Consider the following 144,179-nt stretch of genomic DNA (forward strand, 5'->3'; position numbering starts at 1 on the left):
TTCATCAATAATAACGATTGAGTAGGTTAATATTTTCTGACCTCTTTCTCTGTAAGGCGTTCCATGGCCAAAAAACAGGCGCAGAGGCGTATTAAGGCCACGCCAGACTTAATAAGGTATTTTTATTAAGATGTGTAAATTTCAACGTAAATATTATACGTGTATAATTATTTGCTTGCCCCAAGATTGATTGCACAGGTTTTTTTTTTAAATTACCACACTTATAAGTTTTTAAGGTCATATGTAATTTTTTAATCAAATATTAATAAATTATACAACCTGTACCCTGACCAAGTAGCAAGTGCTAGAATAGTGGGATTTCGAAGAAATAATTGAAGCTCAATGCTTCAATTATTTATAGAAAAATATTATAATGAATATACCAAGAAGTTCTCGTTAAGAAATTTGCAGACTCATTCATCAGAAATTCCAACCATTCATGTCTGCATCCTTATAAATAGGTTTATAGGTTAATAATAGCGAGTACGACAATAGGGCTTAGGTCTGGAAAGGAAATTAAGAATACTAAGGACAAATTGGTGTGGGAAGGTCTGACGATTTAAACCTCGACTATCAGCTGTAGTCTTTTTTTTATTAAATAAGGGGGCAAACGAGCAAACGGGTCACCTGATGGAAAGCAACTTCCGTCGCCCATGGACACTCGCAGCATCAGAAGAGCTGCAGGTGCGTTGCCGGCCTTTTAAGAGGGAATAGGGAAGGGTAGGGATGGGAAGGGAAGGGAAAAGGGGAGGATAGGGAAAGGAATTGGGCCTCCGGTAAACTCACTCACTCGGCGAAACACAGCGCAAGCGCTGTTTCACGCCGGTTTTCTGTGAGAACGTGGTATTTCTCCGGTCGAGCCGGCCCATTCGTGCCGAAGCATGGCTCTCCCACGTAAGAGCCTAAAAGTAACATAACGTAAGTCTAAACCACGACACGACTTACAAAATTTGATACAACTTTAGCCTTTAACTTTTGTGACTTGTCTCGTGCCAGATCTGATAGTCCAGATAGAGTTCGTGCTAATAAATAGCTTATTTTGTAACCAAACAATAATCTTTTAACTTGAGTCACAGTCAAATTTGAAGATGGCACCTACCTGCGCTAATTGATATGAAGGACGGCCACAAATATGACATCTGTTCCGTTACAACAATTTGGTTCCCACGCGCGTCCGTCGACTTTGCTATACGCGCAGTCTGTAGAGACAATATTTTAAGGTTAGATTTTCCACCAGAGTGAGTAGTGACCCTTGTCCCTTATATCTCTATAGGTTCCTGCGAGACTCGAGAGATAATCTGAACGGGCTGAACTTGATCTTCGCGATTTTATTTTATTTCGATCGGTTTAATAAAGTTTATTCACAGGAATACAGAGACTCTTAGGTTTTTATAGAACCTACTTATGTCAAAATTTAACATTTTATGTCTATTATTTATCCTTCCTTAATTGAAAGAAAATGGGTTACTTCTTACTTAATTTGGGAAAACTTCATACTTTACATAGATCCGCTTGTCTTTATCAAACAAACCGCTAAAGTTAATGTTATTAACTTTATTATATAATTGTTTGATAAAGATGATTTATTTACTTGAGACATATTTTATCACAAAATTAATGATTTGTCAATGCTGAACTCCGGATTTTTTCAGTAAACTGCTTTTAAACTGTAATTACTACCGATGCACTGAGGAAAATTTAGTTAATTAGGTACTTATTAATTAACTTACGTTGGATTGCACACAGCGGCCGAAACACGCCTCCTTAATTAGGTCAATAGGCAAATATTGAAACGTTTCAAACCTGATTAAGTTATTATATGATGAAATTGTCCGTAATTGAATAAATTATTGTAATTAGAGTATTTAGAACGGCTGCATTGCTAACAGTGGTTAATTAACTTTACACTCTGCAATTGTATTCTAATTTCTTGTAGTTGGGGCATGAATATAAGAGTTAAGACCCTAGAATTAAGTTGATTTCGTTTCAGATAGAGTCACGATCTCACAAAAAAAAATATTATAAAGAAAATATAAAGAATCACGAATTTACTATAAGTATTTTATTCTCAAATAAAACGGCGTGCTCTTCAATCTTTTGCGCGATTCAGTAAAACTTCTTGCAGTTTTTGGTTATTAAACAAACTGGTGTTTTGGTCTAATTCTAGAACGTTAATAATGGTGCTATTTTAAATTGTACAATCGAAGAAATTGATTCGTACCAGTTACCAGTTCAGGCAGTTGATGGACCTAGTACAATAATTTTTGGCCGTATTATGTCAATTCAATGTTAGAGCTATGATCTGTCTTTTGTCTAATGGAGGTCAGTGGTCGGATGGGTTTGACTTCACTCGACCAAATTACGTAGGTCCGCCATCTGCTATGAATCAACTTCTCTGATAGTACATGAAGGTAGGTACATTATTTATTTACAGATTATCTATAACTTATAAAGGATTTTTTTTTTAATGAATTAAGGGGGCAAATTAGCAAACGGGTCACCTGATCGACAGCAACTTCCGTCGCCCATGGACACTCGCAGCATCAGAAGAGCTGCAGGCGCGTTGCCGGCCTTTTAAGAGGGAATAGGGTAATATGGAAGGGTAGGGAAGGGAATAGGGGAGGGTAGGGAAGGAAATAGGAGAGGGTAGGGAAGGCAAAAGGGGTGGGATTGTGCCTTCGGTAAACTGACTCACTCGGCGAAACACAGCGCAAGCGCTGTTTCACGCCGGTTTTCTGTGAGCCCGTGGCATTTCTCCGGTCGAGCCGGCCCATTCGTGCCGAAGCATGGCTCTCCCACGTCAACCAAAATCATCACTTAGACATCAGTCTGAGTCAATATAAAACATATTGTGATTTGTGACCTAATAGTATTATTGGATGAACCAATCAAGATGGAAAAGTAGGACATATTTTGTAAAAATAATTTGTAACACAATAAACACATACGTACAAAAGTAAAAAGATACGCGATATGAAATTTCAATAATTGCGTTACGATAGTGATGTGATGATGTCATAGTGATTCAATCTCCAGATTTACATGTCAAGGCCACGGATTTTATGAAACTGACCCGAGCCTACTTTGTTGGACTTTGAAGTTTGAGTCTGAAAAAAAAACATGACGTAACTATGATGGTGATGACGATGATAATGACCAGAAATGGGAAAAAAATGATCAAAATCGATCCAGAAATGTTTGCGTGATGCGGAAACAAACATCCATGCAAAATACAAATATTTTATCTTTAGTAGAGATAAAATATTCGCAGTCGGTAGGATTCGAACCTACGCTCCCAGAGGGAATCTGATTTCTAGTCAGACGCCTTAACCGCTCGGCCACGACTGCTTCTGTGTAGGTGTGTTTATTTTTTCGACATTTTTTACAGGTGTTCGAAATTCGAAATTATAGACAGCTGATTTAACAGTCGATTAAGAATCAATGATATGATTACATTAATATAAAATTATATTTACCTGCTTTATTGCGGATTTTGCATAATATTATTGTGTACAAGAAAATTTTTATTTTAATATTATTATTAAATATTAAAGTAAGTAAGTACACATAAAAAAAGAATGTGTGAAAAATTCAAGTGCCTACCTCTTGCGATTATCGATATAGAGCGAAAAAGGCCGAAAAAATCACGTTTGTTCTATGGGAGCCCCCCTTAAATATTAATTTCGTTTTGTTTTTAGTATTTGTTGTTATAGCGGCAACAGATATTATATACAATCTGTGAAAATTTCAGAAGTCTAGCTATAGCTAGCGGTTCTTGAGATACAGCCTGGAGACAGACAGACGGACAGACAGACGGACAGACAACGAAGTCTTAGTAATAGGGTCCCGTTTTTACCCTTTGGGTACGGAACCCTAAAAACTAAGGAATCGTAAATCCCATACTTCAATCGTTTTGAATTTGATTCTCAAGGTTCTTTTCGCACACTAAGCCCGGGCGCGCACTAGCGGCTAGGCCGCCGCGGCCAACGAGATACGGGAATTTGTATGAAACCGTATAGACCACGCGCACCTGGCCGCAACGCGACCAGCGGCCACACCATACTTTCGATGGCCGCTAGTGGGCGACCGGGCTTAAATAATATGGCAATAGCTATGAAACACTACATTGAAATTGACAAAATAAAGCCGAATAATTGCCACTTCTATAATTAGTTAATTAGGTACACATAATTCTTGCATACATTCGGGTCTCTTTTTGCATAAAGTATGCATGTAGGTATTCGGGTCACATTTTGTAGAATCGGAACGGTTTTTTTTGACACAGTTACTCTTCTTTAGTTTTTATTATGTATTCGTAGCTCAAGACTTAATATTAACAATCATGCGTTGCGTAAGAGAGGATATTAACAGTTAATATGCTGAACCGGTCCAGGAGTTCGCATATTTAGCTGCTCTCACACCGAAGTGTAATATTCAGATGTAGAGCCAAACTAACTTGGTTTACATATTTAGTGACTAAGTTAATCGAATTTAAGGACTTATTAATAGACGGAGATTTTAAGGTATTTTAATCTCTTTGTCCTCTAAGTGTTTGCATCTACTTTACTATTTCTGCAACACCCTAAGGTTTGTCTTGAAGAAAGTAGCCCGCCTTTGTACAACAACGTGCAAAAGGCGAGAACGCCGGGTTAGTTCCCGAACCGGTGGTAGGCACCAATGTAGTCCCGACGTTCGAAGAACGTAATATTTGAAAAAAAAAATTCTGAATAAAAAAATTGAGTTTTGAGTTTGAGTTCAAACGTACAAGTAATCATCGTATCGTCACAGCATATTTACGGACAGTAATACAATATTCATGTTGAAATAAAGACACAAGTACAGTAATAACAGGTTATAACTTATCTCATTTCCCTTGTGACTTCCACACCCTTGATCGCCCCGTATGATCGATGTAACCGAATATCTCCAAACTATGACATTATTTAAAATATTATTGGTTCTAAAAACATTTTTGCTACGATAAAACAATCTAAGTGCTTCGATCACTTAATGAAGCTGTTGATAACGGTGTGAGCGAGTGTTGGTCCCGTCGACCTCGCAAGGCCGCATCCGTACTCCGAATAAGACGACGTGAGACGCCATTACTGCTTTTTGTCGAAGATTTTTTCAAACATTCCTTCACCTAGCGGTGCTATTTCCCACGAAGTACGAGCACATTGATATTAAATCAGATTTTATTGCGGATGCATGTATATTGTGAATCTCAGCAATCAATAAACTCAACGCGATAAATGCTCAATTTAACGTTTATATTTCCTTCAAAAACGGTAAAATCTATTTTTTTTTAATTTAAAAGGTATGCTACGAACGAATGGGGCAAACGAGCAAACGGGTCACCTGATGGAAAGCAACTTCCGTCGCCCATGGACACTGGCAGCATCAGAAGAGCTGCAGGTGCGTTGCCGGCCTTTTAAGAAGGAATAGGGTAAAAGGGTAGGGTAGGGAAGGGAAAAGGGTAGGGGCAATATTGGGCCTCCGGTAAACTCACTCACTCGGCGAAACACACCGCATAAGCGCTATTTCACGCCGGTTTTCTGTGAGTAACTATTAATTTTTACTTTATTGTACTCGTATGCCGTGATAAACCTTATAGGTCAATATTCATAATATTTGAATCGTAATAAACATTATAGGAATAAAATACGGTTTCTCATACATTTTTTTCCGCATTTATTTCATAAATCTCCTCGCACGTCATGTTCCCGAATCTCTGAAGGTGATCGTATTGATCCCACTTCTGTATCGCATTGTAGAGATGGGAGCCGGGGCTGGCGGTATCCATGAGGTCCCTGGCGCCGACGACGAAGTAATCTGATCTGAGATGACCCAGCCTGACCCCGTCGGACAACAGCATTCTTGTCCTGTCCAGCTGGGCTTCAGTGACTCGAGTATGCCCCTCTATTTCCTCTCGATAGTCGCCTGTAATTTCATAACTTTATATTTTTAACTGAAAACTTCGGTGACTACTAAACCGATACCCTGGATGGAATTGTACGTACTCCGTAAGCGCACTGACTTACTACTTAAAGATTGGATTAGAAGGGGTGCTAGTAAATAGTAAGTTATCAAAAGTTTTGTCCTTATCCAAAATGCTGTATGCTAGAAAAGTGGCTGATATATAGGAACGATAACTATATATAATGTTTGTCACTCTATAACCTATGTAGACTTGGACAGTGTGGATCTTTTTATGTGTGAGGTTGAGAGGTTAGATTTTCAAAAGTGTAGAAAGATAACTTGCCTAATCGGAATATGGTGCCAGATTACGTTAGAAGTTACGGCATAATGAGCTCTTTTTGACACCTACAAAACAAAGGACTCACCAATGAAACCAATGTTTACTGAGCACCTGTTGAAGTCAAACCTCTGTGCGCCATCTTTACCCCAACCGCGGCCTTCGTACACACGACCGTCGTTGCCAATCACGAAGTTATATCTAGAAACATACAGGTAAATTAATTAATCTTCTTATATATAAAAATGGATTTTCAAATGTGTTAGTCGCGCTAAAACTCGAAAACGGCTGAACGGATTGGGCTAATTTTAGTCTTAAAATATTCGTAGAAGTCCAGGGAAGGTTTTAAAGTGACACGAAGTTCACCGGGACAGCTAGTATACTTATATATATTATAATAATACCTTTTGTAATTAATAAGAAAGCTACGAATAAGAAAGGCAAGCAGGTACTCAGAATATAATTGTTTTTGTTAATGTTAATCCATTCCATGAATGGTCCTGAGTAAACTTGTTAAGCTCAATAAATAATTACTAAGGTTATAATTATTATATGACTATGATTTCCATGTAGTCTCAGTAACTGATGCCATTCTCATATTTTGCCAAATGCCTTCAGATTGCTCAAAACTCCAAAAGAACTTTAACGTTTGTTTGATGTACGAGAATATCAATTTACTGTTAATTAATATGGGATGGATCATGGAAGCTACATAGTTGTTAGATTTCGTGCCGGTTTTATGCAAATTCGCATTTCGTGTGAGAGCCTTCAGCACTACCAACGCCCTGGACGAAATTCCTTTGGCACCCAGGCTCCTGGTAGTTCCGGCCTGCGGCGCCCCTTTTTGTTTGCCTTCGGGGCCCCATTTTATCCTTAATAAAGATAGAATAAAAATAAAAAAAGTTAATTATAGTGTGACGTATTTTACGAACGGCCCCCTTGTGTCGCCCCCCCTAACGCCTCTACTGGTTAGGTTAAAATAGAAGAATCTTAGTACTCTTGTTTGCGATTTGCGGTTGAAAGCGATACGCTATCAATAGACAATACCAACATTATGTCCACGTGACCGGAGTTGATGGCCGACGACTGCAGGTTGCGTAACGCGCTCGAACATGCGCTTATACTGTAGCACTCCGTGGTCACGGTGTGTTGGATTACCACCAGCTTCAGCGGGTCAAACGGCTCGGTGGTGGGAACGTTCCCAACCTCGCGGGATTCCCACATGTCTCGACTTATCAACCATGCCTCTGGATCTAGAAATGTTAAAGATGATTTTTAAATTTTTCAGTTGAATGCTAAAGCAGCTCATTTCATTCCTGCTTGAAATGTCGAGGTTAAAGTACGTTCTAGGATGAGGTCATACCGAAACGATACTTGGTGCGATTCGACGATGCATAAAAATTATAGTAAATTTCCAATAGCAAGATCAGCAACAGCATCGCTTCATCGCTTTAATTTCGTATCGTATTTATTGCCTGTTCGCGTCACATTACATTTTGGTGTCCTTAAATAACTCTTAGGTATATATTTCTTTTTGAAGACAAAGCTGATAATGATAGAAATTTATCGGAACTTGATAACCATACGCACCATCTGGAACTTCTTCGATACCATAAATAATTTCACAATTCTGTCCCCTGTAGTTTCCGTGGTCATATTCCTCCCATTCTTGTATTGCCTCGTAGAGAAGTGATCCAGGACTCTCCGTGTACATAATATCTCTAGCCCCGATGACACGAAAATCTTTCTGAAGGTGTCCTTCTCTCACGCCTTCAGCGAAAAGCATTCGTGTCCTGTTGAGTTGATCATCTGTGACCTTAGTGTGATCATTTACTTCGTAACGGTAGTCTCCTGTAAATTAAAAAGGAAATATAGCACAAGAGAAACATAGGGCTCTATGATGGATAACTATAATAATTGCCACGATGATTGCATAATCATAATCATAATAATCATAATCATAATAAAGCATAATCATAATAATGCATAATCCACGATGGGCAGCTAAAGGCGAATATATGAATAATAATTATTTATTTATTTTCAAATCACATACATGCAGATACTTATAAATAAGGATAGTTTAAGTTAGGTTAATCAAATTCAGTAGTTAGCGCTGGGAACTGTACTATGTAGTTAAAACTGTGACACAGCTCCCAAATATATTCTACATGTTGGTAAATAACTGTATTTTTTAGCCTCTACATTTTGGGCGAACGTAGAGAGGACGCAAAGTATTAGGATTAAAAAAAATACGTGCCAACAAAACCAACGAGGACAGTACACCTGCCGAAATCAGCTCTTTGTGCGCCTTGGATTCCCCAGCCTCTTCCCTCGTAAACGCGCCCGTCGTTACCAATCAAAAAGTTGTACCTGATAAATAATAATGAGCAAAAAGCTTTACTTATGAAATAGCATAACGGATTACTTAAAATGGATTCCAGATCAATCAGAGAAGTTGATTCATAGGCAGACGGCAGACCTACGTAATTTGGTTGCGTTATATCAAACCCATCCGACCAATCACAGCTAAGGGCGTTTGTGCACTTCACGGAATTTTACCATCCGGCGCGGCGCGGCATCTCGATGAACGCCGGACGGTAAAATTCCGTGTAGTGCACAAACGCTTTAACACAGGATTAACATAATCCTACCAAATGACGTAGGTCCGTTAAGTGCCTATGAATCAATATCTTCGATGGTACCTTAAACTAATGAGAAATGATGTTCATCAAAAAACTGATCTGATCAAGTTTATTTCTTGAACTTGAACTGATCAAGTTTATTTCTTGATCAGTTTTAACATTTTAAGCATTTATTTTTATGAAATAAGGGGGCAAACGAGCAAACGGGTCACCTGATGGAAAGCAACTTCCGTCGCCCATGGACACTCTTAGCATCAGAAGAGCTGCAAGTGCGTTACCGGCCTTTTAATAGGGAATAGGGTAATAGGGGAGGGTAGGGAAGGGAAGGGAATAGGGGAGAGTAGGGAAATGAATAGGGTAGGGGATTGGGCCTCCGGTAAACTCATTCACTCGGCGAAACACAGCGCAAGCACTGTTTCACGCCGGTTTTCTGTGAGAACGTGGTATTTTCCGGTCGAGCCGGCCCATTCGTGCCGAAGCATGGCTCTCCCACGTATAAGTATGTGATTTCCTTTCCCTTATTTATATCGCATATGCTCAAATCCAGAAACGTAATTTTCGCAATAGAGTTTCTAACTTTCATTGTTTACAAAGCAACGAAACTAACTAATATTGTGAGAAATATATTTTACATACTTACGGGATATCATAGTTGAATGTGTTCAAGGAGTGCCGTTGGATCGCCCGCATAGTTTCGGCGCACTCCCGGTACGTGGCGCAAGTCCGAGTGACCGTGTGGTGTATCACCACTAGTTTCAGGGGATCAAACATCGCGGTGGTGAGATTGTGGTGGTACGGTAGAGCATCCCACATATCTCGTGTTAGGAACCATTCGTGTGGTGCTGTGGAATAATTGAATCGAAATCATTTCTGATTCAAAAAAATAAAAAAAGCAGCTAAGAATAATTTAAGTAATTTAAAAAATAGAAGGATTCTATATTCAAATGAATTCAAATTTTTTATACTTACGTTCTCCAATATTCAAAAGTTTTTCTTCCTTGGCAGGTATAACAAACCATATGAGTATAGACAAGATTATCAAGAAGGTAAGGAACGCAGCACCGAAGCATAATCTTTCCTTGAAACTAGAGTTCTTTATGCAACCACACGGGAAGTTTGCTAAAACAAAGAATAATTATACTTTGGTAGCCCGATATTGGAACAAAAAATTACGACCAAATCTCCTGTACTTTGCTACATTTATAATATGTGTTGTATGTAAGTATTCGAAATGGTTTTTGTTCTTTGGTTAAAAAAGATTAATTACCGTTATCGTTGTTAAAAAGATACCTACATGGAAATGCCTACAATATAATATTACGCTCATAAGTTTTTTAAATGTACGTACCGCATGCTCCTTGCTTCTGATCCAAATCCTTTGAAACATTTACTTTATTTGCCGGCATTGTTATTGTTTCCAAAACAAATTAACACTGAACGTAATCGTGTAATGGACTCTAGCTTATATTTATAAAGTCAGGATAAAAGATAAGACAGCGATACGAGTATGCGAGTTCGTCTCTGATAATAATGGTAGCCTCATTTATTTTGCGTTAAAGGGGAAGTCCCTACTTTTACTAATAAAGTAAATTTTCTTTAACTTTATCAATTTATTCTTAATTTTTACAAATTTGTGATTCATGAAAAAGGTTACTGTATCTATCCTCTAGTCTCTGTTTTCTTGATAAAATTTTTGCGGCAATTTTGAATCTTCTGAAAGTTTTGAAAACTCCAAACACACCTAAATACAGGGTGTAACAAAACAAACATAATACTTTAATATCCCCCATATAAAGTTCATTGTGAAACAACTCTCAACACTCACAGAAAACCGGCGTGAAACAGCGCTTGCGCTGTGTTTCGTCGAGTGAGTGAGTTTACCGGAGGCCCGATCCCCTACCCTATTCCCTTCCCTACCCTACCCTATTACCCTATTCCCTCTTAAAAGGCCGGCAACGCACCTGCATCTCTTCTGATGCTGCGAGTGTCCATGGGCGACGGTAGTTGCTTTCCATCAGGTGACCCGTTTGCTCGTTTGCCCCCTTATTTAAAAAAAAAAGTACAGCACTGAAAGAGCAATTTTTTCCCATTAAATGTATGGGTTTTGTATGCGCAAATTTAAAATACAAAAGTTTAAAAAAACGTTACTCTTCCAGTGCTGCTACTTTCACAGTCATGAGTCAACTCATACAAACCCTAAATCACTTTGTTTTATTACACCCTTTATAATGATGATCTGAAGTTAATAGCACTAATTGTATTCTTAATAAAAAGAAGCATATTAATAATTTATCAATATTTATTTGCATTTTATATCTCTTCTGAGTTCTGGGCACCACTGAATGAAGACGAATCTATTTGAACACTAATGATATTATTGCGTTGGTTTTAAATCGTCATTCCTCGAACAGCTCGTATTGAACAGGATGTGTCCACGTTTGATGCGCACGCGCAGCGGCAGGGGCTGAGTGATCTGACTTCCGGAAATACGACTCGAATAGGGGATGCGATTTTCAAAGACGCGTCTTTCAGTTCTTTTAGGAGTCGTTTATCAATTACGGTAATGATGTGAATAATTATGTTGGTGATTAAAGTAAATGGAATGTTTATTCAAAAGGCGTGGAGATATACCGCTTTTTAATTTTCAACTGTAGGTACATAATTAATTATTTTTACTTACTCGAACCGTAGTAACTAATAATAATCATTTTAATTCCTTTGTCCTTACTTAATGCTGTCAATTTCGTTTCAAATAATAATATCTATGGACGCTTGACACCACGTCAGTCTGGCCCCGTGGTAAGTACCTGAGGCTTGTGTTACGGGTACCAGACAACGGAAATATATTTAATACTTTTATGCTATACATATATTTAAGATTTTTATTATATTATGATACACATAATATTTAATACATATCCATGACAAAGGAACTTTGAAAACTTGTTGTTCCGTCGGCGGGATTCGAACCCGCGAAAAAATAAATTCTATATATAATTCAATTCATACATAATTAATAATTATATAATAATTGGTAAATTAATATTATGAATAATTACTGATGAATTTCATTTAAATGACTTCACTTCTACTGACCGCTTTGTTCAATAATGTATGAAATCAATAATGATTAATGACTAATGAATGATAATACAATATGAAACTTCATCCTGTAGGAAACTCTGCAATATGACGCAACTTTCATTGATACTAAATTAGTTATTACACTGTTATACGCTATAAATAAAAAAAAAATATTTGCTTGTTAAACAGAAAATGTAGAGTATCGAAAAAAAATCTTTGTAGACTCGCATATTTTGCAAATTGCGAAGCATATTAAGTCATTGATACGTTAGCTGTACCTAGGGTTGTTAGGCGTTGTATAAAGCCGAACACAGTTAGGCTCCGTCAGGTATCGCGCATTAAATTAAAGGGAGTCCGGCTTTTGTTAATTGTAGAGCTTTGCATGTACAATATGATATGAAAATTATATTAGTGTTAGATTTTTAAATTTGTACGCAATTTGTACGCGTATTCATGGGTGTACCCAGGATTTTAGCGGGGAGGGGGGGGGGGGGGACACAGCACGTTCTGGCAATCCTTTTTTATTTTCTAGGGGGGCAGCTTTTTATTTCATTGTCCAGCTGGCTGGTTGATCCGACTATTAGGTAAGGCGATCTGGCAACCCTGGCTATACCTAAACATAATAGTACAATACGATACGTTCCCACATCAGTGTTTCCTGGACCAACACAATGGGCTCGCGTAATGAGGTGATGACAGTAAGGTCGCCACTGATAGAGCTGAAAGTTGATTATCCCTCGACCTAGCCAGTAGTCATGCTAAAATAGATCTTATGGCATTGGAGTTGACATTGATCTAAGTAAAACTTAGGATGATGTCTCCGTGTTTATTGGTCTTGAATTAAAAATAATTCCTAGTTAGGCATAATTGAGAAAAATAACTAAGTTATTATATATTAATTATCTAATAAGTATCTATTATTATCTACTATTTAAAATTATACACGTCTGTACGCATTTCACTTGACAAAAACGATACGTCTTACTTTGTCGTGTTTATAAAAGCATTAACCTCAAAATGATTCAATAAGGGATTGTTTAACCGCAGAGGGTTAGTGTGTTAACCCGTGGGAGCGGCAGGTGAGTGGGACACCGCAACAAACCTTCCCGCGACTGGTGTGTTCCAATTGGTACCAGTTATATTTTGATAATATCAGATTTTTAACTGTCTTCCAAAAAGGAAGGTTCGGAGTTCGAACATGTACTATTTTTTAGGATTCCGTATCCAAAGGGTAAAAACGGAACCCTATTACTAACGGCCGTTCCCAATATTTGATCTATCTCTGGTTTTGCCCTACTAGAGATAGGAATAGCTCACAATTGACATAAAATATGTCTCTAATGTCTAATGTGAGTTATTCCTATCTCTAGTAGGGCCAAACCAGAGATAGATCAAATATTGGGAACCGCCGTAAGACTTCGATGTCTGTCCGTCTGTCTGTCTGTGTGTCTCCAGGCTGTAACTCAAGAACCGCTATAGCTAGACTTCTTAAATTATCACAGATTGTGTATATCTGTTGCCGCTATAACAACAAATACTAAAAACAAAATAAATTAAATATTTAAGGGGGGCTCCCATACAACAAACATGTTTTTTTTGTTATTTTTTGCTCGATATCAATAACGGCAACACATTTGAAATATTCACAAAATACTCAATTATATTTTTACTTTAATAATTAATAGTAAAATTTAAATAAATTAAATAATTAAGGGGGCTGCCACACAAAAAACACAATTTTCAGCCTGTTTTTGCTCTATTGTGGTACGAAACTCTTCGTGCGCGAGTCCAACTCGCACTTGGCCGATTTTTATGTTACAAATGTTACAATCTATTGTTAAATGATTTTGAGAATCATCATTATATACTCAGTCTTTTTGATACATAGACTGATGGTAACATTTCCTTCTATTATTTATAAGAGTTAGGACATGGGACCGAACCAAAAATCATACATAAAATAATGTTTTTATTATTCTTAGGACTAAAAATAGTTTACTCCCAAAAACCTTACTATCTTGAATAAATTCATCACAAAAAATCTGGGTTACCGTTCGCAGCTATTAGTCATATTTAGCGAGAATGTAGAGCGACCTTCATAGTGACATTTTGTGAGGAAATTTTTTGTAGCTTTTACAAAAAGCGGTATAGATCAATTTGCGAAAAATTCTTTTGTAGTTTAAAAAAGTAGTAGAGCAATTTGTGAAGCAATTAATTTTGAGAGAAATAAATGATTGGAGCTACTCGGTGGGGCCAAACGGAACGTGTCGATCCGCATGAGTGGACCGGAATGTTGTCAGCGACACCTGTGGGAGGCGCGGGTTAGGCCTCTCCTCACGAATCGCCAATGGATTTGCAGTCCATTTCCAGGATACGAAAGGAAATCGAATTCGCATTAACTCGATACTGTCCTTCCGTACTTTCATAGGGTGTCGATTGTAGAAGGTCCGAACGGGGGAGGGTATTTGTAACTATATTTTGATCGTAGTTTCTGATGTTCAAAATGGTACAATGAAAATATTATATTGTAAAAAAAATTGTAAAGAATAATATTATAGGTATTCCGCAAATATATCAGAGCCACATGTTCCGTTCAAATAATTATCGTGTTGCGTGTATTATAATAAGTAGTCAAATTAGGTGGATGGTTAGAATATTTTGTATGCATAATGCAGGTAAACAGATAGTAAATTACCAAATGTTTGCATGGGCGCGGTTTTTCGAGTAGGCGATTAATATGATGTTGTTACCATGCTACTATAACACATAGCTGATGTCAGATATTAAATTATTGATATGCTATTTAGAAGAAAAGGTTTAATTTTTATATCAGTATTATTTTCTGTTTTATTGTTTTACAGCTTTAGGTACCCACTTATTGTAAATACAGTGTCGTTATAGATTTTTGCTAGTAGATGATAGAGCGTAGTAATAACAGTATGCGCCAGGTGGGGCAGTTTTTCAGAGCGCGTGCGCATCTATTTTCAGCGCAATTACAAAAAACTTCGGCATCCCTCGGCTCCGATTTCAAACGCCCTATTACATCCAATACTCAACTATTTATGTGACAAAGTGAATGGCATTCTTTACGTTGTTTCGTGCCTTGGAGATGTCATAAAATGCTCTTGGGATCTAAGTTCAAATTTAAACCAAAACAATAGAACTACATGAAATCTGAAAATATTATTTTCTACTTTAGGAATATGAATCATATTTGAAACAAAGCTAAATAAAATAAAAACTTATTTCATAGCGAAGAAAATTAAAAAATTGAATTTAGATTTTAAAACATAGTTACAAAGAAATATACAAAGTAATAACAAACTTGTTGGACGGTCATTCTACAGGTCGACGTCGTACAATGAATGAAACATTTAGCTGAAAGGAAATTGGTAATAGCCACGCTACTGGAAGAGGAAGTTTTGCTCCACTAAATATTTCCATGTCGATATTTCGCTATTGTTTAGCCACCACTTCCCGGCTCTTGTAATTTTACAGGCCTTTGATCGTACGCAATCGGTTTGTTTAACATATTTTAAAGTTCTGCCGATAGAAAATGCATCTTTGTGAGGTGTTCGCTTTGATTTTATGGTAACTATTGATCTTTATGTAAACGTTCAAGAGAAAGAAATATCATTGAAGGATTAAATGCATCAAATGCACGGTGCATTAAATAAGGCATCAATTTTTGTTTGCCTTCAGTCTGGTGGATGTACAATGAAGATATAAAACATAATATACTATGTTCTGTAGAAAAACAAAACGAGGCTAAAGACCACTTAATCAAAAATATTTTAAACAATTTAAAATTTAAATTGATTGGTGTCTTTAAATGATGACTCATTTGGACTGTGAATCAAGAGCAATGTCCATTAGGTAGTAAAATTGATCAGCAAAATGTTTGTGATGACGCGTTGGAGTCGTTGAAATCGAAACCTTATGTAAAGCTTGAGAACTAATTTCATTGTTTATCTATAAATCTGTAGATCGATGAGGCATAGACAGAAATTGTCCAGAGCCCTGACTCACGCCATGTTTGGTTTACTGACCTAAATTATATGCACGTGTTAACTATACAGTATTTGGCAACGTTTATATACTTACTCTAGTTAGTAATCAATGTAACAATACTTTTGTTTGATTTACTATAGCTTTGTTTGTTATTTAATAATAATTATTATTAAGTACTTACTTAATTCTGCAAAAATGGAAAATCACACATGACAAAATATTCGGCCTACTACATGTTGCATAATGGATTACAAGTTTTAATCAGCTTCAAATTATTCAATCAATAATTTAATCAATAAGAGCGCCTACACATTATAATAAGTCTTGTTGATAAGTCTCAGGGCATGTCAAACTGAAGGGCCGGCCCACGCTGGAAGATGGCGCCCAACACCTACACAAACATATTGCGTTACATCTGTATTCTGTTACTGATATTATCATTTCTTATCATAAGAATATATATACATTATACATAACAGATCAACATCTTTTGATAGTAGACGATTTCATGTTACTGCACAGTGCACACTGCACAGTGTCCAGAAAGTACCTGCCTACCAGTTAAAACTGTCTGGTCTATGATGTTATGATTAAACGCATGCAAGGTTACATAAGTTAAAACTTTTTTGTGTGGGACCTCTTTAGAAGAATTAAGTACAGAAACACTTTTTAAAATTTAATTTAATTTATTTATTACTACAATAGAGTAACTCAACCAAAAGATCATAATATGCGACTAGTATATTAAGAGTTAAATCCAATAGATAAACTACCGATAAATTAAGTTCAAATTAACTACTATTATAATGTTCGGTACATTATAAAAGTTTTTGTAAACGAGTAGGTTTAGCGTCTTTACATTATAATCATCCGTCTTCTCTACCATTAAGTTAAGTATGGGCACTATTAGTAGTAATTATGTTCTAAATCCAGTAACTGCGCAAAATGAACAAACACAGCTCGCGTTGGGTGTGCGACCGCTTCCGTCACGCAGTATGCACTTCCTAAGGACTGACCCCTACTTTTGAAACTCGACTCGTTTTTCAGAGAAAATTGGAATACAGCCTACAGGAGGTATTTCAATTTCCCCTTCGAAAGAAAATGGGATAAGTTTATCCCATTTTCTTTCGAATAAATAAGTTGTCTAAAATGGTATCGATCATTTTGCTTATTCTTAAAAATATAGTCTTCATTTAAATTGCTTTCGCGTGACTGGACTGGATATTATAAATAAAATCAAGTCGAGAACGTATAGTAGCAGTAAGCACGATCTGCATAGGTCGTTAAATCCAACGCTAGAACATTCAACACCAAGTTCAAGGGAACACGATGCATAAGAATTATAATCTCACGATTGCGATGTTATCTTAGTGCTTATATAAAATCTAACGATTTGTTAATAAAATAACAAATTAATAATTATACAATCTAGTTGTAGATCTATGGGCAATACACTGCTAATTTTTATTGCTTAGAAAGGCAAACAAATATTTTTTATGCAACTGAAAGACTTGAGATTTCTGATACAAAAATAGGTTCATAAAAATAAAATAAATAAAATAAAAAGAACATGTACAGTGCATATTCCAGACTTATCAATGAATAGAGGACTAGATTGAGCTCTGAAATGAACAAAGAATTTGCTACTTCCTAAGAGGAAATCTCGTTCTAAGACACAGGACGATCCAATTGACCGCAAAACTAACCACGTAGAACAATCTAGACAGGTTTAGGTCTAGACCTAAATGCCTAGACTCTAGAACTATTGAATCATACATAATTATAAGTTATAACCAAGAAAGTCAACACGGAGATTATTAGTTTGAATAATTATGATGAATCATAATCATATCATTAAGGTTTCAGGATCAGTAAAATCAATTTTATGCCACTTTTATTATAACGGGTATTCCCATTACTGCATATCCTGCAGGCTGCAGCCAAGATGGGCAACGTTAACCAACCTTGATAACCGTTTGGCATTCAAATTTTGATTATATTTTGGGACTGGCTACATGGTTTGGACCATAAACTGAGGTTAATTTCATAGCTTTGATACCTCCTACTTATAATTTCGTTTCCATTAGATGAATCCAGCACCGCGAATAGTCGTTAGTCATATCACGTAGGTCCACGCTAAAGTTCAATACCTCGGGATGAGCGGATGTGATGGCGGCTTATTGAGGAATCAGGAAGAGTTAATACGTTATAATATGTTCATTGAATACTTATTAACTCTTCCTATAGATCTTAAGCCGCTTTTTGGATATCCATAGGATAATTGGATTTTTCTGAATCATGAGGAAAAAAAAACATATTTCCTCGGTTTGTATATTATTAGAAATTCTAGAGACTATATCGAATATATATCTCGAACTTCTAGAAGTTCTAGATATATTCGATATAGGTAGAGACTTTAGACGACGCGACGACCTGAAGTGAAGTAAATAGTCGTTCAACAATTAACATTGCAATTTACCTTATCTACATAAAACTACACTGTATGGTTTAAAATGCTGTATAATGTACTACGCTTATTAAGATGAAGGTTAACCAACAAATACCACGGATGTAATTAATTATGAACTGGTGAGTTAACTGAGCTAGCAATATTCAACTTCATTGTAAACTAAACGTTTTACTCAACTAAGTTTCCGATATTTGAAATTGGAATCGCAACGACTTCCTTTCCTCAGAACAACTTGCGACATAGTAAACAAACATGCTATTAACCAGAATTAATAATTTCAAAAATATAATTTATAGCAAGGTGTCAATGATATCCTAGCTAAAATAAATACTGTTGGTGTGAATTGTTGCAATGGCCGACAGTAAATTAGTAAACCTAGAGGAACTACACTAGAAAATGTTAGGACCAAAATTACTTTATAATCTGTATTAAAGGCCCTTAAGTTTTACATGGACCACTTTTTCGTAAGTTTCTAAAATAATATTAATAGTATTCCCAAGGAATGATTACAAAATTATTTTATAAAATAATATTCAGTGCAATAAGCCCACGGCAAAACTTAGGAATTTATCTTACAAATGCACTGCACGTGCCATAGCGTACTTACCAGAGTACAAGGTGCGACGTCTGACTCAGAAGACACGCTCCGTTACTCACTAAAATAGAGAAACAATCTGCTCACAGCAAAAAATACACATGAAAATAACATTAACTAATTCCAAATTACCTCTATTGTAACTGCGCTATAGCAGAACAAAATTTAAGACGTGATTGTGGAAAAATCTAGCATTGTACCATTAAAGGAAAATTGCTGTAGTTTCAAAAATACCATTCATTACATTTGAAACGGCTCTATGTGCGCTGGGAATTTTAGGAATTCACTAATCATATTATTATTGTCGTTGTTGAAAAAGAAGTAGAAGCTACCGATAATATCGCATCAGGTCAGTGGGGAAACGAATGTGTAAATAAAGCGAATGATGCTATTGTTTACGACAGTGACCCATTTGTATGTTGCGTATATAGGGGAAGTCGTTATATACATGTCCGCATTAAAATCAGCATGTGAAGCCAAGCATGGCTGCTAAGCGCACGTACCTCAGCGAACCGTGACTGCCATGCCACACTGTATACCAGTAATATACTGTCAACTAAAATCCCTAAAGCTACGGCTTACTTTGGCACTAGCGTGTTTAACAGTCTTGAGGCTTAGCAAAGCATCGTATAATATTAATGGTCGTTTCACCACGAACGCTGTAATCCTTTATTCGACGAAGTGGGAACAAAACGAATTTTAAGAACCCAATATTGACAAGATCGGTGGACTATCGTGAGTATGTCTTTCGGTAGTAATTATTATTGGACTTTAACAGATTGATTTATAGTCCTTTCTACGACTGAAAATAATCTAGTTTTTTCGTGTCGGTATAAAAACAAAAGTGTTTAAACACATGGTGGAGGCACGCGATAAAAGACCGCACCTCTGGCGCACGTGAGCGCTTGAGTAACCACTGTAACAATCACATTTTATTGTTTAGTGTTCATTGGTACTTCAAAGCTCTTCAGTCCTAATGGTTAAATGATTGTAGAGTCTTCTGCTAGTATATTTTTGGATGGGTACTGCTATTCTTCATTTTTATGCTAAAAGAAATATTATTGTAGATAGTGATTTGTAATTAGGTAAATACAAAAATCCATACTTCCGTACTAATATTATAAATGCGAAAGTGTGTCTGTCTGTCTGTCTGTTACCTCTTCACGGCCAACCGATTTTGCTGAAATTTGGTCCATACCAAATTTCAGCAAAATCGGTTCAGCCCGGGACTCAAAGTAACCCCATGGTTACTTTGAGTCCCGGGAAAGGACATAGGATACTTTTTATCCCGGAAAATATACGGTTCCTGCGCGATAAACAACGCACTGCGCAACAGAGTTGCGGGCATCATCTAGTATGATACAAAATTGAAATGTATACATAGTACTTACTTAGGTGTTGGTAAAATCCGTACAGGATTTTCCGAAGGTTGCGGGACGGGTTTTGTTAAAGTCAAAAAAATTAACAAATATCTTTTCATATCAAAACCAAAAATCATTCCACGTGAATAAGTCGTTATAAAATATTATGTATATCGGTTTAAAAACATTGTTATTAAAGCAACAACAGTAAATAAATAAATATAATCGTATTATATGTATATCGGTATAAAAGCTTAACTAATAGAATCAAGCATAATTTTTATTTCAATTTCATTGAAGAGGCTCGCAAACACGTAGATGGAGGCAATAAACTTTACCATCGAAGACCACACACAAAGATTCTATTGTATTGATACTTCCGTTAAAGCAGAATAATATAATCAGATTCAAGGAATTATAAAATGATAAGAGAATCATATTATATTTAATTCAATAAAACTATGTTGATGATAGCGAATATTTTAGTACTTAACTTGACTCCTACATAACATTTCAGATGCGTGCGCCGGCGCAGCCTCAAGCGGGGATCACCGCGAGCCGGAGCGCATGACCAATGACGCGGAGTTCATTTCGCGCTCACCCTCAACGCGCGACGGACGTGTCGCGTCGCTTGTAGTACCGAGCGCAATTCCGATGTTTCCCGTGTTGTGTTTCTGAAATATTGACATACGAGTGTGACATGTGCTATGGAGTTTGTTCTCTAGTGCTCGCCCCGGAGGGCTAAATTGGTGTTGGAAATTGCTTTGGAACTGAGGCACTAGGTAAGTACTAAAATTAAGGTCCCGCGCTTTTATGGATGCAGCCTCAAACTAAAAAAAAATGCATTATGCATCTTGCATATTCTACCGGTTTTTTAATTTATTATTAGATATAGGTTTATTTTTACTATGTAGTTAGTTTTGTGAATCTATTTTTACTTTAAGTTCAAATGGTCTCAAGCGATCTGTAAAATTTATTGCCTTTTAAGTAACCGTACTCCCCTAATAGTCGCTCTTGACCTTTGTTACTTGGTGTACATAAATTTCTTACCTAGACTTAAGTTTTTTAATAATTTAAAAATTTCGCTTAATTATTGTTATATTTAATAATTTACCCTCTCACTTATCCTTTAGCTATATTTTTATATCATTGTATATTTTCATGAGTAGAACAATAATTTAAAGTTCTGATATTTTATTGCAGTAAAAAAACTTTATTAACTATCGTCGTATCGTAACGTCTTATATTCAAAGCCTCATTAGTATGTCTACATTTTTAAGTAGGTTTAATCTAGAAAAACTCACTCCTTAAACATTGAGTCACAGCAGTTAGTAACAATAAAAATTTTAGCCCAGCTGAATTGATAAAGTACCTTATGTTGAGGAACTCTGCTGGTAGTGTTGAAATTGTATCAAAAGACTTATTAAAAAATAATAATTATATAATGGTAACGTAAATAGTAAGTTTGTAGTAGCACAGAATATATATTAGTAGTAGTAGTAGTAACTACCTCATGTATCCAAAGACTTCTATTAGAAGTCTTTGCATGAATCACGAAAATGGCAAATACGCGGAAGCTAATGATTCACCGTTTCACCTTTGAAATGACCTAAAGAAAATGGTTAAAAATGTATGAGGGTCCTTCAACAATCAGAAAAAATAATAATTCAGTTTAGTTTACATTGCATAAGAACCTATTACCACTATTACCAATAATTTTAATTATAAGGTGCAGAGCTTATGGCGCATTCGTAATATGTAGTAGGCACCGCTCTATATTTACCTGTTTCTCGCACTAGACAATCATTATTACATCTAATATGTACGTAATTTACGTAATATTTAAAGTTTTGTAATTGCCGGTTGCCAAATTTATTGCATTATTTATCTCTCCCGCACTTAAATTAAATAGCATTTTCATGTTCTCTAGCAAGATGTCCTTTAACAAAGTGTTAACTTTTTCAGATTTATTATAATCAATCAGAGACTATCTTTATTCCTTTTGTATTGCCAATCGTTATTTAGAAAATATATAGTTCTGCGCATTTGGAGTGTATAAAAACTTACAAAGTTTACAGTCCCTGACAAATGTTACAAGATGGGGAATAATAAAATTATGGTTAGTTTGCATAAACTTATGTGGGCAGTGGGACACAATCTTACCGTATAAATGCAATTTCACGCCTCAAGTGCGTAGTTAATTCACAATTGTTTATTTTGTGACCTTGATCAAGAAATGTTTTTTCTTCTGAGATTAGCACAACTGGTTTCTCTAAATAAAACAGTGTGCATTTTGAAACAATATCTATACTTAATATTATAATTCTGCAGAGTTTGTTTGTTTGTTTGTTTGTTTGTTTGAACGCGCTAATCTCAGGAACTACTGGTCCGATTTGAAAATTTTTTTTACTGTTGGATAGCCCATTGATCGAGGAAGGCTATAGGCTATATTTTATCACGCTAAGACTAATAGGAGCGAAGAAATAGAGGAAAATGTGGAAAAAACGGGGGAAATTATATGAAAGGGCTTATTTGAACGCGCTAATCTCAAAAACTACTGGTCCGATTTGAAAAATTCTTTCAGTGTTAGATAGCCCATTGATTTAGAAAGGCTATAGGCTATATTTTATTACGCTAAAACTAATACTAGCGAATATTTTGAGGAAAATGTGGAAAAAACGGGGGAAATTATATGAAAGGGCTTATTTGAACGCGGTAATCTCAGGAACTCCTGGTCCGATTTGAAAAACTCTTCCAGTGTTAGATAGTCCATTTATCATGAAAGGCTATAGGCTATATTTTATTTCGCTAAAACTTATAAGTTTTAGCGACTTACTATAGTAGCTAAGAAATAGAGGAAAATGTGGAAAAAACGTGGGAAATTATATGAAAGGGCTTATTTGAACGCGCTAATCTCAGGAACTACTGGTCCGATTTGAAAAATTCTTTCAGTGTTAGATAGCCCATTTATCGAGGAAGACTATAGACTATCACGCTAAGACTAATAAGAGCAAAGAAATAGAGGAAAAATGTGGAAAAACCGGAGTGAAATTATTTGAAATTGCTTATCATCTTAAGAATTACTGGCGCAATTTTTATGTTATTTGGCAAACATGAAGAATAGACCACGTGAAGGCACAAAGGCTATTTTTTGCGGAAAAATGTACGGTTGCGTGAAATTCCTAAACTACGCAAGCAAAGCCGCGCGGAACATCTATATATAATAAAATCGTAGGAAAGTCAATTCTGTACATTGAATATTTTTGTACAATAAATAATACTTGCGATGTGATCTACTATGCTAACGCGGACGAAGTCGCGGGCAACTGCTAGTGAAACTATATGATCATAATATTATACTCCAACTTTCATAGCTCACGATGAGTTTCATGTTTTGTTTGGCCAATGCATCCGTTTTCAGCAATGTGATCTCTTTATGACACGAGAGCCATAACGAGTGCAAACGCCCTTGAAAGTTTCTCGTAAATGTAAAATACGAAACCGCCATTGTTACAGAAGAACAATGATACATATACATCGTAATAATGGTGAAATATATTCTACACTTGCATTTATCTGGATTAGATCATCTACAATCGAGATAAGAACAATATGTTCCTTGATTGTAAATAAACTAATTAAGACAACAATCAAATGTTTATTGTTGCAATCAATTTTAGGCATCTCCATGTTGAGAAGCAACATGGAGATGCTTCTCAACGAACGTACGAGAGTACGAGTTCTTGATAATAAATTTTCTTGTTGTTAATGTAAATTATCTGGTTTTAGTTTGCTAATTCTTAATCGATAAGATTAATGAAATCATAAAAAATGCTTTCGCAAACAGTTATTGCGGTTTCTGCATTTTGCTCCGCTTGTGATGGGTTGCATACATTTTTGTGTGAGAATATCGACACAATGGCCGATCCTCTCACGCTCTCGGCGGTTCTTGCGACAGTTCACTGGAATTCATCTCGATGTGTCGCTGTACTTTATTTTTATTAAATAAGAAACCTGATGTTGCATCTTAAAATACAACATCATCAATTAGCAACTCGTTACGATCTCGAGGATTTGTAATTGTTTTCTCGTCATTATTTTATAAATTTATAATGGACGCTCCGATGAGCTTAACGAAATATTTCTTTTTTATACTAAACTAGATATTTTAATGGTTAATCGTCGGCTTTGAGAGTGCACGCGTCGTTGCGTGGACCGTAGCAAATGCATTTTTTTCTAAACTGTGACGGAATAAACAATGACTTTCGCCGATAAATTCTTCTCAAACGATTTTACATTATTTATGCGATTTACACACTTTTCTATTTTCGGAACATTTTCTATTGCGTGCCTTAAAACGTTTCATTATTTTTCCTTTTATTTAGACACTAAAGTGATAGAGTATCTATTACTAATATCACTAGAGTTTTTCCGTTTGGATTAAATTCCTTGCATGATACATCTCTTGTACACAATTTGTTAAAGTGTAACCACAACTTTACGTGGAATATTTTGTAATCGATACAGATCTTAATTAAGATTGAATAATGAATTCCAATCAACTTAAACCAGTTTAGGATGCGTTTTTGGTTTTATTAAGATTAATAAAACCAAAAACGCATCCTAAACTGGTTGTCAAAATTCATGTTCATCAGATTGATGAACATGGATTTAAGGAATCTTAAAATCGTATTTACCTCATAAGGTTATAAGTGCAACTTTAGCATTGATTGAAGTTCATCAGATTTATTAATTAGCTAATCAAGCTCTTAACACTGTTTGACTGATATGTGATTCATGAATGAGTCATCAAAGTGATTCTTCGTACTAAGGATACTAATAAGATGTCGAGGTATTATTTGTTAAGATCATGGAATCGAACAAAGGTCAAAGTCCTTAGCATTGCGGATGACAGTTGTCCTCTCGCATCCTTTTCTCATTAGTCTCAACCAAATTCCGTTCGAGTTGTTTCGTTGTCTTCAAGAGCTAGATTGGTTTTAATGTAATCGATATGAGTTTTGTAATGTTGTTTCATGTAACTGCAACCTTCTTGATCGATAAATCTTTAATACGGTACTTTTAGCCTATAATTCAGCATTATCATCATCAGCGACGAAATATCTTTTTTAATAAAATGTTGTCCCATTAAACCATTTTACTATGGGACAATATAGTATTAGTTGTATTTGAATGAAAATATATAATCCGAACATTTCAATCAGTACATGCAAAGCAAGTGCAAGCAACGTATCATTATTAGATTGTCTATTAAAGATTGCATTCTAAAGAGGTACTCGTAGTCGTACGCAATGACTTGTATTAACAACTTGAATTGTTGCTCGTATTTTTTATTATAACATTCCATCACTGGTCAATAACCTTCTCACAATTGGACTAGAAGTTGGTTAATTACAGCAAGACGCGGACGAATTTTCGACGGAAATGGTAATTTAACATTTTATATTTAACTTTTCGTATTGTGGTCTGGATTTTTTATTTAAAAATTTTAACAATACCAAAAGTAACCGTAATAGTATTGAATTAGGTTATTTTTGTTTCGTTCGCAATGCCTTTAAAGTTTCTAATTCTCTTTACAGTTTAATGTATTTAAATTTTAAATTTGATATTCATTTTGTTTGTATTTCCTAGAACTTCCTGAAGTTAGTCGCAAGTGTTGATATAGTATTCAGCATCCGTTGCTTTCAAGGCTACAAAAACTTCGATAAGAGTCTACACTATTTGCGTGATAAGCTGCCTAACTTAAACTGGGTTAAACCTTTCGGTATCTATGTTTGCTCCGATAAGCTTATTTAAAACTAACGTATTAACGCTGCATTCAAATTTACATTTTGATAAGGTACAAACAATATTATATATATATTTCACACTTTATGTCTGTCTGGAAGTTTGGAGTCTAAACTAGTTCGTATCCAATGTCATGCTCTATTAAATATTCTTAGGTGAGTAATAATTCTACTTCGTTTTTTGGAACTGCTTATTCGATACCGGTACTTTAATAGAACACTAAAGTTATTTCATTTTACGTAGATACGTGATGATCGGATACCTAAAGCTGCGGTCCGGGACCGTAAAATACAAGTCAATTTCATAGGTATTACCAATTAGGTATCTCTTCTCGTACCTACATGAAATGTCTTTTTATAGAAATCCTTAAGCATCGCTCACAATAATAAAAATATGATTCATACATACGTCACACATTTTCTCCGCCTTTGTAGTTATATTAGTATTTTGCTTACGCTTATGCAGTTTTAGTAATGTTATAAGGTTCAAGCGTCATAATCTCCATATTCGCTAGTACAAATAGAGCTATCTTTGTGAGTACTCGAGTTGATACGATCTCTATGATGGCGCCGAGTTCATTTGTTTCAATTGCCACCAGCTGCCCCATGGCTTACTCATCCGTCATGCGTCTTGCTTCCAATCTGTTCCGTTTGAGTGCAGCAAACGTCTATTATGATTTCTTTCTAATGTTTATGTACCTGTAATATTATGCAACAGTGTGTCTGTCTGCTTCTTACTTCACTAAGTCGCTGAACAGATTTTGATGTAATTTGATATATTATGGCTTCTGAAAAAGGGTACTTTGTATTCCGGAAAAAATACGGGACATGTGAGTTTAAGTGCAAGAAAGTAGCGGGTAATATCTAGATACACTAGATACACTATAAACATGTTGATTGTTGATACTGTTGTTATTATTCTACTTTCGTGGCTCCAAATAAATCTATCTTTATCTATGACGCCTCCAGACAAGCCAGAGAAGGTCTGGCGAGCGGTGTCTTATCAGCTCATCTACGGCTATTAATTTTCATTTATCGTTTAGTTTCGAAATAGGTATAATTAATATAAAGATTTTAAATTATTCTTCTATGCAGTGTAGTTCTTAACTACTAAGATAAACAGTTTGGTTATTGGTTATTTATAATTTTACACTATGCCTGTCGAATTTCATATATTTACAAGTCTTGGTTGCATGTATCAAAAAGTTAACATTTTAGTACTGTTTAAAAATAGATTTGACTATAATTTTCAATATCGCGCCCAAAAGCCACATTGTTTGTAATAGATTTTAATGTCACGTGATTTACAATCTTAGACCTTATATTAGATTTTATTATGCTTTCGTAATAAACTACGGAAATCTGTGGCTATCTAAGTTTATCGGGCGACCTACAGTGTCTTTTATCGGTGCATAGCGCTGGTTAAGTTCGTTTCGTCGCGTTACAATTTCGACAGTGTTTTTGATGTTTAGATTTATGTGCCCCGATAAGAATGAAGTATGTGACATACTTTTCACTTTAATATTACGTATCGACAGTCAGGCACGGAGTACCAGGAACAACCCGGAAGCTTGGAAATAATGATAGGAGTATGGATGGATGGAGATGCCAAGATCATCAATGATAATGAGAAATGCGTAATATCCGCAATGCGTACGGGACTCATCTTTGTTAAGGGTACTTATAAATCAATATAACTTATTGAATATTAATTTATATCTTGAATAATGCATTCAACAATTAAGTTTCACTGTTACGGCAAAATTAATGTTAAATACTCTAAAAAGAAGAGTAGGATTGCTTTGCTCAATATTAGCTAATTTAAAGACTCTATGCTCCTTAATTCCTGTGAAGATGGTAAGTTTCTACTAAAAGGGTTAACAAAGTTCCTTGCAAGAGTAAGTAGTTGCCAAGGGACATATCAGTACATAGATAGTCGCGGTCTGTTAGTTCCACTTATTCAAATCAATCCCTCGTGTTTCTATCTTGATATTTCAAGAATAAGGCTAAAAACATTGTTATTTAATAATTTTATAAAACCAGAAGAACAATTCTGGTTATTAGCAATTTGCAATTTAACGAGGATACGTGTTTGCATAGCAATTACATGTTATCACGGTTAAAGCTTGTTTCTCATATAATTAAAATCTCAAGCTCGGACCATTTGGTCATTGACCGTTTTACCAAGTCTTATCTAAAACAATAGTCGTATGTGGGACAAGGTGTTTGAACACCTCGGATTAACAAATATGAAATCCGCACAGTTTTTCTCGTAGGTTCTCTTGAGACTTTAATGTACGTTCTTGCGCTAATATAATTTTCGTCTTCAATTTTTCTTTTGTTTTAAAAAGATTTGGACAAGTAGTTTTACCATAATAATAATAATATTGTTATTTTATCTCTATGGCTTATTGTATTATTGGTGGCTGTAAGCCACTCAAATAAAATAAAATAAAAATAATTATTTGGTTGTTATTATTGTCAATTGAGTATTTTCACTATTTTGGGACCAACCTACTATAAAATATTTTATGATTACTCTCTTAAACAAGTATGCACTTAAAGTTTTTAATTCACGTAAATTCCTGTTTCTCAAGGATGTTGAACCTAAAACCTCAAAATATTAAGTACCGGAATTATAAACGTAATTTGGCTGTTTCAAACATTGTGTGCTGCAAATATATATGTACCTTCTTACTTAATTTCTTTGCATTATATCAAAGTACGTATATTATTATGTATCATTTTTAGGGTTCCGTAGTTTATGTTGTATCTGTTTACTTAGTAGGAAAACGAAGATTGTCGTTATCAATAGGATGGTTATGCTATGGATATTTAAAAAGTCACAGCCAACAGGGTTTTTAAAACACAATAAAAAAAAAAACAATATTTTTGATATTTTGCCACGAGGTCATGGATTAATCTTATTACTTATTGTTCGTCAAAACGAGAGAGGCAGTGGGAAGCGTGCAAGGACGAGTCGAGTGGCCTTTAATTGAATGCAATTAACTAAGATCGCCTCGCTGATATTAAGGAACGAAGCCAAATCCATCGGACGCGCAATTTTGGTGTTGAGACAATTACTCAGTTATTAAGGCAATTGATTAAAGGCGTTAGTTAGGCTCAGGGTAAACAAGAGCGCAGGATTTTTACAAGTTGATTCAATCGTTTATGTCTTGCGTTGAATTCTTAAGACAGCCAAATACCTGAAGATGTTAATATTAATAATGAATAAAATATCACATCATCTCGTTGTTCTATTTATGTATTGGAAGATAATTATTGGTAAAATAGTTTTACAAACGAGAGACAAAATATAAAAATAAATAATGAAGATGTATTTAAACTAGCTACAGAAGCTTTAATATTAGTACAATTAAATTAATTACTGACACAGCTATTAAATCATAATACCTGAATGCAATTTCTTGCTCTATGACATCCATATATGGAGGAATCACTCGCATGCTTGGTACTATTTTTGCTCTACATCTAGTAGGTCGTGAGAAAGATTGCGATGAGACTACTGTAAACTATGACTCCTGTTTTATGGTCTTACATAAGGACTTCTGTTTTATACGTGCAACTAGTATAATTCTAGTAGTATGGAATGTAAAACCACTCAGATTAACGAAGAGTAAGACTGTATTCGAAGAGAATTTAAATAAGAACAAATTAACAAGAAATACAAACTGAAGTAGGTTACAAAAAATATTTTGTTAGCGTTCTCTAATCTTGAGGTCCCTTTATTGCAGTTGACACAGTTGGAGTTCTTTTATCACTCAAACCCCTCATGATCACGTGACAGTATTCCGAGAAACAAACGCGATGCTTGCTCACTTTTTAATTCGGTAGCAACAATAGCTGCCTTCTTCAAGCGATTATCGCATTTATTCAGCACGACATAAATCTCATGTTTTGATGTATAATGTGCAGGATTCCAGTGCTATTAAATTTTTGCACGCGACAAGAATATCAATATGGGAGATATTGAAGTTTCCATTGTGTCGTGATCGGCGCACATTTGTGCTCAACGTTTAGGCTCTCTGGAAAAACGTAGTTTTCACACATTATTCTCTACATTGGACTTTAAACCGTATTGCTTGAATATAAGAGCCAAGTTCGGATAACATATAAAATGATTTAATTATAGATGTTATACCTAATCACTTATGAAAATGCGGGTTGTAACATCAATCTCGTGCTGGCTGGTGCAAGTGTTTAACTGGAAAGTAAAATTTATAGTTATGACACTTTTTATCTTCATTTATCAATTCGGTTACTGAAATTTGATTTGCTTTCCAGATAATAGGACCAATTGGGCTAATAAAAACGTATGGTTAGTATAAGATTTTTTTGCTAATAAATTTAAAATTGTTTGGTCTTGTAAGTCACGGAGGGTACAAAATAGATTTTTTTGTAAAGACTGTTATATTCTAACCACGTATGGCGTCTCGGTAATTGTTGGACGACATCGCTTGCATCTGTAATAAGTAATAACATTTCAAAAACTGGTTTCAAGTTCTTGTTGATTATTTAATTGGTGTCGTTATTGTAAGGTTTGAACTTTGAAACTTGTAAGTTTAATACTCGATGAAAATCCTAAATTTTAGTACGAAATTTTCTTTTAAAAAATATAATGGCTCTACATACATTCACGTAAAGGCCCCAGAACTCAGAAGTTGCTATAATACACTATTTTTTATTATTTAAGATAAGTATAGATAAGCAGAATAGATTAAGTGTACTTTGTATCTTATCTCTCTACTAGATGACGCCCGCAACTCCGTTGCGCCAAAACTCATTTATCGCGCAGGAACCGTACAATTTTTCGGGATAAAAAGTATCCTATGTCCTTTCCCGGGACTCAAAGTATCTCTGCCAAATTTCAGCAAAATCGGTACAGTGGTTTGAGCGTGAAGAGGTAACAGACAGACAGACAGACAGACAGACAGACAGACAGACAGACGGACAGACAGACACACTTTCGCATTTGTAATATTAGTATGGAAGTACGAATATTAAATTTCAAAATAACATCATAAGGAAGCCATAAGTCATAACCTTAAACTATTATAGGATGACCTTAGTTCTATTACTTTTTTGTTGTTTCATCAAAAACTTTCCCAAAAGTACGCAATAACATCTATTATTGTATCCGGTATAGTTTCTGCGGTTAAATAAAAACTACATGTGCTGCCTAATGTAGCTTACTTTCTTCTAATTCTCATAAAACAAATAATGTTCGTAGGCTCAGGTAATAAAACTTATAATGTTTTAAAAAACAAAACACCCTTATAATATGTATTATGAAGTTATTTTATAAGCCGTAACTTAGAATATTTGACTCTGTATAGAGTAAAAATAACCTGACTCTTTCGAGAAAAGGAAATATTATATTTTGGCTCAACTTGGCAGGATCACTGCCGTGCCTCCAGATAATAAAGAAAAGTTATTTTAAGTATAAGTAATAATTTTAATACCATAGACTGATTAAGTGATTACATAACCCTAATCGCCAATAAATTTCATGAATTTGAGTTCTGCGCACATGACTCTACATTTTGTACTCAATAAGGCTTTTAATCCTGATTGCTTTATATTCGAATCCTGTTTTCATTTGTATGTCCCGCGGAGGTTGTGTTCAGCTTTTTGCATATTTGGACGCAAATGCTTCCGTTGGCTGCGGAGTAAATTAGACTGTCTGCACTGTGTGTCAGCCGCTGACTATATTATCGTAGAATATCAAAGTAGAACAACTCTCGTCTCTCAGGGTACAGTATCCTGTGCATTCCTGAGCGGAGGCATCCAACACTCATGCATTTAAAGACTTATTAGATTAATAGCGGTGCAATGAACAATGACGGTGTTCCATTGTGACGCAGATGACCTGGATCTACTAATCAATGTACTGTCTACAAAGCTACCGCTTAGCTTAGAGCAGTGTTTCCCGACCTTTCTTAGCCACCTAGGAATTCGAGCACAGTTTTTATGGATCCCCTTGATGAAATAACAAAAAAAAATCGAATTATGTATGGTCCACAGATGACACCGCGGACCCCTGGGGGACCATAGGTTGGGAAACGCTGGCTTAAAGAATCGCTTATGAGCCATACGCAAAAACCCGTCTGCGGTCGTTGCTTCCACTGTTTTCAAATACATACTATATAATATATAAATAAGTACTATATACAGTAGTATATACTTTAACCTATAGGACATGCTCATGCTAATTGCTAATGTGAAGTAATGTTAAAATTTGTCGTAATATTCTGTCAATAGGCTAGGCTAGAATTTAATTTCTTTGATTGTACTTTACAACAGTGTCTAAACTTAAACCTTTGTTTCCTAGTTTTCTCCGTATTACTTTAAAGCGGCTCTACATCATTCGTCCGATTTTTTTTGCTTCTAATTGTGTGCACTGATATGAAACATGAAGACGTTATTAAAACAATAATTATATAGAGCACGATGCGCCTGATCGACTGGTGTGATTATGGGTACATTTCCTAGTGAAAGTATCTATCATAACTGTTATACACGCATTGTACGTAACAGCCCAGCTTCCCTGAGAATAACACGACGAAGGAAGTCGTTTAAGTAATACTCTTGCAAATGTTTCCAGTCCTTTAGATTTTTTGCTAAATTGAAAATTAGCAAAGTTTTCTAGAAAAATTGAAATTCAAAATCACGAAGTTTTGCAAATTCGATTAACGTTATAACTTTTCGTATTTTATCTATAACTAGCTATTTGACCGAGCTTCGCTCGGTATATTTCCATAAAACACGAATAAAATGACATTTTCTAAAAATGATTCCTAGCTAGATCGATTTATCGCCCCCGAAACCCCCTATATACTAAATTTCATGAAAATCGTTGGAGCCTATACAAGAATTGCTCGTTTAAAGATATAAGATAGTGGTCGACCAAAAATTAACATTATAATGTTATTGATACAGTTAAATAATCTCTGGTTTAAGTAATCTATGCACTTAGTAAAGTTATTAATAGCACTGATTGTAACTTTTTGATGTCAGATTATTATTTTCATTTATCAAAAATGTTTGTGGTAAAATCATAATATTTCTGCATATAAATATATAATATGTACAAATGTTTTAAGATTTATAATAGTAAAGACCTACAAATATTTATGGAACGTTTTGATATGATTGATTAATGGTGTATTGTTTATTTAGTAAACTGCATTAGCCGTTTGCATTCCTCGCGTCGGATATGAATTCATTGGACATGTTTGGGTTGTGCAGCGATATACTAGTACGTCGCTCTGGCCAGTGAACTTACTACTTACTAAAGTCAAAAACCCATGAGACAAGGCATGCAAACGGTTATCTGTGTACTTTTCTGTGTCTCGATTCACAGATTTACATATTTTGCCTGCAAGTTAGTTTAGGTTTGTCCAATGAAGTGCCAAGTCTATAATATATTGCTAGCTTTCATCAAACTTGAACCCCTTATATAAAGAGTACTAAAAGACTATTAAATAAAGATTAAAAACACCAAAGACTTTTATATAATCAAATTTATTATGAGGTCAGCGACTGTATAAAAATCGCTAAAAATATTCCAATTCTGAATGTCCATTACAAATCGGAAATAGAATATAAAGCGTGAGAACTGCCGCATATTCCAACCGGTATTTAATTTATTCGAGTTATCGCATCGATATCGCGAACTGTAACAGTACGCACATTGTAATATTTTGGGAATTTTGCAAGTTGATTTTCGAGTTTCTATACGACATTGACCTAATGAAGGTCATGTTCAAGGATGTGGTCTAAGCCGCTTCAGAACATCGGTAAATAAGGGGAATATTAATACATATTAATATTATGCGCATTAATAATATGTGATGCTGAAACTCTGAATTGTTCCTTATTTTTTAACCGACTTCCAAAAAAGTGGAGGTTATATGGTCGGCTGTATGTACTTTTATTTAATACTAGCTGACCTGACAGATTTTTTCCTGCATGATACATTATCTGAGTCTGGCTGATTTGTAAATCTAAACCATCTGGGGCACAAGTCACAACCCAAATGCATATAAGAAAATATCACTCAAATCGGTCCAGCCGCCTATGAGGACTGAGGAGTTCAGTGACACACACGCCCAAATACATATTATTGGTTTAATAATATATTGTTTAGAGATTACTTATTTCTCGCTTCATCATGATGCGAGTACTGATAGTAGGAGTCGCAGTATCGAAGATACTAACATGCATAATAGGTAGGAATTTAACTCTAGAAACCCCACGCTACTAGTATGTACCGTATTGCACATCGGTTTAATTGAAACTTGAACGAACATTAACAACCGGTACCGAAGAGACTTGCACTTGTTTGAAAATTGACGGAAACTGGTGTTTCTTATCCGGTAAAAGGGACAACGTTTCTCGAGCGCATCGTGGCCTAGTTTATTACTTGACTAGATGAACGCGGCGAAGCGCGGCAGAACCGTACAAATTTTCGGGATAAAAAGTATCCTATGTCCTTTTTCGGGTCTCAAAGTATCCCCATACCAAACATCAAAATCGGTTCAGCGGTTTGGGCGTGAAGAGGTAACAGACAGACAGACAGACAGACAGACAGACAAACTTTCGCATTTATAATATTAGTATGGATGATGCTTTAAGCTTAACAAAGTAAGTAGGTATTAAAAAACTATAGGTGCCTAGTGTAGGTGCGAGTCAATGAAGCTACTATTATTATTTTGATACGTATATTTGACAAGAACTCTATCTTTTTCTTGCGCTTGAAGAATTACAGCTTTTTCTATTTCAAAAAGTCGAAACATTTATTTTGCGCTCTAAAGCTTAGCGTTTTCGCCCTAGTTTTGATAGAATTGCCGCAAAAAAAAGCTTTTGGTCTAAGCTTAAGCAATGAGGCGAGTTACAAACCTTCATATGAAATGTTAAAATAGGTTTAAATCTTTAAAAAATCTGACTATAATTATAATATTATAATGAAATCTGAATGCATTTCTTATAGTCGACTATTGTTTTATTCGTATAAATGCGCTTAAAATCATATGTGAAATCTTGACACTTCGAGTTCATTCCCACGTTTTGTTTAAATATAATAAAGTATTCTGGATCGGATTTCGCGATATTATATGGATACATGTGATTGTTTTAGGTCTAGCTTGTGAAAAGTCGCTTTTCGTGTTTTAGCCTCCAATCAAAATCCACAACAAAACGTAGCCTTTTTCAAATTTTAAGCTCTAATGAACAGACAACTCTATTATACTTACGATCTTTTTGATAAGACATTTAAATACAAAAATTGGACACCCCTAATTATATCAGTTTCTAGTTTAAAAAAACGAGCGTCCGTGGCCTAATGGGTAGACCTTCGGTTCGCACTCATTGACGGTGCAGGTTCGAACCCGGGTGGAGGCGTGTACCTATGAGACATTTTCTGATCTCAAGTACATAATACGGACGCTCGTACGGTGAAGGAAAACATCGTGAGGAAACCCGCACATAGTTGGTCCCAGACGTATTGACTAGTTCTTTCCTCTGGACTAGGCCAACTATGATGAGAGAATGCCGTATGCGCTTGGGCAACCATACGGACATTTAAAAATCTTGTCCCAGGCACTACAGTATTTGAGGAGTGGTTACTTCGCTCTGAAAAATACTGTATAAATCATCCACAACGGATGTAAAGGCCTAGTTTAGTTTAAAAAATCTCAAAGATGTCACTGAAACTCTACAATCTACATTATTCGTAGTTTATTTATTAGTAGGTAATAGGTATTCTATATAAATTGAGTGGATTTCAACAACTTGCATTTTTTTATATAATTTTGGTGGAAATTTTTGTTTCCACCAAAATTGGGGAATAGGTGTTTACGGGAAACTGGCACGACAACCACCACCTAGACGAGTTAGCTTGTGACAGAATGAAGTGAATGGCGTATTTTGTATGCTTCAAGAATCAATGGTATTTTGTAAAAATAATGTTTTACACTCTTACCCACCAAAATTATCCCACCAAAATTGGAATTTGCGTGAAAAATAATCTTTAAAAAAAACTATCGGCACTAAAGTTATAGCACATTAACTTAACTATAAACAAACCAAAACTCCACTGATATTCAAAATAACGTAACATGATATTATTGCCACAAGTAGGATAATTTAAGTACACCAAAATTGCATAAAATCGGGGGTTTTGTGATAAAACGGTTTTCTTTCATTTCTGGCTGGAAACTGGTACGACCCAGCCCACAGCCACCTCCTAAACTGGTTAGCGTGTGGCTTTAATGAAGTAAATGGCGTATTTTTATGCTTAAGGGATTAATGGTATTTTGTAGAAACACCGTTTTGTGAATCCCACCAAAATTTAAAAATTCTCCGCGACAGACCTAAACTGTGTCATAAAAACTCAACTACAGAAGTTAGTACAATAAAATTCATATAATATAATGAAGAGACAACTATATAAAGCGACTACATAAAAATAAAAATGGCCCAATGGCCCCATCGAGCCGGCTCGATGCGAGCCTTCGAGCTGTGAGTTTTGCTCACACAATAACTATTACTCGATTTGGAGTAAAACTATAGAGCAAAACCGCATGTGAGTACTTAGCATTAGACGATATTTAACGGCAATCAATTACAAATTGATGCTGTCGGCTGTCGCGTTTCGTTTAGGAGTTACTCTATAATAGACACTCGGCATGATCTATGATTAATATTTATTGCTTTCATATTGAGACAATAACACTAAATAGTTATGGTCATAATATCAATTTATAAATTAAAGTTCAACATTCGATTTAACTAGCTTTGACTTAACTCTGATTTAAAAGTAACTACTGTTTTAAAGGAAACCGAAAATATTTATTTATTAAGGTTTTTCACGCCGTATTGAAAGTGTTCGTCTGTGAAGCCTTCATGCTTAACAAAAAAGCTGATTATTATAATGACACACATAATTTTTGGGCCTACATATTATCTAAAGACATGTTAAAGGATTTTTTTAAAGGTAAGATCTAGGTTCCCGCGTTCTAACCTAATAGATAATAAAATAACCTACTTATAAATTGATCAACACCTACCAAACAACTATAAAAGCGCCGGACAAACCTCAACTTGGAGCTACATAAATTTAACCCAGTAGTTTTCTACACAAAAAGTATGTTCGACATGACCTATCATTGAGCACGCCATCATTGTCTAATATTGTTTAACCGTGTTTGTTAGATGTAATTGTGTAGAGGCGGGTCATCCAGGGCTGGTGGTTCTCACCGTTAGAAACTCATAATCTGGAATAAGAGATTCCCACGATTAATCCGAGCTCCAACCAGTTTCTCTCTAAATTGTTTTTTAATTTAATCAATTAATATTTTTAACGCAGAACTTTGCACACTGGAGACAGTTATCATTAGGATTCGAAAGACGCCGGTTGTGAAAATATGTACTTGTATGATTTTTGTAGTATTTTCACTTTACATAATATATTGTCTAAAATAGAAATTTATCTAAAGAAGTGTAATAATATGGCTCTACGCTTATAATTTATAACTACATAGCTCCCTCAATGAATAAAATATTTAAAAAGTTTATGGTATTATGAAGTTGAATTGTTTTTAACTTAGTGTTATTAATATAATCTATAGATTATTTAGGTATTTGAACAATTCGCAACAGTAATTAATCATAACATTTAAAACTAAAATATTTCTCAAGAATTAACAATTTATTACGATTACAAGCAATTAAATGTTTAAAGATTTCTCTTATTTTTTTAAATAGTATAATGTCTTAAAACACAATCTTTGAGCAACTAATATTCTAAAATATAAGATTTAAAATTCAATAGACATTTTTCTTGGAAGATGCAATTAGTGAGCGTCCTAAGCAAACCGAGCAACATCTGGCTGACTTTACAACAGTTAAAACAGTAAAACAACAGAAACGCAACAGACAACACACGTGCATGTTGTTGCTTTTGCTATATTGTTAGCAAAAGCAACCACAAAAAATGTGCTAAATTCTATCTTACTACATACAAAAGACTTAAACGTTTTTATAATTTTTATATTTCTAATAAGTACTTAAATTATGAACTAACAAACTCTTAAATCAAATAAATCGGCCAAGTGCAAGCCCGACTTGCGCACGAAGGATTCCGTACCGTTATAGAGAAAAAAATAGGCCAAAAATTATAATTATTGTGTTTTTTGTATGGGAGCCCGCCTTAAAATTTTAATTTGTTTTAATTATATTATTAATTATTAAATAGTATGTAACATAATATAATTGAGGAATCTGTGAAAATTTCAACTGCGTACCTGTTGTCGTTATTAATATCGAGCAAAAAAGGCCAAAAAATCACGTTTCCCCCTTAAATATTAATTTTATTTTGTTTTCGGTAGTTTTTCTTATAGCGGCATCAGATATACACAATCTGTGAAAATTTCAGAAGTCTAGCTATAGCGGTTCTTGAGATACAGCCTGGAGACAGACAGACGGACAGTTTTACCCTTTGGGTACGGAATCCTAAAAATGATAGCTTAGGCTAAGTAGCCTAAGCTAAATAGGAGTCTTATAATCAATACCATTATTTTCTTTAATATATTTTACAAAAAAAGGTTGGTGTTTTATAAAGAAGTTAAGACACATTTTCTCAATTAAAACATCCAACGTTAATACTTCCTTAATTTTAATTGGTCCAACGAACTTGTCAATTTACAGTCGTCTCTTTTTGGGCGCACTGTGGGTGTGAAGTTATTGTAGTTTTATGTAACCATCTTTAGAATTATGTTAATTTTGTTTAACAGGAATGTCGAATTGTCTAATTTGGTATTAGATAAATTAATATTTTTGGAAATTGAAACTATGTATTTGTATTATAAAAACGAGGTTAATGTTTTATTGCATTTACGTTTCATTTATTGGGTCTAACTTCTTTGTCCGAGTAATGAACTTTAAATTATAGCTGTTGTTATTTTTATTTTCTTCTTAATTAACGAATAACGATGTTAAATGAACAAAGACATAAGTATACGTCAATGTCAATAAATACCTATGTATTTAAGTGCTTTACCAACACTGAAAGCTACAATATTATTATTAAATAATTACTCATTAAAAATGTGTACGTTGGACGAAGGTATTAATATATTTTTGTAATTTGCCTTGAAGACTCACGACAACACATCGTCAACTCAAACTATTTAGGTGAACGAGGCTTGCGCCCAAGGTAAAAACTGGTCGTCGAATTTTTTCTTCTTAATTCTTTAACTTTCCCAAATTCTACAGGGATCAGATCGGAGAAATACGGAATCGTAACTTGATAATTCCTTAGTAGCTCTTGTTTTTACCAATAATATTTAAAGTGATTACTTACTCTATGCCAAGCACCAATAGCAAAATGTTAATCAGCTTGATACCAGGGATCATTGTATCTTGCAACAGCAATGCAACTGGCAATATTGTGCGCTATCTCTCTCAATCGCCTGTTGAATGCAATGGGCGATTGAGAGTACACAGCAATTGGCGTCGCAAAATCTAATTACCGTGCGGCGTCACCGTTAAGTTTAACCAGCTTAACCCATCAATCCCCAAGCGGCACCCGGCTGCCGCATAACAATTGAAAATCTATTGTGTCTGCGATTCCCACGATCGACTTTTTTATCTTACATTTACTAAATCAACTACAACACTTACTTCCCCAGGTACCGGCATGCTGAAGCACGTGGCGGTGTCGCCGCACCGCGCGCGCGCCGACTCCGTGTCCCTGTCCTCGTCCGCGTCCTGCTGCAGCCTCGGCAGCCTCGACCACCGACACGACTCCGTCACCGACTTGTCGCATCGCACTGTAAGTGATCACATACTACAATCATAGTAAACTCTAGCTCCGTAAGAATCTTCTTACTACTTTAAAGTCTGATTTACACTTAATGTTATCGTTCGTTTTGCGAATTTAGAAAAGTGGAGGCATCTGAAAACAATCAGAAATTACCCAGGACGTAGAATAGAATGGTTAAAAACAATAACAACATTACAGTTTTTTATAGGTTCCAGCCCTTCAGTATGGTAAATAATTATTATAGTAACAAACGACCATGATCTTTCTGTTGTTACGTTTTAAGCGTATTCAGTGTAGGTGTAGGTACAGGAAGCAATAATAATATCTATGGACGCTTTCACACCACGTCAGTCTGGCCCCGTGGTAAGTACCTGAAGGACTTGTGTTACGGGTACCAGACAACGGAAATATATTTAATACTTTTTATACTATACATATATTTAAGATTTTTATTATATGATACACATATTTAATACACATCCATGACCCAGGAACTTTGAAAACTTTTTGTTCCGTCGGCGGGATTCGAACCCGCGACCCCCGGCATGAGCTACCGACAGCCCACCCACTGAGCCACAGAGGTGTGCCCACTTTTCTCTGCAATGATTATTTTTACCCTATTATCATTGATAAACAAGCACACTGAAGGGGAAATGCAAACAAGCCTTGACTCCACGCATCAGTCACATTATACAGTGTACACGTTACATAAGCATATCGGATCCGCCCTATTGTCATCACCGCGTATAAAACCATAGCCGTAACAATATTCGAATGGAAATTTAACAATACTTGTGAAACGCATATCAAGTGTATACAGGGTGTAACAAAATAAAGTGGTAATACTTAGGGTGTGTATGTGTTCCTCATATACAGAATGTACCAAAAATAAATGATAATACTTTAGGGTGTGTACGTGTTCCTTGTAGAGAAAATTCCTTTTTCTTTTTGCCTGCTACTGTGAAAGTAGCAGGCAAAAAGAAAAAAAAAATCACTTTTGTATGTCTCTAAACTCGTGACGCTCGGGCCCTTGCCCATACAAAAGTGAAAAAAAATCCGTCTTTCAGGGTTGCTATTTCACAGTAAACTCTCTATAATAAGGAACACGTACACACCGTAAAGTATTATCACTTATTTTTGTTACACACTGTAGAGTAGAGGAAGTAGCAGCGCTGAAAAGGTAACTTTTTTACTTTTGTATCGGCAAATTCATGACGCAGGGAAGCTTGCTTATACAAATCACAAAAAATTTGCTCTTTCAGCGATGCTACTTTCACCGTGAACTTTATGGAGGAGGCTCATACACACGCTATATTATCACTTTGTTTTGTTACAGCCTGTATAATTACCGTACGTCGTACATCATTAGGCCTCTATTGAGAAATTAACTGAGATATTTCAAAAGCGCTGCCGAAACGGATTGGAACGCTAATAGTATAATATTACCATAAATCAAAGTTGAATTACCAAGTACGTCGAATATTAAGAACTAGTTGATGCAAAATAGTAATGCATTAGATACGATTTACGAATGCAGGCAATGACGCGCGAGTTGTTACTTTGTAGGTAATTTGTAAAGCACAGAAATAAATTTTGGATCGAATAGAACATTTACAAAAGTACTCATAATTGAAACTTTGTAAAAAGGTATGAAAAGTACTCGTACATTTTGGACTGGACTTCTATATAATTAATACGAAGGTAGGCGACATAAAATTAGTAAATTTGCATACTATCTAATATTGGAATCAATCGCTTTAACCTAACCTAACATCGCTAACAATTAAACAAATTCCTTGCTGGTCTCTGGAAGTCCTGACCGGTTAAGGCCGGCCGCCACTGTAAGGTAGCGTAGATAAATATCTACGCTACCTTACAGTGGCGGCCTTACCCATTGCGAGGCCCTGGGCGGAAGGTCTTTGCGAGGCCCTGAGCGGCAAGTCTTTGCGAGGCTCTTTGCCTTACGAAAAAATTCCTTTGCAAGAGCGAGGCTCCGGGCGATTGCCCTGTTCGCCACTCGCCACTGATATCTTATATGAATGTAAGGTAGATAAGTATAGGTATCCACATTTTAGTAGCTCCCAATACAAACAGACACGAATCAATAAACGAGTGATAAGAGCCGAATATGTCCACAGTAACTTCCTGCCGGTAGCGCTAACGGCGCTGTTCTCACGTACTTAATAAATACTCGATCGAATGTAGAGGAAATACACGTAACATAACATGAATTACTGTATAACAGTTCTAAACGAAATCTTTCACGCAACTAATTGGTAACTCTTAGTAATTCTTATATTAATTATGTTAAGCAAAGCTTAATAAATAGCTCTAAATAAAATAATTTTATTGTTTACTAGCTGTCCCGGCAAACGTTTCTTTGCCATATTCATAATATTTCGCCCATATTATTTTATTGAAGTGACTAAGTATGTCACCATGAACGTCCATCGCTACGCCGTCGCACAAACAATGGTCGCCGTCAGTCTCGAGTTGTAATAATTTACTATTATTTATTCAACAAATGCACTTATCAATATAAAAAGTACCCAGTAGCCGATTCTCAGACCCACTGAATATGCATATAAAATTTGGTTAAAATCAGTAAAGCCGTTTCGGAGGAGTACGTGGCCTAACATTGTGACACGAGAATTTTTATATATAAGACATAAAGATAAAGTGGATGATGACCAAATTTGTACCAAATTTTATAAAAAACTGACGAAATTCGTCTAAATAATAGTTTGCTTTCTATTAAAAATCGACTTCCAAAAAGACACGTGACAAAATGTAGTTTCCAAAATGTTATGGCGCTTTTTAATGTTAATTTTAATGGTAGTTTAATTTGTTATTATTCTTAGGATGCGTCGCGGGCCATTGCTTAGTAGAGAAAGTGTAATTATAAGTTATGACATTCCTAGAAATCATTTTAGTTTTTACTCGTATATAATTGAGGAAGGTAAATATTAAAGCTATTAGATGTACGTCAAGAGAAATTGTATTTTACTGCTGTCAAAGACTTCTATTTAAACTGATGACTGTTGTTCATAATTTGCTTGTATGACAAGTGACAACCCCTTTAAATTTTTTAAAAGTCACTGACAATTACAGGATACATAAACGTACCCTGCACACAGTATATCCATATTATTAGGTGGTATTTAGGTACTAATTTAATGTAAACTAGCTATTTGACCGAGCTTTGCTCGGTATTCTATAAAACAGGAATAAAATGACATTTTCTAAAAATGATTCCTAGCTAGATCGATTTATCGTCCCGTCGTTGAAAATCGTTGGAGCCGATTCCGAGATTCCAATTATAAATATAATATATACATATACAAGAATTGCTCGTTTAAAGATATAAGATAAAATAAAAATTACTGAATAGCTTATAGCTTTTTAATGACGTTCAGAACAATTATTATACTTACTAATTAATTTCTACTTGAAGAAAGTTATAGTTTTCTAAACTCCTTTTCCGCTTGTTTATGACACTTTGTCTATTGTATGAAATACACAATTATACATTTAATTACCTGCTTATATCCCATAGTTTTTACTTTCGTTGCGCATACAATACTGTTTGGGAAACGGTCTCGAGCGGTACGGTTCTCATATTTGTAGCGAACAATCGAGAAATCTTTGTCGGCCATCTTTTATTAATTAATTCACATTAGAGCACTGGATTAAGGAACAATAATTGTGACGCCAAAATTGTCGGGTGGATTGTCAACCCTTTACTTCTTTATCGTGATTATTGTAGGTCGAATAGTTTGTGTACTTAATAGTTAATGCTAGTATAACAGTTAAGAAAATCCTCAAGACTTCGTCACTCTCATAGATGTTTACTTGCCATTTAAGCTAGTCTAGCATGTGTAGACAACTTAGTAACTTTAAGGAAATAATATTTGTTTCTTTACGTTTTTCTTCTATCTCTATGATCTTTAATGATAAAATCACGTTAAAGCAAGGCACGTTTCGTATCGTAATCTAAGATTTCTCAAAAACAATTATCCGCAAAGATTTGCTCATTTAACTAACTCCGTCCCTAATTACTAATTAGCATTTCCTTAATTTAATTACCGAAATTTAAGTCACCGTTAGCTAATTATACGTGCAGCCTTGTTTGAAATATGATTGGACAATTTCATTTTTGTAAAATAACTTTTTACTCTGGTAAAAAGTTGATAAAATTTAGGTATTCTCAGGAGAATTTATCAAAGTGTTTTTGCCAAAATAATGTAGCTAACAGGTATATCAGTCGTGTTATATCTGCATAATCAAGATGTTACACCCAATAAAATTATAAGATCTTGGATATGAATCTGAAAACCTCGGTTTGAGGTCGGTCGGTATTGTATTGTGTGCACACAAGGGCAGGTATTTTCCCGTATCATTGGTAAACATACTCAACATCAAATTGTACTCATAACGTATAATTAAAACGGTGTATTTTTTATAACAATACACCTACCAGACATAGTTTGAGAAATAAAAACAAATTTTATGGGAACAATAACAATAGATCTTTATGGATATTGCCAAAACGCGTGTTGCTTTTAATTATACATACTGAAATAAACCAGTAGGCTACCTTGCTTTAATTGATTAAAATGCCGCTATTTTATATGGAACAGAAGCTTTTATTTTGATAGAAACACTAGATTTTGTGCATTCCGTAAAACTACCTAAAATTAATTTCTATTTAGAATTTAGATACTGTTGCTGATACAGACAATTAATCTATATACATAAAAATGCATTTTCAATTGTGTTAGTAACGCTAAAACTCGGAAAGGGCTGAACGGATTGGGCTAATTTTAGTCTTAAAATATTCGTAGAAGTCCAGGGAAGGTTTTAAAGTGACATGAAGTTTACCGGGACAGCTAGTTTACTATAGAAATGCAATAGTAGGTAGTTTTCAGTCACACATTTTTAATCCATTAATTACTCATTAAAGATAACAGTAATTAACAGTTCTTGCCTGAAAGTGTCGCACGAGAACCGCATACAATAACATGTTACATACAATACACCCATGTCCCTGTTTCCATACATATGTCCCATACGGAGCTTTCATACAAACCGTTGATTAGCGTTTAACGGTTTTTAATTAAAAATTAATTCAATTCTCACGTTTATACTGTAATTACTAATTAGATTAATCTAAACAAATCTTTTAATGAATAAATGGCCATTTGGATTATAATGTTGCTTAAGTGTTTATCCGGATTGTCACTAAAAAGTTCAACGTTCGCTGTCTAATTTTTTCTCATAAAAATGTACACCACCAGTATTGCCATTTGCTGTTTGTCTGTATCAGCAACATTATATGGTAATAAATATAATTAAATAATTTGTATAAGGCACTGAGTTATAAGTACAAGGTGTGGTATAAGGTTTATGTTGTCAATGATTTGGAAAACTTTCAACAGAAGCCCACACAGTCACGAGTTCTGTATTACTTAAGAAGAGTGTTTAAAAACAATGCGATGTCGTAACTTGTGTAGGATTGATGTAGGCGCTTAATGCTATTTATTAACATCGTTTCATTGGGAAAAGGGCTGTCTTAAAGGCTTAAAAGGCATAATATGGGTGTAAGTCCGGCAACACACCTGTAGGCTGTAGCTCTTCTTATGTTGCGAGTGTCCATGGGTGACAGTAGTTGCTTTCCATGAGGTGACCTGTTTGTTCGTTTGCCCCATATTTAATATTAAAAAAAAACTTTATAAGTTTCGTCCTTGAATTGTTGTTATTTCTATATCGGAATATGTTATGATTATTATTTTTAGAATCTTCTGAAATTGCAATTTATTTATTTATTCTTTATGTACAATTTTCTAAAACTAGTTTAAAATATACCATACATTAATAGAGTAAATAGGTGTGCGTATCTCTAGAAGAGATCTCTGCCAGCAGACTTACAACAAGAAATTGAGAAAAAATGGAAAATTTGTAGATAATGTTATAAAATGTAATAAAACTAAACATGCACATAAAATATTACATTTTTACATACAAGATTTTTACATACAACATACAAGATACATTTAAAAGAGAATAATTAATGACATAAAATATTACATTATTTATGCAGTTTGTAACTAAAAAATTTGCAAATGCAAAAAAAAAAGAATTAAGCGTGAGATAATATTTCTTGCAGTCTTCCTCTTCTTCTGTTTATCTATATATTAATACGTGAGAGAAAAACTTTGTAACCCTTTTTACGAAAAATGGGGAAACGTAGGTGCATGAAATTTCGCACAGTTATAGTTTATATGGTGAAGGAGTGCATCGAGCTAATATTATTTTAAAATGATGCTTTTATCATATATATTTTTAACAAATAAAACGTTACACACACTACGACACTACTACTAGGAAAAATGTATATATTAAGTCTATGGAAAAATGACAGATTTTTTAGTGACAAGCCTATACATACGAATTATACTCTTTTATTTATGGTTGAAGTCTGTTGACAACAAGTTGACAAATTGAAAATGGATTATTGTTTTTTTAATTTAATTTTAGATATTATTAGACAATGCCAGACGGCCAGTCTGAGATCAGCTGAGTCCCAGAGATAAGAATTGAAAAAAACTATGATGAAGTCAATATTTTTTACAAAATATAGGTAGTAGTCCTAATGTTGTTGCAAGTAAGGTCGAATTTCGACCATTGGGCGATCTCTAGTAATTTTTATTACACAATATGTTTGTCACATCCATGTTTGAAACATTATTATCCTGGCCCACTTAGCTTGTTTATGTTCATAATCCGAGATAATAAACAGTGCGTTTGCGCAACATGAGATGTCTTACTGCTTATCTGCCGTATTAGTAGCAAATAAAGTAGTTACACTTACTGTTGTAAATCTTATCTTAAGTGTTTTAAAGTCTAATATTACTGCAATATATGCAGCTATGTTGTATGTCTTTTAGGTTAAGCTATGGAAAATTAGAAATGTTAAGTTACATTGTTCCTGAGAAAATCCAGTAATGTGAGTTATGCCGTTATGCATGTAAGTTATAAAGCGTAATATTTTACTTTGTTTACAGTTTATAACTTGCTCTTAAATATTGTATTGTAAAATCACATTATTAGGTTACACTAAATTTGTAATTTAAGGACTACTTATAATTTCTTTTTTTGAGTAATTGCCCTATTCGGTATTAAGGTTTTTACTCAAAAATGAGACTGTCCTAAGTTTAGCGCGGACATGGAGTCCCTCGCGAGCGCATTCCCACGGTAGCGTTGACATGTGCACCCAACATTCATTGTTCGATGTTCTCAGAGAGGAGGCGAAAAACTTTCTTTATTTAAGAAAGTCTCATTGTCCAGCGTTTAAATAGAGTAAAGAGATCATTAACATGGTCCGCTAGCGGTGGTGAGATTCGCTAAATCCAGATGCATTTAAAAATTCAGTAGGCAGCATTTCACTTTGTAATAAAAAGTCATAGATTTGAATATTAAGTAATCTATTTGATTATATCAGACTTTTATAAAAAACAGGAATTGTTATCTCAATTGCCAATGTTGAAGAACTTGGAAAGCTTGAGTGAGCTTTCCAAGTTCAATGTCATGTAGGATTTTGTTATTTCCTTCTACTAATAAAGTGTCGATTAAATTTCTTTGCCAGCAATTAAAAAGAAAGTGAATTCAAGTGCAAATAGAAAAGAAAGGTAAAAATAAGCGGTTAATATTTTCCGGGGAGGAAGTTGGTCGGTTTTGGAGTTCGGTTCACACATTAATTATATTGAGCAAAATACATTTAAATGAATATTAACAATTCACTTTCGTCTGAAACAAACTAGGCCAATCAGAATTTAACAACATAGAATTATTGGAATATACGTAAGAACTAAGAAGTGATGACGTTCTCTGGCGATAGCCAAAACTTTTTTAATAGATGTTATGTATTTTGGAGTTTCTTTTTTTTTTTTTTAATTAAATAAGGGGGCAAACGAGCAAACGGGTCACCTGATGGAAAGCAACATCCGTCGCTTCCCATGGACACTCGCAGCATCAGAAGAGCTGCAAGTGCGTTGCCGGCCTTTTAAGAGGGAATAGGGTAATAGGAGAGGGAAGGGAAGGGAATAGGGGAGGACAGAGAAGGGAATAGGGTAGGGGATTGGGCCTCCGGTAAACTCACTCACTCGGCGAAACACAGCGCAAGCGCTGTTTCACGCCGGTTTTCTGTGAGAACGTGGTATTTCTCCGGTCGAGCCGGCCCATTCGTGCCGAAGCATGGCTCTCCCACGTATTTATGGTAGTCCATGGAGAAATACGAGATTTTTTTCTTAGCATGAAAAGCACGCTGATTTAGAATATTTAGCAGGTTTAAGGTCATCTAAGTCAAAGGTAGAGCCATCTACATAAGCAGTTTAAAAAAAAAGAAGGTAGGGTACGCTTGTTTACACAGCCAATGGCCATAATACACTCGATATTACATTCTGCATTGTTTACGGTGTTACATAGTATGTTTCCAAACATGGCAGTACCAGTGCAATACTTTTCACCGTGTGAAAGTTTTGTCCTAGGCAATAATGAGCGGAAGTGCTGGCTTCCGCCACACGTGATGCCACCCGACGCGGCTAACAATTATGTGCTGCACGTACTGTTGTTAAGATGGCCTATGAAGTGCCTACTCTACCGTTACTATGGTCGGATTGGGTAGGTGCACGAAGAAAAAGTTAGGGTTTTAAACTTTAACGGTGTTACTACAAAAGATTTATACACCTGTTGAACAGTTGATTAGAAAATCATTCAGTACATAATGGTCTCAAAACAACTGTTCAATAGATGTTTAATCTTTTGTGGTAAGTTCGATATAAATTTTTGGGGTAATCTTAGAAGTAATGATAAAAGTTATCACGACTTCGATTACTCCTTTATTGAAGTCGGTTAAAAGTTAATACTTTTAACCGACTTCAACATCATGAATTTTGCACAATGTAGCTTATAAATTTCATGACATAGCTGCTTGTAGCGAATTACGCAAGTAAGATAGATGCGAGAACAAATGTTACCGAAGGCTACTATTGAAATATGCAAATAACTAACATTAGGGAAATCCAGTTGCAAGGAGCTTGACATTCTTATTATATTTTGACATCAACGTTTGCTTAAGGTAAGGACTACGCTTTAATATAATAGCATATAGTATAAAGCTCATAGCACAAAAATATCGCGCGCCATACATTGGACACGTTCACACTGTACTGTACTATAATATATTATTGGCTTGATACGCTATGTATGGTGCGCGATATTCTTGTGCTATGAGCTAACTATATACTATAATGTGCTATTATAATATATCGTAGTGTGAAACCAGCTTAACGGAAGAGTATTTGATATTTCCCCGAAAAGTTGCGAGTGTGACTAACACTAATCTCGACTTAAGTGTCCAATTAGTTTATATTGACCTTTAGGGCGGGGTGATCAATCAAACCATAAAAATATACAAGCGTTCATATATCAAGTAGCTATCATTTGGTTTTAAAAATTGTGGTAACAACCCACGTCCAATTTTTTGGTTTGCTTACTATGAAATTAATATAGATATGATCGCGGAGAAAGATAATATTATATAAGGCTACTTTACGGGAAAATCTACGATTCGCGCGCAATTCCTTATGTACGCGGATCATCTAAATCAGTGGTTCCCAATTAGTTTTTGCTGCGTACCACTTCAAAAAAGACCTCAAACCTGCGTACCCCTTATTGTAGCAATCACACTAATAATATTAAAAATGCGAAAGTTTGTGAGTGTGTGTATGTTCGTTACTTTTTCATTCTCAAACGCCTGGACCAATTTTGATGAAATTACCAATACAGGTAGTAAGTTGACACCCTGGATTAACATCCGGAAATTGTTCTTGTTTTTACTGATAGCCGCACGTACCCCTTGATGCAATTTCACGTACCCCTGGGGGTACGCGTACCACTAATTGGGAAACACTGATCTAAATGATAAAAAACCTTAGTTTGTAAGTCAACCGATCCTAACTTTTGGTCCCCATCACCATTCCGGCATTCACTAATCTTTTTTAAATATTGGTATTCGTTGAGCATTATCCATTCCAATGGCCTTCGATGGTTCGTTTTGAGCATTTAAATGATGTTCGATATGTGGTGGTGACTGGTGTGGACAGTCGGAGGCTCGCACGCACCTGCGGTATCCTGGATCACCCACTCGACCTGCATGCCTAATGATAATGCTAGCTCTTATTATGTCATAGGAATAAAGATGTAGGGACATAAATACATATTATCTATATATATAAAAATGGATTTTCTATTGTGTTACTAACGCTAAAATTCAAAAACGGATTGATTCTGAACGGATTGGGCTAATTTTAGTCTTAAAATATTTGTAGAAGTCCAGGGAAGGTTTTAAAGTGACACGAAGTTCACTGGGACAAAGCTAGTAAGTATATTTTTTAAATGTTTTAATCACCTTACTTTATTATATTAAAAGTAGAGTTTGAATTCTTTCGAATTTGTCGCAAGAAAAATAGTATCAAGCCAGTTCAAAATCAGCAATTAATCACTTTTACCAAATTAGGTAGACGGTAGACCTCATAGGTATAGGAAGTATTGATTGTAGAGTCGATAAACTCCGAATTCTTACTTTGATCATACTACCTAATTCTGCTTTGGTCTTATCGGCTACAAAGCTACTTCTGTTTGAACCATAAAGTTAATATACCTAGCAGAATAGAGCAACAATCTCGAGCTGTCAAACGAAACTGAAATTGGTTTCATCTGTGTGTAAAAATATGTGTACGTATACACTTACACAAGCATGATTGAACATGATTTCTATGAGATTAAATTGTCAACGAGCGGCACGTGCCGACTGGACGTCAAAAAAAGAGTGCTGCTGTCATGTATCACACGTCTCTTTTTACCACGCAGTGTTACTGACAGTGACATCTCTCTTGCTCAGGCCTTTGTTTCTCTATTCCGCTAGGTATATTAACTTTATGGTTTGAGTGGTTTGAACCCTACCGCAGTGATTGTTATTACATAAAGTTCAATAATATATAATGAACGGGTGGTCGTCGTCATAATTATAATAGAAATGTAATTGGAGATATTACTGTTACGAACAGACAGACATTATAATGTCTATCTAGTGCGTCAGAGATTGCGTCAAGCGACGCGTGATGTCATGTGCGGACCTTATGCTGATGGCTCATCGCTAAAGCCCTTTGCACACTACGCAGTTATTTGCCAGAAGTAGGGCAAATATTACAGTAGTTGAGTACTAAGTTGCATGCACTTCGATCTGACATATTATTACTCCTAAGTTGATTGTAAAATTGTTTATCTTCAATATTATTTAAAATGTTTCAGTTTCATTTTTCTTCTCACGAAGCCTTAAATGAAACAAGAAAATGCGTGACAAACTCAAAAAACAACCTAACATCACCAGTGACGTAAAGATTACCAAGCACGCAGCCTCTGTAAATAATTAGTAAGTTACGGCATTACAATAAACTATGTAATGACTGGTGCAATGTAATTGTTCACGGTCACAGTTGACCTTTGGCGGTTGATAAGTTGGCGTCTGTCGGCAATGGCGGCGCTGTTTGCGCATTGTTCGCTATCGGAACTCTATTACGTTCAATTAAGTAAAGATAGAGATGAGCTCTGTCGATATTTTTATCGATATTTTAGAAATAGAACAAAAGTTTTTATGTGATCTAATGATCGTGTTCCATTTTTAAATATTTTAAATATGTATTTAGTTTGAAGGAATTACTCAAAAAAAATAGTGGAATAAATATTACATATACGCTTGCTGATACAAGCTTGCTGATTTATATGTAAGTCAATACAAGAATTACTCTGAATGTAGGGCAAGTATATTCCTGAACCGATAAAGCTGTTCTGCGTTTATTTCTTCCGGATTTTACTTTCACCTGGCGAGTGGAAAACTCAAGGATTTGTAAAGCTAAAGGCATGCACCAATAAATCAAATTTAACTGTCTATTTCATACAATTTGCTGCCAAGTTCTCGCGTAAACTTATTTAGTATCGATATAAAATATATCGTTACTTACTTAACTTGATAATGTTATTTCTTATTAGCTATAATGTAATAATAACTAATAATTGACTCTGTAATGTATCGTTCCACTTAATAATTATGCAGATACGCTATTAAATAGGTAGTAGGCATGCGCCACGGTCGGTTGTTTTTGTCGATATAATAAATTTGAATGAGCGAGTGACGACCCTATCCGGACGGACGTAGGGCGTCGGGCCCTTTACGCACCAATTTATTTAAATAAACGCACAGGTCCATACTCCATACTGCACCGGAAGCGTTATTGTGGCGCCCGGACATCCAGATGGATTACAAATATGGAAGTGTAGCGTTAGATTGAATAAACAAACTAAATTATAACAAAACCATAATATTTCTTATAAAATTTTGAGAGATGATGTAATTTTTAGTCCCTACTAGCTGTCCCGGTGAACTTCGTGTCACTTAAAAACATTCCCTGGACTTTAAGGATTATTTTAAGAAAATTAGCAGAATCGGTTTAGCCGTTATCGAGTTATAGCGTTACTAACACAATTGTAAATGTATTTTTATATATACAGATAAGGAACGGTGGAAACAGACTTTACTAATTCCTAATTTATTTGCACATGTCCAAAAACTGTACCTGTTCTATTATAACAAGGATTTCTCGTTTTAAAAAGCTGTGTAGAAAATATTGTTGCCGTTTGCGTAGATCTACAACTAATACATACAAAGGACTACTGACGTCAAAACTATTATTTCCTTGTAGATTGGCGCCTGATCGTGATTAAAATACGCACAATACTCATTGAGATTTCCTAGTAATGTAAAGCGACACATATTTAACATTCTACACTAGATGCGGAAGCAAAATCAACACAGCTGTTATCGACAATCGACAACCGCACGTGGGCCTCACTAAATGGGACAGAATGACACAGATTTGGAGATAATAACTAAACGCTAATTAGTCCAGTCAGCTGGAGCTAGACGCTAGATATCACCCACAGTACACCTGTGCATTGGCATTGGAAACTTTAGCTTATCTGTAATTGCGCTTTCGTATTGGTGGGCGATCTTGAAATGCGAATATTAAATAGACTATTTTAGAATCAAGGAAATATTTTAGTGAAAAATCTTAGTTGCATTTCATTTTTTATCTCGTATCGTTCAAAACTAATATTGGTATCAGATACATGAATGGACTAACCGAACCACCGAGTTCAAATATTTGATCTCGACGCAAGTAGACAATAGTGGTTAGACATATTAGTGGTTAGCCATTAACCATTATTTACTTGTTCCGTCTTAAGTGAAGTGGCACGCGCCGCGACCTCGCCATTCCCAGAACTGTCGCCACGACTCGCCACGCTTGCACAACGCGGGTTTACCTGCTACGTTTACGTAGGATATACCTTGTAGGTATTCACGTAGGAATTTGTCCTACGCAAATAGTACGTGATTGGAAAAATGTCCTACCAATTTCGAATTCTTTTAAACTCCAAAGCAGGTAATAAATGGTATGATCATAGTAAAATATATTATCTAAGTTAAGACAAATTATTATTACTATCCCTCGTTTAAACTCGCAGGCCAAACTCTAGGTAGAGTCCTTTACGACTACAATGTTGAATTTAATATTTTTGTTAATATATTTTCCACCTGTTTAACCTACCCATTTAAAATCATATTAAACCTCAATATTATCTTGTTTATTTTTAGCGTGTAATAAAATCACTGAACCATCACGTTGACGTAAAGTTAACTTATGTGCGACTATAATATTATGTAGATGATCACAATAAGCACACGGAGAGCATATTAGGTTTTAGCCATATACGGTCACTATAATTTAATTACACAATTAAAGATAAAATTAACATTTGTTTCTAAGCTAAATTAACATTTGTTTCTAAGCGTTGCTTTACCTGCTTATTATTTTATGCTACAAAATAAGTTGCTTTATTATACTTCTGAGATTTCAATTTACATTTGAATATTCATATTAATTAGTATCTTAAACACCATTTTAAGTTAAGAATAATGTAGAGATTAAACATTAATGTAAAGATTAGCTCGCGCTGCCATGCGTCAAAGTCAACCAGCGACCTTCCTTTCGTCCGGTACCTAATAAGTACTACCTACGGAGCCTGCATGAACCTCATAAAATGACCCATACCCTGAGGTAATAAAGAACATTTTGGTATAGCAGGTTCAGTGTTAATAAACAGCGAAGTACCTACCTTCGCGAGACCTACAACTTAGGACGTAGGAATCCGCACCTGGTACATACTCGTACATCTACTTACAGCATGTTTATTATTTTTTTAAAATTACATTACCTTAGGTACAGATAAAACTACTTAGAATAATTTTGATATCTAAAATTCTTAATTATTATTTTAGCGTAGAGCTCAGAACAGGGAAATAAGGCGCAGAGCCTCTACGAACTACGTAGCAGCTATTTTCTATGATATTATTATCTTTCTACTTAAAATATTTTGGCCAATTTGCATTACAAAACAATATTGCATTACAATATAACAAAAATGTTTTTCCACGTCTTACTGTGAAACACAAAGTGTACAAAAACTGTTTTCATAACACTAGCATTGTCGAAGTACGTACGATTACGTCAATGAAATTACTGGTTAAGGAAAATTATGGTCAGAACTTTGTACGTTGCATTATCTGCTATGTATTTCTTTAGGTGATTTTCTTTTGTGCATGGTAGTGCAAAAAATCTATTTCATCCACAGGGCCCCATTTCAAAAAATCATTGAAAGTAGGGAAAGTTCAAACGTTTCACTTTGTTTCCCTCGTAACCTTTTATAACAACTTTGCTAAGGCTGATTCTCATGAAGATAGAAGCTTTATTCCGTCTAATAGTTAGTGCTTAGATAAATGATTGATTGCCATCATATTTTATTTAAGAGTTAGTGATTTGGATGGAATTTCAGAAACCAGTGCATCAAGATGTTAAACAAAACCCTGTACTAGCGGTTCTTTCTGGTGGCGACAGAAACCTTTTAGGAAGTGTCATTTTTGACGGTCCCCCCAAAAAAATAATGTTTTGACATTCGTTGAATGCAGGTCTCCATGCTGGTGTCTTGCTCTTGTCTCGGAATACACTTTGAGAATGGCTGCCCTATATTAAGTTATAGCATCCTGGCAACCACACACGACTATATTACAAAACAATGGCTTCACCGAGTATAATTGGGATGTTTATTCATCGATATATTTAGGGATAGAATCTCGGTGTCGCTATGTCTCGACACGGTCCAGGGATTTCCCGGAATTCTATCGAAGGGCGAGGCGAAGGCGCCGCTCGAGCGTGTCGCAGCCATTGAAAAAAGACGCCACGATTCCCTTACTTCGATTGCATTGATAGATTTCTGTTTGGTTTTATCAATGTTCTGTAAAGGTCTTTGAACCGTGTTAAATCTGAAGGGCTCAAGGGGCTGATCTCTGTTAAATTCTGAATATAGGCCCTCTAATAAATACAGCCTATCACAAATTGACGGAAATTTCTGCATAACTTTTGCGTTCTGAAAAACTCAAACACTTTTACAACTTTAATTTACTGAATACGTAGCGTAGAAAAAGTATAATAAGATGTGTAAAATATTACATGGATTTTTAGTGTTTTATAGTTTTTTACCCTTAAGCTGTACCTAATGATTTGTAACCAAGTTGTAAAGTTTTACGTTTTATGCAAAAGTCAAGTAAAACCTTGTTTACTTGAGAACCTGTATTACCGTATAATTATTGATCATTTGTCTGCTCATACCAGTTATTGGCTGCTTCTAATGACAAGAATACCACGAACACTTCCGTTTGCATTCCTTCGTTGTATTTGTTTGTAAATGGACATCTTTAAATTTTAGCCATTATGATTCGCATCATCCCAATGTTTTGAAAAATACTTAAATTTATCAAAAACTTTTTTTCTAAGTTCAGCGGGGCTAAAATGGTAACTTTTAGCAATTCCTCTCAATCAATTCAGCGACGATATTACGAGCAATATCGTCGGTGATTCATCTAATTTTGTAAAATAACGTCCTACGTCAATGGCAATTCAATTCATTACCAGATTCATAATTGAAACTGTATTGCCATCCTGAAAAACATAAAAACGAACATGACCGGTTTTTTTGGCATAGGAACAACCCGATGATAAAATTTCCGTGCTCCTAAATATCCCTATCCTCAAATGTTTTTTCTTTTAGATATCCCTTTGTTTAAAATATCTATTCCTAAATAGACTTAATTTAAAATACATCTACTCCTCGATATTTATTGTTATCAAACAATTCCACTCTGGATATTACTATTTTCAAAAGTATTTACTTTGATATGTATACACTCTAAAACATTTCTACTCCTAAATACTACAACTCCTAAAAATTTGTATTGTAATTATTTGTACAGCGATTAAATCTACTCCGAAATAGATTTATTCTAGAAAAAAACTTTCTTCTAAGAAATTTCTACTCTTGTGTTTGGTGGGTAACATTCTGTAATTGGTAAGATAGGTAATTGGTGCTACGTTTTAAAATTATATACAAATACATACAATCAATAAATAAAGTTTATATTATTTAATGTAATTTGCACAATATTAACAAAAAACAACGAAAAATTGTTAAATAACGCGCGTAAACAATTATCTAAATTTAAAAATCATCTATTCTCCTTTACCACCTGTAGCCTCCGATTCCATATTGGACCATTTTTACGACTTTTCATAGAAAAGTCAAACAAATGAATTGCTTAGTACGAATCATTAAATGAATTGCACGTTAAGAGAAGTTTAAAAATGAATCGTAGGTAAATGATTAATTGTATGATTCAACTAAGCGACCATTTTAGCCCCGCTGTTATGACGAGTCATCGGCTACACGGTGCATATATTATATTATATCACTGGACATTAAAAGAGACGCTCGACTTTTAATTCCGCTCATTTAATTTTCTGGTCATCAAAAATAATTGATTTTTGAGCCACACGGCTGGCACATAATATTTTTAATTTGCCACAAATGGAGTAAAACATCCATAATATATCAATAAATTTGATGTTCTAATGAGGTCGGGTGGGTTCCCCGAACACCGTCCTGTCCGCTTCGTTGGAGTTCCACACACACATACTGCACCCGATATGTTGCGGCTCCTTTGTAGATCAAGGTTGCCACTTAATGAACAGAAAATATGTTTTTATTCTTATTTATTTTGATGAAAAATAAAGATCATAATAATATATGTATCATTTGTATCATCATATTTATAATATGATTATACAAAATAAGAGATGCCTATCAATTGCAGGTATAAAGGTAATCCTTTTCAGAACTGGTTGCTGTAACTCATTCCCTTTCCTTTATCTCCAATTTTAACATCACTAAGGCCCACTTGCGCAGATCTGGGTTAAAGTTATCTCTTTTGTAAAATATATGAAGAATGTAAGAGACAAGTAACAACACACTGTTTAACCCGGTATTAACTTTAACCTGGATCTGCGCAAATGGACCTTAGAGCTAGTTCTACTAAATCAATTGCTGAAGCTCAATAATATAATTTCATTACTACTTTGTAAGTATATTTTGTTGAAATATAAGATAAAACTGCAAAATGAAGAAATAAAAAATATATAAGCCTTCCGAAAAAAGTAACGATAAAAGTGTAGATTGTAAAAGTACAAAACGTAGATGCTTTCTGAATAAAAATACCAAATTCTGAATAAAAATGTAGAGACAACCCTGTAAGTTGCGAAAATAACCACAAGACAGTTCTTTTAAGATGAGACTCGTGACCCTTATTTAAAATGAATACTGAAGTATTTTTATGATGGTGTTGAGTAACGTAGTAATGTTCGGGATGGACCGCCTTGACTTAAATGACTTTATTTGTTCACATTTTGTAAGGCGCTGATCACACCCACAGTGCAAAAAATGCATCCGAAGATAAACAAAAAATAATGGGAGCATTTTTTGTAATTAACAACTTGTATGAATACAAAATAATAATATTGTTTATTATCAAATTTATAAATTCTGGGAACAAGAACATAGAGTCTTTTCATTACTAGATAATTATAAAAGAGCTGCGCAATATGTAATAAAAGAGTTCGTATTGTTAGTTCACTGATAGTCTGATATCAAATTTCAGAGAAATAACTTTACTCTGTCCAACAACTTATTACTGTACAGGGTGCTAAATGCTGACAACTGATAAGTAATTCTTTATTGTAATTTTGTGTTAATATTGGTATGGAGTTAGTTATCCAGTACCTACCCTGGATTAATACATAGGCTACTTTTTACTGTGGGAAAATATCACTTTTTTCCCTAATAAACCGCGGGTAACACCGTGGCTCACCGCTAGCAAATACTATCTCTATATTTTATGAACAAAATTGAATATGACTAATGTTATTCCGTCTTCTATCTCTCTCTGAATCACATTCTGTTTCGTTTTGTTTTTTCTCAGCCAGCCCGTCAGATAGTCAGATACACAGTACCAGGACACATGGCGTAATTTTAAACTTACTTCGCCACGTTCGTTGATTGCTTCACATAACGAAACTTTGTGATTGTTATTTGGAGTGAAATTAAGTAGCTCAAACTTTTCCTCGTCGGTTGGCTTTGAACTAATCAAGATTGTGTTGCATTGCTGAAATACAAGCATAAAAAGCTCCAGATAACAATTATTTAACATCATTAATTTTTGCCTTGTCAAAAAAATACAACGAATAAAGAGATTTTTTAACGACGTTGACGAATAAAAAAATAACAAAGCATTGGTTTAATTGATTGTGTAAACATTAAGGTTGGGTTGCACCAACTAACTTTAACTATAACTTTAACTACAATGCAAAATGTCAAATCTTTGGTTAAAGTTAAAAATGGACGCCATCAAGACGCCATATTTAACCATAACCATAGAGCTCGACAAGGTTTTAAATGCACGTGGCGCTGTCATCATACAAAAACGCCATTTTTGACAGTTCTCCTTTATCAGCAGCGCCCCCGCACACGTTCATTTATAACCTTGTTGGACCAGCTATCATCTGTCACTTTCTCCGGTCAAAGTTAAGGTTAAAGTTAAAGCTAAATTTAGCCTTAACTATAACCATAACTTTAACCTTCACTTTAACCACGCCTCTGGTGCAACCCAACCTTAGAAGGATAGTTTGTCGTTATTTAGAGTACAGAGGAACCTTTTCGCTAACATCATACCTTCATACCTAATCTCTTTCAAGACCATCATCTAAACACCACAATATCTGAAGTTACAATACTATCATTATATTTTGTTGCTATTACATCACCTGTACTTCCCGCGATGGATTTCCACGTTGATCGTGTTTACAAAGTGTATTTGAATGTATTCTTAAGTCCATCTCTTGTGTGAAGTGGGCGGTCACGAGCCAGACAGCTGTGTTTGCTACCGGCACTCTCTGAAACACTTGACCAAATATCTTCAAAACATCTAAAATGTAGACAATAACTATTATTACATTGTTAAGTGATTACTTGATACTTTTTAAATCGTTATCACTCCTTTGTTTTAATCGTTCAATGATTTCTCTGAAATTAAACTAACGCTACATATTTACTTGCTACCAGGCTCTTTATTCGTATCCATACTTTCTTTATTACAAAAAAAAAAAAATCACTATCACTTCTATAGGCCCGTATTTTTTTATCGCGTCTATGTATGATAAGGTGATGGTTAATGTTGGTTGTTTTCATTGAACTATTTATTTAGAAAGTATTTGAGATTACAGTACTGTAAATTATAATGTATACAGTTTAATTTTAAGCGCGTTATGCGACCGTGACTTTGAACTAGCTGATTGTTTATCCATTTCCTTTACGAGTTACGACCAAATCCTGCTTAATCATCAGCATGACATAAAAACTGTAATATTTATTTTAAAAGCGCTGTTTTTATCTGTTTTTTTTCATAGTGAGTGTATTGTATCTTTAAATTCCTAAAATCGTAAATTGTTTATCCTGGCGTCTAAGTTTCGATCCAAAGTATATTATGTTTGCTGGGGTTAATTGTAAATTATTACCATCAGGACTCTAAGAACATCTTTTCTCTCCTCAGTCTAAGCTCTCTTCACTACAAAAAATAATGTTAACCATATGTAATTCTAGATATATTTCTAATTGTTCATAAACCAGTTTGAAAGGTGGTATTAACTGTAAGACAAAGGCATCTCACGCACATCCTGTTCACCTGGTATAGCACGTGCTACCCCGCGTCTACTTTTTGTTCAACCCTTCGTCTTGGCTATTTGTGACGCCGCCATATGGTCGTGATTTGTTTTGTTCTTTAAGTCTTTTCGGAGGTGCTTTTTATTGCTCTATCTCTTTGAAGAATAGGGTTGTGGATATTTATATTTTCAAGGTTATGGTAATTTAGAATTAAAAGACGTATTATTATCTATTACTTACAAACATAATGTGTACCTAAGTCTTATTGTAGGTAAGTAAGTATAGCAAAGTTCGGTTTAGCGAAGTAGATCCTTAAAGTCCATGATTAATTAAATGGAGATACGGATATAATCTGCTTCATACTAAACATTGAAATAAAAACGATTTACTATACCTACCTTTATCAACTCATTGTTTTTTACAGTCAATTTTAAGCGTACAGTAGTTCCGTCTTTCATAGTTACAATCAATCATTGCTGAGCTTGCTTAGGTAATTTATCTATAACTAGATAAGTTAGTATTAGGTTTGATATAGCTTGTGATTTATGGTAAATTCGATACTAGGAATATTGTTGTAAAACAAGGTACTTATTTGAGTAAATGAACCATCGAACTTGTCTCATAAGTCATACCGGCCGACCACCGCGCTCGCCGCTCGACAAGCACCTCTCTGTTATGTCAGTTGCGGCCCATTTCACGTCCACCATAAACTGAAATAGATCGTTCCAGAACTACAATCTGAACTTTATTGCTAAATCTGATGAGATTGTCATTAGTTTTAGAGTTGTTTGCTCAAGCACCATCATCTAAGTAATCAATTTTAAAGATTTTTTTCTGTTTTAGGATCGTATTAAGACACAAATGAAGTTAATTTAATGCGCGAATCATTAAAATATTTAAATTAATTTTAAAACTGTGCCTACATCCGCCATCTATTGATAACTTATAAAACTATCAAGATGTGGTTACGGTTAAACAGCCTAGATGGCGCTTATATTTAGATGCTTTTGGCAGAACCTAAATAAAGTTTAAAATCATAATTATTGTTGTTTGATTTGGTTGTCAATAATAATTTATAATTTTCTTATCACAACCCACAGGATTATGTTTTAAAACTGATCTAGCTTTTAAGGAAGACCGATTTCAAAATCAGATTCAGACGTATAGCGTATGTTGAGCTGATGTCTGAGCTGTTATTTCTGTTGCTATCGAAGGAGAAAGTTTACCATTATGTTACGTAGATGACACTGATGATTACAGTTCACGAGCAGCTCAAGAGTTCATGTGAGATGACACTGGCAATGATTAGGTTCAGAGATGACGGAGGAAAGTTGCAAAATATTACTAGGTAAAAGGGAAAGGGTCGTTTGTCATCAATCCTATTAGGGCTGTAATTGTAATATGCAAATATATATAATTAATCCATACTAGTAAATTAATAATTATATGAAATAATAGTAAGTAATAATTAGCCGAATCTGGTAGTTAAAATATTTTGAAAGCATATAAAATTACAATCGTTAACTCCTTCCTAATTGGATAGAAACTAAATCAATTATAGAAATGAGATGAAAGGATTAAAGGAAATGTAAAATCCGAGACATGCTCTTTTGAAGCATCACAAAAGATTGGCCAGAGATCGGAATTCTGGCGGATGCACAAATTAAGCCAACTCTTTTAGGACTACGGAGGCTGGTATTAATCCACGTCACTCCTATGGTGTACGTAATAAGGTCGATAATGTAATTTTTCACGTCACGCTCACTTCCCATTTCCTAATTTCCTGGCTCGCGTCACACCTCATTCACTCAATTTAGGGCGTCCTGTCTCCGCGTTTCCAATTCTATATAAATAAACCATCGCTAATGCCTAATGCGACCCACAGTTTGTGTACAAACAACAGACAAATGCGGTACATCTGTATAATATCTGTTAAGTTTATGACTTTTGCTTAATTTTTTTTTTACTTATTAAAGACTAATGGCTGCCATACACGCTACGATCTATCGGAGAAGTCCACCTGTGCAGGTATGCCTGCGCAGGTAGACCGAAATGTGTATGGGAATAGACCTGCGCAGTTTTTTGGACCCGCACAGGCGACCGGCGCAAAATCGAAAATCAATTCTTTCGACTGATACCTGCACAGTTGACCTCTCCGGTAGACCGTAGCGTGTATGGGTTACATAAGGAGTATGATATCGTCCTCTCTCATCTCGTTTAGGTAGTTTGATTAATTCTGGTTTCGGGTACAATAAGTTCAAGTTGGCTATCATAGTTATAATTTTCCATTATTATTCATGAACACAACACAAAATACTTACTCATCAAAAAAAACCTCCATATTCCAATCCTCCAATTTAATATAATATTCTTATTACACATATTTATTGGCAGTGCTACTGAGTAGTGACGTAACAAAAAATGTCTATTATCAGGCTAATACACGGATCCATCATGACAAAGTAGGTTTGTTAATGCATCATTATAAGCAAAATTTCTATGCGGCATTATAATCGCTTGCACGTTTTTTGTGACTTTAATGTATAAGAAATTGTCGTGCTACTTACCAAGACTTCCGTCTATCTTTTTATGTAAACTGTGAGTAGCGAAAAAATGCCTAATTTGAAGCATTTTTTCTTTTAGGTTTCTTTAACTACTGTTCTAGTTCTTATAAGCCCGGTAGCTAGTTGACCTTGTAATTCAATTCAATTATAGTTTGGATTGGATTGTTCTTGGATTAGTTTCAATTAGATCTAATTAAGATTCTATTTCACTGTAGTAAGATTGAGATTGCACTAACAAGACGTAACAAGCGGCGCCTATTACAAGCGCATCTCATCTGACGGTAATCATTAATCAATCTTCAATGCTCTACTATTTGACCCGAGTAGATCTTTCTTTTATTTAGACAGCAAGCTACTTGATTCATATTCTTGTAGGTATCATGCAAGCGTCAGTAGATCGTGTTCATTAGATAATTAATTCGTCAAAATATTATGTTTTCCTCATTTTAAAACACTTCAATAAAGAAATTATTGAAGGATCTACAAATAGTTGATATTTAAATACTATTTTCTATCACTGGCGTCAGGCATGCTTTGGTGTTAATTTAAATGTTCGGTTTTTAATAAATATCTGATGTTAATTTTCAAAACATGGGAAATCGAAATTTACATTAAACGGCACGAAACATTGATTAACAATGGAATCTATCATTGAATCAAGTACGGCTTCCTGTCACTTTAAGGGGGCAGGTGGTTGTATCAACTTACCCCGGTATGGGGCTGACTTCCGCACCACGGTTCCCGCTTCCCATTCCCAGTCAGTACCCGCGCGTTCGTCCGCACGCACGCGTTATGTCGGCTCCCGTGCCCGCTCCGCGAAAGCGCCTCTTCTTCCATCCCCATAACATCCACGTAAGTTTTCTCCGCTTTTTAAACTTGAAATACCTCGATTTTTATGTTTTCGAGTTGTGTATTTTCTAGTGCTATTTTTTCCTCGTATTTTTTCTCTCTGTCAACGGCATTCACCGTTCAAGTTCGCAAGCGCGTGGGAACTTGATTTTCTGCAATCTTTGCATTCAACTACGTTGAGTAATAATTGTATGTGGTAGCTTACCTTAAATGTCCCTTATATTGGAATGCCACTGTATCCGTTAGGTTCAAACGCTAAGAGTATCCGCTGTATTAATATTTTCTCAATTAAATAAATAATGATTGTTATGTTTCCTGTTTTTAATATTTTGTACATTAGGAAACTGTGATTCATTTTAGTGGTACTTAGCTTTAGGTTACTTTCACTTTATTACTTGCAAGTTCTTGCGACTTTTACATTTCATTAAAATTATGTTATCTTCCAAGTATCAAAATTTTTTAGTCCGCAAAGTTTCAGCCAGTAATCAATATTTACCTCTATATATCTCTATGTTATTTTATACATCTTGATCAAGTTATTTTTTAAACAATAAGGACCCTGAGCCATGTAAGGCCACTCTAACGGGAAAATGATTGTTATAAGTTTATTAACTAAATAAATTAAGAAAACAAATTATCAAGTAATGCTCTGTTTAATAAGGTATCATGTTATAAATCTCTTTTTAACCTAGCTTCAATAGCCATTTAATAAACTTAAGTTTTGTAAAGCTCTTCCAAATGGCCTTGCAAGGAAAACAGCTCCAAACAAGGCCAATATTATACATCAGTCGTTTAACTTGAAAATAGAGTTACAAGTATTTATTTATTTGCTTTTACTAAAACGACATTATAATTTCTTTCAATTAAGCAACACATTAAATGTTCAACATATTTGTATCATTTAAAAAAACTATAACAAACATTGCTTGAACATCATCTTTTAACTAAGAGTATATTAATGGAAATTCTTAAAAAATAGTATTAATGAGTATCACATTGACATCTTATAACTAATTACCAATGCGTTTTATAATGCAATCAATTTTTTTTTAAATCTTAAATGGCCTTCTTATGGGCCCGTTCTTAATAAGGCCAAAATGTTCAATATGCGTGTATAAGTTTAATAATCTTAATAAGTAAAGATGTTATAAAAAACAGTATTATTTTAATTCTTACGGTACGCATATTTTATAACTAAAACTAACTGTTTATATGTTAATGATTTTTAGATGTTCCTTGTAAAGTTCATGTTCCCTAGCAAGGCCAACTATCAAATCTTTGGTTGGGCCTTATAAGGAACCACCGGCCTTCCTAGGAACATTACCAATATTTTAACTTAAATCAAGGCATTAGTAGATTTTCTTTTATTAGTACTATACATATATACCTATACGACAATGCTCTGTAATTAAATTTGAGATAGATATAGGTTATGTAGCTAAAAAATAAAGTTTTTCAGGGTGCGGAAATTACAATTGTAACCTCGACAACCAAAGTCTACAAACAGTGAGATCTCACTGCCACAATTGCGGCGCGATCGAGTTGCCGCCCCTTTTATGGCCATAAGTTTGATGGATCTAAGTGTGTAGTAGAAAGAATATGTGCTAACATGACGATAACTACGAATTTTTAACAGTTGGCCTTCAAAGGAACATGGCCTTACATGGCTCAGGGTCCTTACAATTTACTTGTCCACGGGAGTTGGAAGTTCTGCAAAAGTCATTATTATGAGTTACTATTAATCTCTCAAATTCAATCTTTTACAATTAACAACTTTCCAAAACTATTGGAACTGTATAATATATTTTGTGTGGTCAAACTATTCCTCCACTTTTCGATTTTCAAATATTTTCTCTCTCCTTCCAGACAACAATAAAAGTGTACGCGCGGTGTCTCCGGCCAGACATCGAGTACAAGACGCTATCGGTGACGTGGGGCACGCGCGCGCAGGAGGTGGTGTCCACGCTGCTGGGCAAGTTCCGGATGCGGCACCGCGACCCGCGCCTCTTCTACCTCAGCATGGAAGTGAGGGTGCGCGCCGCCGGGCTCCGCACCACGCTCGTGCTGGACGACGACGCCCGCCCCGCCGCTCTGCAGGCTTGCCATCCTAAAGGATACTCTAAGTAAGTATGGTCCGACTTTTGCACGCCGTATTGTCACTAAGCCATTCAGGAGGTTCCCTATTGTAATCATTCAATGGATACTCTATCCAGTTGAGTAATTTCATCGCTTTCAGAATAGAAAAGGGTTATGTATCTATCTCTCTTCTTTCCGATTTTACTAAAATTGATTTTGACTGTATGACTACACATACATGTTTGACTATAAGTATTGATAGCTTTTAGTTGGTACATTTAATGAGTCACGATGCTGAGAGCACGCGATGTATCCGATTGTTCCCATAAGAACCATTAATCACGGCACGGTTAAGACAATATAAGCAATTAATCGTTGATTGCGAATAAATTTACAACCTGCTTAAAACATATTCTCTCCTTGCACTGTTCTTAAAATAGAAACTCATATAATTTATTTGTTATTCTTTCCGAGCAAATTTTCTTTAGGACTAAGGCAACGTAGCAACATAAAACCCACTTAAAATCTCATGTATCCGTAAATATTTACAAACGAGAACAATAAAACGTCGTCGAGTTTCAGCGAGACCACCGGCACCGGCCGGCCGGCCGAAAAAAGAACCACTTTTGTCCCTTTTTCCGTCCCCTTTTCCGGCCAGTCTATTCCTGGCGCGTAAACACACTAGCAGTCAGAAGTCATAAAAACTTTAAAAAGAAATGAGGGTCTATTGCTGACCGATAGCTTTGTAAACTGTCATAAAATTTTATCATGTGGGCCAGCGATGGAGCCAGCTATAATAATGCACCCCTACCATTAGCTTCTAAATGGCTTCTATTAGCTAATATTTACTGCGATTGTTGAATGAGGGTGGGCACAAATACGCTACTCCAGTAATTAATACCGGTGTTGTGGTTTGACTTGGGGATCGTTGGAAACCGCACGGATCCGCAAATGCGAGCGACCAGTTATTTTGCGACTTTAGTTTTAAAAGTAACAGCAACTTTTGAAATGATATTTGTATTTTCAGTTCTCTTCTTATTCTGATAGGCTTCATACAATCTTGATTGTGCTTTCATTACCATCATTATCATCATCTAATTGTCCCGTTGTGTCCGTTGTTTTGTTCCTATCAAGATAACGATTTACCAAATCATTCGTACATGATCTATATAATATAATTTACGTTAGAAAGTGCCCGTTGTTCATAAAACTAAACATACACTTTATCACTTCCAGATTCTCCCTCCAAATGCGTCCGGGTGGTCTGGTGAAGATCTACGACTCTGCTCTGATGTCGTCCTCGCAGTACAAGTGTCTGCTGACCAGCGAGCGGACCACGGCGGACGAGCTGCTCGCCATCCTGCTGCACTGCTACGACTCCACCGAGGGCGTCGAGAGGTTCTCGCTGTATGAGGTGAGCAGCAGTAGCGGTATTAGGGGGGGCGCCGAAGGCAAACAAGCGCCCGTTTTTGCCACTACCAGCATCCCGGTCGCCGGAAGGAGCGAAATTCGGCCGTTGAGCTTTAGCTGCTTGTCTCTTACACGAGTGCAAAAGTATTGGTATTGTTTTGTGTCCTTCCCTTTATGCGCCAATGAGACTTTAGCACTTAAATAAATACAAAAATTGTTATCAAGGAGCTGGAGTATCCTCTCTTAAAACTTGACATACTTATTTGATATTATAACCAAGCCCCTTTACGTTTCAGGTCTGTCCGTCCCAGGAGTACGAGCGGAAACTCCACCCCGACGACCTGCCCCTGGTGGTGCAGCGGTCGTGGCCGCACGACAGCGACTGCCACTTTCGCGTGCGGCGGAATCCGCGCGCCCCACCCCTCCCGCCCCGCACCATCCCCGCACCCCCCCAGGAGGCAGAGGAGGATGACGAGCCCTCTCGCTCACTCTCGGCCCTCTCCCTCGAGTCCGACACCGAGAAGAGATACAGCCCAGTGTACAAGTTCCCCAGCATTAGTTATTGTAAAGAAACAAAAAACGACTACCTATACATATGAAGTGAAGTGAACGGTGTGTAAATACGGTGTAAAGTGTAAATATGGAACGTTCGAAACCAAAGAGATTTTGTTTGAGGGATGTAGTGACTGTTTAATGAGGCTTAATGGAAAATATGGAACATTTGGACACTTGGACAATTCAAATGCAACCTAGTAAGGTCTAGTCCGATAGTGGTTACTTCATGGGGTATTTGTGCACGCTACGATAAACAGTATTCCATTGTATTATCCACGACCATTGTATTTTCAAAGAAAAAGCGACCTTTGTCTATATTTTGTATATAGCACTTAATTTAGCTAGTAGACGCCAAAGAGGTAAAGAAAAGTATATGAAATTAGAGATATTTATCTGTTACGTATTGTGATGTTTAATTTATTTATGAAACAAGCAGCGGGCAATGCTTTTATTACAGTTTACTGTCGAATTTCGATTAATGTAATAAATACGATTATTCTTTACAAACTGCCGTTTTATTTGTCCCTCCACAAAGATCTCAGTGTGTAAATTCTTTTTAAATTTAAATCTTATATCTTTAAACGAGCAATTCTTGTATGTATATATATATATATATATATATATATATATATATATATATATATATATATATATATATATATATATATATATATATATATATATATATATATATATATATATATATAAATCGATCTAGCTAGGAATCATTTTTAGAAAATGTCTTTTTTTTCTTTGTTTTATCGAATACCGAGCACAGCTCGGTCAAATAGCTAGTATCCTTGGTGGCACAATGTCACTAGATATACAGTGTGTAACAAATAAGTGATAATACTTTAGGGTGTGTACGTGTTCCTTGTAGAGAGTTCACTGTGAAAGTAGCAGCGCTGAAAGACCAAAATTTTTTTTCACTTTTGTATGGGCAAGGGCCCGAGCGTCATGAATTTCGCCATACAAAAGTGAAAAAAAATTTTGGTCTTTCAGCGCTGCTACTTTCGCAGTGAACTCTCTACAAGGAACACGTACACACCCTCAAGTATTATCACTTATTTTTGTTACACACTGCAGATACAGCAAAAGGTAAAAGAGAAAAGATACATTTCGATATAAAGTATTTATTTACAAATGATTGCAACAATGAAGTACAGACGATGCATTATAATTACAAGAGTATGTAAGTATGTTCCAAAAATGGGAAACGGATAATATCGAACGGCACTAAAATTATCATTTATCCGAATTTACAATCGACGCGAGCTCCTCGCCTAGCGCATGTTGACTGGCGCGGTCGTACCCAACACTTACATACACCTATCCCTCTCAACGACTTCGCTATGTCCATACACATACACACGAATGAAAGTCCTATATTTTACTTAACCATTTACATATATATATTCTTACATTCTTAAGCCCGGGGATGTCACGACGATTCAAAGTGAAATTTCGAAGCTCGGGTACTGTCGGAGCGAGTCATGATCCACCGGAAAACATCTGCACAGTTCACCCCCTCACTTTGAAGTGTCTTTACAAAATTTATTTTAGCAAAATCGAAATCGTGATCAAAATAGTCTTTTATTTGTATCTTTAAAAGTATCTAGAGATGAGCTCAAAACTTTAAAACGTACGGAGAGCGGGGAACGGCCTTCATCGGACATGATCTACTCGTTTCGACGAATTCGAAGCTGAAAAGTGTCGGGGAGGTACTTATCTATGGTGCTTTAAATATAATAAATCGAATTCCCGTCCGACGGCATTCGTTTGGCATAGATAATTAACTATGATACGAGTGGGTTCGATCACCGGAGCAGGACTTTCACACACCACAGTCGCGAAGCGTGTCACTAAAGCTCAGCGAGACGCGGGATGCGCGACAACGAATACGAAAACATGAAAATATTAAACACGCGCTCCGCGCTATATTCCGGGCGGAAATTTCGTCGTTGCGGAAAATACCGAAACCGTTCGCGCGAAGGTACTCTACCTGGGCAAAACGTTCCTATACGAGGAGGTCTAGACGGAGCTCCCGAAAGGCCAGCTACTAATTTTAACACTAACGCGGCCGGTGCCCCCAAAAATAGACGCGTCCCAAAAATAGCTGCGGCCTCTCACTAGTTTCACTGGCATCGTAGAAGCTAAACGAGACGAAGCGGACAGCGAAAGTACGGCAAAACGTGTAGAAGCTCAGCTCAGGCCGGCGGGAGTATAGCGCGGAGCGGGCCTCGGGCGCCTCACACGGCGTTGAGCGCGCGGCGGGAGGCGCCGTACTCGTCGGAGCCGTCGCGGTCGCGGCGCGGCGGGCGCTCGTCGCGCGCGGGGTACGAGTCGCGCGGGTAGTCGCGGGGGTAGTCGCGCGTGTAGTCGTGCCCGTACGCCTCCCGCTCGTACGGCTCGGGCGGGTAGTCGGTCGCGTAGCCTTCGTGGTAGTCCCGCGGATAGTCCCTCGGGTAGCGGTGGTAGTCCCTCTCGCGCGGGTAGTACTCCTCCTCGTCCAGCCTCTCCGGCCGCGGGGCCCGCGATCGACTCACGCCTGAAACATTTCAGATTGCATTATTCACTGTCGAGTAAATCGGCATTCGGCACCATATTAATAATTATTGTCGCACACGTGTTAGTACGGCAAACGCAGGGGCGGTTAGTGAATCGTCACGACGGACAGGGGCGGGACACACGCCTCACTTACTACGAGACTAGGCTGAGGGACATCTGCATAATGACCTCCCCGGAATTGCGGATTTTACCCGGACACGGGACCACCTCGGCCGCGGGCTTGAGCGACGGAGGTGCTGCGAAGAACCACATATTGAAGCCGCCGGCAAGCTACATCGATGCTGTTATACACGGGTACCAAGCAGAGACCTTTGGCGTTTTCGATCGATACGGCGTAGACGGCGGAGCGCCGTCGACGGAGTATCGAAGTATCCAAAGGTCTTTGTTATTGAGGCGATTAATGAAGAAAGCCCCGAAGGTGATCCTCGAGCGCATCGCCTTCACGACACTGAACATTTAAATAATTAATAATATTTAATACACTGAATACAAAATACAATATTAAGGATATCAACCAAACGGTTAATAAAGCGCATTCAATGTGTTAGAGGTTAAGCGTACGGTATGCTGGAACCTAAAAAATGAAACCTTGAAGAAGAGCTGCACCCGTTACAGCTAATTAATGTATCTGGTAATGGTCTTCGGCGCTAATGTGCTTGTCCGCTCGCTTGTACTGAAAATGAATAGGATGATGTCAGTGCTGATGAATGAGGATGGTGCCCGAATGTTTTGCAATACTAAACATCTATTGCAATGGAAATATGATTTTGACGTGTAAGCAGAGCAGTTTCTTAATACTGGGAGAATTGTTTAACTGGACATGGTAGGCAAAAATCGAATGCTATTTCATAGAGTTGAGCTGGAAATAGGTCTTAGCACTATATCAATCCTAATGTAATTAATAAATCTCTTAATCTCTTCATCAATCACTCAATCTAATACCTACCTTGAGCATATAAATCTTTACTGCTTTCGCCTACTGTATCCAGTTCAAAATTTAAAGCCATGTAACAATTTACACATTGAGTTCCCACTGATGAAAATGATCATGAGTCGTACTAAATCGTTTTAAAACATGCAGCAATCGTAAGAGTACTAAAATATTGGAAGTATAAATGATCAATATCGCAAGAGTACATTTTCATTATAGCTCAATTGGTAGCGTATACAGTAATTATAATCTTTTATACCCATTAAGCTACCAAGTTTCTACATATTTTATGGAATTTTACTAATAAACTTAACTAAAGCTGTAAAACAAGTAAGTATATAAAATTATTTAAAAAACATTACAAAATCTATATTTTTCTAGAGAAAAAGTAGCGAGAGTATCTACTAAAACAAACGTTAGCGATTCCTCTAATTACCTCTTTCCCTCGACTCATAGTAGGAGTCGGACCTCTCGCGGTGCCCTCCGGAGTGTGTGGGGGGTTCAACAGTGGAAACAAACACGTTACACAGTGGACAGTGAACACATACATGTACAGTACGTTTGTGTTAGTGCTGGTCCCAGGTCTTAACATCGGCTTTAACGGCTTTTTATTATGTTTTTATTCTACTTTACAGGGTTTACTGAAGTTGCCAGCCAAACAACTTCAGATGATGTATTGCTTTATTATTATTAAAACGGTATATTATTATTATCGAAAAGTTTTGTTAAAGCCGTTGATAGGAGTTCTGAGCTATCATGCAATCATTTTCATACAGTTATTGCAAGGTTCTTGGAAATCACTTAAGAAAGCTAAGTGTGCTTTTTGCATCATATTCCGTCATCACAAAATTTAGCCACATTCTCTAATTTGCAAACATCGAATAATATTGCGATAAAGAGTGCTTTGTGAAAATTTGCCAGATATTACTAGTCCAAATTATCTTGCTCTAAAATATTTTACATAGATAACAGTTCTCCGCAGTAAAATCTGAACTGAAAACTGTATAACGAACTGAATTGTATAACGATATACGAGCTGAAATCGAACACACGAGCGTCAAGTTCTTGCCGTGTTTTTGATTTAAATTTTGTTGTGTTAGCGCAGATTTTAATTTAATTACTTTGTGTGTGTTGTTTGAATTATTAATAACTTCATCTTATCAAAAAAGTCTAAATATATTAAGTCTTAATAGTATAAAAATGTGGTACATTTATGTGTTTGTGAGATACTCACCAGGCTGCGCGTGCGCATGTGGGTGCGGCAGCGGCGCGGCCGGCGCGCGCTCCGGCGCCGCCACGGGTGGATGCGTCGCCCTCCAGTAATCCTGCAAAGTCATACGACAAATAGTTACAAAAACAAAAAAAACACGCTTTATTATTTTTTTTTCAAAAATTTTAACAAATTATTGCATTGTCATTGGCTCTTAATTATACGTATGCAAAGTTTCGAATAAGGTACACTACTGGAGATAGGTAAAAATCGTGCTCAATGATTCCGTTACATACATACAGCCCAAGCTTATAGATCGTGTTAAAAATAATGATACTTGTTGTTTACTCTGTCTGTTTACTCTGCTTGTAAGCTCAGGCGTTCTTCTAATGACAGTCACGAAACATTATGTTCCAAAAGACATCTAAAAACTAATAAAGATACATCCGCTGAAAGGCTTCAAATGACACCCATAATTTGGCTGGTCTCCCTCTACTCATACAATATAATAATATGGACGGATGGTATAATATCTATGGACGTTATAGAAGTAGTATTTTATTAGACGTGTTGATATATTGCAGATAATTAAGACATCTTAGGGTCTAAACACACTAGGCTGAATTACGCCGGCGTAATTTACGTGGCCGAAATTACGTTCAGCCTACGTCTGATGCGACACACTATAAATTACGTGAAGAGCTGAAGTTTAGCGGCGTAATTTCCGTTGCGGAACGCGCGCGAACAGGGCCCCCGTAAGGGCTACTGGCGCCTGTGTGTCCTTGGTTTTGGCGCCCCTAAAGATGACGATTTGGCGCCCCTAGAGGATGGCGCCCGTGTGCATTGCACACATTGCACATATGGTAGCGGGGACCCTGCGCGCGTAAGTGAGTATTTAAAATTCTCAGATGTAAGGGTCTATACAGACGGACTGCATTTCAACTGCAATCCAACCGCAAATTGCAGTTCAAGTGCAGTTTGAATGCAGTTGACACGACTGCAATAGAAATGCAAACCATTATCAACTGCATTCAAACTGCAATTTGCAGTTGAATTGTAGTTGAAATGTGGTCCGTCTGTATAGACCCTTTGAAGTTAGGGTCTATACAGACGAACTGCAATCCAACCGCAAATTGCAGTTCAAGTGCAGTTTGAATGCAGTTGACACGACTGCAATAGAATTGCAAACCATTATCAACTGCATTCAAACTGGCGTAATTCAGCCTAGTGTGTTTAGACACTTACACTTGTCCACGGCACGCGTCGACGGCAGCCGTCAACTGTCGACGGCTACTGTCGACTATCGTTGTACGCGTGCTGTCGACAAGTGCCGTTCGTCTGTTGGAGCCTTACTATTTGCTTACTACCAAGGTGGTACTACATGCTCGCTTACTTCTAAGAACTTAGCCATGTGTTCGCAGGCGTCCTCTAGCTGGTTCTCGTCCAGGGTGAGGTCGAACATCTCGTCGGGGCACTGCGCCAGCTTCTCCGCTGCCACCATCTGCACCGACAGGTTCTTGCTCTGACCCTTGCCGCGAGACTTGATTAGCCTTTGCAAAACCTGCAATAAAATCACGGACTTTAGCAAACGTCTATAAAAAAAAAGGATCAGCTATTGAATGTCACCCACAATTTTATAATCAGAAATAAATTACTCCGATGAAACCGCGGGCGGAATAAAAACAATATTAAGACATAAAGTAACAACATACGAACCTTAGGACTAGATATCTTTAAATAAACAATAGTTGGTGCTAAAGAGGTTTTCGCGAGTTGTGAGGGATGGTTGATGGTGTCGCAGTCCAGGACCACCAGCTGAAGAGTTCGGGCCAAGTCGAAAATCCTCTCGATCTCGGTCTGAAATATTATCAAACAATATATTAAAATAGGTAGCTTGACTCGATTAAAACGTGGTGAATTGACGTGGTAATAAAGTAAGTGATGTAAGTTCTTGTGGTGACAATATTACAAATGGAATGTCTTTATAAAGATTACTTGAAAATAGCAACTGCAAGCGGTTATACTATGTTCCACAGCCGATGTGATATCCGAAAATATGTTTAACGTCACTGAACTACCAAGATACGATTGGAAGCAAAAGTGTTATGGCGACAGAACAACAAAATTCCTGGTCATTTTGATTAATAATATGGTATCATGTCTACTGTGATAGGTATCAGCAAATTTACAAGGGTTTTACTTTGGAATATTTACGGCTTAAATGTGTGTTCTGAAGAAGAGGGTCGTGCAATCGATGTAGACAGTAGACTGGCAAAATCACGCGAATGTAATGAGTGTTCTGTTCGTATTGGAAATCGGTATTACTGGGAGAATGGTTTCGAAAAATATTATTGAGATGGAATGTCATACGGTGAACGAATTCAACTATTTATCCGAGTGACACAAAACCCTAAAGTCGAGTATTGGTGGAGTAGTAGGTATGTACTTGTACTTCTATCTTTTTAGATAGGCCACTCGGATATATCGTTGAAAAGGGCCGCAAAGAAAGACAATAGATATACTCATTGCGTCAAATAGCCGATTACAAACGCCAGATGCATAAGCGTCAAGGTGCTTTGGTCTCATGCGGTTAATGGACAAACAATAGCCTAGTCATACACCCGGGCACCGAACCTGCACTTCAGCCAAGCAATTCGTTCGCGAATTCGCTCTGTCCATAATCGGTTTCTTAGCATTATTGAGCAAGGACCGCTTCGCCAGGGAGATATCGGCCGTCACCCGCGTGATGATGATCCTGAAAAGAGTGGAGCGGAGAGTTTAGTACCTGGACTTCAACGATGCAAGTACGTGCGTTCGAACGCTCCACGATAGCACGCTTCGAAGCGTTGTTGAAAAGTGACCGCTTCGCTAGCGATATGTCGGCCATCACGCGGGTTATTATTATCCTGAAATATTAGTCAACTTAAATAACATAAAGTATAAATTATACTTAGAAATTATCGTAGAAAATAAACGATTTTCGATCACATGCAACAAAATGATAGATGTTATCGCTGTCCACTGTCCAAATAGACGTTTCCTATTCCAGGGTAGTATGTACCATCGATGAAATTGATTCCTAGGCAGTTGAAGGACCTACGTCATTTGGTCGGCTTATGTCAATTCAATGTTAGCTGTGATCGGTCGTATGGGTTAGACTTAATGCGACCAAATTACTTAGGCCCGCCATATGCCTATGAATCAACTTCTCTGATAATACATGTCCTGAACAGCAATAAAGATCAGAGGCCGGCAATGCACCTGCAGCTCTTCTGATGTTGCGAGTGTCCATGGGCGACGGATCACGGAAGTTGCTTTCCATCAGGTGACCCGTTTGCCCCCTTATTTTATAAAAAAAGAACTCAGAAGTGATACGCCCATGGTATCCGCTATTTTTCCATCCCTTACAAAGAAGTCTTAAGTAAGGAAAAATGATAACGATTTAATATCCATCACCACTATAATGACAAGTGTGTAGTTTGTTTATTACCTAAAAGCTGAAAATATAGTAACAAAATTGTAACTGCAAAAGAAATAATAAAAATTGGTCTTGTAAATTAAACATTTTGACTTTACGCTCCATAAACAACGGCATATACTCAGTACATTTTATAAGTATTCAGAACTTGCGTCAGAAATATTCTGACGTACGATCAGAGGAAATTATTCATGTCAAGTCGGATATTCAAGAGGATCTGACAAATCACATCTAATCTAAAATTTAATTGACATACACTGACATAATTTCGTGGGTATATGTGGTAGGTAATTCGTGGCAGCATCTTGGTATGAATTAGATTCTTTAAGGGGGCGACTAACCCTAAAGTGTCGAATTTATAATTCATTTTTATACTTGAAAATAAGCTCCGAATTGTTTCATTTTCTAAAATTAGATACAACATTATATTTCCGAGAATTCGATCTGAGCAAAAACACGATATCTTAAAATTTTCTATATAGAAAAAAATCACAAAGATGCATCTAATTTTCACGAATTTTTTATTTATTGCCATAACCGTGCATTGAACTACGTTAATATTTTAACACATTGTATAAAATTCTATCATTGAGAGATCGACCTAGCGGATTTTAAAAATGTTGTATATTTATCGAGTTATTGAGAAAAAACTAATTTGGATAAGAATCCGCGTCGTTCTTTTTCACCTGGCATATGAAAGACGGGCGTGAGTGTGAAGAGAGAAGGACGATGTTTGATTTTTGGGGTTAGTCGCCCTCTTAATGGCAACTACTGCATACGAAAAGCGTCGTAGCTTACTATACTATATTATGTCGGCACTACATAATATAGGCGAACGCGTTGGCCGACGCGTTGGCCGGCGCGCTGGCCTAATGTGTAGAACGGGCGTTCGTGCGTTGGCGGTAGGTATTTCGCCTGTTCTGCACATTGGGCCAACGCGTTCGCCTATATGTAGTGCCGACTTAAGACGCTTATCACCTACAGTGCTAGTATTAGCTTAAGTATTGAATTACTGTTTCAAATCTAAAATAATATGTTACGGATTATATCTTACCTGCCCTCAAATCGTCTTTTAAGGAAGTCAAAGAGGGCTTTCTGCATCATGTCCGTCACCTCGTAGCCCTTGAGGGACGGTCCCACTAAGACTACTGGTCTCATAGAAGGCACCACGTCGTAGGGCGTGCAGGGCTCATTCTTCTTGAAGAAATTCTTTCTTTTGTCTTTGTTAGCCGCGAGCGCCGCCGCACCGCGCGCGTCATCGTCTCCTGTAATACCAACATCATACAATTACTACACATCACTCACAATAGTAGAAACTTGGAATAAAATTAGATTTAATTACTCTTATTTTATTCCAATTTTCTACTACTCAAATAGTTTTTTATTTTAATTTTTGCCAAGTCTTATAAGATTATTTTAATATTTAGTCTGACAAAAATTTATTAATAGTTAAGATTAGGTAAAATTGACAGTAAGTATATTATAATTATTGTTAACAGTATTATAATCATTATGAATATATATACGACACACAATAAAAGGTCCCAATTCATACATTCGGGGAGCCAAAACAAAATTTGAAACTTTGCTCACACAATTACATACTTTGGTTATTAAAAATAGTATAGGTGATATATTTTAGGTTCAAATAGTATCATAAATACAATCAACCTAAATACGGATGCAGACACAATCGACAACATCAAAGTACCAACCTACTCATTCAATACTAAATATACTCGGGACATACATCGGTAACATTTCATATGGGCTTTACTTGAAATACATACATAAGGGGGCTATAAATAATAATTTACATAAATAGAGGGAGGGTACGAGAACGAGACAAAAGCAAAACTTGCACCGAGTTTCACTTTTACGACAAAGCATAATGTAATGGTATGTGATTAAGTAGGAAAATAAATTTTATTCATTACACAAATAAAAGATCACAGAACCAAATTAGTTTTGGGTGAAAATTGGACAGATTTCCCGGTCGATGGGTGAATGCGAGCTTACCTCGATCGGTCGGCACATCTGAAAACACGCCAAACATGAGTGCGAGAGACCCAGGAAATATACAACTTTCACCGTTTCATGACCATGAGGCGAATGATAAGCACACTTATGTTCAGTTTGTTTTTGGGCCAAAGAATCCGGAAGATGTTAGAGTTTTGTTACCTATGGTGTGTTTACATTAATTTAAGAAGATATTTAAATCAAGGAAAGGTTATTGTTATAGTAAAAGTTTAGCAGAAGTTTTAATAGTCCTCAATAGTTACTACTAATAATGTGAAGGTAGTAGACGAAAATTTAGATAATTATATGTCAATTGGTTACTACGAGTAATTACTATACGTTCAGGGTGTAAGTTCCGAAGATCAAATTGAAATACATACTTATTATAAAGTGTTTGGATATTTTTTAAATACAATACGAGGTAAATGTTTTACTAAACAAAGCAAAAATAGTCTGAAACAATGTGGAAACTGCAATGTGAAGTAAAAACTTTCCACCTAAAGTTATTCTGTCTTCCACGTTTTTCATTTTTCCTTACATTTTCTAATTTGCCTATTCAGATATAAAATTCACCCTGTATAGTTGTGTCCCTATTAGCGTGAGTACGTGGTCGAATATGAAGTGGTAAAGCTTAAGCAGCTACTTATTTTGTAATAACCGACTTGCAATGCATGTAACTTATCTTAGTCAGCACGTTTTAGCATTTGTAGTAGGTATAATCGCGGTTTAATTTATAAACAAAGTATAAGACACAAGCAAGTAATCCATGTATTATTCTGTTGAAAATTTTAAATATAGCTTTTTCAACGTATAAGATAAAGACGCGGATTATTTATCCCCGTCTTCTTTGTTTAAAAAAAGGCCGCTAGTGTTTACAAAACGCTTACTCACTCGTATTTATACAAACTTACCTACCATGTTTAATTTTGTAAGTACCGAATCTTCCAATTTTGTAAGGACCGAATTTTCTGTAGGTACATGTATTACAAGCCAGCTGTGTGTTACTAATATTACTATGCATGGCATAATATATAGTCCGTTCAATGTTAAATGTCACAAGCTTAATTTTTACTTCATTCCAAAATAGTCTAACTCTCGTCTGAAATTACGGTCCAAAATACACCGGGAGGCCGATCGTTCAGGTCAGACTGATTGCAGAAAGACCTAAAGGGAAACACACGGTAAAGTACCAAACGAGTCCAGCCAGGTCAGCCTTCGTTTAGTCTGACCCATTCGACGGGCTTCCCGGTATTTTGCGCTGTTAATTTTTGGAAACAACCTCTTTAGCCAAATAGCGCTTGCGTCACATAACACAGCTCGGACTACAGCGTGCGGCGTGACATACAGCGTGGCGCTGCAGCTGGTAACGTACCGGGCGAGGGGGGAGTGCTACCTCGACTGGGGAGCGGTTGTGCCATGGCGGACGGCGGGCGGGGGTACCGGCCGCGCGCAGCCAACCCCGACCGCACCGACTCCAGCTTGACCGGGGACGGGATGAAGCCCACATCACACTTCTCGTCCACCTTCCTCCCGATCCACCAGTTGTTGTCGTACTTCTCCTGAAATTAGATGTGACGTTGAGTGCGTTGATACAGTAGGTAAAGCACCAGATACTGGATGCTGGACTGGATTTAACCTTATACGAGCTGTATTAAAACTAAGTGATAATACTTTAGGGTGTGGATGTGTATCTTATATAGAGTTCACTGTAAAAGTAGCAGCTCTGAAGAGTGCAGCTGAATTCATAACTCAATATATAATTTTGTGGATTAGTAGACAAAAGTATAATAAACATCTATATATATTATTATAAAACATAGTCGCTTTTTTCCTTCATGTCCCTTTGTTCCCTTTAATCTTTAAAACGGATTTTCATGATTCTTTCAGTGTTTGATAGCCCATTTATCGAGGAAGGCTATAATTTATCACGATAAGACTAATAGGAGCGAAAAAATAGAGGAAAATGTGGAAAAAACGGGGAAAATTATTTAAAAGGGCTAACTTGAACGCGCTAATCTCAGGAACTACTGGTCCGATTTGAAAAAATTTTTCAGTGTTAGATAGCCAATTCATTGAGGAAGGCTATAGGCTATATTTTATTACGCTAAGACTAACAGGAAAATGTGGAAAAAACGGGGGAAATTATTTGAAATGGCTTATCTCGCGAACTACTGGAGCAATTTTTATGTTATTTGGAACAGATAAGAAGTAGACCATGTGAAGGATCATAGGCATCATTTTAATCATTTTTTCAGTGGCTATATATTTTATACCCATACGAGGCCGGGGCGGGTCGCTAGTGTTATAATATAATAGAATATAACGTACCTTGATATGGAGGAAGTCCCGCACTTTGAAGGTGATGGCACAGCCGTGCACCGGCGAGTCGTCGTCCACCGAGCCATCGTACTCCACGTTCGTCCGCACTGCGAACGCCACCGGCTTCGACTGAAACACGAATGTGTTCTATTAAAATTGGTCCAGCATTCTCCTCATCACAGTTTGGTACCTGATTTTGTCAATGTTAAACTCTATAGTCGAACCATGACTTTACAACGGGATATAAAAATATTAAAAAATTATAAATATCAGTTCAATCATATTCATATTAATTATCCCCAATGAATTACCCCTGTATGAGAACAGGAATTCAACTGATCAAGATAATTTTTAAGTCATTAGCTATAATATAGTCAGTTTTTAGAAAAATCCAAAATTTGTCTTGTCGCGTTGCCAAAAAAAAAATGAAAAAAATATATAGAGGTGTAAAGGTGAGCTTACCCTCGCCTTTTCCAACTGTTGGAGAGCCTGCGCCTCTGCCTTGCGGCGCTCAGACTCTTTATCTTCGTCTAGCGACAGTTCCGAGGATGGTTGTGAATAGTTTGAATCAGCTGAGCCCTGAAAATCATAAACACTCGTTAGTAACATATTTACAAAGTCTGCCGAGCTTAGCTAAAAAGTGAAACACAGTAAAAAACGACTGCAGCCAAGTACCTATCGCTAGTCAATGGCTTGGCTAAAGGCGTTTATTTTAGAAGATTACCCCAAATATACGAGTTTCTGAGGCGTAGGTACGGTTAACGGTATATTTTACTAACTATTAATTTTTTTACTGTGTACGCGAAAATCGTTTGTGTTTTTGTGTATCGTGTACCTAAATAAGTTTTTTGTATTTAACGTACTTATTTTTTTAGTTGGCTTCTCCTATCGAAAAAATAATGTAGATACATTTTTAGATACAGTCAAGGGTTTTACGTTAACAAAATTAATGATCAGGTATTATAATTTTTTGTTCAATTATTTTTTAAAGGAAGTATTAAAAATACATATTTTTTTGAAATGAATAATAATCAACAATAAAAATTTAACTCCTTACCAAGGGCTTGTAGTTTTTGTTCATTGGTCGAGCACGTCGCGGTTTGCGGACTGCATGCAATGCACAATCAACACAAACAGACAAAAATCAGATCATGCTTTTTATTGTAATAATTATAAAAATATAAACACTATAAATTAGTCATTCATAAAAAAATGTGTCAGTAGCCATGCAATAATGATTAGCGTTTTGTAAATAGATGTGTGATTACCAATGAGTGATGAAAAAACATGTAAGTGCGTTTATGTCTTTACTACTGATAATTGTATGGCGACGTGCAAATGAAAACGACTAAAACTTAGCACGAGCCCACCTTAGATAAAAAATCTAAAACACGAATAGTCAATTTTGAAAAAAAAATTGGGACTAATCGGCGCTTTAAGGGGTGTTCGCGACGCGGCAAATGAGGCGCGATTGATTAAGATGTTTGAATGCGAGCCGGCATGGGAGGATTTGGCAGACACGGATCGAAACCGTGACGTCATATCCCCTTCCAGTCGCCCTCATTCAACCTCGATTCGCATTTCCTTACATCGTGTCATTCTCGAAGCATCATTTTTGTGTCGACTTATTTTGTTTAACGTATTATTAAACAAAACGAAATAGGTTCTTTAATACATATTCATAATTGTTTTTATTATACTGTAAATTTTATGTTTACAGGTACCTATTTCTTATTGTCAAAATTCGTCGATGATTTCTTTTTTTTTCGTCTTAAAACGAAAATTTTTTCGTCAAATATAAAGTACTTATATTGATTTAAAATACTGGTCCTATGTTTCGGGTCCTTAGCCCAAGTCAAGGTTTTTCTTACAAACGCCTGGGGCCTCCACATCCATACTTCCATACTAATAATAATAATAGTAGCTCCCACACCAGTTTCGGTGACGGTGGCCGGTTTCATTGAAACCAGGCCAGCTAAGCAGGAGTAATTTTATAGTGCCCAAGTGTGTGCGCAGTACACAAGAGCACTCTCTATTTCTTTACTCTCATAAACCAGTGGAACGGAAGACCGACACGACCGGCGAGAGATCAGGCGCAGGACCGACTTTTTACATGCCCATCCGACGCATGAATCTTCTTACTTGTCAGACAATCAGGTGATCAGCCTGCACTGTCCTAACCAAACTTGGAAATAACATGTTTCCAACGCGGGAATCGAACCCACGACCTCCGAGTCAAGAGCCGTGCTCTATACCACTAGACCACGGAGGCGTTAATATTCCATTCCATACTAGTATTATAAATGCGAAAGTGTGTCTGTCTGTCTGTCTGGTACCTCTTCACGCTTAAAACGCTGAACCGATTTTGCTGAAATTTAGTAGATAGATATTTTGAGTCCCGGGAAAGGACATGGGATACTTTTTATCCCGGAAAAATGTACGTTTCCCGTGCTATAAACGAATTTTGGCGCAACGGAGTTGCGGGCGTAATCTAGTAATAATTGATACGGTGGTACGCCCAATGCCTATGCATCACTAGAACTATTCTTGTCTATCGAGTGGATATGATTTATGATCGTAGATCTGAGTAGTCAATATGCCTTAATCGATTTAAGCTATAAAACTATTTCGGAATAGAGATTTGGCTCTCGAATATGCATTGCAAATAATGTTTCAACAAGGTTTCTTCCAGTTATTTTATGGCAACACAAATTTTAAATGTTAAATAAAGGATTGATATTATGTTTAGGTATTAAGTAGATGTTTTTTTATCGCGCAAATGGCCCACCACACATTCCCATCACTCCAACTCCTGTGTCGCCAGGATCAACGGTGGTAACCAACCACGAAAACCCTTTGATCTCAGGGGTATATAAGGGTTAGGTATTGGATGAATTTTTCATTTTTTTGCAAACATCGTAGCCATATGAGTGAGCCCAATTCGATTTTTTTAGGATGTTAAGAATTTACTCGTACGAATAAGGGGGCAAGAGTAAACGGGTAAATGGAAAGCAACTACCGTCGCCCATGGACACTCGCAACATCAGAATAGCTGCAGGAGCGTTACCGGCCTTTGCCAGACGTCATTCATTCCTACATGAAAAAAATATACAGCATGCCATATCCTGTGTTTAGAATCGTTGGACACAGCAGCATAAGTCTTGTTAGTCGTTACTTATAGAAACCTTTTAAAAGAGTATACATGTGCTGTATCGCATTGGATAAAACTATGGCTTTGTGTTATCTAATCTATTTACTACTTATTATGGCTAGTCCGGATTAGTCGACAAATAATTAACAGGCTAGTCATAAAATGCAACATTCAACATGGCCAAGGGGATATTGAATGACGTCAATTCCGTAAATTAATCCATGAAAGAAAAACACTTTAATGTTAAATTGCTGTTTATGTCGAAAGGGAAATTCTGCTAATGCGATGGTGGTAGTATTGCTTCATTTATAAAACGTTGTAGAGTAAGTCCTTCCTTACCTTTCCTACCTTACCTATCCTTACCTTACCTAACTGTAGTAACTTTAAGATAAGGTTACTAAAATATTTAAGGGATATTTTGTGCATATGACACTATTCTTAGATGTGACTGCATAGGCACAAAACATAATATAATTTGCGTAAAGGTGCTCCCTCACTGCGAACATTCGCCTGTAATGTAACGTTACAGAGTCGAGCATTACATCAGTGAGGGAGAAGCGCCGAGCATTACAATGCGCACCTTGTGATAATACAGTGTGTTACTTGATACAACTTGTAACATCAATGCGCTGGAATGCTCAAAGACGAATGTTACAGTACACGTGAATGCTCGTCGGTCAGGAAGGTATTTTTGTAATTTAATGCTCGAAGTCGAATCTTAAATATTATATTACACGTGAATGCTCGTCGGTCAGGGAGGTATTTTTGTATGTAATGCTCAAAAACGAATCTATAATGTTACATTACACGTGAATGCAGCACCTTAAAGGTAAAAATATCATGTATAACTATGTATCTCCACTCAACACCACGCCCGTATAAATAATAATTTTTTCATTGTTTTTCAGGCTAAATTTTCACAAAATATAGGCTTTCATTGAACTACACCATACATTTTATACCCGAATAAGTTCTCAGTTGCCAGCCCAATGTTAATTTCATTGTTTCCCTCACTTTGATAAAATTTATCTTTACAGCGTGTTAGAACAATAACCATTTATAAAAATAGCGTACATTTGCGTGTCGTAATTAAAAATTAAACAAGCAGCCGTGAGACGGCCCAGACACGCAGCTTTGCATGAAAGCGATGCTTACAGTTTGCTACTCGGAACTCGGAACGTTATTTAAAGATTTTTAGACGGTACTTGCTTTGTAAATTGTAAATTCTGAGTCTCGTATAATGTGAAAATTCTATGGAACTAGGAAAACTAATATTAAATATAACTTTCGGCTATTTCTACTATCAAATTTTGATTCATGGGCAGATGGCGGACGTATTTTGGTCGCGTTTTGTCAAACCCAGCCGACAGACGATGAAGACACCCTCTAAAATACACAATGAAGTTGACACAATCTGGCCAATTGACGAAGGTTCGTCAACTGCCAAGGAATTAATTTCAACTTCAATGGTACCAGAAGTTAACCAGGCGAGCCGACGTGAGCCACAAAAATTTCACATTTGCTATTCGGATAAAATTTTGTGCCTAGCCACTAGGCTAGGCACAAAATTACATAAGGGACTCGTAAAAAGTTCCATAAGAATATAATAAAGATCCATAACTATAGTCAAAACTACTAAGTTTTGACTATAGTTATGGATCTTTGGCATTGGCAACCAAAATGAACCTGCTATGGAGTAACTTTTTACGAGTCCCTTATGTTTTAGCAATCTCGTCTATTGAGTTAAATATATGTACTCGTATACTCGGACGTTCTGTAATGCCAGTACAATTAACAGTAAAAAGTTGATTGTTTAGATTCGAACGTCTAAACAATTAGACTTTCGAGATCTCTGATCATTTTTATACTGAGTATTGGGATCAAAAGAACGTTGGTATTTATGATCTTACAGCTGGTAGTAAAACGGACATTATTCATGTGTTTAGTAAATCTCAAGGCCTTCTAATTATAAGGCAATGTCGAAGACGATGCAACATCAATATGAGTTAATGTATTTTCTACTTCCAATTGATTTTATGTCTTTATTATTCCCTTTAGTCATCAATAGATGCCTACCTGTAGGTAGACATCTATTGATGATGTGTTTTTGAGATCCAGTGGTATCCTTGCCCTGGGCGAGGTTATTCAAATGGAGCAATTCTATTAGTTCTCAAAAACACATTCCTCGCAACGCAGGTTAACTCAGCTCCGGTGGAAACGCACCCTCATTGTAAAAAACCTTTTCTTAACAAAGATAAAATGCTTTTTTTATGAAATAAGGGGGCAAACGAGCAAACGGGTCACCTGATGGAAAGCAACTTCCGTCGCCAATGGACACTCGCAGCATCAGAAGAGCTGCAGGTGCGTTGCCGGCCTTTTAAGAGGGAATAGGGTAATAGGGGAGGGTAGGGAAGGGAAGGGAATAGGGGAGGGTAGGGAGGGGAATAGAGTAGGGGATTGGGCCTCCGGTAAACTCACTCATTCGGCGAAACACAGCGCAAGCGCTGTTTCACGCCGGTTTTCTGTGAGAACGTGGTATTTCTCCGGTCGAGCCGGCCCATTCGTGCCGAAGCATGGCTCTCCCACGTGTATGACTTTTTTATTACTTTATAGTACTTTATAGTATTTTTACCCCTAAAACGTTTCAGTAGCAGTTATTTTATCCTTTAAAGTGTGGCACCGACACTTGATCCCAAAAGTAATGCTAAACCCGACTCCAATGCAAATCTGGTCTTTGCTATGTAAATACAAGCTTCGCGAATTACCCAAAAGAAGACTGTCTACGCCCAACGCGAGACATCACTAGCGCGACCATCCCATCACTAGCGCGTCGATCCCAACGCTTGCGTTTCCGCCTCCGCGCCGCCATCTTGTCAATGAATCGAACCTCAAGAAGATATTTTCAATAAGTGTAAATCTTACATATTAACATATGAATAAAAGTTGTAAATTTACTTGTAGACTGGTTTTGTGTGCAAATTAGTATTTCTACATAAATCACGCTTCCTAAGAATAAACATTTGGCGACCGTTTGGATCACGAATCTGCAATCCCGGGAACTATACCTGACGCTGCACGTCTACTATTGGCTTTTCGTTGATGAATATCAACCTATATTGTGGAAGGAGCCTGCGTGTATGCTGCCCGGCCGATAAAAAGCTAAGTCCTATCCTATAAAAATATCCAAATGTCCTACTTCTACACCACCACCTCGTGGCCTATCATAACTTAGCCTTGTTTTTGCCTATTACATGACCTATTTCATATAATTCCGTTTGGTAAATAAATATTTGTCTGCATTAAATATTATTTCATCGAATAATTTAGCTCTTAAAACAATGCACGCCGTTTTACAATACATTCTTGCATTTTGAAATTTTGACATTTCTTTGGATTTGTTTCAAGTCTTGCATTTTGTTTGCGCCCCCGAATGTTCTGCCTTTGCACTGCCTTGTTTTGCATGTTATATACCCCGGTTTGGGCCGACTATTTCAGCGCAAGAGGTGCCCGTGCCCATCTTTGTGGCCAGTGCCCAGAAAGGAGTACTGTGCCTGCCCACGAGTCCCGAGCGTGCTTCCCACACCCGACGCTTCACGTCGCACGCCGCTTGCTGCCCCCGTGCTTCGCTGACGCCGATGGAGTGACGGTAACTGCAGACCAGAGGAGCGTGAGATCTTTTAATTTATTGTCTGCCTATTATATATTTATTGTCTGCCTATAACTCTATAGTTACAATTATTATTTCATATTCAATATACTCTAATTCAAGTGTTTATTTCATAATTTGAATTTCACAATGTCTGCGGAACTCACAACATTAATTACAAAGCGCGCTAGTATAAGAGGCAGATTAACTAAGTTTGAAAACTACCTTGATTTAATACAAAAAATGCCAACTTTAAGTGAGTTGCAAGTGAATGAGCTATCATTAAAATTGCAAACATTTCATGATTTAAAAACAGAATTCAGTTTGCTGCAAGATCAAATCGACCAAATAAATTTTGATAATATTGATGATGAAGTTGATGAAAGGGACAAGACAGACTCACATTTCATAAAGGTGATTGCTTTAGCGGGAACTATTTCTGACAAATACAAAACTATACAAAATCAATCAGAGTCTGGCTCTGGCTCATTTCCTAATGTTCATCGGCCACATCATCAACCAAATTTTAAACTTCCGCAAATACAAGTTGGTAAATTCAACGGAAACTATTCCAAGTGGCTTGATTTCCGGGACACTTATGTATCTTTAATTCATGAGAACGACAGCTTGTTGCCTGTCCACAAATTTCATTATCTCAATTCATATTTGGATGGTGAAGCGGCCAGAGTCCTATCTAATCTTGAGGTCTCCAATGCGCACTATCAGGAAGCTTGGGACCTGCTATGCCAACGTTATGATAATAAACGCTATCTGACTAATAACCATCTCAATTCTTTATTCAATATAGAACAAGTGCAGCGGGAATCAGACAAGTCATTGAGATCTTTAGTCGATCAAGTTAATAAGGACCTCAGAGCGCTGTCCAGTTTAGGCCATCCTACTCAGCAGTGGGACACTCTGATTATCCATATTATCACAAATAAACTGGACTATCATACAAAACGCGATTGGGAAGAGCACCGCAATACTATCAATGATATGCCTTCTCTCAGCCTGTTGACTAAGTTCTTACATGACCGAGCCGATGTGTTAGAATCCTGCCATACTAAAAAACAATCTTATAATACAAACTATCATGCTATAAACAATACAAACAAAAACGAGCGATCTTATAAATCATTTTCGTGTACCACACAAAACAATGATGATAATGGCGCGAAAATTCAAACACCCTGGGTATGCAATTATTGTTCGGGTGACCATAGTATTTACAATTGTTCAAAATTTCTATCCCTATCAGTAGAACGACGAAAGATGGAGGTGATGAAGTTAAAGCTGTGCTTAAATTGTTTAAAAAAGGGTCATTCACTCAGAGAATGTCGTCGAGGTCCATGTCGTGAATGTCGTAAACGACACAACTCACTGCTTCACATTCCACTTTCGCAGCCTGGAGGCTCGAGCATCTCTGCGCAGTCAGCTCTCACCGCTGACGACAATGATGCACCAGCGCAGGGTGTTTCTGTCAATTTTTCAGCCTCGCAGACTGCCTATCAAGTTTTACTGTCCACGGCTATAATCAAGGTAACCAATCCTCACAATAACAAAAAATCTACGGTGCGATGCCTCTTAGACTCAGGCAGCCAAGGCACATTCTTAACTAAGGCGTTACAACAAAAACTAGAACTAAATTCTATCCCCACAGTGCCTATTAAAATTATGGGTGTTGCAAACATCCCATGCGGCTCCATTTCAGAACGAAGTGTAGTTCGCCTGAACTCTCTCTGCACTGACTACAATGTAACGCAAGCCTGCGGCGTACTACCTGAGCTCACCGATAATGTACCTAAACAATTTATCGATAAAAGGTATTTCAATCTCCCGCCTAAATTACAATTGGCCGATCCTACATTTAATATCTCTGCCCCAGTCGAGATGCTGATAGGCGCAGACCTATTTTGGCAAATTGTGGGCAACGAACAGAGGTGTCTCGGTGCTAACTTACCTTACTTGAGAAGTTCACAGTTAGGCTGGTTAATATCTGGCCCTATATTTAGTAACGGTGAACCAAGGAGCATTAAATGCAATTTCTCAAGGACCGACACATCTGACAATCTCAACGAGAAAATTTCTAGATTCTGGGAGCTAGAAGAACTCCCCAAGAGGCCACTGCTCAGCAGCAGCGAGAAGGAATGCGAGCAACACTTCAATACACACACTTCTCGCCAAGAAGACGGCCGTTTCATTGTAAAGCTGCCATTCAAGGACTCACTGGACAATTTAGGCGATTCCTACTATCGAGCCAGGCAAAGATTTCTATCACTAGAGAGAAAATTTCGCAAAGAGCCAGAACTCAAAAAAGCTTACTCTGAATTTATAGACGAGTATGTAGAGCTGGGCCACTGCTCGCCCGTGGAGGGCCGGCCACCGGATGCGCGCCGCCACTACCTGTGCCACCACGCTGTGCTGCGCACGCAGAGCGAGTCTACTAAGCTACGCGTCGTGTTTGACGGCTCCGCGCCCACCTCCACCGGCGTCTCCATCAACGATATCCAGCACACCGGCCCTAAAGTACAAGATTCTATCTTTGCTATTCTATTACGTTTCCGCACGCACAAGTACGTACTAGCCGGCGATATAAACAAATTCTTCCGCCAAGTCCTTGTCAACGAAGACGACAGACAGCTACAACTGATTCTATGGCGTGAAGATGAAAAGAAGCCATTAAAGACAATCAGACTGAATACTGTCACGTACGGCTTTGCCAGTGCAAGCTATCTAACTACAAAATGCTTATGGACACTAGGAGAAGAGTGTCGAGATGAAACAATAAAACAAATCATTCAAAAGGATTTTTACTGCGATGATATGTTGACCGGCAGCGACACGAAAGCAGATCTATTACACATTCTGAATGCAGTCACCACTCACTTAAAATCGGGCTGCTTCAATCTGCGGAAATTCAAGTCCAATGCACCTGATATTTTCCCCATCTCGACGGTCGACTTGCAAGGAATATTGAGCTTGAGTGACGCCTCGAGCGCGCTCGGCTTGGGCTGGACTCCACAATCAGACGAGCTATACTTTACTATCGAAGCTCCGACCTCTGGCTCGCTAGAAAAATTTACAAAGCGAACAATACTATCGTCAACATTCAGTATCTACGATCCACTCGGCCTCCTGTCGCCGTGCACCGTTCAGCCCAAACTGCTCATGCAGCAGCTGTGGCGGCGTGGGCTGGACTGGGACGTGCCGGTTCCTGACGATCTACAAAAGGAATGGAAGAAAATCACGGCCAGTCTCTCATCACTAGCGAACATCACAATCCCCAGGAGAGCCTTGTCTGGAGATCCAGTCGAAATACAATTACATTCGTTCTGCGATGCATCAATGCATGCCTACGGCGCATGCATCTATCTAAGATGTAAAGACAAAGAAGGTAACATATCAGTCAATCTACTATGCGCTAAATCGAGAGTGGCACCTACCAAGCCACCCCTCACGATACCAAAATTGGAGCTACTTGGAGCGCTACTCGCTGCTAACCTAACCAAGAACGTTCTCGAGTCACTGCGCTGCTCTATATCGTCGTGCACACACTGGTGCGACTCCAACGTCGTGCTCGCGTGGCTCCACAGCAGTCCTAGCAAACTGAAGAGCTTCGTCGCAAACAAGGTTGTGGAGATATGCGAGCACACCGTGCTGTCGGCGTGGCGCCACGTGCCCGGCGCCGCCAACCCCGCCGACATGATCTCCCGCGGTGCGTCTGCTGACCAGCTAGCCGCGCACGAGCTGTGGTGGTGCGGACCCCCGTACCTCGCCGCGGACGATTCCCAATGGCCGCAGGCTCCATCTGAAACAAAGAAACAAGATGACGACTTACCTGAGATTATAGTCCTCCCTTCGACGAGCTCCGACTGCGACGATCTATCTATCCCGTTTGAAAATTTCTCTACACTAGGGAAACTTCAGCGAACTTACGCCTACGTTCTACGACTAAAGCACAACCTGAAAAACAAAAACAATAAATTATCAGGTCCACTCTCTGTACAAGAGATTAATAATTCATTTTTATTTCTAGCAATACGAGCACAAAAGCAATCTTTCGACAAAGAATATCATGCACTATCTACAAAGCAAGATATCACTTCAAAAAGCAACATTCTATCACTCAACCCGTTCCTCGATAAGGAGGGAGTGATGAGAGTAGGTGGTCGACTAGACCGCTCCACCTATAGCCATGATAAGAAGCACCCAATTATTTTAGACTCTACTCACCATTTTACAAAATTAATCTTTCAGCATGAACACGTCCGCCTGATGCACGCAGGTCCCCAGCATCTCCTATATTCTATTCGTGATTCTATATGGCCCGTGTGCGGTAGGAGGCTAGCTCGCACCACTGTTCATCGCTGCGTAACTTGTCGACGTCATCGAGGACAAACTCTGACGCCCATGATGGGTAATTTGCCCCAACAACGTGTCACACCCGCACTTCCTTTCCAGACCATTGGAATGGACTTCGCAGGACCGTTCAATATTTCAAGTAAGAAGGGTCGTGGCGCTCGCCTCTCCAAATGCTATCTGTGTCTATTTATCTGTCAAGCCTATAAATGTGTACACCTAGAGGCGGTAAGCGAATTATCTAAAGACGCCTTTTTACTCAGCTTGCGTCGATTCATCTCCCGGAGGGGGAAGCCACTTGAAATATTTTGCGACAATGGTCGAAACTTCACTGCAGCTTCTAAAGAAGTAGGTCAATTTCTTAAAAACAATTCTAATGCTATATCTGATCTTGCAACTAACTTACACATAAAGTTCAATTTTCATCCCCCTTACGCTCCACATTTCTCTGGTCTGGCAGAGGCCGGCATAAAATCGGCAAAGCACCATATCAAAAGAGTTATGGGCAATTCCAATCTTACTTTCGAAGAGTTGTCCACACTTTTCGCACAGGTCGAAGGCATAATGAATAGTCGCCCGCTGTCCCCACTATCTTCCCATCCTACAGACTACCTTCCTCTCTCCCCTGCCCACTTCATAATCGGCCGGCCGCTAACATCGGTACCGACGCCTGCCATTGACGACACACGCCCCAGCCGGTCCCGCTATGAAACGATCGAGAGGATGCGCCAACAATTCTGGCAACGCTGGCAACACGAATACATCAGCGAGCTGCAACAGCGTACAAAATGGAAGCGAAACATGAATACGCTACAAGTAAATGACATGGTCTTGATACAAGAGGACAACGTCCAGCCCCTCAGTTGGCGCCTCGGACGCATTGAGAAACTTATTCCTGGAAAGGACGGAATCTCGCGTGTCGCTGATATAAGGACAGCGAGAGGAACAATACGCAGAGCTCTCACTCGTCTCTGCCCACTACCAAATGAAAACTAAATACTAACCTGACAGCATCAAGAAGCTCACTGGAAACCTGCAATAAACTCTACTACTTAACTACAGCAAACTATATTCTACAACTACTTTCTACAAGATATCTAGCTGCAAACTTACCTTTAACGATGACTACACCTACACCTACTTGGAGGTGACCCCGCAGCACCTGGAAAGAAACTCACCAGCTGCCTCGTCACTTTAACCCGGCCCGGAGTATGTCTACGCCCAACGCGAGACATCACTAGCGCGACCATCCCATCACTAGCGCGTCGATCCCAACGCTTGCGTTTCCGCCTCCGCGCCGCCATCTTGTCAATGAATCGAACCTCAAGAAGATATTTTCAATAAGTGTAAATCTTACATATTAACATATGAATAAAAGTTGTAAATTTACTTGTAGACTGGTTTTGTGTGCAAATTAGTATTTCTACATAAATCACGCTTCCTAAGAATAAACAAAGACCCTTATTCGTTTTCATTATACGAAATTGTGGAAGACGAATAAACCATTGGTAGGAAAAAAATTGGAATAGATGGATATACTCTTCCAAAGTTTTTTCTCTACCAAAAAACGGGCAGGCGTAACGGTTAATAGTAAGCAGATTATTGTCTTCTAAAGATAGTAAGTATTATTGACAAAAACCTATACCGCCAACTTTTCTTTCATGTAGGTACCCACAATCTTCATTCCTCATCCTCCATCAAGCCGATATTGGGTCAAAATTACAGGAAATAACAGTTCCTCTCAATTGACGAAGTAGCTAGAAGTGTAAATTGATATTGACACTCATAACTAGCCGAATTACTAAGCAGAAGCATTATCTGCTCAGTGCGGTGTATAATTTTGCCCGAGGAAAACAAATTTCCACAGTTCAACGCTCATGGACAAAATAAATTGCCACGGCTGAAAGCTTCTAGGGTTTCAGGCGTTAATACTCTTAACGGTGTTCCGAGTTCTCGATCCTTCTAATAATACTTTATCTTATATCTTTAAACGAGCAATTCTTGTATAATTGGAATCTTGGAATCGGCTCCAACGATTTTCATGAAATTTTGTATATAGGGGGTTTCGGGGGCGATAAATCGATCTAGATAGGAATCATTTTTAAAAAATGTCATTTTCATCGAATACCGAGCAAAGCTCGGTCAAATAGCTAATTAGAATCTTATATGGCCATGGGCGTACCCAGGTTCTGGGCCAGGGGGGGCAAATTACCCAGGTTCTGGTGCCAGGAGGGGGGGGGGGGCAAATTACCCAGGTTCTGGGCCAGGGGGGCAAATCAGATTTTTCATAAGCTAGGTGTTTATAAAAAATAAAAAATTAATAATTTTTATTTGTAAAAATATTGTAATTGCAAAGAAATGGCAAAAATTCGTTTTCTTAATTTTTATAGATAAAAGTACTAGATAATATACTATTATATTATCTAGTACTTTTATAATACTAGATAATATATATTAGTAGGGATGTCAACATGATCCAGGGGCCCCTTGCCCCCCTTCGGTACGCCCATGTATATGGCCGTTTAACCTCTTAGTTGTTGGTGTATTAGAAAAGTTATTTCAATTATATAGCTTAATATTAAGTGGTTACACGACAGACTCGCTGATAAAACGCTATCACGAAAAGTAACAGAATATTTTGCTAGCGTTAGTTACTGCACTACGTCTGTTATTACTTGGTAAATATGGAATGACCTGAAAAGTAAGGTTAGCATCAATGATTATATTATTTTGTAACGTACCCCAAACTGGCCTATATGAATAAATATTAGCTCTAATAGCAGATTTTTATAAAACACCATTAACATAGAAATATACCCTAATAATATACTGTTTTAGGACAAACATTTTTATAATACAAACAAGGTGTTGTTGTTGACAGTCAACGAACTAGCAAAACAACTACGTTACCGATATCGACAAATCCTACGTGTGACGTCTAGCCGACGGTATATTGTGGGTAATTTTACCGATGCTCTTTAAAAAGTCCCAAATACGTCGCTTCATGTTTCACTACACGTTCACTGCACAGTGCGCACCTGCGTAAACAACTTGTTGTATCCGTGGCCCTGGTTGTTGTAGCCCATCATGTTACGACATGGCAGCGGCAGATGGTGGCCGCTCTGGACCACCAGCGGGATGTCGTCGTGGTCGGCCGTCGTGGTCGCGGCCCGCGGCACACCCGACTGCAGCCGAGCCGCGGTCGGCTTTGAGCCCCCTCCGGCCCGCCAGTGAATGGACTGCGCGCGCAGCGCACGTAAATATTACAATCCCGCTTTGTTTGACATGAAATTGTGTCAACGTGCACGAAGGAATTATACATTTTTGCACCATTATGCGGTCAAGAACATCTCGGCTTTTAAAGGTCAATCCCTAATGTCAAGAATTTCCGAATCTCAATGGTAGACATAGGACCACTTGTTTCCTATCCAAAAGTCGTATGTTAGTCTATTAATAGGCATTTATCATGCATATTGCATAGGCAAATCACTATCCTGTGTTACTAGAAAAATCTACATGTGAAACAATTTACAAATATAGTACATGATTTAATTAAAATCTCGAGTAAATTTTCGTTAATTTAGTCAGACAGATTTTAATAAAAAGCTATTTTACAATTGCCCTGCTCTCGTGTGACATCGTGCAACAAGTTGCTGCTACATTTTATCTCAACGTCTTCTATAAACGTCTAGTCGTCATTTCAATCTTCAATCTTTTATCCTAAACTTTTTTAAACCTATTTTTAATGTTTGTGCGTCAATACCTGCCTTATCTCAAGATGTTATTTTGGCGGGTTCCAGCATGTTCTATTTGACATTGGAACGTGGTCGTTACAAATCTGACGGCTTAAGTAAGCTCATTGTGGGGTATCCCTTTACAGGATTTCCTGTTATTTCCGCCGAAACTGTGTTGAGTCACGGCTTCGTTAAAGGTTATCAAAACAAGCGCCACCGAATTGAAATGGTTGTAAACTGTAACGTTGTTTTGTAAAATTACAGTATTTCAAGGAGCAAATGTTCAAAATATAAAATACTTATCGGACTCTTAAACTAAAGTAAACACCAAAAATGTTTCAATTACAAAATTATGATAGTTTCTTGTTAGTAGTTAGCAGTAATATAATATGGACAATGCAATGAAAAATCGATTTCATGTAAAAGTACTCTATTTCCATAATATTATGTACTCGTATGTAAACTATTTATTTTGTTCAGCGTTTAGATATGCCTACGTCTTATAATACAAACTCAACCCTAAATATTATAGCAGAGTAGATTCTTTAATAACCGAGGCACGCTCGAAATACAACCAGGAAATTCCAGGGCATGCAGCTGAAAAAGCAACTACAACGCTCATAAAATAGGGACCAAAATTGGCGAATAAATTTAATTGTCAAACAAAATGCAGTAAACTATACCTAATTGGTTTATTGGAAAAGTAATTTTAATGCGAGCGCGGTAAGGTCGGTTTTGGTTATGAATGGGCGGACGCATGCGTGCCGGACGGATCGATCGCCGCCGCGCCGGAGACGTCGTTGACCTAGTTGTGACGTCGCGACGATCGGCCGCGGGGTCGGTCGCGCGGCGCTAGCACGCTAGTAGGGTTGTCAACTAGACGAATTTCTGTGTGAGTACATTCGTCTTGGTACAGACAAAATCTATCAGGCTGTATGCGATACGTGTCCCTAGTTTGCTGCTAGGGTTGCTACGTACACAGTTCCTTTAAAGGTAGCTTCCTATTTTGAAGTAGGTATGAATTCCGAAAAGCTGACAACCCTACTACTACAAAAGTCCCTTTCACACAGACGCCGGGAGTCGTTAGACTGTCATTCACAATTTGTCGCTCACTCAGACGGTTTCGGTTAGTTACAGATAACTTGTTGCTAATGATTAATTGTAAATATTTAATGTTAACCAGATATTTCGCGCGGCACCGCCCACATAAATAAGTGATTCCGCGGGAATCGTACATTTTCCAGTCAAAAGTAGCTTATGACCTTCCTCTGGTCCACTCTATATTTGTGCCAAATTATTTTTAATTGTCCGATTAGAATGTCACACGTGTGACTTTAGGGGAGAGGGCCAGGCCCCCTCATTGTTTATCTCCAAACCAACTAGCAACAGACTAGTTATATAGCCACCATTAAACTACCATGGTCTTAACCAGATCAGTAGCTTAGACCCTATCGAAAAAAAAGCCAAATTACATAAAAATCGGTCGATAAACGAACAAACTCTTCAGCTATATAATATTAAGTAAGGATAGATTTATAGTTATGTGTCCAATACTCATTTTATTTGGGAAGAAATGTGAATAAACACTTAGCAATAGCATATACACTCAAAAGAAAATTAGGCTACGGTGAAGTATTTTCTACTTTATTGCCAATGATATCGAAACTGAAGAGTACAAGGACGTTTATTGGAATTTTTATCAGACCTTTTGGCCTTAATTTCTATTCATGTACAGTTTTCTACATGTATGTATTTAGTTAACTATAAAACTATAAGTTTAGGAAGTATATTATGATTAATCGATCAGATCGATCGCTTTTATTGTTCAAAAATGTCAAAACTTTAAAAAAATTTTACAGTTTTAAAAATGTATGTGTGCTTTAATCTATACTAATATTATAAAGAGGTAAACTTTGTTTGTTTGTTTGTTTAATTGTAATGAATAGGCTCAAAAACTACTGGACCGATTTTAAAAATTCTTTCACCATTCGAAAGCTACATTATTTACGAGTAACATAGGCTACTTTTTATTTTGGAAAATATAGGGTTCCGTAAGATATTTCAGTTTTTCGGAAACAACCAGAAAATTTACTTATTTTGCGTACGCTGCCTAAACTATAAAAGATAGAACTATACAATGTTCTAAATAAATGTAGATCTAATAAATATCTACAAAAATGTCCGCGACACACTATACCTATCTATGTCAAGTGAGGCACAACAACCATTTTTTTATTTAAAAATCTTGATTTTTTTTGGACTAAATTTAAATGCATTTAATTTACTCATGCTAATAATCCTTATCAAAATAAATTATTTCATCACTAAGTACAGTTTATGTAGACAATATTTGGTCTGTGATTGATTAAAATTGGACGTTTGGTTTAGAAGTTATAGCGAAATTAAAATATTGCGATTTTCGCCCGTTTCGAAGTGGGCGCTGCTATCAAGGCGGGGTCGGGGGTGCGCTCGCGGCAGAGGAGTTTAGATCTATTCAGAGTATTGACTATTGAGTAGTAATGTAGATCTATCAGTAGTATCGACGGAGACCTGACGACCAAATCAGCCATGTAGCTTCAGCTGTGTTAAAACTCCGTTAGCTACTTCCCTGAACAACCCTTTCTGATAATTTGCGTGCTGGCAGGCTGTGGGCGGTGGGTGTGGGAGTAGTGGGGTGGGGAAAAAAAGAAAAAAAATGTAGGTTCAGCTGTATTAAAACTCCGTTAGCTACTTCCCTGAACAACCCTTTCTGATAATCTGCGTGCTGGCAGGCCGTGGACGGTGGGTGTGGAAGTAGTGGGGTGGGGAAAAATTTTAAAAAAATGTAGTTTCAGCGACTTAATAGTGTTTGCGATGGTACCTACATGTTAATTTATAATTTTTTCACATAGATAATAAAGAATAACCGGCCAAGTGCGAGACGGGCTCACGCACGAAGGGTTCCGTATTTCAGAAGTCTATCTATAGATATAAATTTCAGAAGTCTATCTATAGCGGTCCTTGTGATACAGCCTGGAGTCATACAGTCATATTTTTTCATTTTTCCCCACCCCACCACTCCCACACCCACCGCCCACGGCCTGCCAGCAATCAGATTATCAGAAAGGGTTGTTCAGGGAAGTAGCTAACGGAGTTTTAACACAGCTGAAGCTACATGACTGATTTGGTCGTCAGCTCTTAGTCGAGTAGTAGTAGAAGATCTATGAGTAAACAAACAAAGTTTACCTCTTTATAATATTAGTATAGATTAAAAACTACTGAATCGATTTTAATCATTTTTTCAGTGAGTGACATAGGCTATATATTTTTTACCCGTGCGAAGCCGGGGCGGGTCGCTAGTCTAATATATAAAAATAAGTTGAGTTTTACTTCCTGACGCTATAACTACAGAACGCACGAACCGATTTCCACGGTTTTGCATTCATTGGAAAGGTCTCGGGCTTCGTGAGGTCTATAAAAAAAAACAGAAAAAAATTCAAGAGAAAAGCACAAAAACAGGGAAAATCATTTTATGGCAAGACAACGTTTGCCGGGACAGCTAGTAAATAATAAAATGCTGCAAAATTTGCTGGTTACATAAAAATATTAAGTAGTATTAAAAATATACATAATATTATATTATCTTGAGATTTACATAGGCGCTACGAAGTGCTACGCTGCTACGCCGCCGTAGCGCTAGGGTACTGTACAAAATTTGGCTTCTTGGACAAAATTTATTACAAAATGTTTAAATTTTTTGAGTCGAAATAAACATTTTTATTATTAAATATTAATTTTTGATGTTTTAAAAAATATTTTGCAATAATACCTGTGTAGGTAACAAAAATTAAAAACTTATTAAAATAAGACTTGTAATCAGTTAAAAACACTATTCCGATATAAATGTTACGGGTTAAATTCAAAGCCACGCACGGCGAAACAATATTATCATTTGTGTTTATTATATATATATTTCAATATTATACATGTATTAAATGAGCATAAAATATGACTCAAGAATTTGTGGCTGTCGCCTGTTGCAAGAGCTTATTTCATTTGGCATTAAAAGCGTTGTTTCACGCAGGTTTTCGCAAAGTCCAAGTTTTCAAATAGCAATATACAATGAGTCACTGACTCCCTGTTCCTGCGGCAGTTAGCGTGGGATATACGTTTCTCATTCACCAAGTTTATACACGCAATTGCTTTAACCGTCAAAATACTATACTATGGATGAGTAACTGACTCGAAAGAATCTTTACACGAAATGTTCGCTGAGGCCGATCGTCCACTGCCTACGTCACTGTTAAAAATTCAAATAAAGTGCCACTTTATGACCTAGGTCTTGAGATCTATTTCTTATGCTAAGTACTCACATACGGTTTTGCTCGATAGTTTTACTGCGAATCGAAGGAAATGACACATTTGACATATTTAATTCCATCGAGCCGGCTCGAAGCGAGCCTTCGAGCTGTCAGTTTTGCGGTCCACATGGTGGTTATTGCTCGATTTGGAGTAAAACTATCGAACAAAACCGTATGTGAGTACTTAGCCTTAGGCTATAAGATTTCTAGGCTATAAGATCAATTCCTAACGACATTGGTTTAGCGACCCATGCCACTGTTGCTTTGTAGTGGCTTAGAACTCTATAGCCTAGGTCATATAGGGGCATTTTATTTTATTTTTTGTCGGTGACGTCCCTGTGACGGTGGCGGTTGTGATGGTGGTGGTGGTGGTGATTTTTAGTTGGTTGTCATACTCAGTTCAGACAAATAATATTCCTTAAAATAACGTGTTTATAACAGTAACCATGGTGCCATATGTGAGCGGTCCGTCGATAACAGCTATCTTTCTATAGTGTATTTGTATTTCGATGGGGCAAAACTTGTAATAAATAGTAATATTGTAAATTATAATATTTTATAGCAAAACATACCTACAGCTCCCATACGCGACACAAACCTGTGATGGTGTTTACTAATACATTGTATTTGTATTCAACGTTACGAGCTGTAAGTGGAAAGGAGATCAATTTACTATATTATTATACACGTTACCCGCGATTTCGTTATCACGCGAGAACCGTACATTTTCTCGCAATATTATAAGTACTAGAGATCGCCCAATGGTCGAAATTCGACCAATTATCTTCTTCTTTTGGCTCCCCGTTTAAAGTACTGACTATTTATAAAACAACAATCCATTTTTACTTTGACAACAGACTTCAACTATAAACAAAAGAGTATATTCGTATATGTATAGGCTTGTCATTCAAAAAGATGGTAGTGTGCACATTGTAGTGAGTGTAATGTTGTATTTGTTAAAAAAATGTATGATAAAAGCATAATATCAAAATAATATTAACTCGATCAATGACATTATATGAAAAAACGCAAAGTTTTCGCTCGCGTATTAACTTACTTACTTAAACTTACTTAGTAAAATTTCTAATTTTTTTACCGTGGTCTATCTTTGTCAAATTTCACCTAAGTTGGTCTAGTAGTATTGGCCCTGACTCTCAACCATTTCGATACAAACAAACAAACCTTTTCTCTTTATCATTGTGAGTACGATAATATACGAAAAGGTAACTTACTATGGTATAGGTACGAAATGGTAATGGTTATTTACCATTCGAAGATAGGCCAAAAGGTTATGTTATGTATTATTACCTACTTCCTACAGTCAGCTGATAACGTACCTGCTACTGATAACTACAATAATTGTTAAAATTACCCCTTAGAATCAACAAGTGGATCTAAAATGTATCGAGATGTGTTCAATACAAACACTATACTTTTCCTCAAAGCTACCTTGAGTGTTGCCACACATAAAAACAAGTTCGTCAAAAGAAAACATTGAGAAAATATCTGGAATGCCTTCGCGATGAGAGAACCTACCCGCCGCTTCTTCAGCTTGAACTTCGGTCGCTTGAAGTGGTCCATCGCAGCCTTCGTCATAACACTGTCATGTCACTTTGATTCACTATTTACTTATCACTACGGTGAGTATTTTGTACGGGCGCGTACGCGTAGCGCGCGAGCACTTGCCACTGGCTAAAAATATATAGCAACGTATTGGTAGCGGGATGAGCCGGCGACTGGCGATCTTCTACCGCGGGCGGCGGTACATCGCTCGTTTAGATGACGTGACAGACTTCCGACTCCTATAATAGAGACGTTGAAACGTGCCTAGAATATCGAATACCGAATTACTAGACTTAATAAAACATAATTTGAGTCGTGCTCCTCGTGTTATTAAAGTGCGAAAGTTTTTATGTACTTTTGTCGTATTTATTATGCTTTATTGTATGGATATTGAAATAGATAAAAGCGAATGTTCTACTTTGGTTAAAACCAACCAAAGAATTAATCAATGCAACTAAGAAACAAATCTTTGTTCTTTTCAAGTTTCAAAGTTTACTAGGTACTTCGTGGTTATAATATTATTTTGAATAGAATCATCGATGTATAATGTTATACATAATCGACGCCATCGTTTGTATTCCTGTTTTCAGTCCCACAATGACATGGTATTTAAATCACATTTTATGGCCCTTGTTTATATAGCATTAAGTGCTAAATTAGAGTGGTACAGGTTGAGAAAAGTATGCGGCATGCCAAAACAGTTCCGCCTAGCCCGACATTGATCTGTCAGATTTTTGGTGCCAACTTTACAAGTACCTAATGTTTGATTTCATTATCATATTATTAATTGGAAATAATTAACAAACGTTTGTGCAAGATTATTTTAGTACTTGTTAAGGTAAAAACTTGATCCTATTACTAAGACTTCGCTGTCCGTCTGTCTGGTTATATCTCAAGAATAGCTAGACTTTTATAGTTGTCACATAATATTAGGTATATAAGTACCTACTAATGTATTTCTGTTGCCGATAAATCAACAAAATATACTAAAAACAAAATAATATCATTCATATTTTTTCTGCCATATAACAAACGTGTTTGTTTTGGTCCTTTTTAGGGTTCCGTAGTAAACAAGGAACCCTTATAGTTTCTCTCCTTCTGTCTGTCCGCGGTTTTGCTCAGAGACTATAGGACCTACAAAGCTGTAAATCGGCATGAATGTCCTATCAGAGAAGTTGATTCCTAGGCAGATGGGGGACGTACGTAGTTTGGTCTCATTACGTCAAACCCAGCCGACAGATCACAATATATAAATAAAACATTGAATTGACATCATCCAACTGAATGAAGTTGGTCTGTCAACTGCCTAGGAATCAATTTCCTCGATGGTACATATTAATAATGCCAACTAATAAATGAAATCTTTAATTTTTTTTATGGTAAGTACCTCCCCTACACATGAAGCGGAGATGATCATTTTCCGATTTAGGAATCCATTTGTGAAATATGAAGTTTTAAATTGGAAAAAATCGATGGAGTCCAGTGTCCTCCACCAGCTGAACGGGTAATTCTGGAAATGTCAAAAAATTCAAGGGAGTAGGAAATATGCTGAATTTAAAAGGAAAACTATCACGGCTAAGAAGACTTCATAAGTTTTTGAGTGATAGACAATAGTCGATATCAACTAAAAAAATGTATTCGGCGAAGTATAAAGGAACTTTTCGTTCAAATTTATTTGAACGTAACTGAGATGATGTTGTTAGTAGTGTAAAACACGTTATAAATGTATATTCATTGACTATACAAAAATTGTTATCAAAAACTGGCGATACTACGGAACCCTATATTGCGCGTGGACCGAATCGCACTTGGCAGGATTTTCTCGATATCAATAATGACAACAGGTAGGAAGGTTTGTACTTTTATAATCTTATCTTATACATATATATATATATATATATATATATATATATATATATATATATATATATATATATATATATATATATATATATATATATATATATATATATATATATATATATATATATATATATATATATATATATATATATATATATATATATAAACGGCTGAACGGATTGGGCTAATTTTAGTCTTAAAATATTTGTAGAAGTCCAGGTAAGGTTTTAAAGTGACACGAAGTTCACCGGGACAGCTAGTCTTCTTATATTATATAAAAATGGATTTTCAAATGTGTTAGTCGCGCTAAAACTCGAAAACGGCTGAACGGATTGGGCTGATTTTAGTCTTAAAAAATTCGTAGAAGTCCAGGGAAGGTTTTAAAGTGACACGAAGTTCACCGGGACAGCTAATATTATATAAAATTCTCGTGTCACAATGTTAGTTACCGTACTCCTCCGAAACGGCTTCACTTATTTTTACCAAATTTTTTATGCAGATTCAGTAGGTCTGAGAATCGGCTGCAGGCTACTTTTTATATTGATAAGTACATTTGTTGAATAAATAATAGTAAATTATTCAAGTCGAGACTGACGGCGACCATTGTTTGTTTGACGGGATAGCGATGAACGTTACCATGGTGCCATACTTCGCTACGTCACTTCAATAAAATAATATGGGCGAAATACTTTATATGGCAAAACAACGTTTGCCCGGGACAGCTACTAATTGATAATAAAATCCCACTGGATACAAAAACACCATTTTTGGACTATTTTTCTCTACAAACCTCCGGAACCCTTGTCCAACTCGCACTTAGTCGATCATTTTATTTAAATCCTAGGCACCTAATTTAGAGGGTGGTCGTATTTTTTCGACTGAACAAATTAACAGTTTCGTTAAACCAAAGATAAGAAGCCACCTACCGGCGTTATAATGAACTATCACAGTCGAAAGCTACGGAAAAATAACTAAAGCTTCACAAAGCTTTGCAGCATTGCCGCATGGAGCTTCGTGTTAGTTCTTGTAATATCCGCTAGATGTATCTTTTGCTAGGAGGAATTTTCCTAGTTTGAATTTTATTTTTCTTTAACGAAGATAATAATAATAATATGCTGGGCACCATTGTAATGGGCATATTGTAAAGATTTTGGAATAAATATAAAGTAAAATATATTTAAATTGCTTTAAAGAAATTTACAAATTTTTCAAATCTAGACACGCGGTAGCGTATCAAGCCAAGTTCCAGCATAACAAACCTGGCGAGCAGCACCGTGTGTAATATTACACGAACCATTTGCAACTACTTTTGACCCCCTCATAATATAGAATTATTATTTTCTTGGCATTATAGAACTTTTCTGGGTATTTTCAGTTTTCATAAGATGTGTTTATGAAGTTTTACATTCATTTGGTACTACTTAAGTGCATATGCAATATTTTTTGTATGCTGATTATTTTTAAAGGATTTTCTTAAATAGACACAGAAAGTAAGATCACGGTTTACTTATAATAATCATGTGAATAATTGTATCTAATAGTAACGAAACTTTTTTATTCAACTTGAATTTTTTATATTTGCAAACTTGAAAATAAATATTATAGTACAATAAACCTTCATTGCATTGAGGGGTGAGCATCACTTGCTGTAGGTACGAGTACTATCAGAGAAGTTAATTCATAAGCCAGATGGCGGACCTACGTAGTTTGGTCGAGTTATGTCAATCCCACTCGAAAGATCTGCACGACGTGCTTTCCTATCCACCCCCATAATGACACCGGTGACCGCGACAACAATAAAATAACAATAGATTTCCAAGAATCCGCGATCGAAGGAGAGCCATGCTTCGGTACGAATGGGCCGGCTCGACCGGAGAAATACCACGTTCTCATAGAAAACCGGCGTGAAACAGCGCTTGCGCTATGTTTCGCCGAGTGAGTGAGTTTACCGGAGGCCCAATCCCCCTACCCCATTCCCCTCCCTACCCTCCCCTATTCCCTTCCCTTTCCTTCAAAAAAGGATTAAATGAAGGTGGGCGGCAGCGCTGCTGGTAGAGGAGAACTGTCAAAAATGACGTTTTTGTATGATGGCAGTAGGGAATGTTATTATTCGACAAATTTACTATTCGAATAATTCGAATAATATACATAAATCTTTATACATGACATAGTTAATTTTTATTGTGAAACACTTAAAAATGGAAGTAAATAAGATTTAGAGGTGGCTCTAAATCTTATTTACTTCCATCTTGTCTACACTTAGCATAGTTCAAACGAGTTCAAACTGCAATCCGTTTTGCTCTAAGCAGAGTCTATCGCGTTTTGCACATTGTCTTTAAAAGTTTGTTAAGCACAACTTTGTCACTTTTAACCTCGTCAGAGCATTGTCTTCGAGGCTGGCTAGGCGTGTGCAGGTGTTGCGAAGTGCGTAGTGTCCATAATCCGAGTCTTTGATTGTCTGGCGATTCAGATTCAGGGTACAGCTACTGCATTCGAGAATCATCAATCAGCTGTTACGAAGACGAGGAATGCTTTCTTGCTCGTACAGTCTCTGGGTTCCGCGTAAACTTTCGCCACTCAAAATGTAGCACCTCCACCTATGCCTCCACATTTCATAACACTCGATCGTGGATAGGGTACATTGTAACAGACACTAATTAAAGCGCGGGGGCCGGGGGGGGCGTGACAAACAAAATAATTACGTGTTAGCTATACAACTACGCGCGTGGTACTAAACGGTCACCGGCGACCGGTGGGCGGTGGGCCTCCCGCCTCCCACCCCGCGCGTCACCCCCGCTTATACGCTTATTCCACTTATCCTAGCTAGGAAGTCCTAGCTAGGATCCTAACAAATTTAGTCAAGTAGAATAACATTTAGAAAGCTAGGATCCTAACCTAGCTAGGATCCTAACCTAGCTAGGATCCTAGCTTTCTAAGTGTTATTCCACTTGACTAAATTGGTATGCGTAGGGGACGCATAACCGGTCTCGACTGGATATCTGTGCGGCGCGATGTACCTACTAGCTCGGTCGCAATATCGTAATTATTATTAACTTATGAAGTGACCATTGTGTATCGATTTTTTTGGGATAAAATATGTTATTGTAAAAAAATTAACACCCTATTTTTTTAGTTTACTCACCTAATAATAACTAAGCCCCAAAAAAATTTGGCAGGTAGGTTTAATTGCACCCTGTATATATATACAGACTATTCTACATTAAAGATGTAGAATAGTCATAAATAATATTATTTTTCTGAAATAAACTTAATTTTGTTCTTATTCCATGTTAATGAATGTTTGATAGCATTTTAAACAAAAATAAAAAATATTTTTAGTATTCGAATTATTCGAAAAATAATTTGGCGAATATTCGAATAATAAAATCGTCGAATATTCGTATAAAACGAGTATTCGAATAACATACCCTAGATATATTATAGCGTTAGTTCCTTTTTTCGCCACGTTCATTTAAAGCCTTGTCGAGCTCTACTTTAAATTGACACAATCCGACCAAATGACGTAGATCCGTCAACTGCTTAAGAATCAATTTCTTTGATGGTACATATTTTAATAGAGAGCTACATAAGCGGGCACCTAGACGAACAATTTTATTGTGCAACATCACGTATTGTACAATCAAAGCGCACGGAGTGCGCGGCCAAGTTCCAGCAGGCCGCGCGCATGCCGTGCACTATTTACACGAACCGTTTCGACGCACTTTTGACCCCCTGTAGCTCAGTGCCTATTGCGAGTGCAAAGATAAAATTATACCTACGTAATTATGTGCTAGTACTTAAGCAGTATATCAAATTTAATAGATATAGCTTCGGTAGATCCTGAAATATCTCCCTGTGAAAATAGCTAATTTTGGCACTCACTCACTGACCGGTAATCAAAACCTCTAGGCCACTTCCAATTGTCCTAGTGTTATGAAATTTGGCACACAGGTCGTGTGTTATATGCAAATTAACAAAAAATGAGAAATTTAAGAAATCGGTCAAGCGTGAGTCGGTTCACCTACAAACCTTAGAGGCCACTTCAGATTATCCTAGCGTTATGAAATTTGGCACGCAGGTCATGTGTTATAAGTAGATGAAAAAAAATTAGAAATTTGAGAAATCGGTCAAGCGTGAGTCGGTTCATCTACGAACTTTAGATACCACTTCCAATTTTCCGAACGTAATGAAATTTGACACTCAGGTCGTGTGTTATAATATGTAGATTAATAAAAAAATTAAAATACGTATAAGTATATATAAATTTAAAATACGTATACGTATATATTACTTGACAAAAAGTATCCCATCAAAAACATTTTATGTAAAAATGTTGCCAAGATGAGAACATAATATTATAGTTATTCGTTGTGTCAAAAAGTAGTGAGATCTCATGTAGAGCCAAGTTTCTGGGCTAGGCTGAGTATGTAAGGTTTTACATACTCAGCCCTAAATTTAAAAACCTTAATTTTACACTAAAGTGCTGCAACATATTTGATAATAATATAATGTGTTAGCCGCACGAAAATAATCTAAAAACTCTACACATTAGTCAAAATCGGTGGCCTGGCCATTTTTCATTAGTTACGGTATATTAAGTTCAAAGCCCTGACGAATAACAAAATGGCCAAGCCACTAATTTTTACTAATGTGTAGAGTTTTTAGATTCTTTTCGTGCGGCTAACACATTATATTATTATCAAATATTTTGCAGCGCTTTAGTGTAAAATTAAGGTTTTTAGATTTAGGGCTGAGTATGTAAGGTTAGAAACTTGGCTCTACATGAGATCTCACTACTTTTTGACACAACGAATAACTATAATATTATGTTCTCATCTTGGCAACATTTTTACATAAAAATGTTTTTGATGGGATTTCATTTCTTTTTGTAAGCTCATAAGCTGGTATACGTTATTTTTTCCTTTAGTTCATTTTTTAAGGTTCCGTACCCAAAGGGTAAAAACGGGACTGATTATATTACTGAGACTTCGATGTCTGTCCGTCTGTCTGTCTCCAGGCTGTAACGCAAGAACCGCTATAGTTAGACTTCTGAAATTTTCACCGATTGTGTATTTCTGGTGCCGCTATAAGAGCAAATACTAAAAACAATATAAACTAAATATTTAAGGAGGACCCCCATACAACAAACGTAATTTTTTTGGCCTTTTCGGCTCGTATTCCATAATGGCAACATTAAGACACTTGAAATTTTCATAAAATCCTCAATTATTTTATAAGTACGTTGATAATAAAATTGAAATAAAATAAATAAATAAATAAAATAATAATCCCAAACCAAAACACAATTTTTTCCCCTACTTTCGCTATAACAGTACGGAACCCTTCGTGCGCGAGTCCGACTCGCACTTGGCTATTTTTAGGTTAAAAATAAATTTAATATTTCGGGGGGTCTCTCATACAACAAACGTGACTTTTTGCTATTTTTTCCTTTTGATAATAATAGATGTCGCTGCTGGTCGTCTACATCGCGGTATAGCTAGCACGAACAGTTTCATATACTTGTTAATGCACTCTAATCAGCAAGAGATGTCACTGTTGGGCACCTGCATCGCGCTATCGATGACGCGAAGATGTTTGGTATAGACGTTTAACTTTCGTAGTACCTAATATTATTTGTCTGTAACTAACAGTAAACCGAAGTTGTTTGCATAAAAAAATATATATTAAGACCTAAAAAATATATATTATTATATTTATTATCCTAAAATTCCTGATCAATCTGGTTCAAGTTTGTAAACTTGAAATAGAATGATAGTTAAGTAACTAATTATTATTATTATAGTTAATGAAATACTCTTATTAATTAAATATTTGCAAAGAAATGCTAAGACTACGACTATTCTTTGAAATTACGTACTTACGTACCCAAAGGGTAAAAACGGGACCCTATTACTAAGACTTCGTTGTCTTTCCGTCTATCCGTCTGTCTGTATGTCTGTCTGTCTGTCTGTCTGTCTCCAGGCTGTAACTCTGGAATGGTAATAGCTAGAGAGTTGAAATTCACGGCAACAGATATACACAATCACAGATTATGTATATCTGTTGCCGCTGTAACAACAAATACTAAAAACAAAATAAAATTAATATATAAGAGGGGCTCCCATACAACAATTTTTTGGCCTTTTTTGCTCTATATCAATAATGGCAACAGGTAGGTACTTGAATTTTTCTCAAAGTTCTTAGTTATATGTGTACTTTAATACTTAATAATAATATCAAAATAAAATAAAAAATAAACGGGGGCTCCCATACATAAAACACAAATTTTTGCCTAATTTTGCTCTATAATGGTACGGATATAGGTTAAGTTGGATTTGATAATTTTTTTGTTGTTTCAGTACTAATATTATGTTACATATCAAATTTCAGCTTTCTAAGACTTCAGGAAGTACCCTAACAGTTTTGATGATCGGTGAGTGACCAAATTGTGGGTTTTTGGACACCTATAAAATCTAAAGTATAATAGCTACGATATTCAAACTTTGCGCATTTAATAACTATACCCATGTCATTATATCTTAAAAATTTCAACTATCTGGCATCATTCAAACCAAAGTTACGAGGGTTCAAAAATACGACGAAACGTTTCGAGAAAAGGTAGGTAGTGCCCTTGCGCGCTTCGCTTGGCTCATCTTGGCGGGGGCACTCCCGTGCCCCCAGATATTATTTACCGTCCAGGGTAAATATTGAACGTGCCCGCCTTTCAATCTTGTTGTCAAAGAAGTTGTTCAATAAATATTGTGTGTGATATTGCGCACTAAAATTGATGGTCTAGGCAAAAAATGAAATGCCAAATGTATGGAGGCTGTTAAAATACTTCATTATAGGTTAATTCTTACAGGCACTCATCCTTACCACTCTAAATACTCAAGTCTGAGACAAGCCGACAACCTATAGTTTCAAAAGTACTTAATATGATATTGTTTTAAAAAAGAAATGAATAACATAGACATAGTAATTGTAAAAGATTCACAACAGCTTTATACGCCACCGCACAAAGCTAGGGACTAGGCATTTATCCACTGATCTATTACAAAATCCCTTTACTTCTGTTACTTAGTTATATATTGTTGTAATTTATTTTTTCTATATCTGGCTTTCGTCCAGGGCTATTTATTCTGTTACGTGTCGCGTCGTGTAACGGAGCCATCATAAATAACAATTTACGTGCTTTGCGACTTGAAAATTTTTAAACTACGTGATTCAGATTGCTAATTTTATAATATTCGTAAATATTGTAACTACTGGCCAGGATTTTGTTGGAATTTTTGTACTATCAGAGAAGTTTATTCATAGGCAGATTGCGGATCTACGTAATTTAGTCGCGTTATGTCAAACCCAGCCGACAGATCGCGACTAATATTGAATTGACATATAAACCAACCAAATCACGTGAGTCCCTCAACTGACTCACGTGACAAGCTTTTCTTATCATGAAAATTGTATAATATATTGAGGTTGTAATTACTTAATAGTTTAAAATATTTTTAAGGAGTTTTTTTTTCTTTCTAGAGTATTTTTAAATAAAAGTTTTTTTTTCAAAAAGTTTTTGAATATATTTATTTTAGACCAGAATGCCTGATGTCCTTTTATGCGTTGCGTGAAGGCGTAACAGACAGACACACTTTCGCATTTATAATATTAAAGTATGGATGATTCAGGATGTGTAATGTGTATAATAGCTCCCACACCGGTTTCGGTGACGGTGGCCGGTTTCATTGAAACCAGGCCCAAGCAGGAGTAATTTTATAGTGCGCAAGTGTGTGCGCAGTACACAAGAGCACTCTCTATTCCTTTAGTCTCTAACCCAGTGGGACGGAAGACCGACACGATCGGCGAGAGATCAGGCGCAGGACCGACTTTTTACATGCCCATCCGACGCATGGATCATCTTACTTGTCAGACAATCAGGTGATCAGCCTGCACTGTCCTAACCAAACTTGGAAATAACATGTTTCCAACGCGGGAATCGAACCCACGACCTCCGAGTCAAGAGCCACGCTCTATACCACTAGACCACGGAGTATGTGTATATTATATATTTAGTAATGAACATCGGTAGTTCATTTGGTGGCAATTAAGTGTCCAACTCTTTGGATCGGATGCGTCGCCCGATAGAAGTCATTCCTCCGGTGTATAATTATTTAGCACTGAAATAGCCCGGTTCGTTCACCCCCGGCTAAGTATAAGTAACGCTTACTTTGATACCCATGTCACCATCCATTACGACTAGATTATACTTGGCTCGCTGCAACTGTACATTTTAGAATACGAAAGTGGAAAAAAGTGGAAAAGACGATACTGTTCGAACCTAAATCGATATCATGTCTCATTTTTATCTTCTGTCTTTTTAGGGTTCCGTACCCAAAGGGTAAAAACGGGACCATATTACTGAGACGAAGTCTGTCCGTCTGTCTGTCTCCAGGCTGTATCTCAAGAAACGCTATAGCTAGACTTCAGAAATGTTCACAGATTATGTATATCTGTTGCCGCTATAACAACAAATACTAAAAACTAAATAAAATTAATATTTAAGGGGGCTCTCATACAACAAACGTGATTTTTTCGGCCATTTTGCCCCTAATCAATAATGGCAACAGTACTTACGTACTTCAATTATTTTAAATAAAAAACACATTTCGCCTACTTTCGCTCTATAACGGTACGGAAACCTTCGTGCGCGAGTCCGACTCGCACTTGACCAATTATTACAGTTATGACGATTCGCATGAAAAAAGTAGAGACCCGCGCCCCCAGATTATTTAATATTATTTAATATATACCTCTCAGGTGGAAATTATATCCCAGTAAATAACGGTATGATAAAACATAAACATCCCCTTTATTCAGGTAAAAGAAAATGTTTTCCACCAGTCCCTCCCTTTTTCGTGGTGGAGTGTACCTGCTAATGACGGCGCACGCGCCGAGTGGTGTCAGTGAAAATAAGTGGAAACTTGCATCCTGAATGGCAGCGCGACTATAGAACGTGGAGACATGGCATCAAACTGTTGTTAACTTAGCCCGATATTGCAATTCAAGATTTTCTGAGTATTATAATTGGCGAATAAATAGTTATTTTGTTTATTTAGGGTTACTCAGAGAAAATTAATTGCAATGCTTACAAAACTATCGATAAATTCCTATATTAATGTTAAGATTCTCATTTAAAGGAATCCTAGGAGATTGACTTTTAAAGATGAAGCTAAGTACATTACAAATAAAACTATTTTGTAAATAATACCAATTATGTCAATATTAGTAATGATGAGAACATTCGTCTTTTTATGTTTCACTAGAGATCGCCCAATGGTTGAAATTCGACCTTAGTTTCAACTGTCAACGACATTAGGACTACTACCTACCTATATTTTGTAAAAATATTGACTTTATCATATTTTTTTTCAACTCTTGTCTCTGGGACTTAGCTGATCTCAGACTGGCCGTGTAAGCATTGTTTAATAGTATTTTAGATTCAATAAAAAAAAAACTATAATCCATTTTCAATTTGTCAACTTGTTGTCAACAGACTTCAACCATAAATAAAAGAGTATAATTCGTATATATTGTCACTCAAAAATCTGCCATTTCTCATGTGTGTGTGTTGTAGTGTGTGTAATGTTTTATTTGTTAAAAAAATGTATGATAAAAGCATAATTTCAAAATAATATTAGTTCGATGCACTCCTTCACCATATAAACTATAACTGTGCAAAATTTCATGCACCTACGTTTCCCCATTTTTCGTAAAAAGGGTTACAAAGTTTTTCGTTCGCGTATTAATATTATGATTCCAGTTTTCATGCAGACATTTCCATATAAAAATATTAGCACTATCAATGATGAAATACTCAAACCAGATATGTTACTACCGCGCGCGTTGTGAAGCTTCAAATACGGCCCAATTGGGCCGTCTGTTGTTTAGTCTGCAATCTGCATCGAGCGCAGTCACGAACGTGCCGCGTCTTGTCTTACCTAAATAAATTGAAAATGACGTCGTGCGTATTTCGAAAATGTACCAATTATGACTCGAGAGTAAACAAAACACATGGAATCTCTTACCACATGTCTTGATTGCAATAAATACCTCGATTATTTACATTTTCAATTATTTTTTCGAACAATCTGGAAAAAATCGAATTTTCGTCATAGCTCAGACGAAGAAAGAGACAGCGATATGATTCGACGTTTAAAAATAGAACTGTCTCTTTTATGTAAATGGTTTTTCGTATCTTTTGTTTCACTTATCTGTCAAATTTGTCAATGTCTGCAATTTTGAATTTGAAAATTGTTCGGAAGAGATACGAGAAAATAGTATGGACGTAACATATCTGTATAAGTAGAATATCATTGAGCACATACTCTTTCTTTGCAAATTCCCAGGTAGGCAACCTGGGATTTTGCAAAGAAAGAGTATACGATTTTAGTACATAGCTACTAGTAATAAACTTCTTATTTCGAAAGTCGGTGAAAAAGACAACCGGTTGCCCAACAAGTGGAAAACGAAACAGCAAAGTAGGATGAGAGATACATTTTCGCCTCTGTCTGATGAGATTTCGATCAGATCACGTGTGAATTTATTTTTTTACTTATCCCAAAATGAAATAAATTTTCACTTGATGTGTATTCTATAGCGCCATGGTCTATGGTGTCGGCGCGCGCGACACGGGGGCCGCGGCTATTTCTGTCGCCCGCGCTGCAATAACAGTACCGATGGTATTTTTATTATGCGCCACGGTTTTATTTCAGTTACAATTTGACAAAATAAAAATAAGGAGGCCCGAGTGGCGTGCGGACGTAATGTGACACTGCCTAGTGAGGGGAAACGTGTATCGATATTTTTCTTTTAACTATGCTTGATGGAATGGCTATAAATTGTGATAACGTTACGGCGAGGTGAATAAGAATATCTTTGTAAGGTTTGGTTTTGAAGTAAGTAAAATATGATTAGAAAAGCTCTTCTTAAACAGGTAGATACTTATGAAAAATTTTACGTAACTTATTAATGTGATTAAAAAAACATGTACATTTCACTAACTACTAGTTCATGAAATGTACAGGTTTTTTTTAACTAGTTAGTAACTAGTTTTACTTAAGTAAGGCATACAATAATAAAAGTAAAAAAAAGCCTTGTTAAAAACTGCATTGTGAGCATAGATACACAAATTATGATAGCACATAAAAGACAACTCTCTCTGCTTCAAATTTCACTAGGTAGATAAATGAGTAAGTAAATATTGCCAAAAAAGAGAAATTAAAACACGTGTAAAATAAATTCTATAAAATGAATTCATCTCGATATAATGTAGCACATCACTATCCTCCTCATGAGTAAAAATACGCCATACACTGCTGCTTTTAAAAGGATTTGAATTTATCAAGCGGCACAAAACGGGCATTGTAACGAATTCATAGGAAAGTTCGTGGGGCCTTTTAATGAGAGTGCATTCACCTTTTAGAGTGTATTTAAAATATAATGCGTTTTGGGAAAGAGGCGACGTTTCCGTATTTAAACTGGAATACCGTAAGTACCTACTGAAAGATGTCTTATGTATTTTCATAATACCTTTATACTCTTTCGGTTGTTTAAAAAAAAAACACTAGATGAGGCGCCAAATTCGTATATTACGATGGAACGGTACATTTTCGAGGAATAAAGAGTCCTTTCTCGGGACTCATCAAAATATCTCAATAGCCAGCAAAATCGGTTCAGCAGTTTAGGCGTGAAGAGTTAAACGGACAGAGAGACAGACAGATATACATACTTTCACATTTGTAATATTAGTATGAATGTGCTACATATTATTGTGTCAATAAATAAAGGAAAATCTCACTTGAACCGAAAAGCACCTGAAGTAGGTACTTTGGCATCAAGTAAATTAGGATAATTTTTAGCACTAAGATCAAATTTCCAAGCTCTCTAACACTGTGATCGATTAATACTTTCAGGCGTAGGTGTACTATCAGAGAAGTTGATTCCTATGCAAATCGAGGACCTAAGTAGTTTGGTCGCGTTACGTCAAACCCAGCTGACAGATCACAATTAACATTGAATTGACATATTCGACCAAATAACGTTGGTCTGTCAATTGCATAGGAATCAACTTCCTCGATGGTACATAAATCTAGCTCAAAACGAACTGTTGCACCAAGTATCAATGCCACATAGAAACCTATCCATACTAATATTATAAATGCGAAAGTATGTCTGTCTGTCTGTCTGTCTGTTACCTCTTCACGCTCAAACCGCTGAACCGATTTTGCTGAAATTTGGCATGGAGATACTTTGAGTCCCGGGAAAGGACATAGGATACTTTTTATCCCGGAAAATGCACGGTTCCGGCGCGATAAACGAGTTTTGTCAGAGAGTCATCTAGGTTTTGATAAATATCTTAGAAAATATTATAATATACTAGAAAAATTGATATTTCCCGGATTTTCGGCGTAGGAAGCAATAAATAATCGTAATTATTTTATTCAACTCGTCATTTTTTTATTATGTCATTATTACTCTATAAACTCTGTCAGCTTTATCATACCTGTTATCACCGTTAAAAATGTCGAATTAAAAACTGAGCACGAGTGTAAACTACGGGTGCCATCAAACCATCAACATGAAAACACCCCTTTACTATAACGTGTCAAATTAACATTTATTAGCGCCGTAAAACGCGAAAATATCTACGTAGCCCCCGTACCATACACGCCACCGCAACCGAAATATATTCCACACCTGTCTGCTGTCTAAACTTTTGAACTTCGCCGTAAAAATCGCCCGTCGCGTATACATTACCACTTTATAAAACGATAGAACATTTTGCGTTCAAAAGAAAGCGCAATAGTCACACGACGACTCTATATTGTAGAGTCGTTAAAAGTTTCTAGCACGCGATGAGTAGCGGTGTGTAAGATTCCCTTTAAAATAATCTACTTTAATATATTATTAGATATAATTTATGCGTTTAAATCGTATCAAAGGGAAAATCATGAGTCTCGTTATGACATGCTTTATGACTTGAAATACAGGTAAGACTTAAGAGTCATTCATAAAAATACTTTCATGATTCCATCTCTCTTTCTTCTCTTTTTCACGGGAAGTTTAATGGACCGATATATTTTATAAACCCTTGCGTAGGTATGATTTGGCAAAAGTTCTTGAAAAATAATTGTATTTCACTGCAACTGAACAATATTTTTCAAAAACATTTGAGTTAGTTAAATGTACCTGTAATTAAATGCTATGGCAATAAAAAGGAAGGAAGAACGTAGTAAATCACGAAGCATTCAATTTACATAATTAACATAGTTTCAGTGTAAGTTAAGGTGTTGCTACATTAGTTAAAGTTTATCTATTTTCAATCAATAGGGCAACACTCGAGTTGCGTAGCGCGAAGGGCTCGGGCGGGCGGGCGTTCGGAGACGTCGGCACCTCGCATGCCATCCCTTAATTGCTGAACTTCGTACCGCCGTGTTTCATGGCCCTTTGTGCTCTCTTTACATCGTATTCCAACTTGCCTTACATGAAGATGGGCAAAATGTTCATAAAGATTAAGGCCAATAATAATATTATGTATTTAAATGTCCATAAATTTTCCGATCCGAAAAAGTTGGAGAAATGCTCAAAAACGCCCAAAATTGAATGCGTTTACCTATTTAAGCTGACAATAATTATTGACCAATCACGTCTATGCTTGCATTTATCATTATTATTGCACGTGCTAGAAATGAACATTTGGGATACGAAAACATTCTGAAATTCATTTTCAATTACTTTTTATGTTTGTTGACTACGAGGTATTGATTCTTATTTCTTACCTAATATCTTTACGAATAAAAGTACATCCTTTTTTTAATTTTTTAGTAGTTTTAAAAGCGATTAAGGTTACATTTTTACAAGAAGGTATGATACGTGATTTTTTTAGAAATAAATTAACGTATGCGTTGTTTCATATTGCCTCTTAACTGGGATTTTAATAATGAAGCACCCCTTCATAAGGCCAACAAATTGTGAAACGACGAAACCTAAGCCTCGTAGGTTTGCAAGTTACTGTACCTTGTAAACAGGGCACGGGATTCGCGTGCCACTAATACTTACACACCTGAGTTTGTTACACAAACTTAGCGGAATGCGTGAAATATACTAGCCGCACTTTGCCTTACTTGCAACTTACAGGATTTATACACAAGGAAACTTTATTCATTGTTTTTCAAATTCTTTTTCACAGTCAGGAAGTTTTGTTTACCATAGAATATCTATAACATTTCTATCTATATATGTTAGTTTTTTCCCGAGTAGAGAAAAAAAGCTTTGTTCTCTATTTCTCTTCATTTTATTTTCAATGTTAATTTACATTCATAAGGGATGAAATAACATGGTAACTACTCCCAAAATCTGAAGCCAGGCCCTCATACTGCGACTTGACTGGTCGTTTGGATCTAACTAAACAACGTAACAAAACTAAGTGATAATACTAGGTAGGTGTTTATGAGTCCCCTGTATGGAGTTTACTGTAAAGGTACCAGCGCTGAAACAGCAACAGCTTCTTTTTAGGCTTCTCAAGAACCTCTATAGCTAGACTTCTGAAATTTTCACAGATTATGTATTTTTGTTGCCGCTATAAGAAAAAATACTACAAACAAAATAAAATTAACATTTATTAACAACACAAATCCTTAATTATATTTGTACTTTGATAATTAATAATAAAAATAAAATAAATATTTAAGCGGGGCTGCCGTACAACATTTTTTTGCCACTTTCGCTCTATAACGGTACGGAACCCTTCGTGCGCGAGTCCGACGCGCACTCCGATTATTTAACTTTTGTATGGGAAAATTTATTGCGATCGGGCGCTTGCCCATACAATTCATAAAAAAAGGTTTAATCTTTCAACGCTGCAACTTACACAGTTACCTCTATATAAGGGGCACATATATATACACCCTACAGTATTATCATTAATATAATTTTATCACTTAGCTTTGTTACACCACAGAATAGATAATAGTACAAGGTTAGACCCTGTATAATACAACTAAATAACAAAAATTAAGAAGAATTCCCATAATGACGTGATATTTTCTGTTTTTTGCAGTTCTAACACACTTCGTTTTTACTTGCACTAGGCCAAAAAGTTGAAAATATTTTAAGGTATAATGAATTGAACATATTCAGTGTGTTTGGTATTTCCGGTGTAACTCCCATTTGCACATCTGCACTATGACTAAATTTTAATTATAGGTAGACTTAATGTGTAATTATTATTTCTGGGTTACAATGAAATCATCGTTTTGAAGCAGTCGTCATCTTTACTATTAATAATTAATATTATTTAGATCGTACTAGTCATAGCAAAGGCGATTATATCGACGCTAAATCTGTATAATTATTTCTTATAGTGATATATTTTTTTGTTTGTGTCATGTGCCTACACAGTGGTTGTAGAACTTATGTACTATCAGAGAAGTTGATTCCTAGGCAGATTTCGGACCTAAGTAATTTGGTCGCGTTAAGTCAAACCCATCTGCCCCCCTAGACAAGAGGCAAGCGACTATCGTAAACGCTAACGCTAACGCCACGTCACGTCAACTGCTTAGGAATCAATTTCCTCCATGGTACATAAGTTCTACAACATCTGTAGAGTTTTGTCCTTTTCCGTCAAGAGGGAGTTCTGAGTTCTAACGCACCGGTGCACAAGCACAAAACCCTGTATGATTAAAACGCGTATAATTCTGTACATTCATTTGTAAATACTAGGAATGAGATAAAATAAATAACACGAAACTCAATCAAGGATTATAAATTATTAATGATATAAGCCGGCGAAGTGGACCCTACATCTTTTTCTCTCTACTCAAAACAGCAACTATACACCTAATCTTTGTGTTTTCTTAAAGTATGTCCACGATATTGCGTTCTAAAATAGTACAGAGTACATAAACGTGATTCAGGGAGTCGTCCGCAGATTACCGGAGACTACTGATACAAAAATACGCGACGATTCGACGTGAGGCGTTTACTGTAAACGCCATATTTATTTTCATAATCCTTAAGGCCCCTTTTCACGTCGGCTATGATGGACAAATGTGATTGCCACTGTGCAAGATTGCAAAGCATAATCGACGAGCATGAAGCATGCACATTGCACAAAAATTCAACAAACGGATCGATTTGCGAACGTCATCTTTTTTTTTTTTTTTTTTATGAAATAACGGGGCAAACGAGCAAACGGGTCACCTGATGTAAAGCAACTTCCGTCGCCCATGGACACTCGCAGCATCAGAAGAGCTGCGGGTGCGTTGCCGGCCTTTTAAGAGGGAATAGGGTAGTAGGGGAGGGTAGAGATGGGGAGGGAAGGGAATAGGGGAGGGTAGGGAAGGAAATAGGGTAGGGGATTGGGCCTCCGGTAAACTCACTCACTCGGCGAAACACAGCGCAAGCGCTGTTTCACGCCGGTTTCCTGTGAGAACGTGGTATTTCTCCGGTCGAGCCGGCCCATTCGTGCCGAAGCATGGCTCTCCCACGTATTAAATCATCTATAATTAATTATAGAAAGTAACCAAAAAATAACTACAGCTGATAGAATCGCTCTACGCCTGCAGAGTATCAATACCTCACTCCTTCAAATAACTATAGCGCTTCCTGTCTATATCTCACTTTATACAATGTAAAGCGTAATAAAATACTAAAATTATGAACATCAAGTGATCTCTCACTACAAAACATACTTTATTAAATATTTGTCATTGTCACTAAAAATACGAATCAAAGCGTCGCGGCCGGAGCGCGTTATAAAGCGAAACGCGGAATAGTAAAAGTAAAAAGTGTAAATATATCGTTCAACGGACTCGTGAATAATCTTAGAACCGAGATAAACTTTACAGAGACACGTATAAACTCCGGGATGTACGAAATATTAGGGCAATATAAGATTGGATGCGGCAACGCAACTGGGAAATTGATGAAACTTGTAAACAAAAGATACCTGCGTAACTCTTCGTACCTATAGAATATTATATAGTGTTAAAAGTTTTAATTATGATTTAATACATAGGTATTGGTATAGGTACTTCCATTAAAGTGATGAAAACTATAAGGAGCTTTTTAACTTTTAAAGTTTCTACACAATATTCGGTTGAGCTACCAGTCGTAGGAATGTAAATTAGTGATGCACAGCAACAGTTATTGTGTTAGACTACAACTTAAATTATTAATATTGTTGTTCATTACAAAACTTAATATATATTTATAAAAGTAGCTATATAATATAGGACCTTATTAAGATTTTGTCTTTTCAATCACAGCCTATTACAATTTATTGATTAATAGTAATTTATATAGATTTCCAATAAAAACTCCTCTCATTTTCTAAAGCTATTAGCTGACCCAGCAAACGTTGTTTTTGCCATATAAATTATTCCAGTATCAATATAAAAAGTAGATAAAAATCTATTCTCAGGCCTAACGAATGTACTACAATACAAAATTTCATTAAAACCGGTTGAGCCGTTTTGAAGGAATTCGCGCACAAACACTGTGACACGAGAATTATTTATTTATTATGAGTAAAAGCTGTTGGAAACTAGTTACCTCCTCCAAAGCTTCTACGCTCAGGGCGGCACTGCATACCACCCACTCTCATTTAGTATTATTTTCGTTGGAGACTGTATATTGCCACACCTCGGTGAAATATGCCCGGCTATCTACTTACCGGCCCGTAGCTCGAATTTATAAAGATTACGTACGTTGCCTCACTAATACACATCGGAAATAATAATTTCGTTTTGTTTAATAGCTTTTCGTTGCCGCGTTATTAATTTCTACTCGAATGAGATATTTTCTTGTTTTAGGATGTTAAAAGCTTTGAAGATATTTTCGTTGTATTCATTAAGGAGCTTAAGAATTTAGCTCGAGACATGATAATCAGGTATTACTGTGTATAAAAGCTGCATTTTTTCCTACTGCTTTCTCGTCAATTGTAAATATTTTTAAGGGCCTGTTTCACCACTTTCTGATAAAGTGCCGAATAGGCTATTCACAACTTTTTTGACAGATTCTCCATACTTGATCTGTCAAGTTAATTGGTGGATAGCCTATTCGTCACTTATCAGGAAGGGGTGAAACAGGTCCTTAGGGCCTTATTGAATAAACTTCTGGTACAAAGTTTATCCATTTTGTTTACTACCGAGTACGGTTTTTAATTAAACGATTGCTCCCGTTTAAAAGCAATTAAAATTCAGGATTTATCGTTAATCTACAAAAACATTAACTAATTCATAAGCGTTTTACGAAATAAACTACAAGACGATATAAACGGGTCGGTATTTTTAACGATAATAGCAACGACATGTTAATGCCAGTTGTAAACTATTTGAGACTTTACGATGCGTATATTAAAATGCTCAATAATTTAATGCACGACTGTAATGACTATTTTAAGATGCAGGATTATGGACAAATTAAAAGGCATTTTATAGCTCTTATTGATAGAGATTATAGGTTTTAAATTATGTGCCCTTTAGCTGATATATCGTCGGTAAAATCTTCTACACGGAGGTTGGGTGAGTGATATGAGTATTTTTAGTCAATCAAAAGTATATAAATAGTGTCTAAAGTATTTTTCTACATAGATAGCGTAATAATAATATGACTTTTGTATTTTAAAATGTGGCGCGACGAACTAGATGCGTTTGATAAAGAGTGGCCAACAACTTCACAGGATCGTGAACTTTGGAAAGAGAGAGGGGAGGCCTTTGCCCAGCAGTGGGACACTGTAGGCTGATAATAATAATAATAATAATAATTTTAAAATGTAACTATGACTACACCATATAAGATTTTGTCCCTTAGAATTAATTAATTTTAAACATGAGGTGCTATTTGTCATTACTCATTACTCATTAGAACTAAAGCTATCCCAATCTATCCTTCGTTATCCACTGGAATAATTTCTTGTACGAGTCTCAACATAAGATTTAAGAATGATTAGAAAGTTCTTTTTATAACCGATACGACAAATTTCTGGCTGACTGCCATTGGCCATCATAAATTGTAATTTCATTGATAAAGGCTTACTACTAGAGGAAATTATATAGACAGCTGCCGCGTGGCGGCAGTTGTGTATTCTGAATTTAAGAATGGCTATCTACGTTTCAGTAATTTTATTAGTATTATTCATCTGTAGCTAAAACCCGAACAAACACAACAATCTCGTGGGCGCCGCCATGTTAAATTTACACCTCCCGTCCAAAAGTTAATACGGAGATTAAAAGCTAGATACTTGTCTCTTAATGTTGCCAGATAAAAAATACAACACTTAAATGTCCCGAAATAAAGTTATTAACGGTGCTTTAAAATACGGAGGAAGTAACACAAATCCGTGGTTGTCGCAATCGAATGGGAATAAAAAAAGTGCATTCGCCACGTGCTGCGACGGAAGCGTGTATCCCCCCTCTCCCCCCTCACCGCGTGCCTCCTGCGGCTATTTCTAGTGCCGGAGACACTTTGCTTGTAAGTACATACTTTTGTTGGAAATGCACGTCCAGTTAACAACGTCATAGACGTTCAAACGGATGGAATTAATGGAAAATTCATAACGGAAAAAATTTAAAGAGATTTAAAAAACATCAACAACTGTAAATATTATCATGGTTGGATAATTATCTTATTAAATAACTGAAAAAAATTCTGTACCTTTTAGTAGAGGCGGAAATTAATGTTTTTATTTAAGAGACTATAAGAATAGTCAACTAGAGAAGTAGAGACTAGATACTTAACAGTCTAGAAAGTCCACAGTAGTAGTTTTAGACTCATTTCTTCTCCAGAAGACTAATTATGACTCAAGATAAAATCTTTTAGATGCATGTAATTATGTTCAATATACTTTTTATTTCGCAAACAATCTACTTACATAAAACCAAATGTGATTCAAGTATGTATGAGTCACAATTTCTTGAATGGCTTTTTAGGCTTAAGAAACGTGTATTACTTTAAGACGATTCTGAAAATTACTCATGTACATCCGGTGTGATTCGTAGCAATAAGAAATTTATAAGTACCACCTCACTACTTAGCTCAGCTAGTTTTCATTTATATTATTTTGGCGCTCGAGTCATTGGAATGAAGTTCCTTATACGTATAGGTTTACATATTAACTCTCGTACGTCTAATACATATTACTATATTTTATTATCTATTTACTTATTATCATTATTATATATTTATTATCATATATCCCGGCTACAATTACGTTTCATCATAGCTAAAAGTAACATATTCTATTTTAAAATACAAAGGCTTTTGCCAATAAAAGCGACTTATACCAAATAATAATTGCTATCGAATTATTATTTCAGTTATAATAAATTAGGAAACTTCTTACAAAAGTAGAGTAATAAAATTGTCTGTTGTCTATGTGTAAACAAGAATAATATCAGAATAATATCTTGAGTTAACTTGTAAGTGTGTTGCGGTTCGATTCCCCAAAACATATTACTTTTATTTCCCTCGTGCCCGGGGTGTATAATGTACCGTTTGTTGATTTAATAATAGCCCGGTAGCTATATAATAGAGCTACAATCTTTAAGCAAGTTGGTAAATTTTTTTACAGTAGTAAACATTTTTACCAACATATAATACCTGGGTTACTCTTGTTAAAATGTCATACACGAATTTATATAAAAATAAATTTACGTTACCAAGATTTTTACACCAGATTTATGATTAAACTGTAATGTTGTGAATTCTAATAAATTAATAAGAATAAATTAACACAAGATACAATAGGTTCAAAAATCTTCTGATGACCTATGCGAACACAACTTTTTAGTAACTTATACTTGTAAATCCTTAACTTTATATTTTAATCTCAGATACAATACCAAAAGTACATGCGTGTCCGACCGTACTGTATACACAATATTGTACGCTATAAAATAGCGCTGCTCACATTCCAATCACGAGGCGACATAACGGAAAAATTACCAAATAAATAGCCCGAAAAGCTGGAATTTATAGAGGAGGTCAAATGGCCACATTAAAACATTACGCTTTGTTCCTCGATGTCGTATAACATGTAGATAAAGAGTTCACCATCATCAGCTATGTCACTCTATTTTGTTCCTAGAAGTTGCCCTAACAGATATTTTTTAGGTGTAAAAATTGACATTAGATGAGACATAAGTACTTTAAATACCGTGTAATAATGTAAATATTTTTCAACTAGTCGACATTATTGCAAATTAGTAACGTCTTTGCCATTTCACAAAAAAAATCTGTGTTAATGTCGCTGAATAAACAATTAACTCACTGTTTCAGCGAATGGATAGTTTGTATATCACTCACGTTAAAAACTATCTATAAGAATTTGGCCTTTCCCAAAGCTCAAAGTATGACCTTACTTCCAAATTTTATCTAAATTGGGACGGTTCAACCATTGGATAACCATAAACAGATCAATAAACAGCTCAGTAGTAAGCCTCACTATTGAACTAATGAACTAATGTTCTCATATTATGTAATATATTTATAATATTATTATATGTACATATATATGTAACGACTAAATAGTTACGAGTAACATAACTTGCAAGTCGCAATTAAATAAAATTTAAGTAGTTATGTGTTTCATTACTTACACCTACTTAATAATTGTATAACCCCAAATATCTTAATCTATTTTTTAAACATCACTGCTTTCAGTACGCACACAATCTGGGAGTATCATCGCAATAATAACGGTACGACGTAAGATGAACATTACCAATATAATTAATGAACAAAACGAGTTTTTACGTACAAATTATCATATCTCTTTATTCACGTCTTTTTGTGCTTAATTATATTTAAATTTAAGTTGTCTATTGAATTAACAACACTTAATTAAATAGGTACGCTATCATTTCGGATAGAACAGACGTGCTTATAAAGGTATTTTAATTGGAAATCTATTTTTATTAAATCATGAATGATGAGTTTTTGTTGTCCATCATTGGCCCAAGTGGAGTAGCCGCAGAAAACTGTTGTCAGTAAACTTTGGCAATGTATTTTATCGCAACTAGCACTCAGAATTACGATTCATGCAAGTCATATTCAAGTAATAAATATTTGTATACTCGTATGTACGTCATAAACAACACAAGCCTTCTAATTGATATTCAAAAATAATTGTTAAATATTTTTAAGAAAATAACGCCATTTGTTCACCTTAAATGCTATTCTCACTTAACAACCTAAATCTACGCATTCCATGTTTCTGTATTGATAATTATTTTTATCAGAGAAGCGAATATTAAAAATATATGGTAGAGCTATTTTTATTTAATTTACTTTTAAGAATAGTGTGTGATTTTTGTTTACTGCAAGCACTGACCTCCAATATACAAGTACTGTATAATGGAGATCAGTGACTGCAAGTAAAACGTCAGTACGCGACGAAAGGAGGTGAAACGAGGTGCAACGTAGCGATGTCTAGGAGCAATAATATTATATTTAAAATTGTATCGATATTATGCATCGCTACATTGAATTTCGCCATGATTTGGCGATTACAATCTGCAAGCTCAAACGTCCACGCTCAGAGTTTAAAATCTTTTTCTTAGTTTAATTTTGTGATGATTTTGAGATATAAACTCCAACCAGTAAACGAGTTTGTCAAAGTCTTCACTAAATTAATCATTAGCGGCCGCACTCAGAGAGGTTTAATGATAATTAAACTTCAATTTAATGAGGAGTTTAACAGAAAATATAATATGGAGATTATGACAAAATCTTCATTTAATTACAGTTAAGTAATTAAGTTAGCTATTTTACCGACTCGGTATTCGATAAAACACGAATAAAATGACATTTTCTAAAAATAATTCCTAGCTAGTTCGATTTATCGCCCCCGAAACCCCCTATATATGTATACTAAATTTCATAGATACCGGCGTATGACGGCGATGACGTAATGTGGTCACCACCATAGCTGGGCATTAACTCGTTAATCCGTTAATTAACGAAGTTAACATTTTGATTAATGGATTAACTTTCAAGTTAAATTTAGAAAATTTTAACGGACACGTTAACTTCCGTTAATTTGTAGAAGTCCGTTAATCGTTAATCCAATGCCTACTATTTACCGCACAGCACCGCGGCGTGGCGCGAAAAACAGTTTCAAATGCACAGTCTGTCAAGAAAGAGTAGACGCATTACAAAATTTTCTAAACGTAATCACGCTCAAAAGTTGTTTTTTTCTCTTTGTTTTTCCACAGAGAACGCATATACACTTTAAATATACCATGCACATTTTATCTAAATTTAATAATGCATAGGTATTATCTTTTTTTCCACGGGTAAAAACATTTTAACACCAAAACGAGCCACGCTTTACAGATGAGAAGTTCAACTTCATAAAGGGGAATATGCACCTTATGCCCGAATATTAAATAACACATTAGAATTATATGAATATTTTGTTTGTTTCTAACCTGTTAACTTAGAGAACCTAACCAACAGGTTTTTGAATAAGTTCACTAACGCAACGAAATAAAAATGCAATTTTACATAAGTTAACGGATTAACGTTAACTTGCGTTAATTCTTTCGAAATGTAACGCTTTAACGTTTAACGAAGCTAACTTTTTTTGTAGCGGATTAACGATTAACGAAGTTAACTATTTGATTAATGGTGCTCAGTTTTGGTCACCACTAAAATCCTAAAGGGAATCACGACCCTCAGCAATTAGGACCACGACGCGAGGAGGAGGCGCCCAAAAGTCCTGGAACATGCTGATGGTGATGATAGCCAATACTAAAGTAACGTACCGAATCTAATTCCCCACACGCAAGTGTACCATACAATTACAGTGTAATCGTTAAAAAATAAACGTTTACAATCAGCGATGAATTACAAATTGTTACTTCGATCACGGATGTTATTTCGACTAATGAACTTTAAACCGGTCATTTAGTTTTGCATACGTGATGTAAATTATGACTATTATAACATAGCTTACAATGTATAAAAACAATTTTATTGTCTATATTATTCATACTTTGATTACATCGGGATATGTTTCCGCACTGGTCATATGTATTCAAATTATTGAATTTCTAATCCATCCTTGTACTTAATATTATAAATACGAAAATGTATCTGTGTTTATGTCTCTCTTATACTTCCTCAGGCTTTACCTGCGGAGGGGGAGCTTTCATGAGAAGTTAGTGCATAGATACTTTGTGTCTCGGAATAAAGCATAGGGGTGTTTTTATTGTTACAAAATATACGATTTCCGCCCGATTAACGAATATTTGCACTGCAAAGTTGCGGGCAATATCTAGCTTATAAATAAATGACAGACTTACTTGACCTCTTAAGTTGTCATAGTAATAAATTGCAATTTCAAATGACCACTAATACTGACTAATACAGCCACTAAGTTATATTTATTTCATATAAGTTATTAAATTGTAGCCACTATTACTAAATTAGTTTGCAAATAGACAAAACATTATACAGAAAACCAATATGTACGTTGATTTATGAGAATATAAAGATCTCTATATTTGTAGAGTTCCTTATTCCATATTTCTGTTAGCTAGTTTATACATCACATCGCTTCGTTTTATTATGATTATTAGTTTTAGCATTAGCTTTAGCGAACTGCCCTGAGCTATTCAGGGGTGCCAAACGCTAAGTTTTTTTTTATATACCTATATAATATATAATATTATTATGAGCCCTTCTTCTGAATTACTTTATATTTTGCTAAAATAGCTTTCATTTTTTTTTACATTAGTAACGCGAACATAGACAACGCAATTTAATTTTAATAAACGGATACCTTAATGATAATAATAATATAATAATTATTGATATTTTGTGATGCTTGGCCTTTTTTTTTTTTTTTTTACATGGGGAAATGCTTTACGCATCCCCGGCAAATGGGGATATCAAATTTTTTTTTTGTTATTATTTTTTGCAAAATTACCTATGCATAAAATAAACAAGCGGTTATGAATCTATTTTACTTTACACCTTCATAATAATAATAAGTAAGAGATAAAAATATTGATATTTTGTAATGCTTGACCTAAAAATTTCTAAATCAGCAAATTTATTATTATGCTGTATGCATAAAATATACAACTGGGTATAAATCTATATTCTATACAATGTCCATTCACATGTGTACTGTGTATTAGACTATAGTGGTGTGACAGCTCGATTCTGTTAATTTATTTTAATTACAACTGGTCGTATTTAAGATGTAGTGAAGAGGCTGTTAAGCAGACTCGTGGGTGGCGCATTATGAGTTATTATATGATATATTGGACAGCGAACTAATTAAATTTGAAATAATTAGGAAATTTTATTTTTATGGTCATAATAGTAACTGATACTCCGAATTTGGGTGATACGCATAAATAGCAATCTTTGTAGTTGTTTAATAAACTGACAATTGATCATTTATATTAGAGATGTTCCGATCATGACTTTGGCCGATATGCCGACTAGCCGATTAGTCGGTTGCAAGGAAGCCGACTAATCGGCCGACTAGTCAGCCAACCGATCATGGTTACAGATGTTTTCATAACGCTTTATTTACTGCTGATCCGCGGGTAAATCGCATACGCCGCCTGCGATGGTATCGGATCGTGTTTTGGTCATGTTAAAACTTAAAACGTCATGATATAAAGTGGTAAAGCTATGCAATAGCTTTACTATGGCAGTCCTCGAGTGCCACACGTATTTTTTTTTTATTATAAATGTTTAGAATGAAGAAGATAATATTATGTTGTTATTAAATAAATGTTATAGATATTTCTTTACAAGCAAGTAATTTCAGAAACAATTCACTTAATTTCAAAATAATCAAGGTTTTTCTTAAATGTAATATCAATAATAGTAAAATAATAAAAAGCCGGATAGTCTGCGCTTTTGGCCGACTATTCGCCGACTACGAAAGTGGCCGGATAGTCGGCTTTACCGACTAGTCGGCGACTAGTCGGCACATCTCTTTATATTCAGTTTCCACTGACAAGATTTATTTGTAAGTGTTCAGCTTTATTTATATTTTCCTTGTTTAAATAACATTTTATTATTAAGGCTATTTTAATTACTAATATAGAGTTATTTGTATATTATAAAATATTTTTCAATAACACAAAAATATATAATTATATGCGTCCATTTAACTGTGATCTAATTTTATGTAAGCATACATTAATTAAAAAAAACACTTAAAGCAAAGCCGTATGATATAGCAGATACATGACTTGACGACGACAGCGCAGACTTATCTTTATCTCACAGGAGATACAAGCTCTCAATCGCGACAAAACCAAAACTCAAAGATGTTGTGTTACTCAACTTCAAAAAAGAAAAAAGTGGTTACGATGAGACTTAATAAAATTGTGTCTTGACTCTAACAATACTCAAATAAAAAAAAATAACCTACATAAACTTACATTCTGATTCGAAATTCGAAATAGCGGAATGAGAAACATGGTGGATGGCGCGATTAATTTTGCCACTTACCTTCGACGATATTAGAGTCAATGTGGGCGAAGACTCCTGTGAAACAAAAGATAAGGGTCCTGCTTTAATTGCTTCTCACAAAAAAATTAGACGACCTCTGTGGCTCAGTGGTGAGCGCGTTGGTAGCTCAAGCCGGGGGTCGCGGGTTCGAGTCCCGCCGACGGAACAAAAAGTTTTCAAAGTTCCTGGGTCATGGATGTGTATTAAATATGTGTATCATATAATAAAGATCTTAACTATATGTATAGTATAAAAGTATTAAATATATTTCCGTTGTCTGGTACCTGTAACACAAGTCCTTCAGGTACTTACCACAGGGCCAGACTGACGTGGTGTGAAGCGTCCATAGATATTATTATTATTATATTATAAAAACGTGCTCATGGACATGAGAATTCAGTTAGTGATGAAAAAAGTGTATCAATGTTGTTAGTCTTCGATCACATAATATATATTAAGTAATGTGATCGAAGGTTATTGAAAAACAAAATGCAATTAATTTATTAAAAAATAGTAATAGTAACCGTCTGAAAATAGAATAAAATCTGATAAATATTTTCAGTGAAAAAGCATTCAGTAATATATTTAATAAAATAAGTAAGAAGTTCAATGCATGTACTTTGATAATTTGGACACATGAAAAATGCATCTAATTAATGTTGAGAATAAAGTGCAACCTGCATGCAGTTACTAAATGAAGTTTCTAGTCACTGATTTAGGTATATTTAGAAAATGTTGGTACCTGGCCCTGGTGTTTCAATTTCTAATACAATATTTCAACAAAAAAAATGTAATAATTATATTTTAACGTAGATAAATTATTTTAATTTGAAATGAGACTGAGTATGATTACTGATCTACCGCCAAGCTAAGGTAGCTAAAAGGTAGCTTTGCCTCTATAATAATAATAAATTATAGAAATTATAGTAAATACAAAATGTTTAAATTAAATTTCAAGTGAATGAAGCTACTAAATATTTTTCTTAGAATGATGGAATCTGAAATGCCCACTCGTAGTTCAAGATATTCCGAAAAGATTATAAGTCCCTAAAATAAATCAGTAGCTTGGAACAATCGACTTTCGGCAATTCTTTTTTTTCCATCAAATTACAGGCGCAGGGTGATTCAGAACTGGACTATCACTTTTATCGGTAATTCTAAGAAAGTGTTTGCGCATACAGCAGGAAAATCTTTAAGAATTGACGTCACTCCGGCCGAAATTATTGAGAAATGCCACAATTGAACTTTCCTGCGATTACGAGGTAGGGCTTTTTGTAAAATGTATAACTGGGGTCTAATTTTTTTCTAAATTCTTGTTTAGAATTAATCTTGGTTTTAAACAAGAATTTAGAAAAGGTTACATCAGTTAAAAGTATTTTTTTGGGGTACGTAGACTGTATAATATTATAGGTGTGAGTCGCAGAATTTCGGCTGGAAGAAATTCTGCTGCATTCAGTTTCATACAAAAGTCCTGTTTGATTCACACGAGCGTAATTTTGTGAGTCATAATATCTATGAAAAGATATTTACGCGACCGAAATTCTGCGACTCACAACTCACAAATTACGCTCGTAAGGCTTTACCCTTAAGAGTTAGTTTTTTCACTGGAAGTATTAGCTTTTGTAAAAATTACGATATCAGTCTCGATATCAAAGTCAACGATATCGCTTACATGCTGTACAAAAAATATTGGGCAAATTAACAACCGTGTACCTAATCGTTATTTAGCTCATGTTTATTTTTTAGCACTAAACACTGACGCGGAAGACTTGACGGGTAATAACATAGTAGGTTCACCAACGGCCAGCGCATGCGCAAACAAAAAGATCCATTACAAACAGACGTATAAAAACATTTCAACGCTATTATCTCCGAAACGAGTGTTTAACGTTTAAAACAATTGCTTTTATTAGACTATTAAAACGTATGTTATAATTACTTCAAAATTGCAAAAACAATAGCAAAAAAAACAAATCGCATGAGCGAGACGGCTCCACAAAAAAAACCCGAAACTCTTCCTTTCGTAAATTATCCTGTCACGCTCAACTATAAAATGCAATTGGTTCTCAAAAAATTCAAACTCGTTAGAATAATGGCCGCTCGTTGCGATAAAATCGACCTTGCGGCCTTCCAATAGGGGATAAGGCTGGGGATTGTTAATATGGGCTTATATTTAGTGTCAGGTTGCACAATAGACGCACGCGCATGTACCTGCCGGCAAGGTGACCCGGCGAAGGGCACGGGCCCGCCGCACCCCCTCGCACCCCTCGCAACTCCCCGTATCTCCCCGTATCTCCCCGCACCTCCCCACACCCCCACCGGGACCCGCCGATCCCGTTCGTTCCCTATATTCGCATATATTGTTCGACACGCCATTGCTCAAGTGACCAGCGAGGATTTCGTAGGGATGTAGGTTACTCTACATTAATTTATCGATATTAAGAAGTACAAGATTAATACCCAAGCAGCCAATGTGGATTTCGTAGGTATTTGTTAGACATAATTCTACATTATATCGATATCAATAAGTATAAGAATAATATTCAAGTTACAAGGAAAGATTTTCATAGGAATGCGTTAGACCTACATTATTCGTAGCGTTAGACACAGCTAGATAGATATTATACGTAATTTAAGCGACATACATAATACTCAATTTATTACATCAGTACTTTCAAAAATTACCTATTTTAAAATGGATATGAATGTAACAAACCAATTACAATTTGATATTGCATTATTTTGGCTAACAGAAAGGACTTTTCCTTGTATTCTCTTCTCTTATAGTTAATTTGCAATATACGCTGGTAGATGTAGAACCTAGGAGCGAATCATAGAGGCTAGTTACGGCGGAGGTTGCACTGACAATTAACAAATTGATAATTTTCTTCGTAAGTTGGATCAGCCCCCTATTTTAAAAATCCCAAGATAATTATTTAAACATTAAATAATACACAAAAACATATCATTCTACTCTTATTAACCTCCTGTCCACAAAACAACACGTCGATAGCCGATACAATCATATTATTATTACTATAGTATCGATATCGATACGAGGTAGCGGGACATGCCTATTTATTGCATAGCTAAAAATCGCATCCGACAGAGCTTGCAGGTGCTAATATTTGCCGACATTTGACGTAGTTCAGGTACATTTCTCATAAATCCGATAGTGAAGTCAGGTAAAAAGTTAACCTGTCGGCAAAAAACGAAACGCCAAAAATGATAAAGTGACACGGTAAAGGGATACTGCTCGAAAATGCTATTGTTATTAATCGTGATTCGAAATTTTATGAAAAAAGTAAGATGATAATTATTTATTGGAAATAATAATAATTATTATGTGTCGACTGCCGAGCTTTTAGAAACAAAAAACTGTTAACTACTAATATAAATAGTGGCAGGTGAGTTATCCTCAACTTAAGATAATAGCATAAAGTAAAAACCCAACTACGACGAACGATTAGGTGATAATAAGACCAGCGGACTTACCTAGTAAAATATACATATTATACAAAATAATATGTATTAGGTATTAGTTCAAACAAAAAAGTTAAGCAATTTCGCTATATTACGATTTACGACAAATTATTATTATTTTCTTATGTAAAACGTTTAAATTTATTTTATAATTAATAAACAAGGTTGCTTATAAAAAATTAAGCAAGCTTAGCAAGCAAGCTTTCCCGCATTTATAATATAGTTAGTAGTTACGGAAAATCAAAACTAGATGGCGCTAGGCGTATGAATATCGGGCTACCAAGATTGTTCTCATTTTGCACATAATTTGAATTGACGTCACAAAGTTCGTTAATGTATTGCGACATGCTAATAATTGAAAGCATTTACGATGAAATATAATTAAAATATGAAAAAAAAATATTATGATACTGTAACCTTTCTGTTCACTTGTTTAATTCCGGACTGTATTGAATTTATTATGTAAGTTTTGCTGCATTTGAATTAATTAAAGTGTGATACAGCGAGGCTGCAGTGACCCAGTTCTCGTTCCGGCGTTTCCGGCGCTCAGTCAGTCGGCCCAGTCGACTCGTCGGCTCGACGGCTCAGCCGGCGGTCGGCTAAACTGTGCCGCGCCGGAACACACTTCATTTGCATTGTGTACATTCAATTCGCGAGGAAACGATTTTGACAATTCAGTTAAAGTTTCAGCAGTCGTTCAGTGTTTAATTAACGATTAACACATGCGCCAATTTTACCTCATTGTAGTATATCTAAGAACAAAACGTGTATGTTACATTTTCTTCTATGTGATGTATTTAATAATTCTTTAATAAAATGATTTTGAGTTGTACTAGTCTCTACCACAAAGAATTTAGTTTCAACCATGTTTCAACGATGTCTATGAACAAATTTGAAAAAGAACTACCGAATACACTTTATAATCCCCCATTCGTAGCCTTAACATAGTTGCGAAAATCAAAGCCAAAACATAGTATATAATGCTGCACATGGCGCAGGCACGGGCCGCGGCAGGTGCGGTGGCGGTGCAACAATATATTTTTTGCCCACCGCCTGATTACACAGCGTCTTGTTTGAGCATAATAAATATGCGGGATCCTTTGTTTCGTATACACGTAACAATTTGTTATAACATTTTTTTTCTAAAACCCATAAAATATGCTAAATCGCGTCTTCCTTTGAGGAGCATATTTTTGATGTGCCGTCGCAAACAGCCAGTGTATAATGTTACATTTAGGATTGTATCTAAATTGTACGTGACGTGTGAGTTGTCTTATTTATTCTGTGGTTTGAGCGAGCTGTATTAAATTGCAGGCTTCTCTTCTTTATTTTAATTTTTATGGTAGTGTCCACAGCAAAAAAATTACCAGCTTTATTTTAATTGCACGCATTCATTCACTCTTATTTTCAACTTCGATTTTACTCCACATGGTTGAAAGTAAAAGCGAATTCGACTTTTGCATCATAAAATTCAGTTATCCCGAAATCCTTTGTGAGTTGTAACCGGTCAGTGGTCATTAACAGTTCTCATTAGAACATGGTGGCCGGACAAATACATCCAAAGAGTATCCATCGAAAAAAATAACCTATTAAATTTTACAATCGTCTAAAACTTTTAACTGTACAGAATAGGTGCCGAATATTGTTAGATTTATGAATATGGATAATATTTGAAATGGATCTAATAAGAATTCTACTATTCACATAATCTAACCTAAACGAGTGTAGTATTTTTAGTAGTTTTAATAGGATGATTATGTACCTACCTCTAGTAAATTTTCATTTAAGCATAATTATTATCTATTTGACCGAGCTTTGCTCGGTAGTCGATAAAACTCGAATAAAATGACATTTTCTAAAAATGATTCCTACCTAAATCGATTTATCGCCCCCGAAACCCCCTATCACCAGTGGCGAAGGCCAATATGGGTCGCATGTAAAAAGTCAACGTATGTGGCGCAACCCTTTCTGGGCCGCTGTGTTCAAGTGTGCAAACACAGCGATAAAACTACTTTTGTCTTTGTTTATCATATTGAAACGCGTTTATATTATAAAGCAAGACAGCTAGCAAGCGTCGTTTGAGTTCTCGGTAGAGAAGAAATATGGAAATACTAAATTTCATGAAAATCGTTGGAGCCGATTCCGAGATTCCAGATTTTTTAATATATATATATATATATATATATATATATATATATATATATATATATATATATATATATATATATATATATATATATATATATATATATATATATATATATATATATATATATATATATATATATATATATATATATATATATATATATATATATATATTATGGAGTGGGGGTGCACCGTGCAGCTAACTGTAGTGAGTAGAGCTTATGGCGTATAAACCGCTGGGTCAAACATTTTGCGATTTCTAAAAGTACATAAATAATTTTACAATGAATATGACTGTGTATATTAGTTGTGCTCAAAAAATATTTAATTAACTACTTGAAAAGTTCTTAATAATCTAACTTAATAATTTCATATTAAAAAAAAACATTTATCGAAAGTAGAGTGCAGTTTTTGAATTGATAATATTAAAACTGCTTAAATATACTTTACCCAGAAATCTTAGGGCCAGACTCTCAAAAATAAATCAACCTACATTTTATTCAACGAGACCTCAACAAAAATAACCGAGAACCTCCAACCCAAATATCATCAGACCGTTCATTAAAATAAACTAACAGATGAACTATATATATCTAGGTCATGTATTCTGGTATTCGGAGTTACAGCCTGCCGGGGGCGGCGAGCGCCAAGGACGTCCACTCCTCAATGTGACCCCTCCTTCACTCCTGACCGAGTCTGGATTAGACGCCGGTTTAGAGCAAATTACAATTGCTGTTCTCGGAAACGGCCGCAGCCGCCGGGAGAAGGCTCATTTATGCCGCCAATACCTCAATATTTTATCGAGGTCAGTATTAGGTGTGGGTTAGCTTTTACGTTGTAAGAATGTTGCACGAGAGCTCTACATTTGGTGTGCACAGGTTATATCTTTGGATTAGCGTCAGCTCTAATCTATAAGCAATAAGTATGTGAATAAACTTTGAATGCCGTTAGGGTTAAAAATTTAAATGACATTTTGTAGCGAAAGTAGTCTAATCTGACAGTTAATTAGCTAATTGTAACTGGTAAAGTATTGTATAGTATTTATTGTAAACAATCCATCCTACTTTTATAAATCAGGCTGCACCAAAACGACAAAAACGCCTACCCTCTGCAAGTTGAAGGTGGATAATTTATTAGTATTATCCGAAGTAATAAAAAACGTACCCGAAGCGACGCGTCGAGATTCAACAAGCAATCCCATATTACAATTCCCATTAGCGCACATCGCAAACGACCCTTACTCTACCTCCGTCCCGCTCTTACACAAACAAAAAACGTATACCTACCCACATGCGCGTCGCGCAATCCGATGCATTCCACACCATCACTAATTCACACAACCTCCGAACAACAAGCCAATATAGAGCTTCATACATTTGAAATTAGAATCAGTGAGCGAGTGAGTTTTTTTTTAAATCCAAGTGCGAAGGGTCTCAGCAATTCGGCCAGTCTCAGTATAAATAACAATAACAAGTCGGGACGACGATCTTAAAATCTTTTTAAAACGTCGAACAATTTGACACATGATGTTCGGTCGGGTTGTCTTAGCTGAAATTATTGTGATCCTTTAATTTTTAGTTCATAGCAGACCTAATCCTTATAAATGCAGGGCAAAGATATTATTCATAGATAAAAACACGTGCTCATTGTTGTGAGCAAAAGGTTAGGTAACCTTATCATACCTAACCTTTTGATAGAAATATCTTTTCACGATAAAAATGTTTTATGAACAAGTGACAAAAATAATAGCTACCGGATTCAACTTTTAACTATGTAGTTTACAAACTTGGCAAAACATAATTAATGCAACAATAAAACTATTTAGTGCATACTTATTTAAAAACCAGTGAAAGGCGCTAATGCCATTAAACTTGATCATAATAAAATTAGCATAGTTCAAAGGTTTTTTTTCTTTTTAATTAACTTTTTAACATTTGGAATGTTTTAATTATTTTTTACAGCCAGCCTACTTGTTTTTGATGCTTTATTACATAATGACGTATTTATAATTTATTACTAGATGTCCCGCGCGGCTTCGCTCGCGTATATTAGGAATTTTACGGAAACCGTACATTTTCCCTAAAAAATAGCTTATATCACTACTCCTTTCACTTGGTCTATTCTATTTCTGTGCCAAATATTGCCATAAAAATTGCTCCAGTAGTTCGTAATTTCTAATATTTCCCCCGTTTTTCTCACATTTTCCTGAGTTTCTTCAGTCTTATTGGTCTTAGCGTGGTAATATATAAACTATAGTCTTACTCGATAAATGAGCTATCTAACACTGAAATAAGTTTTTAAATCGGACCTGTAGTTCCTGAGATTAACGCGTTCAAGCAAACATACTCTTCAAGTTTATAATATTAGGTAGGTATAGATTTTTTTAAATTATCGCTTGGCAAACTCAAGTCTCGGTCTGAAAGACTGAAAAGTGCCAATAACAGGGTCATTGTCTCATAAGTCATAACCATGGGACGATGCATGGTATAATATAGTAGTGATGATGATGATGATGAATGTAATTTGCATAGTAGCATATGCTATCCGTTCTTAAAACAACGCCGAAACTCCCAAACTCGTATCTATAAAGAATCAGGAGTTCTCTCAGCACCTTCCGAACCACGGTATACCAGGTATACCCCAGTGCAAAATCTTACTTGTTGGTAGCATATGCTTAGAATACTTCTCACGAAACCGAAGTCACCACATGTTTCCCTATAAATTTTGAGGAGTTCCCTCGATTTATTATGGATCCTTCATCTGATCACCACTTTTGTGAATATAATACCAAATTGGGATGATACCCTATATACCAAAAGAAAATTTTTTAAAAATCGGTTCACAAACGGCGGAGTAATCGTTGAACATAAGAAAACGAACATAACACCTCCCACATTTTGAAAGTCGGTTGTAAATTGTAGCCTATGTGTTATTCTGATGTATAAGCTATGTTATTGTAAAGTTTCATTAAAATCCGTTCAGTAGTTTTTGCGTGAAAGAGTAACAAACATCCATACATCCATACATCTATACATCCAAACAAACTTTCGCCTTTATAATATTAGTAGGATAGTAGGACTAGGGTTTTTCGCAACTTCCAAACCATACTTTTTTCCAGGATATAAAGTTTTCTCTGTCGTATTCTGGGGCCGCGCGTCATAAACCGACAGACAGACACACTTTGCATTTAACATTTTGCAACAGGCATTGGGTTTAAAAATAAGAGCATAATCATTTTACATTGAAAAATGACCTAAACAGTTAACATAAGAATTATGATAATGTATGTTTTGAAATATAATAACAATATTATATGAGCAACATTCATAAACAAGTTGCATAGCATACATTTCTAAAGCCGTTACAAGAATGTCTTAAAATAAAACTATTTAAAATTTACATACAACGCACATAAACATACTTCCATTGACGATACTGTCTGTCAATAAATTATCATTTTCTATGAGCTAGATCCTAAACAACATTTTCGCAAACAAGAACTATAATTACAAGTTCTCACGTTTACATACCTTTTTGAAAATATAAAATGATATTTTAAACCAGTTAATGTAATCGAATTTTCTGTTTGTTTATTATTTACTGGTTTTTGCGTGAAAGATAAAAAAATATATCCAATACTGGATGTGGTATACTAAAATAACTAAATAATGTTACGGTACATGGTATACGGACACGTGGTGCGCAAGTACATACTCGAACCTTCTAAAAAGGTCCAATGTTTGTTTACGTGTTTACCCTTTATTTGTTAGCGTGTTTGAATTTAGACCTTATGACTGAGTCCATAAGGTCTAAATTAAATTCAACTTACTGCACTTATCGCAAGGACGGCAGTTTTATTGTGGTACATGCCCGAGCCGCCTAGAAATTTCCCACGGTTGTTTACTTGTTTACGTGAATCGGGAAATTTCTGGAATTCGTCTCGCCATATAAAAAGAGCCGCAGGCAGGCCAGGCAATTCAGTTCAATCTGAGCGATCTTCAAGGCGACATCAAGTGATCAATAGTGAGTGAACCAGTGAAACCTGCGACTTGGCTACGACCTAGGACAGTGATAGTGCTTAGTGATTGGACCTAGTGATTAGTGTTTGGACTTAGTGCTAAGTGTTGTGACCTAGTGGTTAGTGCAGTGTTAATAAAGTCTTCAAGAGAGTCACCAGGTCTTTCTCTCCAAATCCTCGAACCCTAGCACGTAACAACTGGTGTCAGAAGTGCGATTTGGAGATGCCATTGACTCCGAGAGAGGACTTCAAGGGGAGTGTCAGGACAAGGGCGCAGCGAGCTGCTGCCATTGACTCCGAGAGAGGAGTTGCGGAGGCCACACCCACTGGGGACCAAGCTCCGCCCACTGAGGGACAGGCCCCACCCACTGGCCCCGCCCACATGGCTCCGCCCACTGGCCACGCCCACCAGGCTCCGCCCACTTTGGCTGAAGACACGCCCACTGGCTCCGCCCACCGGGACGCGCCCACTGGCCACGCCCCTCAGGCTCCGCCCACTTTGGACATGGCCACGCCCACTGGTCACGCCCACCAGGCCACGCCCACTCAGGCCACGCCCACTAGCTCCGCCCACCGAGCTCCGTCTGCTCAACCCCTGCCTACTGGCTCCAGCCACCATGCATCGCCCGTAGCTTCTGCGGCCCCTCAAGTGGCTCCCCAATTACAAAGCCTAATTGAGTTAATTCAGGCTTTACAAGAGTCACAAGACCGCAAGCTCGGCGCTTTACAAGAGTCACAAGACAGCAAGCTCGGCGCTTTGCAAGAATTTCAAAAGGCTGAAATCAGAGCGATTCGAGAATCACAAGAGCAGCAAAAAGACCTCCAAGAAAAAGCGCTTGGAGCTATAAAGGATGTTAGTGACACGGTGACTAAGCTTCGTAAAGACGTCGACGTAATGAAAGAACGAGTTACTGGGTTAGAGACGGTTGTGGAAAATTTGAAAACCGGATTCACAGAACTACAGAAGAGAGTAGTGCGCCTAGAAACTACGGGAGTTGCGGTGTCTAGTGGAGTCACTGGTGTGGCGCAAGGACCAAGAGTAAAGGTGCCGCCGTACGACGGCACTACTTCTTGGAACGCTTATCGTCGGCAATTTCAGACTGTTGCTACCGCAAACGGATGGACGGAGGAGCAATGCTTGACCGCTCTCACTGTTGCACTCAGAGGGCAAGCTGTGTCGGTTCTGGAGGCACTGCCACATACGGGAAATGGTTTCCAAGACCTGATGGAGGCACTGGAATCCAGATACGGGGAGCGACACCTGGAGCACGTGTTCCGTGCCCAACTGCGTGACAGAGTCCAACGTTCAGGAGAGGGACTTCAACAATGGGCGTTGGAAATTGAAAAACTCGTCAGGAAGGCATATCCAGGAGCCGACACCAAGATGGTCGACACAAATATTGTTCAAGGATTTGTCGACGGAATCAAAGACTTGGAGGTCAGGGCTGCAGTAAGACTTGGTCACCATACCTCGCTAAAGGAAGCATTAGCGCATGCTTTGGAAGTCGAGGCTGTGCGCCATGACATACGGCAGACCCATAAGATCCACAAGGTCTCTGAAGAAGTCAAGGAAGTTAAGGCTTCTACGAGGAAAAGACTTGAAGCCATGTGCTATAAGTGTGGTGAGAGGGGCCATCTTCAGCTAAACTGTCCGCAGAAGAAGACCCAGATGGCAAGGATAAAAAGGATCGAGGAACAAATGGAGGAGTTGAAGAAGCAAGCGGTTTCGTCCCCTACCCGGAGTCATGGGGAACGAATAGAATCCAGAACTAAGGGGCGAGTACTGGATGACGCGGAGAAAGCCCCGGTAACTGTTACCTCCCAGGCACGGAGCGGAACAAAGAGAACAAGTAATTTGGGGCACATGGAGAATGAAGCTATGAGAAAGGCTCAAGAAAAAGATGACGACCTTCGGCACATCATCACATGGAAGAAACGGGGTGACATAAAACCAATCTGGAGTGAGGTTGCACCCAATGGCGCTGTCACTAAGGCGTACTGGGAGCAATGGGACAGTCTGATACTTCAGGACGGACTACTCTACCGGAAATGGCAGAAGGCTAACGGCAGAGAGTTCTATTTTCAGATAATTGTCCCAAGGGCAAGAGTACCAGATGTTCTCCGCGAGATACATGAGGGCGTATCAGGGAGTCATCTAGGCGTCAAGAGGATGCTAAGGAAAGTGCGAGAACGATTCTTCTGGTTGCATTGGAGAGATGATGTGCAGGATTGGTGCCACAGATGTATTACTTGCGCTGCTGTAAAGGGACCACAGACCAGGAGTAGTCGTAGGAACCGTCTGGCGCGTTACCATGGCAGTAACAATGATGCTCGGGACGAGCATCTCTAAGAGGGGAGTAGTGTTACGGTACATGGTATACGGACACGTGGTGCGCAAGTACATACTCGAACCTTCTAAAAAGGTCCAATGTTTGTTTACGTGTTTACCCTTTATTTGTTAGCGTGTTTGAATTTAGACCTTATGACTGAGTCCATAAGGTCTAAATTAAATTCAACTTACTGCACTTATCGCAAGGACGGCAGTTTTATTGTGGTACATGCCCGAGCCGCCTAGAAATTTCCCACGGTTGTTTACTTGTTTACGTGAATCGGGAAATTTCTGGAATTCGTCTCGCCATATAAAAAGAGCCGCAGGCAGGCCAGGCAATTCAGTTCAATCTGAGCGATCTTCAAGGCGACATCAAGTGATCAATAGTGAGTGAACCAGTGAAACCTGCGACTTGGCTACGACCTAGGACAGTGATAGTGCTTAGTGATTGGACCTAGTGATTAGTGTTTGGACTTAGTGCTAAGTGTTGTGACCTAGTGGTTAGTGCAGTGTTAATAAAGTCTTCAAGAGAGTCACCAGGTCTTTCTCTCCAAATCCTCGAACCCTAGCACGTAACAATAATATTTTTTAACCGACTGCTAAATAAGTTTTTAAACGAGAAGTCTTTGGATAAATAATGTGTAGTTATAATATTTAAATAGTAGGAAAATGTAGTAACAATTGTTTTCCTGTGCACAATAAATTATAAATAAAAATAAAAAATAATAAATAACAATAGAAATTAATTATTATAACCTTATTAAGGAACAAGGTTAAATCTTTTCTCGTAGATGTTGTCTACGAGCTTTCGTAGCAAATGATTGACGTAGAATGCGAACGCTACAAAGGGCTACGCTATGCTTATATTTTGAACCTACCTTTATTTTATTAATTTTAATGATAACGAAAAAAAAATAAATAAAAATATAATTTAAACTAAAATTAAATTAAGTTTACGCAAAATCTTAATGGCCTATCTTGATTTTTAAGCTAAAAAAGTATTTGATTCAAATAGCACATTATAAAATAAATTGATACAGAGAGCAATAAATCGTGTAATTTCTAAAATGTAGAATTACTTCATTAGTTATAATTAGAAATCTCAAAAATAATTGGTTATTTAATGCGGAGTTTTATATCTTTCCATATGTTTGCTTCCGGTACATTATTATATCTCGATTCAATTAAAGCCATGTATCAAATGAAGACGAGTTCGATTTGCATACTAGTCTAAGTCGGTAGGAACGTGATACTCTATAAAATATAGATTAACAGAATTAACAGTTATGGTGCGCAGGGAAAGGCCGCTTAGAAAACTTACAAACCGTATAAATATAAGTACCTGGATGACCGAGCTTTGCTCGGTATAGCAAACACTCATTGACTTCGTGTTACTTAATAACGCCATCTGCTGGTCGTTAAAACAATTAGTTGCTAACAAAATAGTATTATTATTCGCCAATAGATGTCAGGAAGAGTCATATTTTTCAGTTTATCGATTATCGATAAAACACGAATAAAAATACATTTTCTGGAAATGATTTCTAGCAAGATCGATTTATCGCCCTCGAAACCCCCTATATACTAAATTTCATGAAAATCGTTGGAGCCGATTCCGAGATTCCAATTATATATACATATATATATATATATATATATATATATATATATATATATATATATATAAGAATTGCTCGTTTAAAGATATAAGATGTGTAAACTAAATTTTTAAGTACGACTTTGGAGGATTGGTAGGCATAAATAAATAATTAGGTTTATAAAGTAGATACGTCAGACATACAGTAGGACGGACAGAAGGCGAAAGAGCAAAGTTTCAGTTTTAATTTTTACTCTCAGGTACCGAAACTCTAAAAATCATAAATAATTACCTATATAATCATTACATTATAACAATACGTTTAAACTGCACATAATGCCTATAATCTATACTTATATTATAAATGCGAAAGTATCTCTGTCTGTCTGTCTCGCTTTTACGCCAAAACTACTGAACCGATTGTAATGAAATTTTGTACACAAATAGTCTAAAGCCTGAGAAAGGACATAGGCTACTTTTTAACTAGAAAAAGGGGTTGTAAGATGGTGAAAATGCGTAAATTTGTTCAAATTAAGTTAGTTCCAAAAATTCATAATAGATGGCGCCGTGCCGTCTCCTACATCGCGCTGACGCTTGCTCAAATATTTTTCTATAAGAGGTGGTATCAACTTACATCGAACTTTCCATTTTTTCGATTGCTACTTCTATTCTACGTTATTAAATAACTCAGTACGGTACTTTATCTATGCAGTGATGTAATCTTAATGATAAATAGTTTACGGGTAAAGTTGTGTAATTGGGGGGCTAAATATACTTTAAAATTTGGCATAAATAAAGTTTAATGCACAGCTGTTTTTGGGTGTTTTGATTTAAGCGGTACCAGGGTTTTTTATAAAAGCTTTTGACACCAATTTTGTTGACATCGCGCGCTATAAACTGAAGTCCAAGCGGACGAAGTCGCGGGCAACAGCTAGTGATAAATAATGAAGATTATTACGAAATGACAGGTAACTTTTGAAATTTCCGAACTTATTTTTAAGAGATAAAGTAATAATTATTCCACCAAAACATGAAATGTAAAAGTAGCCAAGCAGAATATTGCATAGCTATTCAATACT

General features: G+C 36.4%; 3 protein-coding genes and 1 non-coding gene across 18 annotated transcripts; 1 reads left to right on the forward strand and 3 right to left on the reverse strand.

The window, feature by feature from the left end:
- Positions 1-3,266: 3,266 nt before the first annotated feature.
- On the reverse strand, positions 3,267-3,348 carry Trnas-aga. Its single transcript has one exon. It is a non-coding gene; the product is annotated as a tRNA-Ser (tRNA).
- A 2,323-nt stretch (positions 3,349-5,671) lies between these two features.
- Positions 5,672-10,322, reverse strand: LOC121725592 (peptidoglycan recognition protein 3-like). Its single transcript, XM_042112617.1, has 8 exons — positions 10,250-10,322; positions 9,871-10,020; positions 9,542-9,743; positions 8,517-8,629; positions 7,847-8,107; positions 7,308-7,509; positions 6,345-6,457; positions 5,672-5,940 (listed from the first exon to the last, which is right to left on the reverse strand). The coding sequence occupies exons 1-8, from the start codon at positions 10,305-10,307 to the stop codon at positions 5,672-5,674; spliced, it is 1,368 nt and encodes a 455-aa protein (XP_041968551.1). The 5' UTR covers positions 10,308-10,322.
- A 10,638-nt stretch (positions 10,323-20,960) lies between these two features.
- LOC121727937 lies at positions 20,961-68,306 on the forward strand. Its single transcript, XM_042116004.1, has 5 exons — positions 20,961-21,204; positions 39,939-40,081; positions 65,629-65,885; positions 67,075-67,252; positions 67,545-68,306. Exons 2-5 carry the CDS (start codon positions 39,947-39,949, stop codon positions 67,845-67,847), a joined length of 873 nt encoding a protein of 290 aa, XP_041971938.1. The 5' UTR covers positions 20,961-21,204; positions 39,939-39,946; the 3' UTR covers positions 67,848-68,306.
- A 614-nt stretch (positions 68,307-68,920) lies between these two features.
- On the reverse strand, positions 68,921-101,266 carry LOC121734177 (voltage-dependent L-type calcium channel subunit beta-2). Of its 15 annotated transcripts, none has more exons than XM_042124702.1 (13): positions 94,526-94,612; positions 81,386-81,435; positions 80,791-80,907; positions 80,338-80,457; positions 79,382-79,568; positions 78,010-78,027; positions 77,045-77,255; positions 75,147-75,267; positions 74,229-74,369; positions 73,906-74,073; positions 72,537-72,627; positions 71,739-71,804; positions 68,921-70,351 (listed from the first exon to the last, which is right to left on the reverse strand). In XM_042124702.1, exons 2-13 carry the CDS (start codon positions 81,407-81,409, stop codon positions 70,053-70,055), a joined length of 1,563 nt encoding a protein of 520 aa, XP_041980636.1. In that variant the 5' UTR covers positions 81,410-81,435; positions 94,526-94,612; the 3' UTR covers positions 68,921-70,052. The 15 variants fall into 15 exon arrangements, 13 of the variants coding, with proteins under 13 accessions (XP_041980636.1, XP_041980589.1, XP_041980584.1 ...); XM_042124655.1 differs by lacking the exon at positions 94,526-94,612 and adding an exon at positions 94,457-94,519; XM_042124650.1 differs by lacking the exons at positions 75,147-75,267; positions 94,526-94,612 and adding exons at positions 75,298-75,418; positions 94,457-94,515.
- Between the last annotated feature and the right edge of the window lie 42,913 nt (positions 101,267-144,179).

This window comes from Aricia agestis, chromosome 1, assembly GCF_905147365.1.
Source record: "Aricia agestis chromosome 1, ilAriAges1.1, whole genome shotgun sequence".
Taxonomy (NCBI): Eukaryota; Metazoa; Arthropoda; class Insecta; order Lepidoptera; family Lycaenidae; genus Aricia; species Aricia agestis.

Excerpts from the sequence above, each read along its gene's own strand:
- LOC121725592 (XM_042112617.1), bottom strand. The coding sequence starts at position 10,307 with ATGCCGGCAAATAAAGTAAATGTTTCAAAGGATTTGGATCAGAAGCAA. Across the intron at positions 9,744-9,870 it reads ACTTTTGAATATTGGAGAAC|CACCACACGAATGGTTCCTA; the intron begins GTAAGTATAAAA and ends ATTATTCCACAG. Across the intron at positions 6,458-7,307 it reads TCCGGTCACGTGGACATAAT|ATATAACTTCGTGATTGGCA; the intron begins GTTGGTATTGTC and ends GTATGTTTCTAG.
- LOC121727937 (XM_042116004.1), top strand. The coding sequence starts at position 39,947 with ATGCTGAAGCACGTGGCGGTGTCGCCGCACCGCGCGCGCGCCGACTCC. Across the intron at positions 65,886-67,074 it reads CATCCTAAAGGATACTCTAA|ATTCTCCCTCCAAATGCGTC; the intron begins GTAAGTATGGTC and ends TATCACTTCCAG. Across the intron at positions 67,253-67,544 it reads AGAGGTTCTCGCTGTATGAG|GTCTGTCCGTCCCAGGAGTA; the intron begins GTGAGCAGCAGT and ends TTTACGTTTCAG.
- LOC121734177 (XM_042124655.1), bottom strand. The coding sequence starts at position 94,493 with ATGAAGCGACGTATTTGGGACTTTTTAAAGAGCATCG. Across the intron at positions 80,908-81,385 it reads ACAAAAACTACAAGCCCTTG|GGCTCAGCTGATTCAAACTA; the intron begins GTAAGGAGTTAA and ends TATGATTTTCAG. Across the intron at positions 80,458-80,790 it reads AACAGTTGGAAAAGGCGAGG|TCGAAGCCGGTGGCGTTCGC; the intron begins GTAAGCTCACCT and ends TTCGTGTTTCAG.